Genomic DNA, 144,179 nt, shown 5'->3' with positions numbered 1-144,179 from the left:
AGAGCATAGGCTCCAGACGCACAGGCTCAGTAATTGTGGCTCACGGGGCTAGTTGCTCCGCGGCATGTGGGATCTTCCCAGACCAGGGCTCGAACCCGTGTCCCCTGCATTGGCAGGCAGATTCTCAACCACTGCGCCACCAGGGAAGCCCCACACTCTTTTTAATACTCTTTTCCATTATTGTTTATCACAGGATACTGAATACAGTTCCCTGTGCTGTACAGTAGGACCTTGTTGTTTGTCCATTCTGTATATAATAGCTTGCATCTGCTGACCCCAAACTCCCAGTCCATCCCTCCCCCACCCGCACTCCCCCTTGGCCACCACATGTCTGTTCTCTATTTCTGTGAGTCTTTTTCTGTTTCATAGGTAGCTTCATTTGTGTCATATTTTAGATTCCACATATATGTGATATCATATGGTATTTATGTTTCTTTCTGACTTACTTCACGTAGTATGATAATCTCTAGTCCCATCCATGTTGCTGCAAATGACATTCTTTCTTTCTTTTTTTTATGGCTGAGTAATATTCCATTCTATATATGTACCACATCTTCTTTATGCATTCCTCTGTTGATGGACATTTGGGTTATTTCCATGTCTTGGCTATTGTGAATAGCACTGCTGTGAACACAGGGGTGCATGTATCTTTTTGAATTAGAGTTCTGTCTGGATATATGCCCAGGAGTGGGATTGCTGAATCATATGGTAATTCTATTTTTAGGTTTTTTGTGGAACCCCCATACTGTTTTCCATAGTGGCTGCACCAACTTACATTCCCACACCAACAGTGTAGGAGGGTTAAGGGGAGATTTAAAACCTGCAATCCACTTAGCGTCACACTTACTTCTGACACATTTTCAGAACAAATTATTAGATAATCCTATTCAACAAATGTTATTTGAACACCTACTTTGCACTGTTCTAAGTTCTCAGGGATAAACACAACAGGCATGGTTTTTGCCCTCAAGGAATTTTTTTAGTCTCAAAAAGAGAGAAAGTGCTTTTGTAAGAAGTGATTGCCGGGGTATTGAATGTCCTGAAAGGGGAAGAGCAAAGGGCAAATGGGTTAAGTGAGGGGATCTAACTTGGTTTAGGGGGTCAGGGGAGGCCTCCCTGAGAAAATTGAAATTTAAAGTTTGAGGAATTAGCCAGGAAAAGGGGACAAAGTAAGAAAGCATTCTAAACATAAGGAGGAGCTTGTGCAAAAGCCCGGCTTTGGAAAGAGTCCTCAAGGCAGTGAAGGAAACCAAAAGGGGGACAAGTGGCCAGAGGACCGATGAGAGACAATGGGCAGGACCAGCCTGAGTGGTGCCCAAGAGCAAGTTCAGGGCTATGGATTGGGTCATTTCCCTGGTACACCAGTCTAGCAACACTGGCAAATGTAGAAATGAAGTGATTATGACAGAACTGTGCTTTTCATCAGCTCATAGTGGCTCCCAAAATCGTCACCCCCTTTCCAGATGCCCCTGAGCCAGCCTCTTAGCTGTTCTTCCCACTTCCGGTCTCAGTTCCCTCCAGTTCACTCCCCATTAGATACATCTCTAAAATTCAAATCTGATTATGTCACAGCCACGCTTAAAAACCTTCAGTGGATTAACTACCATGGTCCTTGGGACTTTAGTGTAGATGGATTTTAATGACATATAATTTACTCTTTTTTAATGTCTTTGGGTGATAAATTCAATTTGTAGCTGGATGTAGAGTCTTTAATGGAATTCATGTAAGCTCCCCCTGTAGTTATGACATCTAGAACTTGTGGCCTACAAGGTCTCTGTGTCAGGGGAACGTAAGAATAAAAGAGTCATACTGCCCCTTAAATGACTTGGCCCAGAAGTGACGTCACCTTCATTCACAGTCCATTGGCCACAGGAAGTCACATGGCCTCAACCCAATTACAAAAGAGTCTGGGAAAAGCAGGGGAGTACATGGCATATTTGGTGAGAACTGTCTTTGCCACAGTGTGTTTTTGAGTTTACATCTGTCATAAAACATGGATGGTTAGGTAATATGCCTGATAAGAGAATTAATATTCAAAAATATCTCAACTGGGTAGAAAGATAAATCTAAACTAACAAAAAGATATTTAGGAGGATTCAATATAAAATCTTATACCTAGGTGAAAGGTTGGACTTGATGACCACTAATATACCCTTCTATGTCCAGATTCTATGACTGTCTCATTTATATATGTCACTGTTCACAGGATGGGCAATAACTAGAAAGTTTTAAATGATTCTTTTCAATGGTAATGCTCATCTAAGAATGCCGCCATTCAATAAGCCACATGTATGTATCGACGTTTCTGCTCCTTGATTTTGTCCCTGAACTACCTTCGGCAGAGCATGGGCGGCTCTTGGAGCAGTGGAGATGAACTAATGCTTCTTCATTTACCTTCTTTTGTCTGGTGTCCCATATGACCAAAGGGAGCCTGTGAAGTATACAGCCAGATAGAGAGAGGAAGAGGGAAGCAGCATTCATCATGCAATGATGCAGTGCTGATGGCCCATGTGGCCAAACCGTGGCTTTGGCCTCTTTGGCCCTCTGAGTGAACCAAGATTCAATGCTGTTTGAGGGCTTGCAGGGAGGAGAATAGGGCCACATTTGTGTTGACCCCCAAATAATTCAATTCCAGTGGAAAACAGCAGAAGACTAGGACCCTGGCCCACAGATATTCCTCCATGGTGATCTTATTTTTTTAAAAAAACCCATATCTGACCACATCACTCCACCAATACTCTCCAACTGTCCTTATAATGATATCCAAACTCTAGGTCATGGCTTAAATGGTCTGATTCTTGCCCCTCACTCCAACTTCATCTTATATACTTGTTCTAATATTTAGTTCTTGAGGATAGAAACCTTTTCTTGTGCCCTGTTGCATCGACAATGTTGAGAACAGTACTTGGCATATACTTTAATAACTATCTGTTAAATAAATGAATCCAGATTTGACTTCCAAAGAACTTGACTGAATTCATGTAATGGAACCTCTCATCACTAAATTCTTAAGAATAATCCTTTTTTAGAAATTCCATCCCCATATCCGCATCATGCTTTGGAAATGAAAAGTATTAGTTTAATTAACGAGGGGATAGCTGAAGGAGTGAAGAATAATATTGAATATCACGTCCAGTTCAAACTCCTTGGGGGAATTTGGTTGGGAGGATGGAATTACCCAAGTTGAACTGTGCCCAGTGCACCAGGCTTAAGTTATTGGATAAGAGTACATTAGAAAAATGAATTTTGGCAGCCAACAAAATATTCTCTTTATGTGGAAGTAAGTGACCTTGGATTTAGTTTCTTTTAAAGACTGGTTTTCTCTGGCAGGGGCAAGAGATGATACCTTGAAGGAGCCAGGATTTTGTAATGACAGCAGCAGTACTAGGATACTTGGGGGTGGTTGTCCTGCATCCATTTCTCAGCATCCATTAGAGTAGGAATGTGATGGTCCAAATCTGCTTCTTGTTTTGCCAGTATTTGGTCTCTTCATCTGGAGAATCACCCATGATTGTAGCTGACTGTATTCCAAGATTCGTGAGCCTTGGCACCTGAATCAGATACCTATGGATAAAAAGAAACCATTTATTTACTCCTTTCTTCTTTCTCTCTTCTTACTCCCCTGTTTAACTGTCCCAAATTGTCAGCAAATGAATCAAGTGTTCAACTTTTTTTTTCACACAGACTGAGTTTGGAAAAGCTGATACAGTCCATCATACTGTTTCTCAGAGAGTTTACCGTGACATTCTGGGATTTTGAAAAGACATCTTTTCTGTGTCAAGCCATCCTAGGGTAGCTTATACCCCTTTGTTCATTTTTGGCAAGACAGATGGAGGACAGGGCAGTAAAACAGCAGGATGAAAGGGAGAGAGTGGTGGGATGAAGGGTGTAGACACGGATGTCGGCAGTGGAGGGTGCGGATGGGGCAGAGGGTAAAACAGCAGGGAGGGCTGAGCGACCTCCTTGTCTGAACTACTCCATATTCCGGCATGTCCCTAAAACTGGAAAAGAACTTAAACAGTGGAGGCCTTCTCTGAGGTATTTATAGTCTTTGCTAATAAGGTCATAAATAATCACCTTTATCGTGAAACTAAACAGAGTATGTAATGCCAGTCACGGTGGGGTTTGGAGGAAAACACCCCAAAACACCTCCCCTACCAGCCTGGTCTGGTGCCTACAAGCTCTGCTCCCATCCTTTCTTTGCGCAGAAGCCCTGTCCCTCAAAGCCCCTGTGAAAATGCTGGCATTTTTCCTGGGACGGGAGGGAGGTCAGCTGACTGGAATGGGGTCGGTTTATTTGGCTGTCAGCTAAGAATTCAAGAGATTGTAGCTAGAGCGTTTGGAATGGGGGCGGGGAGGTGGGGTGGCAGCTGCAATTGCTTTCACACTGGAGAGCTCTGGGGTGGCAAGAGCAACAATAAAAGACACCTGTTTGCGGCCAACAAGGTGAGTCAGAAGATTAGTGGCAACAGGTGTGAGCTACAAGTGGACCATTGCTTTGCTTCTCCCCTTCAGATCTCCCACAAGAATATCTCCTGTGGCCACTCTGATGGGACACGTGCAGGGAAGGGAACTCTGGGAAATGCAGTTCTGCCTCACCAAGCGGACACTTATCAAGCCAGCCTGCCAGGCCAGCTGCTTCCACATCCTGCAGACTTTCCATGACACCACATCGCCCCTCTCCAAATGGCCTTCTAAGTTATTTGTTCATTCTTCCTTGTTCAGCCTGGTTTAAATATTGATACCACAGGCCTCGAGCAGGGTTAGTGCTGGGGCCAGCATGGAGGCGAAAGACTCGGAGGTTAGTGTCTTCTCGGGGAGATCCAACCACAGATGAAACTCCAGCTGCAAAGGAAAAGGGTCTCATCCTTGGGGTGCATAGAGTAGGGGTCGGGCATTTTGTTTTTCATTACCCCTAGCCCTCCAATACCTCCTTCTCACATAGCCAGCCACCAGGTGCACTTATGCAGTTTCTGTCCTGCACAAAAATGTCCAACCAAGCAGGAATATAGCCCTACTTCTCTTATTGGGCTCACAAGTGCTTCAGCCTTGAGGAATAAAAAATGTTTCCGATCCAAGGCCCTGAAGGAGGCACATTTTTACAGTTTGCACAAAGGCACTGGATGTGTAGCTGCGTTCCTTAAGTCACCTGCCTGTAGCTGTCTCACATTTTTTTTTTTTTTTTTTTTCATTTGGGAAAGCCGAGCCAGTGTGATGCGCCTGGACTTCACAGATTGCCCTCAGATGAGCTCAGCTCCTGACCTTCCTGTCTGGAGCCTGAATGCACCTCCATGTGAGGAAGGTAAGAGCTGAGAGGAGGAAAGTCCTCCCAAAGCATCGGTACAATGATACCTTCATTATGATTTTGAAGAGTTTCTCCTGTTCTTTTTGAGGATCAGCAGAGCATTTCAATCAGAAACTGAGCTTGATAGAGGAGGATTTGGGATGTGTGTGTGTGTGTGTTGTAGGAAGTGAGGCGATAGAAGCACATTTTCAAAGAACCAACTTCCCGTCAAGATGAGAGGCAGACTGTTGACTGATTTTAGCTACATACAGTCTGTGAGCTCATAGAATAGGAATGTGCCTTATCAGGATAGCTTAGTACCTGATAGCTTAGTATCTACTGAGGATGCTTCTTTCTTTCCTGCTGCCTGTCATGGCTCAGACCCACCTGCTTTAGCACGTCCAGCCTTTTGCTCTGATGTCCCTCTGAGCTTTTGCTTTGGTCCTTATAGCCTGGCACACTCCTGGTGGTGCTATTATGGGATGGCTAACTGGAGCTGGTTTTGGACAAGTCTTCATATTTCCTTTTAAGCATCAAATGAAATACTGAAAGTATGTAATGCTTGTGATTAAAACTGTAGTGGAAAGTACAACTGGCCCACAGCAGATTCTGCTCTAAGAATCTAAAAGAGATGAAGTAGTTGGCTAAAGAGCAGACGTACATTGTTTTCGAGGCTTTCTGCTGTAGACACAATGAATCATCATTACGTGGTGGGCCCTTTGTGCTATTTAGGGGTCCAGGTCTGGAGCCATTCACATACCCACATCTGTAGACCCAACCCCAAGTAAAACTATGCCATTTAGGAAGTCTGTTCTTATGTTCCTGGATCCTTACAAATTCTTTTATCTGCATCCCTTTCTATCCTCTCTAGAACTTCATAATTCTTTACTCTTTTTTGCAACGTGGAAAAATACAAATAATCATAGTTAGTTAATGGGTATTACATACTTGGCATGTACAAGGCATTGTGCTGAGCACTTTACATAAATTGAATGCTATTATCCAATAAACATTTATATAGGACTTATTATATATTAGAAGATGTTCCAGGTGCTGGGGATATGGAATAAAGCAGACAAAAATCCCTTCTGGGGCTTCCCTGGTGGCTCAGTGGTTGAGAGTCCGCCTGCCGATGCAGGGGACACGGGTTCGTGCCCCGGTCCGGGAAGATCCCACATGCCACGGAGCGGCTGTGCCCGTGAGCCATGACCGCTGAGCCTGCGTCTGGAGTGTGTGCTCTGCAACGGGAGAGGCCACAGCAGTGAGAGGCCTGTGTACCGCAAAAAAAAAAAAAAAAAAAAAAAAAAAATCCCTTCTGTATGGAATTTACATTCCAAAGGGAGATAAAGAGAATTTAAAGAGGAAACTATATGATAAAGGTGACGATAAATGCATTGTAGAAAAATAAAATGAGGAAAGGTACTAGGAAGTGCCGGTGAGCATTGGGGAGCAGACAGTGTGGCTATTTTAAGTAGGGCGGATGGCAACACTGAAAGCTGATCTGCGTGACAGCTAAGACAGATAATACTGCTATCCTCATTTCACAGATGACACTGAGTCTTAGAATATAAAAACTTTTTCTCAAGAATAGATCTACCCGCTCTTCTTCTGCCAGAGTCTATCTCTCCCAGAAGCATTTGCTATAACTTCCTTCCTAGCTGTAGAATGCAAAGCAATTGTACACAGTTGAGGAATTATATCAGCAGCGGCTATGCCAGAAGTGTGAGAAAGAGGAGATGTTCCGTTTCTTGTGGCTCCTACAATCACGATGGTTTAGCTGACTTGCTTACCTTGTCTCCCTCTTGAGATAGAACAGACCTCTCTGCGTGATGCTCGGCAGGGTTCTATGGCCATAGAACTAAGACTTCAAAAACAAAAAAATCTCAGCCAATTTTAAAAAATAGACTTTATTATTTAGAGCAGTTTTAGGTTTGCAGCAAAATTGAGCAGAAAGTACGGAGAGTTCCCACACCCTGCCCCCATTCCCACCCTGCCAGCCTCCCCCACTATTGACATCTGCTTAGTCTTTTATTTACAAGGGTAACTTCTTCCCTGTCCTGTTCCTTTCTCATGTATTAAATCTGGGCTGCAGGTTCAAATACTATCACTCACTGGGTGCTGAGGCCCCGATTCACACCTGGGCTGCCCCATCCATCAGGGGCCAGCTGTTCTCTCTCTTCGCAAGGAGGACGCAGTGCAGGCAGAGGAGGTCAGAAGGACATGCAGGAAACACGGACGGACAGATGGCTGCGTTCCTGAGTGCTTGCAGGGCCACGAGCTGCTGCAGGTCTGAGGCCATCCCTGCCTCATAGCCCTGTCAATTCCACCAACCTTCTCCTCCCCGCCAAGGTTGTGCAATTTTCTAGGAATTTCTCAGCCCTGGGTTTCCCCCTTTTGCTTTTCAGTTTCTCATTGTGAGTCAGCTCATCTTGCCCTCCAGACTAGCCTAAAAACTCCATATTGGATGTTGAGCGGCGAATAAATTCCTGTCTGCTGCCACGTGCTGAGTCACCAGGGACTCCTCACTGACTCCTGGCTGCCTTTTGGGCTGGGGGCTTGCCCTAGGGCTGAGAGGAAGCAGCGGGCAGCCGGAGAACCACACCTTCAGGCAGAGGCACTTGTGAGAAGCCGTCCTCCATCCTCCGGGTGAAAGTGTGTCATCAGCCAGGCGGGTGGGAGAGGTGCGTGGGCTGGCGGCGGGGGTGACATCATGCCCGATCTTTCCTGCCAGATTGGAGGGGAGGTCATGCGTAAGCTTGACTTTTGAGGGAAAAGGAGGTGGAGTCATTGAGGAGTTTCTGTACTTGAGAGTCAAGGGATGAGGTCACATCTGGGTTTGTCTTCTTTGGAAGAGTGAGGTCATGCTGCTGTTTCCCATATGTTGGGTCCCGGAGTGAGGAGACAGGGTATACTGTGCTAAGATTTGCCTTCTTTAAGAGGCTGGGGAGGTTAGGAAGCTGCAGTGCTTTCCCAGGGAAGAGCTTGCTTCTCTCTGGGAAGGTGCCTGAGGAAGCAGCCCTCTGGGGCAGTACAGTGTTGGAGAGCTCTGCTGTTCTGCTCGGCAACACCCAAGGCCACACTATGATTTTCATAGGCCCCTTCCTCCGTGAAAAAAAAATTAAGAATTTTCTTTTATGACTGTGTTGGTGTAGAGATGAATAGAATCCGGACTGGAGTCATTATTACATATGCATTCTTATATTCATTTTCTTCTGATTTTAAAAGAAAATGAAAACATTCTCGTGGGTCTCTAAAAGGTTTCATGGGCCTTAGGCTCTCTCTGCCTAATGGATAAATTAGCCCTGAGGTCAGGGGTCTCCTCTTCTTCAGAAAGGAATCTGGGGCTGGAGCAAAACACACAGGGCACCGTCAGCTCCCCACCCTCACTTTGCCTGACCGAGATGCTCTGCCGGGAACTGGGCTATGAGACCGCACAGAACGCAGCCTGTCTTCTTGTGCAGACAGGGCACTGAGCAGAAGCAGCGTGGTCCACCAGGCAACAGGCTTGCTTAAGAGGACTGACGTCCGGTGAACTGCCCTTACGCTAAGTACCTAATTCATCCAAGAGCAGATACTAGTCATCTCCTCAGGAAAAGGCAGAGATCCACGGGGGCAGGATTTGGAAATTCATGTCAGGTGATCAGTGTTGAGGAAGCCAGGTAAGGTAAGAGTGATCACATACTGTATTCACATTCATTCATTCAACAAATATTTATTGAACATCAGCTATGTGCTAAGCACCAGGCCTTGGGGGTTATAAGTTCTGACATTCATGGAACTTGAATAAATATTATACCCTGTACATTCTCCAAGACATCTATTTATAGCCACAGATAAGTTGGGGAAAAGCGGAGGGAGAAAACCATTAAATTGTGAGAAGCCATGTCACCTACTACCTGCCAGCGACCTGATGTGCGTTGTCACTTGATCCTCCTCACCATCCCATGAAGCACAAATGTAAAGGTACGCGCATGCCTCTGGTTGAGATACGTGCAGCGTCACTATGCGTGCCACACCTGAAGTGTGATTGCCTGCCCCAGACACACTCAGCAACTGGGCACAGCAGCCAGTAGAACATGGAATGAGAGGTCTGCTGGGCAGGAAAGTTCTGCAAGTGGAAGTCAAGTTTCAAGGAGCAAACCTAGCTGGGGTCAAAATCCTGGGATGTACAGAACAGGAATCTCAGATCAGCCAGTGTCCTTCAGGCGGGCACCAACGATCTGGGCACACGCAGTTCCGGAAGGAGTCAGAAACCACGGCCCTGGAGGCCTGGACCCAAGCGAGGTGAACACCAGTCCTACAGAGGGAGCTGTCTGCTCCTGACTTGTTTTTGCCATGTGCTGGTGTGTGTGTGTGTGTGTGTGTGTGTGTGTGTGTGTGTGTGTGTGTGTGTGTGAACATCAACTGGGGCACAGGGAACTGGATTCCGGGTATTCACAGGAGCCAGGAATCTAGCAGTTTCTGGATGAACCCTGTTGCCTTCTGAGGCAGGGTTAGATTATTGTGTTGACCTCTCAAAAATGTGAAATTGCTCGTTCGTTTTACACTGCCATAGCATCTACTGATTGAAATGATCGAAAATGTACTTAAAAATAATACAAACAGGTATTTTCCTTCACAGGCTTCTTATACTGTCCTTGTTTTTCTCTTATATACTGAGACTCACGTATAACCCAGTCCTGCCCCACCTAGGCTTGGTCACATAATAGTAACTCAACAGAATAATATGCTGAGACCCATAGTTGCCATCATCTGTCCATTAACTAACCTCTATTTCTGCTTCTAAGCCCAAACCCCATTACCCACCCAAGTCACTTTAGAAATAGATTATTTTTTCTTCTTTCCCCTCTAAGTATCTGACCAAACCAAGAGCATGTGAGTCTTTGGATGAGATCCAGTCTTCCCAATCTGTATGGTCTTCCCTCTCTCCCTCCCTTCATTCCTCCTTCCTTCCTTCCTCCCTCCCTCCCTCCCTTCCCCCCTTCCTTCCTTCCTTCCTTCCCTCCTTTCCTCCCTTCCTTCTGAGTAGTAAGTAGAGTATATAGAACGTAATTTAATCTGTTTTAGTTGATAACAAAAATCCTTCTGGAAATTCAGATTCACCATTAGGAATTATTTTCATTGGATAGAATGATGAATATTCATGTATGAAGCCTATAGACTAGTCTGAATTGATAAATCCTTGAGAAATGCCCTGGAAGTTGGTGATGAGCAATCCTCAATTTAGAGTCACTTTTTTTGTGATTTCCCATTTTCTCCTAAAAATCAAAGGCAGAAGAATTTCTGATTAACTGAAGTTTCTGGTTATTTGGTCTCTGGTTAAAGCTTTCTTTGCCACTTTCTTCTTGTCTTTTCCTGATACATCTGGGTTAAAATATTAGGAAGACCCTAACAAAGGAAAAGCCCTGCTCTTTATAAACCATCCACATATTTGTCTGCAAGATCATCTTCATGTTCATAATTATCCCTAGTTGAAAACATTTTATCTTGATTAATTAAAGCACTTCTGCTGCTACCAACAGCAGGGAAGAGTCTCCGGAAAGGACTACAAAGTCACTTGGCCTCTCTAAAACCTCTACTGTCCACAAGTCTAGACAAGTGTGTGTCTGCCACCACTTTAATATTTTATCTAGCATAGCAGAATTGTGGCAATTACATACTTTCAATTGCTTCTGTCACACTTGAACTCTACCCACATAATTAACAACCTCAGCTTTTAAAAAATGCTTTTCTGTTTTAAATTCCATATATTTTCATTGTAGAAAATTATAAAATACAGAGAAACATAAAGAAAAGTACAAAGATCACCCTTAATCACACTACTAAGTGATAAACATTAACATTTTGGTGAAAATCCCTCAAGTATTTATTTTGTTGACACAATTATTTATATTCAACTTAAATCTTACATTTTAATAGGGATTTGTTATTTTTCCACTAAAAAATATATCACAGATATTTGTTCCATGCAGGTAAGTATTCATACACAACATGACGTTTAATGGCTATGTAGTGTCCAGTTGTGTAGATGTATCATGATTTAGTTAATAAATCTATTGGGAACCACAATTAGGTTGTTGTCATTCTTTTTTTTCACTGTTGTATGTAATAGAGACATAGACAGCCTTGTACATAGATCTTTGCAAGAAATCCCAATTACTTCCTTATGGCAAATTCCCAGAAATGGAAGAGTTGGCTGACAGGGCTTAAACATTTTCAAGTCTTTTGCTAAAATACTGCCAACCTTGTCTCCAGAAAGAATGTACCAATACTAGTGAGGCTGAACACTGTTTTACATGTTTAATTGGCCATTTGTATGCGAGCCTTAGGGAATGGTTCATTAATGCCATCTACTCAATTTCCTAATGTGATGGCTATCTTTTACTTATTGGTTTGTAGGTGAGCTAATTGTTATGTAGTTTCCACTGTCAGATCATTTCCAAAAATAAATTTTATGGCAATGTTTGTTTTATACACTTCTTTTTTGTCACCTTCTCTAAGAAGGTTATGGAAAGTGAATGCATGTTAAAAACCTGCCAGATTACTTTGCTTCCAAATTTGCAGGTAATATTTCTCCTAAGTCTACGCATATAATTATTCTGTTTTGAAATTTTGCAGTGACTCCTTTTCACCTTCAGGATGAAAATGAAACTCACCAGAAAAAAGCAACATACCTGATCTAGCAGCAGATTTCTTCTGGAGCTGTGCTGTTCAATACACACTAGATCTGATGTTAAACATTCTCGTCACACACAAAAAAGAATAACAGAGTGCAGGAGGAAACTGTTAGAGATGATTGATATGTCTGTGGCATAGACTGTGGTGATGAGTTCACAGCTATACACTTACCTCCAAACTTATCAAGCTGTATACATCAATTATGCACAGCTTTTTGTATGTCAATCATACCTTAATAAAGTGGTTTAAAAACACAGTAGCCACTAGCCACATGTGGCTAGTTAAATTTTAAAAATGAAACAAAATTAAAATTTCTGTTCCTCACCTGCTCGACAGCCACACATAGTGAGTGGCTAACTTTTTGAATAGCGCCGATATAAAACTTTTCCATCACCACAAATGGTTCTGGACACAACTGATCAACAGATTTAGCTTTTTCCAGTTCCTGTATCTGCTCTCTTCTATACCTCCTAGCCTCTACGTAGAATGCCCTTCTCCTTTTCTTTGGCTAATTCCCACATACCCTGCAGATCAACTTTCACCTACTCTGGAGAAGTGTCTCCTAACCACTCATGTCTCCAGCCTGGATTGCATGCCCTTCTGTGGCCCATTGGAGCCCTGGGCATAGAATGCCCACTACAGTCAACTGCAGATGTCGGTCCTTGTCCTCTACCAGCTCACTGAAGGAAGAGTATGTCTTCAACTTCTGATTCCCCAGGACCCAGCTTAGTTTCTGAAAAATGGACAAAGCTTAGTGTATGTTGAATAAATGGTCTGCCCATCATTTGCCCCCATCCTGTACAAATGCACCGGTTTATTCTTAAAAATTCTCAAGAACTAAAACGTATACCAAAAGAAGTATTTAAGGAACAATATATTTATTTTAGGAATACAGTTATTAACTGAAATAAAGTAATGAAATCCATGGGCATGCTTTATGAACCGCCTCATAAAAGATAGTTACAATAGCAATACTATAACCTTTCTCCCGATAGAGATATAGACATATTACCTTTATACTTCAACAAATATACATCATTGGAATAATTACAAACCATTTCCTCTTAATAATTCTCATAAAAAATTAAAGCTTTTCTGTTATCCTTAGTCTTCCCGAATCTCTCTGGGTTCTTCATCTCCTGTTCCTTCTAAAGTGACAGAATCTTGCTTGAGAATGTGCATTTGTGAGCACCAGGTCCAGTGTACTTTTTAATCTTTTAATTAAAAAAATCACAATTCATATATATTTCTTAGAGAAAAAAATAAAATACTGATACATGTAAAAACTAAAGGATAACTCACACATAATCCCATCACCAGATGACAACCTCTGCTTGCATCTGACATATAATTTCCTTCGATTTTTCTCTATGAACAGATATTTTTTTTGTTTCTTGCAAAAGTGAGATCATACTGACCTTAGGTTTTAATTTTTTCAATTAACACATCATAAATAAGTTTATTTATCAAGAAATATGTCTGTAACATTATTTTAAATGTCTATCTAGTATTTAAAATAACACTGTCCGCTTTTGGGAAGCTTAGATTGTTTCCAATCTTTTTTTTTTTTCTTCCTGTTAATAGTGCTGTGACGGCTCTCCTTCTGACTAAATGCTTTCCAGGGATCTATAGATCTGAATGTGTTCTCCTCCAAGGCAGAAACAAGGAATGACCTTCTTTTGGGGCTGTAGAGAGAAGAGGTGATCACAAACCTGCCCAGGCCAACCCAGAAACAAACCAACCAAATTAATGGGTCAGTGGACCACTGTTGGTGGATTCCCTAGAAAACCGTCTGAGGTAAAGCTTACCTGCTAATGCTTCTCTGGGAGGTGCAATGGCAAGGTCGTGAAAATGAGGGAAAAAGAAAAGCAAGGCAGGGAAGGAGGAAAGTGAGTACTTGCTAACGAGTTGGTCACAGCTTCATGATAAAGCACAGCTGGTTTCTTGGTGACATGGGACAGCTCTGGCAGGGCATAACAAACAACTGAGCCTTGGAATGATCCATAGCAGGGAGGATCCTTGGGTCTCCTTTATCTCTTTGGTTCAAGTAAATCCCGCCGGCATGAACTCCCCCTCACTTCCAGGTTGTGTCACCTGGTCAGCTCTGGACAGCAGTCACTATGGGGCGGTGTTTCCTCTAGGTCTGAAAGTGGTTGGAAGAGCAAGGGACTCCCTGGGTGTAGTCAGGGTGAGCATGGGTTACAAAGATGCTTCCACCATGGCAGGCTCACGGGGTCCTGGCAGAACCTGAGCCTCACCCTGAGAGAGGCAGGAAGTGCAAATAAACTAAGAAATGGTACCAGCAGAGGAGGCGGATAACCTCTGGCTTTTCAACCTGTAGCTTTCCCAGTAGGCCTATCAAAGTCCTTGGTTTTGAGAAAAAAAGGGATTCTGCAGAGAGCTAGCCACGTGAAACACCAAGTCCCATTCCCCCCAGGAGGTAGGACAGGAATGCAGCATTGTGAAGAATGGGAAAAGGAAGTTAAATTCTGTGGGCAGGAAAGCTCCACCTTTCCTCTGGGGACGGAAAAAGAGCAAGAGGTCAGACAGGGACACTTGGCTGAGTCCAACCACGTCCTCCTCTGCATCTTCTGGTCTGGACCATCCAGCCCACGTGACTCAAGCCAGCATCCGGGCTCAGCCAGGAGCCGGCCTCGGAGAGGGTGGTCAGATACAAACTGTACATCTTGTTGTGCCCTGAGACCCACAGCACCTCCAAATGAGCACCCCCCAAACCACAAGGGGCAGAGGCAGAGGGGGGAGGTTTTGACTCGAGAATGACACTAAGAACTCAGTTTAATTGAGTGGTTTCCTTTATGACTTTCCAGACTCTAAACAAGGCAAGTTTCCCGCAATCAGCTGGTCTATTAAAAAAATGGCAGCAAAGGAAGAAACTAGGGTGCGAAAGAAGAGGAAGAGGCAGGGACAAAGGAGAATGAGTCTGGGTGGTTTCCCTGAGGTCTCCCATGCCAAGGACAAGTTAAAGCAACACATTACTGTTTAGCCCACACTTGGCTTCTCCTTGCAGCCTTTGGTTTTCTTCAAGACCAACCAGATGGTAGTTTTTTTCTTTTTACAAGGATTTGAAAACAGAGAGGAAGGTCTCAGACAGCCTCTGTAAGATTATCCAGGCTTGGAAAGTAACTGAGGATAGGCTTAAATTCCTTCCTGTTTCCCATTGCCTGAAGGATAAACCAAAGAGCTCTCTGGTGTTGGCGGCATATCCAAGGGACCCTCAAGCTGATCTATCCATCCTTATTTCCCATGCATTTCAATGGCTCTTGATCCTTCCCTGTCCCTAAGACCTCCGATGACAACGTGGGCCTCTCAGGCCTCTGTGCCCACTCAAAAATCTCTTTCCCCACAGTGCTCTCGATTCTTCCTGGGCGTCACCTGCATCAGGACTCGGCTCAGGTTCACCTCCTGAAACCCTTCCTGTCATCAGGTGAATCTGACTGCATCCTCCCTGTGCCCATGTGTAGTGTGAATGGACATCTAGGTGAGCTCTTGGAACACACTGTAGCTATTGGAGACACGGCTGTCATTTCCTACTACATTATGAACTATTTCAACACAGGAATCATATTCATTTTTGAACTTTCAGCATCTAGAACAGTGTCTGGCACCTGGAATGTGCTCAGAAAATGCTGGTTGGTGGAGAAAGCGCCTGTGTTTCCAGAGAAGTACGGTTGGTCCTGTGGATACAGAGGGCTGACTGTTCTACACTATTTTATATGAGGGACTTGAGCATCCATGGATTTTGGTATCTGCTCAGGAGTCCTGGAGCTGTGAAAGGAAAATCAGAATGGCACCAGTGTTGCTAAGAGAGCTCTCTAAATGGAGCTGGAAGGCCACTGAGGAAGTGTGTCTTGTACACATCTCGCCCGCATAGAATCTGAACTTTTGACCACTTATTGTCTTAAATGCAGGCACCCGGAACAACTGCCAGAAACTCACGATGCTTACCCGACCCTTACCTTAAAACAACTGGTGACAGCCTATCCCTTAAGGACAAATATTTCTTTTCTTTTGTCAGAGTACAGCCTCATGGCTTTTGGCTTTATAAGCCCCTGCCTCTTTCTTTTCCCTGGAACACTCTTTTGGCTTTACCTGAATCTGTCTCCCAAAATGCAATTCTTCAGACCCCAAATAAACATTTTTCCTATTTGTAGCCTTCTGGGCTTTTTTGGTCCACAGAACCAGTCCCCTACAGATATCTAGGGACGACTTAACTGCATTTACACGTCTGCTACACCACTCATCATGCTGCCCAATGGTAACTGCTTACCTGTGGCTCTCCTGGGATGCTTCAGCTCCTTGAGGGCAAAAGACAATGCCTTTGAGACGATGCCTGGCACATTCTAGGTGCTAAATAAGTGTTGACTTTAGGAAACTGTGCAGTATTGTAGGCTACTTTTTACATTATCCAGAGCTCAGTACATAGTCATAATAACACAAGCAAATTTCTTGAGTGCAGGCATTGAGCTAAGCACGTCTTACACATTACACAACTAATCATCACAACAGCCTTAAAGATGGGTACCCCTCCCCCGCCACCCTCCACTGTATGATGAGGAGACTATGACTCAAGGAACTAAGGGATTTGCTCTAATATGCACATCAGGACAGTGGCAGAGATGAGATGTAAACTCTGGTTTGAATTCAGATGCTATGAGGCAGCCAGCATTTGGGCTCTAGCCCTTCCTCCCCATATCTCCAGTTACCTTTCAGCATCCGAACTTCCAAGAAAAGGGAACAAGCCTTCCTTCTCGAATTCTACCCACTTCTCACAGCCCCCACTAACTGCTCTCCATATAGCTAACCAGCCACTTGGTTGATTGCATTGTTACTACATTGTCATTCCATTTTACTTTCTGGATATCAAACTTCAGGTTGTATCATAGAGACCTTGAAAATAGCTATGACTTGTGGCTGAGGGTGCAAGAATGGAATACTATGCAGCCACAAAAAGGGATGAAATCATGCCATTTGCAGCAACATGGATGGACCTAGAGATTATCGTACTAAGTGAAGTGAGTCAGCCAGAGAAAGACAAATACCATATGATATCACTTATATGTGGAATCTAAAATATGACACAAATGAACATATTTACGAAACAGAAACAGACTCGCAGACATAGAGAACAGACTTGTGGTTGCCAAGGGGGAGGGGGAGTTGGGGAGGGATGAATTGGGAGTTTGGGATGAGCAGATGCAAATTACTATATACAGAATGGATAAACAACAAGGTCCTACTGTACAGCACAGGGAACTATATTCAATATCTTGTGATAAACCATCCTGTGATGAAAGAACATGAAAAAGAATGTATATATATTTGTATAACTGAATCACTTTGCTGTACAGCAGAAATTAACAAAACATTATAAATCAGCTATACTTCAATAAAATAAAGAAAAAGAAGAAATTTACAACTCAGTAAGGACAGACTTGGTACCAGCATTAGGATATATAACATCTTAGTACTTCCTGAGAAGGGCCAAAATATGGATATCTTTAACATAAACAGAGGCCAGAGAGTTTACATTAACTTTCCCAAAGTCATACATCAGGTAAATGGTGAGTGAGGATTTGAATTCACGTTGGATTCCAGGGCCTGTATTGGAAATGCAGGTCAGGCCTAGATTGTGGTAGATCTTGAAAGGAAGTCTAAGACTGTATTAAGAAGACAGCGAGAAGGTTTTTGAACAGAGGAGCAATAAGATCAGAGCTACACTTTGGAAAACTAGTCTAGTAATGGAGAAGAGAAAGTGAGGGTGGAGGCACCAGAGGTCTGTGGCGAGACCGTTTAGGAGGCTGTTGCCACGACTAGTTATGCTTAGATGAGCTTTGCTCTCAGACACATTAAGGTGTGTCTTGAGATGACAGGACAAGTGGAAATGCCCAGAAGCTAGCTGGAGGTGAGAGGCAGAAGAGAAGTGGTAATCAGAGGCAGAGATCTGGGAGTGGCTACAGAAAGGCTGCAGACAAAGCCCTGAAAGTGAATGAGGTCACCAGTGTCTGGGCTAAGAAGGAAGGGGGCCAGAGGAGTGAGGATTAAGCTTGGAGATTTGGCATTTTCAGAGCGAAGGAGAAAGGCAGGACATTTTGAAGACAGGAGGAATAGTCAAAGAGGTGCAGCTCAGAGCAACGACTTGTAACAAACTGGCTGATAAGACAACTTAACAACAGACATGAGAACTCCTCTTATGGGATGGAAGTGTGTTGAGAAAAACTGTGATAAGCTGCCAGGGTGACAGGGGTGAGAGCGAGGATGTAGATAGCGGGAGAACGTTAAACTACCCGGTGCTGGAAGTGAGGAACTTGAGATTAGGGCTGTGGTGGAGCAGAGAAAAGACCAGAGGGCTGGGGAGAGGGAAGGATGGGTGTGGGGAGGGGGGAGGGGGAGGGGTGATAAGGAAAGTAGAGGGGATGGCCAAGTCTCTTCGTAGACCGGCTGAAGGGCTGTTACAAAATTAGGGCCCTAAAGTGGCTTTCATGAATGCTCCCAACCTTCGTTAAAATCTGAAATGCACCGAAGCCTGGTGTGTGCACTGGGGAAAATAAAGGAACGTGCAGATGGTCTTTCAGGTGTAGAACAGGGATCAAACAGGGGGAACAGTGAGTATGAGTGGAAGATATTCTATAGAAACAGAGGTTCTGAGCCAGTGGCCTGAATCCATAACCATACCAGAAATTTGTGAACTTTGGGGAGGACACTGGACTTCCAAAGGGCATGGAATGGGGGAATAGCCAATTTCATCTAAATCTTGAGACATTCAGACTCCAGCTGACACCTGTGGTACAACCTTATGGTGGAAGACATGCCCTTCAATAGTTATTCCTTCTGAATGAACTAAATATGCTGGCGGATTTTAGAGAGTGAACATGAGCGAGGAGAGCCCTCAGTGAACTGGTTTGGAGATTCAGTAGGATGCAGGGAGAACACAGATCTTAAGGCAGCATTACATAGACAGCTCACATCAGCTGTAGCAGGGTAGGCTGCCCAGCTGTGAGTCATTAGTTTAAATTGTCTGCTGGAGAACATCTCTGGGACTTTTCTGGTCCATTTGCTCATGAGTGATTGTTTCCTAGAAAACTTTTCCAGCCCCCAAATGTTCTTCCTGAGCTAGAAGAATAGGACCTAACAGATAAGGCTGCTGCAAGCAAGGGGTCAGAGGTTTCAGAGATCTGTTCTTGCTGCCTGTCCCGCAGTCACTGTGAGGGTTTGTCAGGAAGGGAGCTAGGGAAGGAGACAGCTTCTGTGCCTGGAAAAGAACGGAAGCTGAGGAACTTGGCTAAGGGACCACGGCAGGGCTCTGCACTTTCCCCCACAGACACTGGTAAGACTTTTCCTCTTATTAATCTGTGTAAGTAACAGACCCAGGGAGTATGCATGTTTGTGTACACATGCATCCCTGAGCAACTGAGGAAATTTTGGCTGGGAGAAACATATGATAATCAAATAAAATTTCTGAAAGCACCTTACTTATACCCTGTCAAAAAGTTGACGATTTTTAAGATGTGATTCAATAAAATGATATGATGGCTTTCTTCCAGTTATTTCAAAAGAGTTATTCTACCAGGCTCTTCCAGCTTGCCCAAAGAAATTAGAAACAACAGGAGTGAAGAAAATACTAGCTTTCTCAATTCTCTGGTTTTTTACAGTAATCACCAGATATGCTGAAAGATTGTATGAAGTTTCTGAGTGTACTTGGCCTTTATGGATTTTGTGTTTCTTAGCTAAAATTGCTCGTGAACATCAGTTATGGAGAGGTGCTGCCCAATGGTTGAAGAGGATGGTGTATATAGTGTGACAGGTTATATTTTTCACAGGTGCCTCAACACTATCTCCGGCTCCACATATGCTTCTTAAATGTGACATGGACACTCCTCCCATTGAAAGGTGGGGGTCCGTGTCCCCTCTCCTCTGCCCTTGAACTGGACAAGATTTACAGCTATTTCAACCAATGGCAGAAGTGATATCATAAAGTGTGAGGCAGTGTACTTTCTGGCTGTTGGAATAGTCGCCTCGGAACCCTAAGCTATCATCTAAGATCTCTGACTACCCTGAAGCTGACATCCTGTGAGGAAGCCCAGGCCGTATGGAGAGGCCCATCTGAGGTTCCAGCCAACAGCGAGACTCAAATGCCAGACATGGGAGTGAAGATGTCTCCAGAAGATTCTAGCTTCCAGTCACCGAGTCTTCCCAACTGAGGTCCCAGACATCATGGAGCCGAGATAAGCTGCCTTTGCTGTGCCCTTTCCGAATTCCCTGTCCACAGAATCTGGGAGTGTAAAAAATAATTGTTTCACCCTATTAAGTTTTGGGGTGGTTTGTTACAAGGCAATAGTAACTGGTACAGATATGAAACCAGGAGCCCTATATGGTCCCCGAGTCCTCCTGAGATAGAGATCTGGGAGTGGCTACTTTGTGGAAGAGTTAGAGCTTCTTGGAATACTATTTGAAAACCTCTGGACTAACCAAGGGCTCCAAATTCTGTGTTTCTAAGAAACCTGGAATTTAATAGCTTTATCAAGAAAGAGAATTGTCTCATTCAGTGTTATGAACTGAATTGTGTCCCCCCAAAAGATGAAGTCCTAACCCCCGGTACCTGTGAATGTGAACTTACTTGGAAATAAGGTCTTTGCAGATTATCGACTTAAGATGGCAGCATCAGGGTGAGCTCTGATCCAATATTCTGTGTCCTCATAAAAAGGAGAAGTTTGGACACAGAGACAACACACACACAGATAATGCCATATGAAGATGAAGGTAGAGATTGGGTGATGCATCTATCAGCAAGGATTACCAAAGATTGCCAACAAACCATAGACTTATGGAACAGATTCTCCCTCACAGCCCTCAGAAGGAACCAACTCTGCTTTCACTTTGATCTAGAACTGTGAGACAATAATTTTGTTTGTTTAAGCCACTCAGTATGTGGTAGTTTGTCATGGCAGCTCTGGGAAAATAATACATTCGAGAAACAGTTTGAACAGGAATGATAGTCCTTTATAGCTCCAGGGTCCTCAGATAATGCAAGTTAGGCTTCTTGATTCATTCAGCAATATCTTTTCAAGGTCCATCTCATAGAAGTCACAATGGGAAGCACTTTAGAAAAGTACAAAGACAAATTAAGCCTTGGTTTCCACAATCATTGGAACACCAACTCTGGAAGGAGAGATATGATAAGTCCTAAAATAACCATAGTACAAGTGATAAGTGCCCTAGATAATGAGGCATGTAGAAAGTGTTAAGAGAAATTCTAAATAAGCCTTAAAATTCTTTTAAAAAGTCTCAGTGATCTTAGTATAAGTAGAGCCAAAATTAGATTTGGATGGACAGAGTTGAAGGTAGAAGGGGCATTTCTATGAATGTCTAACACTCAGTGGCTAATTGATTAAAGTACATAGGTAAAGTATAACTCCGTTATTGTCAGGTCTATTTAAAGCATTTATAGAGTCCTAGGTACATTTTTGTATAATGATTGTTTCCTCCCTGTACACATAAGAAAAAAATGTGTATGAGTCTAAACATTTTAAAACAACCTAGAATGCAACTTCTGTCTTACAAGCATTTACTACAAGGTTTTAGAGCCAACTTTCAGGCATTTTTGATGCAAGTTCTTTTTTTTGTTTTTTGTTTTTTAGTTTTTATTGGAGTGTAGTTGATTTACAATGTTGTGTTAGTTTCAAGTGTACAGCAAAGTGACTCAGTTATACATATACATATATCCACTCTTTTTTTTAGATTCTTTTCCCATATAGGTCATTACAGAGTACTGAGTTGAGTTCCCTGTGCTGTACAGTAGGTTCTTATTAGCTATCTATTTTATATATAACAGTGTGTATATGTCAATCCCAATCTCCCAATTTATCCCTTCCTCCATCTATCCCCTGATGCAAGTTCTTGATCAGATTTATAATTAAAGCTCTCAATAGTCACTAGTAGTTTCTTTTTAAAAAATTATTTTTATTTGTTTTATTATATAAGTTTCTGAGTTAGAAAAAGTTATTTGAAAATAATGGTCTAGTTAGTTTTCCATACTTGAGATTTGATTGTTTTCACATCGTTGGTAGAACTGAAGGGCAACAAATCAGCCTGAAGTTTAGAAAGTGTACTGAGCATCCTTTATCAGGAGGTTCCCCGTTGACTCACACCTCTACTCCCCATACTACCCCACAACAAACAAAAGCCTTATGTAATATACATCAGGTATTTAATCCCTCTGACATTTTTCATATTTCCCATTTGAAACCAATTCAGTTTCTTTAAGAGGTTATCTGGACTTAAAATATTTATGTAGCTAAATGTTTTGACTGAGTAGTTTTGACTGAAGCTGAATCTCTAGTTTTCAATTTCACAAGCAGAAACTCATTTTAAACATTTCCTCACTTCTCGTAATAACCTAGAATAGAAAATAATCTTAAAATTACATATATATATATATATATATATATATATACATATATATATATATGAAGTACTTTCCTGTACACATGAAGCTAACACTACAACGTAAATCAACTATACTTCAATTAAAAAAAAAGCAAAGGGGAAAAATACTAAAGTTAGGGCAGTCAACATCCTGTCTTTGTTTCTGGATGCATAAAACACCTAAACCTGTTAGCCTGCTGATACTGTTAAGGCTTAGAATGTGACTCCCAAGAAAATATGCAAGTTGCATCACCAGAGGCTAGAACCTGGGGAGAATTAAGAAGAAACCTTGAATAAATAATAAGTCCTGAATAAAGTCTTCCTTACCATTCTAACAAGTATCAGATTAATTTTTTCTTTAACACCACTTAGAGGTCATTAATGTACATGGCCTCAGGTTTTTGTTGAGATTGGCTACATCATAAAGTATTTTTCATAAAGCAATTTAACTCATTAAGAAATATAATTTATACATACAACTCAATGGGCATAAATGGAACACATCAACTATTTCATGAACTTGTGGACATTTATTTCTCAAACTTACAATGATTGTAGCTTCACATTTTGCATTGATTTTATTTATACTTGGACTGAATCAGCCTGAGATATTGAAAGCTGTTCAAATGTTACTTAGAGTTTTTTTTTTTTTTTTTTTGCGGTATGCGGGCCTCTCACTGTTGTGGCCTCTCCCGTTGCGGAGCACAGGCCCCGGACGCGCAGGCTCAGCAGCCATGGCTCACGGGCCCAGCCACTCCGCGGCATGTGGGATCTTCCCGGACCGGGACACGAACACATGTCCCCTGCATCAGCAGGCGGACTCTCAACCACTGTGCCACCAGGGAAGCCCCTAGAGTATGATTTTAACAAAATTATTCCACATAATCTATGTGAAATTAAAACGGAATCCCAAGAACCTTGTAATTCAGATTGAAGAAATGCAATTTTTTCCTATACCAAAATCTCTGCTGAATAGTTGATTTTTTTTTTTCTTAGAAGAACTATGGAGGAGATATAAAATGCAAAACTTGCATGTTGCCTCTTTGTGTCACTTTCCCCAAGATCTGTATTACATGAAACTAATAAGAATGGAACTAAATACTTTTTTAATGGTGCTGTCTAAATGTAACCTGAGTTGAAATAAAATTAATTCCACAACAAGGACCTACTGTATAGCACAGGGAATTATATTCAATATCTTGTAATAACCTATAACATAAAAGAATCTGAAAAAGAATATATCTGTATATATTTATATCTGTATATCTGAATCACTTTGCTATATACCTGAAACTATCACAACATTGTATATTAACTATTCTTCAATTAAAAAAATTAATTCCTTAAGTGTTTAAAAAAATAAAGTCCATCTTCTAATTGTTCCCAAACTTTACAAAAGAAGAATCCCTGAATCAAAATAATCAGAATGGTCATTTCCGTTCAGATGTTTGGTAATAAAATCTTTGCCTAATGTTGTGTTTTTTATGCAAAATCTCCAAACTCTGAAAATACTTCATCACTTATGGTATGCCTGATCACATAAATGTTTACTTGTACCTTGCTTTGTTCAAAAACGTTTAAAACGTTTTTGACGTTTTAACGTTTTTAACGTTTTAACGTTTAAACGTTAAAAACGTTTAAATATGAAATCTAAAGTATAGCCTGTATTCAAAGATTTACACACAAAAATAATGTAGCTTATTTTAGTGAAAAAGCTTTTCACTTTTTCCTACTTGGATATTTAGGATGACATTCAAATGTACATTCAGAAATACGCAGGCCTTATGCTATGGCTATTTAAGTATCCCACTGAGTCTAAAATTGGCTTTAGTGACTACTCTCCTCATATACCTCTCCATCCAAATCAAAGTGCTTATCTTATATCTTGCTAGGCAACAATAATGAATAACTGAATCAATCTAGTTAATTTCGGTGTTTATCTCAATATTCTGTACAAATGAAAGGACTGGAAGATGGGGCAGTGGAAGGTGGCAGTGGACAAGAGACTTTTTCTTATGTGCATATTACACTGAAATCACCAGATGTCTCTAATCTGCTGCCCATCTCAGTTCTTGTCTCCATAGTTTCTCCAGAGCTCTCACATACTCCTTCCTAAGTTTCTGATACACACATTCGCAAGGCCTCTCTCACCACACTCACAATCTTTCCTCATCTCAACAGTTCTTCTCCAAAGGATTATCAGTAAAATAACTGAGTCATAAATAACTATAGAAAAATATGTAAAGTGACAATTTAGCTTCGAAATTTACCCGTCACAATTTTCTTATGCATAAGTGGTACATAAAGTTTTCTTATAAAGGGCTTCCCTAAGCCTGGGGTGTATGTGTTTAACTAGGGGAGGCCTTCTGGTTGTACAGAACCATTCTGATTTCTTTAATGACAATCATTACCATAAAAGTATTTACTGAAAGCTGGGCTGGACAGCCATTGTACAATCTGATCTGGCAAACGCACAGAAACTGCACTCCAGATTACACAGTAAGGCACTAATTACCCAAATGAAACTCCAGGGGCACCTTGGGGAGATGCAGTACAGAGAATTAAGGAAGGAAATAATTGGTCACAATTGCAGAAACTAGCTAAATACAAAGTGAAAGAATGCATGCAGCCTATTTCCTGCAGAGTACAGGAAGCCTTAATAACAGAATATGCAAAAATACAAGAGAAATCCAAAAGAGAAACATGATTTCTACAAATGAATAAGAAAGGGACCAATCTCAATTTTAAATTACAAAAATGACTTTATTTTCTGTTCCTATGTACTACATAGCCGAATAACCTTAAGACATTGCATCATGAGTTTACACTATGACAAATCAACTTTCAAGCATTTTCTTGACAGTCTTAGAGGTTTTGCCAGCATTTGACACAATCTGAACACATAAAGCGAGAGAAAACAAGCAGCAGAAGGAAAACTAAGTGACCACGTAAGGCATTGAGTTTCAACCCTAGTAAAAATATTCATTAAATAGGCAGAATCGTATGGGAGAGGGAATGGTATTCAGCAGAAAGCAAATTTATTCCACATCTGAAACCACGCATAGGGACTGTTATTTAACATGGCCAAGAAATTAAGTTGTTCGAAGTTATATACCCCTTTTTAAGGTCTTCTAAATAAAAAAAATTCCTTGGGGTGGGAGGAGACCCTCTTCCCTCACCCCAAAAGGAATTCAAGGATGTTACCTTTATCAGTGAAAGGCTCTGGGAAGATGGAGTAAGAGTGGACAGCTAGTTTGGAAGGATGGTATGTAATTGTATTAGAAGCATGTCACTGAGGCCTAAATCTGAAAAATCAATGGCACGTCTGGTCGAGACTGTCCAGGCTTTCTGGACAACGTATCTGAATAGACAAGAAAAAAAGTGAGAAAATCTTACCGACCCTTGAGGCATTCCCCTCACTAATAACTGTGCTGTTTTGCTATGTACCCTGAGTTCTTGAGATCCTACCAAAAATGTGAATCGCTTGAATGGCATTATCACATTCAGGATTTATAGGAGAATGTAAATTGAATCTTAATTTAGTCTCTAAACACAAATGGAAATTGTTTTGAGGTTTATCTTATCTATTCACTACTACATATTGCTGACAGTTTTCATAAAGACGGATCATGAGTGTTCACTGTTTTAGTGACTATATCATTACTACTGATCAGGTGTTTGGTATGAAATTAGATTAGAGAGTAAAGTACTCCTTAAAAATTGGACTTTTCTTAGAATTAGGAACATAAACAACAGCAAAACCCTTGGGGGAAATGATAACAAGAGATGTAAAGATTTTTTCTTCTCTTTCTTATAACAGAAATCATAAGATAGCATATTGCAGAAATGTAGACTTTCCTCATCCCAAGTTACCCAAGGAAGATTCCAGGTTGCTTAAGCCCCTCTCTATAAAGATGGCTTCAGAGGCAGATAAAGAGGCACCTCTAAATGACCAAAGTATTCACAGCAGGCTTATGTCCCAAGCCTTTCTGAAAAAGCAGTGCCTGCACACAGGATGCCATGGAAATTGTTAGAACTCATTACAATAGCTACATTGGAAACCTAAGGCAGAGAAAGGTGGGTGAACGAACAATCAGAAAATTTACCAGTGTAAATAACAGGTTTCACCGTATCAAGAACATTTATATTAAAAGTGTTGTATTAAAAACAAAACAAAGTGAAAACCCAACATATAACTAGTTTTCTGAGATGTGGTCTTCTTAGGTGAGTTCCACTGGGATATACTTAGATGCTTTGTTTCAACCAGACCACCTCCAGACAACTGTCTGTTCTACACTTAACCATTAAAACTGACCAAAAAGCATACTCACTATGGGTGTCCAATAGCCATAGGATTTAAGGGTACATATGATGCTTTTATATTTACATAAGCTGTTTCTCATGAGTCTTATAGAAGTTGGAGAAATAGAGCTAGTTGTTCCTTTTTAGCAAGAGCACTTGTAAAAATACGAAAAGGATTGGGTTAATACCCCTTTTAACACTGAGTTGATTCATTAAAGAACTTTAGAAAAGTCAGCAGTTCATTTACCTGAGTTTCCCAGTTAAAGGCTAAAGAGTAATTTAATGCTTTTCACTTAAGAATGTGAACAAAAATATACAATATTAAAAAGGGTCAGGGTCAGAAAATTTAGACTCAAGATGAAGTCTGAACATTTTGAATTTTTATAAAATCTAACAGAAACATCTATGAATTTTCCTTCCTAGTTAAACCAGAAAGTCATAGAACTATACTGATTTACTGGATGTTATTTAGAACTTAGGTTAGGGGTCAGCCTGTGAAATAATTAAGAAAGTGAATCAAATTCTTTTGGCATTTTGAGCAAATTGTCACAAAGACTAATTATTAGTTACTTCATTTATGAACACATATGAGATTATGAGTTAACACCAGATAAAGATTTCAGCATAAATATGATTTTTAACCTGAATAGGTCCCTTTTAAGGGTGATACAGAAAACAACTATAAATTTTATCCAGAAAAATAGTGCACCTAGTGTTTTACCAGTAGTTATCAAAGCTCACCTTGCAACAGGGTCATGCTCAGCCATGGACAACCTTCCAGGTTTGTTTGTTTAAAACAGGTAGCGCTATGTTTCTAAATATAACACATTGTTCATAATCAGGATCCTAACAACATTCTAGAATTGAATATTTTATCCTACAAGAAATATAACCATGTTACTATTTTAAACATTTTGTTTCAATTCCAGGGCAAAATAAACCAGCTATACAAAATCACCATTGTAACACTTAAACACAGAGCAGAGACAGCAAAGCATTTTGGTCTACATGATTCAATTATTAAATAAATGAAAAGCATCTCTTCCCCAAATCCTTTACCCCACGAAGTATCATAACATTTAAAACACAGTTGAGGTACATATATCTGCTGAGTAGTTCCCATAGCTGTGTTCCATGTATGACTCAAAGTAGCATTAAACAAAGTCACCAGGATCAAGGGGTAGATTTTAAAAGCAGCATCTTGAAACCCCAAACCATCTTTCTATTTTTCTTCGTTAAGTCACAAAACTTCCTTAGGTCAGACTAGGGTTCCGAAAACAGTGTGAATTTGGAGCATAAAACAAAATTCCCTTGATAGGTAGCACTGGTCCTGGATTGAGGGCACAAACAGTGCTTTCATTTTCCTGTTCTATACAGCTTAATAGTCAGTGAAAACTTGTGCCCAAGACCCATACTATGTTGGATGTTTAAGTACAGAGATAAATAAAACTTGGCTAACCACCAGGCAAAAATTATTTCTATCTACTTAGAGATTTATTCACACTTAAAAAAGAAAAAAAAAAAAAGGAACAGAACCATTTTAGATGAGATACTTTTTTTTAAGCCAAAGAGAGCAGACTTTCTGTGCTTGCATCACTAACATTTGCAGCAAGGACAGGCTTGAGGGAGATAGATTTATATACGTACATATATGTGGATTATTTCGTGTAACAGGCAGAATTTGAATAGAGATCCCCACTTCCACACTACCCAGAGGAACCAGTGTGCCTGCCTGGAGTGCATCAGCTCTTTAGCAGAGTGCTTTAGTAGCACATTTTTTTTTCTTCCATCGGATGTATTCACGTATCAAGATATCAAAGATGATTAAGTTACTAAAAAACAGGCTTCTGATTTTTAAATTTAATTACCTATTTTAATTAAAATAAATTAGAATTTCTAAGGTTGTTCACCAGTACTACATACAATATTGATATTAAATGGGAGGAACCTCTGTATTTCCTTTTCAATGATATTTTTTAAATGTTGGTAAAAATGCAAATCAGTTAAATTATAAATGACCAATTCAAGCAAGCTGACCACAGGAGATTATTGTCTTTACTCACTTACAAAATCCTTGCCTAAGGATAAATAACTGTCAGGTATGTGAAACAATAGAATTTAGGGCTCTGTTGGAGGCAAGGGGAAATTTCGAAAATAATAGTCTATGACAATGCCCTTATGTGAGTTTACACCCCAGAGAAGTATTTTCTATAGAATGAAATACTTGGCCAATGAAGAAGGCAGCTGGAATGAAAATAACTAGCACAGATTCCTTGGTACACATACAATGAAAACAAAAGTAAGGACCCTGTACAGGTGTAAACAAGCTAAAAATGACCTTGGCAAAATATCTTCATGGATTTAAAAAACACCAAAAGCATGCAACTTAAAGTTCCCTTCCCTTCACAAGAATGAACTGAAAAACCAAAACAAACAAAACAACCAAAACAAAAAAACAGACGGAACCATCTGTTTCTGTCAGTAGAAAACAGTAATAGATACATTAGGTTCCAGGACAAATAAAACTTTAAAATATTAATATTGAAAAAATACAATTAACTTTTTATTAAAAATACATACTCCTTACTCAGTCTTTGTGTACATTTTGTTTTGTGTGAAAAAGAAAAAAATAATAAAATAGGAAAGGCATTAAGACTACCTAATTATTTATACTGTATTTGGTAGAAGCATGTTTCAGTCAAACTTTAAACAAAAATAAGTTATTCTGTTTTCATTTGCTCCCGGACATCAGAAGGCAGGGTTTCAAACAGAGCATCTTCTACAACTAAACCAGCTCGCTTCAGAGCCCGACAGTCGCCCAGTTCGGGAGGGAGAATTTCAAAGTGATTGCCTTTGACATCTAAATAGGAGAGAAATAGTAAATTTCCAATTTTTGGTGAAAGTACTGATAGGCTGTTTTTCCCAATCTTCAGAGTTTTGAGTTTCTTACAGAAATAGAGTTCATCTGGAAGGCTCTCCACTTTGTTACAAGTGATGGAAAAATACTGTAAACTTTGTAGAACTCCGATCTCAGGCGGGATAAATCTAATGTCATTGTAGGACAAGTCCAGGTATCGGATCTTGTTGCATAGGAAGAGATGGGAAGGCAGCACCTCTATTTTATTGTGACTAAAGAAGAGGCGCTCCAGGCTGGTGAGTTTCTTTATATGCTCTGGGATGTAGGTGATGCTGTTATACCACAGTTTTAGCACTGTCAACTTTCTCAAGTGCTGGAAGCTAACGATCTCTTCTATAGACTTCAGATTATTTTCCTTGAGGTCCAATTCCTGGAGGCTAAGCAGGCTGAACACGGCGTGAGGAATGCGCTCCAGGTCACAGTGGACCAGCTCCAGCTCTGTCAGATTGGTCATCTTCTTCAGATTGTTAAGCATCACCAGCTTGGTGCCATCGTTGTGTATGCACATCTTCTGGAGATGGCTGGAAACATCAACCACTGCCTGTGGGATTTTGGAAACATTGCTTTTGATAGAGAGAATTTTAAGGCTTTTGAGATCCCGCAGAGACTCAAGGGTGATATTTTTGTAAATATCGTGACTTAGAGAGCCAACCAGGTAGAGCTCCTCCAGGTTCCGGAGGCCATACATCCAGGGGGGCAGCTCCCTCATATCATCAAACTTGACGCTCAAGACCTTGAGGTTCTCCTTCAGGAAGGAGAGCGCCGCGCTGTGGATTTTGACCGAGCATTGGTGCAGAGAGAGCTCCTGGAGATTGTCTAGCTGTGCAATGGTGGCTGGTATCATGACATTCTTAATGATTTCAAGTTTTAGAGACTGCAACTCCGTGATTTCAAAAACAGTGTCTGGAAGGCCAGAGAGCATGATGAGAGGCAATTCCAGGCGGTTATGGGCATTCGTCTGCAGCTTCTGCCTCAGTTTATCCGGAGTCCACTCGTTGTTTAAGTTCAGCTGCTTTAATTTGTTTTCACTCACTTCAGATAGGAACACTGCAAATCTCTTGGAATACAGAGGGTCGTACTGATCTATCATATGAAGCATAAAAGCAAAGTCATTTTTCACGTCTGGAATATCATCAATTCCAGTTTCCTGCCGGACGTACTCAAAAGAGTACTCCCTCAGAGAACGGTAGAACAGCCAGTATAAGGTATAAAGGCACGTCAATCCGTAGATACTTACAAAGCACAAGTAGCAAAAGGAGAGTTTCGAGAACAAGTGTGCCATGGTGTGATTGCAGGAAAAGTTCTTATATCCAGTCATGTCCTGAATGTCAACATTGCAGTCCACTGTAAATTGGACTTTGGAAACCAGGGCGCTATTATATGCAATGATGATTAGGAATTTTATAACCTTAAGTACAGTCTGACGAACATACATAGCGTATAATATATCACCTTCTTCTACGTGCAGCCTGAACTTCTTCACCTTCTCAAATAAAGCCTTCGCTTGCTCACCCTCCTTCTTATCTAGAGCCCCTGCAGTGGATTTGTCAACCACAAACTTCTCAGGAATTGACTTTAAAGACTGAGAGTTGACCAGGCCGCCTTCCGGACCAGACGGGGTGGCGTTGGACCTGCTCACGTTCTTCCTGTTGTCCTTTTCTTCTGAGTCCTCCCCAGACACTTCAGATAAAGCCCGTGTGGTCCAGGGAGAGTCAAAACACTTCCCCAGGATTGAGATGAAATGTTCTATTTTGGAGCTGGAACCAGGGAATTTGAACCAAAAGTTGCTACAGAGCATGAAGACCAGGGTATGGATGAGGACAAGGTAAGGGAAATACTTGGCGTACCAGTGGAGGGCTCGCTCATAGCACATCTGGTTAATGAAGCTGTACTGCTGAAGGTCCAAATCTGTCTTCAGTCCTTTCATTTCCACAGTGACTGGGTTAGTGGGAGACGGTTTCGGTGGAGGCAGGGGGGTGGTACTGGCCACTGCTTGAGAGACATTCGAAACGGAAGACTGGTTCTGAGAAGCCTGCACTCTCTTTGGAAGGCAGATTATCTTGTCTTGCATGACCTGAAACAAAGAAATAATCTTTTCAAATTCTATTACTCAAAGAGCTTTCATAATGTCATTAGGGCGAAGAAAGCAGCAATACCAGCCAATAAATGTCCACTTCCTTTGCCTGGAGAATACAATGTTCAATTCCAGCACCGAGATTTTTATCCTTAGCCCACATGTTGGAAAAATGAATTGCATCAATATACCTTTGCTCACCATGTCTAACTCAGGACACAGAACACAGCGGTTTTTTTAGGACACAGAACGATTCACAACAAAATAAATAGTTAAAGAACATTCATGTATTTAAAAACATTTGCATTTCTTCTCGCACTGAAGCCTAGGAGAATCAGTCATTGGTCTGGGAAACACATCCTCTTATCAGACTCAGTCTTGAATTGGATGGCTCCCAAGACTGATATTAGTTTCTGTATGAGAAGCATTAAAAGGAGGAAATACGGGAGAAATTCCCATCTTTATTGTTTCCCCTTTTCTTTCTATCCATACCTTAGACATGCATAGATGAACGTGAATGGTTTTAATAAAATGGGAATTTACTAAGCTTTTGTAAAAACTATTTCTTCAGAGAGAGATGACAAAATACAGAAATGTTCGATAGTAAAATAGTTATGTCTAAACTTGCTGCTTTTCACACAAAATATTACATCAACTTCTATCCCTCTACGAATGCTTCAGCTTGTTGAAAAGAATATTAAGCCCTAAGAATGTCCAGCAGTCTCATAAGATTGCAGTTTGGGTAAGAGAGAACACATTCTTTCTGAAGATGAGGTAGGATGAGGCAAAATACTCCTTGAATCAACCTGGAGGAATCATCCCCAGGAAGAAGTACACGTAAGTGGAATCATCTGGACAATAAGCAAACATTTCAGAGAAAGAATAATAACCAAGAAATTGATGGTAATAACATGGAATTAATAATGCAGGGGAAGTCTACTTGTACCTTATTAGATCAAATGGCTGAAACTCCATAGTGTATAATGATTTTGCAACAGCAAAGCTCTTTATGTTGATTCTAGAAGTAGAAACTGACTCTATTACAAAGTAGACTGCTATGGCATGAGAATATGACCATAACCTGGTGACATGGGAGATATAGCCCCATAGAGAGAAGTATTTACAAGGTTTGACAATGCAGTGGAGCACCCAACACTTAGCTGAGTGTCTGATACATAGGAGACCATCAGTATTTGCTGAGAAAGTGAATGAATCTAGAACTGACACTAGTCCTTCCAATTCAGAGTTGCATAGGTCTGGGTGTAGACCACACGTCTCCTAGGGATGAAGATAAGGATGGTGATTATAGTGATGACAGCAACAAACTTTCTGTTGTATTTAATACGCAATCCTGTTCCAATAATGTCATGGGTATTAATTATTTTGTCACCTTCACCTGATAAGGCAGGCACTCCTTTTATCCCAATTTCACAGATGAGGAGACCAAGCCACAGAAAAGTTAAGTAACTTGCTTAATGTTATCAAGCCCAGGCCACCCGGACCCAGAGCCCACATTCTTATTTTATTTTATTGAATTTCTAGGATTAAACCAAAAAGATCTCAATTTGACTTTATCCTAAGTAACAAATTACCTTATATAAATTATACATATTTTAGGGAAAAGCTTATCTCTCCCCATATCCTATGCAGATAACAATGAAAGAATGAGGTTAGGGGAAGAGAGGAAGTTTCATTTATAAAGATTTATAAAGGCTCCAGCCTAAAAGATATAGCAGGGGGCTACTACTTACTATGTAAATCAAAAGAAGGCAGGGAAGAAAAACAAATGTAATTGCATTCAGAGGGTTCAGTGGCTAGAGAGGTGTGAGAATGTTTGAGAATGCCTTCAAACATTTTAATCACTTACCTGATGTTAAACATGCCCACGTTTGTGGGCATATATATGTCTACTTATAATTACACCAATAAAGTATTGCCAATCCATATGTCAAATATTAGAAAACTTAATTATTTTTCCTTTAAGTTTAAAATAAACATAAAGCTTTCATTTTAATCTCGTCTCAATGGGGCATCCTTATTTCTTGGAGGTCAAGCACTCTACCTTGGAAACCTCTGGAACAGAAAATAGTAAGAGAAAGTCTTGACAGATGCCAGATTATCCTGAAGAAATATCAAAGAGAAAAAGTAAGAAAGTCAGTGTTTGGGGCCATATTCTAGCTGTTTTCTCATTCGTGGTCTCATTTAATGCCCCCAATAATCTGTGAGGCAGGCATAAGGTAGGGGCTAGAGACCAGCATGGAAAGAAATGCTTCCCCAGCACCTTCTCCAAGAGTGACACCTTTGAGCTAGTATGTTAATATGACATTGTTAATGGTGTGATGAAAATAGAGACGAGCTAGAAGGTAAAAAGGCAGGCACCTTCTGGAGGTGCTAAGTCCCTGCCAAGCAACCAGGTGGCCCCATTACTGCCCCCTGCCCAGCCCTTCTCCAGGCTTGCTCCTCATGGGGGAAGACGATAAACCTCTGGAGCTTGGCTGCTACAGAGGGTTTCAGGTTATGTCCTGCACCAGGGTGCCCAGCTGACAGGCAAGTGTGGGCTGAAATCCTGCTTCTGCCCCCCTCGGTCAGCTGTTCACCCTCATGGGATGCCTTTTTATATTCTGCACAAAGGTACCTGACTGGCTCGCATCTGCCATGCTAGAGAGGTAGGTCATTTTCTCCCCATTCTACAGAAGAACCCAACTAAAGTTCAGAGAAGTTCAATCACTTGCCCACGTTCACGTAGCTAGGAAACAGCAGAGCAGACTAGTATATTTCCACCATTCCAGATAGTCTCCGCATTCCTCCGAGTTTCTGCTACGATGGCTTTAAGAGAACAGCCCAACGTAGGAGGGGAACACGTAGACAATCTCCAGAAGTTCCTCTCCGCCTTCTGATGTCATATTTCTTTCAATCTTCACAAAGATGTAATTTTTAAAATGTGCCTATTTAAATCCCAGGAAGGTAAAGACAGTGCTCTATTTTCCAGAAGCTGTTAACTACTCAGAAATGAGCACAGAGTAGAAAAAGATGCTGGAATTTAGTCACCACGAACAATTGCTGCTCATGCTGTCAAGAGAACACATCCTAAGAAGGCTCCAGCAGAGACACATATCATAGTTGAAGTCCCAAAGAATGTGATGGCAGGTTGTCTATCCAGGACTACGGAAAGGAAGAGGGCAGGTGACGGAGTCCAACAGTAAAGAGTGTGAGGACTTAAACAGTGAAATAGCCACAGGAGAGAGGAAGGAAGTTATCTTCCATGGTTAATGGAAACTTTGCAACACTGAGAAGAATTGGGAGAAGGATCAATATTTTCAAGGGTAGAGTAAAAAAGAGAAAGAAGACAGAAAAAAATAAGGCAGGTTTCTTTTAAAAAAAGAAAAGGGTAAAGGGTGTTTCTGGGGGATATCTGTAAATAGCAGCTTGTAAGAACTTGTAAGTTTCTGTTTCACCTTTTCTGCTCTTTTGAGAAGCTTGTCTAATTAAACCTATACCTCAATTCTTTTTGCCTTTACCCAGAAATTTAAAGATTAAAGTACAAAACAAGCCTTAAGGAAAGGCTGCAAAACAAATTGCAAAGGCATAATGGTAGGGTTCCAGGCTGCCGGTGCAGCGCTAAGGGAGAGTGCTTGGGGTAAGACCAGGGAGAAAGCCACCGCCCACATCCCATCCTACAAAGCATCGAGGCTCAGACCATCACCACCAGCTCATACACACACATGTCATTATGACGAGGAATCCCATCCTTTTCTTCTAGGGACAGCCCTCAGACTGCCTTTGGACGCAAAAGCATTGAGACTAGAGATACACAGAGTCTTTATATAGGGGGAGGGCGAGAAAGAGGAGAAAGAAATGAGGGTAGGGGGAAGAGAAAAAAATTTAAAAAGCAAGATGAACAAGAGAATCTGATCCACAATATAGCAAGGTGAGAACGTTACTCTCCTAAAAGCAGATACGAGAATAATTCTTTTAAAAAAAAATTTTTTTTTGATGTGGACCATTTTTAAAGTCTTTATTGAATTTGTTACAATATTGCTTCTGTTTTATGTTTTGGTTTTTTGGCCACTGAGGCATGTGGGATCTTAGCTCCCCAACCAGGTATCAAACCCACAGCCCCTGCATTGGAAGGTGAAGTCTTAACCACTGGACCACCAGGGAAGTCCTCCATGAGAATAATTCTTGAACGAAATCATCTACTTTAAAGAAAATATCTCAGTTTGGGAATGAGGAAGATAGGGATATAGAAGGAGGCGAGTCACTGAGGGCAAAGGTCAGGTGAAGCCAGGCAACAAAGATGCTAACTGCCCCCCGCCCCCACCCCACGCTGTATTGGGATGAACAGGCTTGGAGGTAGGAGGAGTGAGTCAGCAGAGCAGAGAGGGGCTAGAATCGAAGGAAATAGCTCAAGCAACATGGTAGGAGGCTGGGGTGTACACTCATTATTTCTATTTTGAGATGTAAATACCTTTCACTCTTCCTTAAACCTTTGGTAAAATCTGCTAAATGCACACAAACACCCCTATTATGAATGAATTTTGTGGAAATCACAGCAAAAAAAGGACTAAATTTCATGCTTGGATCAAAACTGAACAGACAAGGAGAATTTGCCTGGGATGCTAAAAATCTATAAACTGTTTCCATGAAAGCAGGAACTGGGACCATGAGAACCTAATTCTTCTATGAGTCCGTCAGAACTTAGGCCATGGACTGGAATTTGATCCAATATCCTCTAGGTCCTACGGAGCAGCTGACATCCAGTAACATGAGTATATAAAATGCTCCTCAAGACTTTACAGTGAAAGTTCCTAGAGGAATAAAAAATATACATGTAAAATTGTTCCATGTCTGTCATAATATCTGGGTAATATCTCTGGAAAAGAAACACAAGGGTTGCAGTGATTGGAGAAATGGGCTCACTAAAGTTGGATTCATGAATTCCCATTTGCAAATTATTTTGAGGTTAACACCACAACTGTTTTTGAAAAAAAATTCTAAGGTCAATGAAATCAACTGAATTTCTTGCTTTTACTTTCTACAGGGGGATGTCTTTCAAGAGAAACGAAGTAAAATTCAAACTTCTTTAAAAAAGGAAGCAACCCATCCAAACTATGCCCTGAAATGCTGTTCAGATCTAGGAAAAGAAATCAAATATTTAAAATTGTAATTATCACATTTATACTAGCAAAGAGATGCATTTTTAAGTAGAGTATGTACACTCTTGATCGCATGTTGAAATACCTCGCCTGGTCAATGTAAACTTAGGGCCTTTTAATAGTAATCTTCACAGTTTTAAATCATTAATGTTCGTCTACATCTTTGTTTATCTTTGATGATGGTTATTTGATTCTCAGTCCCTTTGTTAGAATCGTAACACCCATTATTATAATGTAAAACTAAGATCTACTTCATTTAGGCAGTTTCCAGAAGAGGACGTCAGTGAGAAGCAGCAGGGAACAGTGGTAACATGTTGAAACAGTTTCACATTTGCATGAATGAGACACCAAAGGGCTGAGGTTCAAACCAAACCAAACCAAACCAAACCACTTAGCTTCAGAGAAACGGCTTGATATAACAAAAATAGAGCAACATAAATAAGGGCCAGCTTATCTATTACATGAGGGAGACATAAATGACATCGATGGCGGTGGTGTAGGATGTGTAGAACACAAGTGCTGAGTAGTTCTGCGTGTGCCTCAGGAAAAGCCAACCATTGTGGAGGCTCTGCTGTAAGTCAGATATGTTAGAGATACCAAGAGCAATGTGCCCTTCCAGGTCAAGCACAGGAGAAAGACAACTGAATCAGTCATGAGTGTTGCAAGTGCTCAAATTCATGCTCGTCTTTCACAATGAACTTTATAATCAACTTTATAGTCTAGATCCAGAAAAAAACCCAAAAAACTTGGTGGTATTTTTATTGGGATTACATTACATTTATAAATTAATTTAAGAAGCACTGACATCTTTATGGTGTTGATCCTTCCTCTCCATGGTGTGTGTTTCCACTTGTTCAATCTAATTTTCTGTCTCCCAAGAGTGTTTCATAGCTTTCCCCAAATAGATCTTGGACATTTATTGTTAAGTTATGCTTCAACATTTTATTTTTTGCTATTATAAATCTTTTTTTAAAAACACATATTTAGCACAGAAGGGAGCATCCTCCCTTCACCTTTCCTACTCCCTTGCCATTCCTTAGGAAGCCCTGATAAGCCTGGTGCGTACTCTTCTGGATCTATATCTGTGCATTTACAGAAACATGACATATAAACACATGGGATCTTCCTACATGAGTTGTTCTTGCACCTTGAGTTTTCCACTCTCATAGTATGTCTTGGAGACCTTAACACATCGGCACATAGGGATCTACTTCATTCTTAAGGGCCACATTATTACGTGGTGTGGATGTGCTATAATTTATTAAAAACATTCCAACGACGATGTGCATTTAGGCAATTTATTAAAAACATTCCAACGACAGTGCCAGTCTCAAAAAGGTACATGCTGGCTGATTTTACATGGCATTCTGCAAATCAGGCCAGCGAACAGATCCGTGGTTGCCAGAGGTTCACTGCAAAGGTTCAGAACCAGGGAATTCCTTGGGGTGTTGAGATTCTTTTGTATCCTGCGTGGTGTTACAAGAATTTATGCATGTTTTAAAATTTAAATAGATACCTTGTTTTGATAAAGAGTGCATTTTAGAAATGCTGTCTAATATTAACAGAGCTCCACTGGCTTTTTTCTGTTTTTTAAATATCCTTCTTTAATCTCTATTTTGCACCTTTGTCTGTGATTTTGTTTTATTTTTTTAGGTGTCTGTTTTATGTATTTTTAAAAAAATCTAAACTAATCACCTCTTTCTCTTACAACTGAATTTAATCTATTACATTATTTTGCTAACCTCACTCATATTGGGATATTTACTGATATTTGGATTTATTTCCATAATTTTATTTTATTTTTTTAACATGTTCATTGGAGTATAATTGCTTTACCATGGTGCGCTGTATAACAAAGTGAATCAGCTATACATATACCCCCATATCCCCTCCCTCTTGTGCCTCCCTCTCCGTATTTTTATTTTTATATATACCATTTCTTCCTTCTTCCTGTTTTCTGTTGCACTGATAACATCTTCCACATCTCCTGTTTTCCATCCTGCTTCAGCTGGTTGGGAAGGTGAAGATTAAATTTCTGTAATAAAGGTTATCTATAATTTCTCAAAACGTATACACTTAAAGCTTTTCAGAATCCCTACCTCCCCTTCCAAGCATGTTTTAACTACCCGCTGAACTATCCCATTTTGTTGTTCTCAGAGTTTGTTTTCGCTTTCCTTTGAAACACACAATTTAAAAAAATAATCTATAGTTGCTTGTGATTATTTACATATTTATCATGTGCTCACCAATTTTCTTAGATCCTTTATCTTGCCCCTGGGTTCCTTTTCCTTTTGATTAAAGTATCTCCCTTAATAATTCTCTAGGGTAGCTTTGAAGATTTTACCTTTAACCCCAGATCTTCTATAGTTTCACTTTAATTTTAAGTGTATGTAGATGAACACTGCTTGGTATCTGTAGCTAAGGATTTGACTTTCTTCAATTTTGGAAAACTTTAGCAAAATCTCCTTAAATAATTGCTTCAAAACTTGCTTCATCATTTCTTCCGTTTTATTCTGCAATTCCTATTAGATGTACGTTAGAGTCTCTCAACTGATCTTCCACGGGTGTGTGTTTGTGCTTTTTAATACCTGTCTCTCTCTGTGCTGGCCTCTGGGTAACTCAGAAGTCTTATGTAATTCATTACATCTTTCTACAACTGAGTACAGTGGCATTATTCTACCTATTGATATTTTAAAGTTCAGTGGCTTTTTTATTTCCACGATTTCTAAATTTTTTATATCCATTTGATCTTATGTCATATCTACCTACTTTTTAATGTTATTTCTTTGCCCACTCTAAATCTATTTTTTCTGCTTTTTGAACTTTTTTTTTTTTTTTTTTTGGTACGCGGGCCTCTCACTGTTGTGGCCTCTCCCATTGCGGAGCGCAGGCTCAGCGGCCATGGCTCACGGGCCCAGCCGCTCCGCGGCACGTGGGATCTTCCCGGACTGGGGCACGAACCCGTGTCCCCTGCATCGGCAGGCAGACTCTCAACCACTGCGCCACCAGGGAAGCCCTTTTCTGAACTTTTTAAAGTAAATGTATTTATTTTAACTTCACTGCTTGTTTTAAAACTTAGTTTCATCTCAAGTGGAGTGAATCAATATTCCAACTGTCAGTTTTGCTGAGAGAGTTTCTTAGCATAATTTTCTTCATGTGTTCTGGGTGGTAGGCTTGTTCTGAGATTGTTTTCTCTTGCGCACTCTTTTGTGGTTTCCTGCACCCAGCTCCCCAGTCCACCATTAGGGCTCGTCATGGTGTTTTGATGTTCTACTGTGATGTCAGGATCTCACAGTTCCAGTCAGGGAGACATGGGCAGGCTGACTCAGTTCCTGGTTGGGAGGCACCCCAGATGCACGGTTTCCTCTGAAGTACCAGCTCCAGCAGCCAGTTAATTGCCATTCTTTTTAGCTTCCTTTTGGGAGTGAGGACCTTTGGCTCCAAACAGTGACCAGGCTCTGGTCTCTTATCTTGCTTGGTGCATTTTTAGTTCCTTTACTGGCAGGAGCTGAGCTCCTGGCCGCTACTGCCTGCGTTTGGATGACAGCCCAGCTGTTGCTTCAGCCCCACTCAGTATTCCATTTGTGCTCCACAGAAGTGTTTATCTTGTTTTTGAGTCCATGTATGCATTTTTGGTACCTCCTTTTATATTTTATCATAGCTATACCCGTTGAACACAGGGAGTGTTTTCAAGCATAACTCTTGGTTTACTATCTTTTCATAAGAGAGAGACAGTGCGCTGTAATATAAAATTAGTCTCAAGACTACCATTATGAAGAATCAACGTTGCTTGGGTAGCACCAAACAAGGTAAACCTGCAATGTCAAGTTCCTCTTCCCACAAGAAAAGGCTGGATTTCTTTATACATCTGCCCCTAACAGCATAGGAGGGTACTTATTTTCCTACAACCTCAACAATTAAGTACAATATTTTTTCTATGAACTATAACCCCCAACTTATTTCTCTGGTTTAGACCTTACATCTTAGTTATGACTCTATTATCACTGAAAGAAGTGAGAAAACTTGCTGCATATGGTGAAACAGCAGGCGTCATTCCAATACGTTAATGTGTGACCCAGGGGTATTCTTTAGATTGTGATCTGTTCATTTAAAAGATGGTGCTTTAACTTGGTTATGGCAAGTTGGATACAGACACGTAGACTGGAGCCACAAAGTGGCAGGTGGGCCAACAGGAAGGTGATTATCTTTTACCCTCCCTCCACTCCATAGATTCAAATACAACTGGTTCCAAAGGGTTGCACCCTGAAGCTGATTGTCCAGATTTGTCCCCAGTCTGATAGAACAAAACAAGCTATCTCTGCTGATCTGAGAGTGACCTAGCAAGAAACAGATCCCAAAGACCTATTCCCCAGGGCTTGTTCAGAGAGATACTAAGGACAGACTATCCATATAGTCTAAAACTATAAGGACAGTTTATAACTTGTTGAATATCTACTTTATGCTAACCATTATAGGAAAATCAAGGAGGCATAACTAACATTCTAAAACTTATTGAATATCTACTTTATTGAATATCTACTAAAACTTATTGAATATTTACTTTATGCTAACCATTATAGGAAAATCAAGGAGGCATAACTAAAAGCACTTACAGTCTCCTTGGAGAGACATAAATAGCCACATGAAAAGTCAAACAACAGTGCACACAAGGCTGTATATATACCATGTGAATGATGTGGTAAATGAAATAAAAGCTAAGGCTTGCAGTGAGCAGAGAAGGATTCATGCAGTAGGAGCAACTTCGTTTGGGCCTCGAAGCTGCTGGACTTGGATAGGTTTTGCGGGGAGGGTAAGGTCAGAACCTTGTGGGTCCCAGAGACCGGAGGCAAAGGGCTGCATTTGGGAAGAACAAGGAAGAAGATTAAAAAGATGGGACCTCCCTGGCGGTCCAGTGGTTAGGATTCCGAGCTTCCACTGCAGGGGGTGCAGGTTCGACCCTTGGAAGGGGAACTAGGATCCTGCATACCACACAGCGTGGCCAAAAGAAAATTTTTTTTAATAAATAAATAAAAAATAAAAAGATGGACTGTTGCTCTTCCTTTCTGAGGTAGACCCATTTCTCCTGGGAAAAGAGATGGTGATACAAGGGAAGGGAATTAACTTTCGCGTCACTAAGTTATCAGTTAATGTACGAACTAACTAATTATGTTCTCTCAGAAATAAGATGCTAGAAGACAAAGTATCTATCCTCAAGAGATGTGAGATTTACCTTCATCAGTGATAGGATTAACTCTCAGAATGCAGAATCTGTTTTAAGGCTAACTACCGAAAATATTTTAAGTACCAAAAAATCTTGTTGAGAAAGAAGGAACTGAAAAGGCAGGGAAGATGGTTTTAAAAGGGCGGAAGATTTAAGCGATTTCATTCTCAGCAAATGTCTTATTCAAAAGGCTTACTATTCTCCAAGTCCAATACATGTGTGTTTGGGGGCAATCACCACTGGAGCACAAAAACAGACATCCATGATCACCACACACACTGATCACTCTCACTAACACAAACGAGTCCTTGTCTCCAGGGGAAATGGAAAAGCGTAACTGCAAGGGTGTGGCATCATTTCCTGCCTGCTGTGCACATGGTATCTTCCTTCTTTAATGACAATGTTTAAAACTCATGTGTTGGTCAGGAAATAACACCCTGCCTGTGTATGGAGGAAGTTTAGACCCAGAGAGTAAAGAGAGAAAGAGAGCGAACAGTCTAAAGATAATTGACAAACTTTCAGATGTTTATTAATAAACACAAGGGCTGAGTAAAAAGTCTGTTTTTATTGGTTGCTCATTTCCTCAATAGCAACAGGAAAAGGAGAGGCACAAGATCATACCCTGGCACCTCTGGGGCATGAAGGCAATGTCCTGGGGAAAAAATCGAAGGGGTTGGAGGGGTGAGCTGATTAAAACTTAGATTTTTGAATTAACGAATTCTCTTGGTGATAAGGTATAACAACACTACACTCGCTATAGGATTCATCTGTACATGATTAAAAACCAGACATCAAGCAAATCTCTAGTGAAGCATCATCAGAAATTTCTCTGCTTGAGGAACATAAAACGCCACCAGTCTGGTGGAAGAATTAAACATTGAAAAAGTTAAAGCATAATCACCCGAGTCATTACTATACATTAATAGAACAAAAGTATACAGTTAACTGGAGCAGTTTTTAAGTACTGATTTTCCCTCTATCGTAGTACCTGTGGAAACACAGTGTAATTGGCTATTACCATTTTACCTCCTAGACCAATAAGCTCTCTAAAGGCAAGCTCCAACCTTGTTGACATTGCCTGGCACAGAGTAAGTATGTACTAAATAGGAGGTGAATAAACACACACTGTGCCCCCTCCCCAAAGGAAAACAAACCACAACAACGGCAAGTACACACATGTATAAAATCAGATGCCAGTGAACATCTGGAAAAATTTGCCTTAGCTACCTTCCTCTGAGATGAAACAGCTCACTTCACACAACCTCCAAATTGCCAAGTGATGTCAGCCTAGTGATTCCTAAAGCCGAAGCTAAGTGCTGACTCATTGAAGGTACACAAGGAGAGTGCCAGATTTGGGAGGCACTACCTATTCATTTCATTTCCAAGTAAAAGAAGAAACCATCACATTTACTTTAGGATCCTGTATGCATTTTGATACCTCTCTTAATAAAGGCAATTCTCCTACCACTATGAATATACATACACTGACTTTTCGAGGGTAAGTATGACTATACATACTATGAACGTTAATTTTTTTTAAACCCTTGGTTAGCCTGAGACTTTCCAGCCATCAAGGATGCTTTCGTTTCCTATAGCTTGTATTTTAGTTGTATCTATGTTATGTTTTCTTCCCCTTTCTTTTGAGGAAAGCTTCTCCAGTACACAAAAAAAGAAAAGAAAAATGAGGGAGTGGATGAGATTCAAAACTGTTTTCATTTTGCTTCATGGCATTTTTCCATAAGCCAAGCAGACTAATGAATTATTTAATCCATGGCAATTTTTTTTTTTTTTTTTTTGCGGTACGCGGGCCTCTCACTGTTGTGGCCTCTCCCGTTGCGGAGCACAGGCTCCGGACGCGCAGGCTCAGCGGCCATGGCTCACGGGCCCAGCCGCTCCGTGGCATGTGGGATCTTCCCGGACCAGGGCATGAACCCGTGTCCCCTGCATCAGCAGGCGGACTTTCAACCACTGTGCCACCAGGGAAGCCCGATCCATGGCAATATAAGATCTAAGTGGAAAGCAACCATTTCAAAGTCAAACCATGTGAGAAAATTCAGTGCATATACAAAAACAATGGATAAACATTAGGAACATATTGTTAGTGATTCATAACCAAGACAATTTGTTTCTGGTGCTTAAAATTTCGAAATATTTATAATTATGCTCTTGAAATAAGAAAAAGCTCTGAAGCAACCCCCAGGGACAGAAACCATAGTTCTGTACTCAACTGACTTATCTCTGGACACCCTGCAGTTCACTGATAAATCTGTGAGCAGTAGTAAGATAAAAGAAATTGGGAGAGTCCCGGAGAAACATAAATCCTCTGGACTATCCACACCAATGTACAAACAGCAAAAAGATACAGAATTCTAACACTGGAATCATACAAATAAACAAAAAAGTATTAAAAGAATCTTTAAAAAAAAAGATCATTTATTTTAGACATTTTCTATAGTAATCAAAGAATAATTTGCTCTAGTACTCGGCAAGTGAATGATGTCAACTGCCAGGCTGTGGTAGCTGTACCTTGTTATGACAAGAAGACTTGCAGGTAAGGTAAGAGTCATGACAATTTGTCATTTAGGTGTGGTGGATAGTAGGAGAATTTTTTTCCCAGCCATTATGCTTTTTGGAAGTTAAGCTATTCTGGACTGCAGAAATACCATTAATTTTGTTCCACACATTCCAAGCGAATAGATCTTTTACCATATAAGGTGAATTTCAGTTATGGATTTTTCCTTTTTTCTGACTCATCTAGATGGCTGATCTCTGGGCAGGACTCAAGACTCTTCTTTGTTCCTCCTTACTTCTTTCTAGAAGGAGGGCTAGTAGACATGGCAACATTAAAGGAGTAGTATTAAACCTTGGTGCTCATAAGGGGTTAAGGCTCTGAGCTCAAGCAGGGGATCTCTTGGAATTAGTTTGTTTGGAGTCTCTTTTTAGAGCTCCTCTTAGGAGCCATCACTTTGAAGTCTCTCTTCTTCCTTGAAGTTGATGTGATAGGGTGGGTCTGGAGCTGCCTCTCTCTTGGAAGTGGATTATACCCTCGGAGGGCCAGGGGAGGATAGCTCACATAAGCTCTCCTCTTGGCTTTAGGGAGAATCAATAGTCAATTTCCTCCTGCCCACCCCTTCCTCACCCTGTCTCTTCCTTGCCCAGGTTCCCCTTTTCTTCATCTGGGCAAACAGAGATTAAAGTACAGGGAAAGAGGGTAAGGAGGCTTCCTGTGCTTCCTCCAGCTTCTGGTCCGGGTCTTCAGCACTTAGGCAAAGGAAGTCCTTGTGACTTAACCGAGTTCTGGCCTAGCTCACCAGGAGAGTGATAGTGAGGTTTGGGGCCAGAGCTTAGTTTTCATTAAATGTTCTTTTGCCTGTCTTGTCCTCTGTCTATATAGCTCCTGCAGATCCTCTGGGAGAGGAAGGCAGATAGCTGTGGGAGGGAAGAATTGGGCATGTGGACCTTGATCTCAGACTTCTCTCAATCAGAGGCCCAACTCATCACACCTGTGACATATGGAAATGCCCCAGATGAAGAGAAGGCATTTGAAGTCTATAGTTTGAAAGACTAAAAATAATAAATTTCTATTTTACCATCATTTTTTTTCATATCTGTGAAGTGGAAATGATGCCAGTCCTGCTCATTTAATAAAACTGGCTCAGAAAGGCCATGTATTTTACCCAAAATCATAAGGCAGAGTCCATGTTTTCTGCTTGAAGCTTTGGGGAAAGATTTAACTCTTCTCTTTAATTTACTTGACCTAGCTGAAGTTATAAAAATTAACCAAGATTTTATATTTCCAGTGAGCATATGAGGTTTCTTACAAGGTAAAATGATGATGTAGCCGATGGCCTGTTTATTAGACAAAAGCTTTGTGGTGGATACTGCAGAATTTCTAAAAATATTAAGAACCTGACCAGTACAATGTTACACAAAAGTGATTCAGAAAGGGGTCTCTACAACATTGTCTCATCATGCATTAGGTATTTTCTGAGTCCAGTATCCAGCACCAACATTTTAAAACTTAACATCAACATCCCAAAACATAAGCTAATGTACTTGAATTTAAGATTACACAGCCTTAGCTTTAGGTATCAGTGCAAAGAATCTCACTAGCTCTTAAGATTAATATACCTTAGTCTTTAGTATATTAGTATATACCTTAGTATATACTATACCTTTAGTATATTAGTATATACCTTAGTATATTAGTCTACTAATATACCCTACTCAAATATAAATTTGAGTAGGGAGATGCCAACTCAAATTTAAAGTAGCTAACTCTAATATTGCCAGTTAGCATAGTTTATTTCTTAGGAGGGCTAAAGATTTAAACTTGCTATTACATGACGAACAGTCATGTGTACATTTAAAAGCCTTTATTCCTTTATTCTTAGAAATAAAGTGCTGTTACATCTAAAAAGCTGAAAGTCTTTATTTGCTAGACACTTCCATGTGGACATTTGCCCCACAAGTCTTATTCTTTGTAACACACCACAACACATTTTTTTTTTTCAGGAATATAATTTAAACCATCCTACCTAGAATATCAAGAAACTTGATTTCCCCAGGTAGACTTAACTATCCTTCCTCTTTTGCAGCTATTGCAATATATGGTCATTGCAATATGAACACACACACACACACACACACACACACACACACACACCCCGCAGCAATTATCTTCTGTTTTAGAAGGATGTATATGAATGTCCATCTTTGCAACAGTTTAAACAACTTCAGGTCCAAGACCAAGTTTTGTGCTGTCAGAACTTAGCACAGTGCCTATAACATCGCATACTGAATAAACTGGTACAATGAATGAATGTGTTATTTTGCTTCTCCAACTATTCCTTAAGCTCCTTTGGGGCAGAGATGGAGCCTTAAATTATTTTGTATTCCCAATAATACCTAACAGTGCTGGGAACCTAGTCAACATTCAATAAATATGCACTGATTTATTTGCAGTTTCATAGCAAAAATTTCATTAAACAGAACACTTCTTGCTATCACCAAATACACTCAAGTAGAAACTAGATATTAATCCATCAAGGAAGCTATAAAAGATTTCTATACTGGATGGGAACTTATACTAAATCACCTCTAAATTCTTTTCCAATTCTGAAATTCTATTTTTTTATTTTTAAAAGACATTTAACTAGTGTAGGACTATAACCTTCTTAGATTAGAATAAACCAATATCATGAAAATATCACCATTACTCAGAAATCACTAAATTTGAAACAAATTTTAAAAAATCTCCAAAAGACTAAAGTATACTAAATAGTTAATGAACATAAGCAAGCCCTCAAAAGTTCATTTGAAAACTCATTGTTTAGAAAGAAGAAACCATTTTCCCACAAAACAACATGGAGGTTTTTAGACTCTCAGGGCAGTTCATAAAATCTATTCCATGGGTACAAGATCAAGTACTAATACTGTTACAGAACTCAATCAACACTCATAATGTGGTTTATTTGGGGATGCCTGAAATATTCTTCTCCATATGACATCTGTATGAATGGGCAATCATCTGGGTAAGAAAAACCTGGTTTTCACCACGGCATTCAACTTTATTATAAAACAACCACATATGGCCAAAACATAAATTCTCAGTTCTGTAAAAATATACTTCATTGGTCTCACTGAAACGATTCTGTAACTTGCTCTACCGAGGTGCCTCAATGTCTATAGTTTCTTAAGTTTCTCTGTCACAACAGCATGATTTTTTTTACACACAAATTTTGGCTGTAGTTTTCTAACATGTGAGGGCATATAACATATACAAGTCAGGAATTGTTGATCTATTATTAGCACATTTTTGCGGTACATCCTCAAAGGACTTTTTCTTTCAAGTTTATTGCTCAAGCATAAGGGCCTGTCTCCCTTCTCTGGCACTAGGTTTATGCGAATTATTCTAGAGAGGATGCTCCTAGTATTCCTTTCCAGCTCTGCAGAGTGCTGTGGTTAATCTCTGATACTACTAAAGAGAGATCGTTTGCTACTGGATGCTTTTTCTGCTTTTTGCAGGGGAGATCTGATTTTTATCACCTTGTCGTTAATTATCCCACACAAAGCTTTCCTCCATCAGTTTATGATCCAGTTTTAAATGACAGTTTGTACAATTGTTTTTATTATTAAAAGAGTCAATGAATTCTTAGAGCTGCTGAAGCACATTGATTATTCACTCAACACGCATTTCTTGAGTGTTAGGTCTAAGACACAAAGGTGGGTACAAAGATGTATCACACACAGATCCTGCCTTTTAGCAACTTGAAGTCTTGAATGGGCCATGAGATATGTTCTTAACATTTTCTTCCACACACTGTGGTTAGTTAAGTGTCAACAAAGAGGTAATACTAATTGTTTTGGTAGTTCATAAGGTCCCAGGTTCCAGATACCGCAGGATTAAATTCTTTGTCTTAACTCTGGCAAGTCTGAAGCTTAAATCTCAGAAGGCTGACATTTGCAGTAATGCTCAATTTAGGTCAATACTGACTTCAAGTCTTACACAGTGGATCCTAGCAAGAAAACACTGCAAAGGGCTACACTCCCCCGTGCTGTCGCTATATCTGCCACACTGGCCTCTTGTGATTCCTTTGCCTGGAATGTTCTTCTCCCAGATACCCACATACCTCCCTCTCTCAGTTCCTTTAGTTCTGCTCCAATGTGACTTTTTCAGAGAGGACAACCCTACTTAAAGTAGGACCCCTGTCCCTCTCTCTCCTTACACTGCTTTTTCCTTACAAAGCACTTATATCTGACATTATATTCTAAATGTATCTTTATTTTTTTGGCAGGGCCTTGTCATTTTTATCACTGCCTAACCCCATTGCCTGGAACTATTTATTACATGTTAAAGACAAATGCGCAAGGTTCTGTCTGAGGACACGTGGATTCTCCTTGTAGCCTCCCCTCCACCAGGCTATTCACTCTCTACAACGGGCATCTGCAATAATAGGAATCTCACTACCTAACATGACCTTTTCAGAAAGTTGTTAACTTTTTGAAAGTTGAGTTTGTACTGAGCGAAAATCTTCTTTCCTAAAACTTCTGTTGTTGGTTCTATTTGGTGTTCTAGGACACGTGGAATCAGTTTAAAACATCTACACTTTCCACATGGCAGCTCTTTGAGCATCTCCTGTCTGTTCTCATAGTCCCATCAATCTTCTCAACTTTAGGCTATATATACCTTCAAGCAGGTCTCATATAAGGGTTTTTGGTCTCTCTTTTATGCTGGTCACAATCTCTTAAGTTATGATGTAAAATACCCAGAAATTAGCACAGTATCTCTGTAATTCAAAGGTCTCAGTCCCTTTCCACAGCCGTTAAATGCTCACTGTACATTAGCACATGCCAAAAATGTCTCATCCACTTTTCCTCACTCACTCATCCCTTCATTCCACAGAATGAACTCTGGTGAGCACTTACACATGACCCACAGGACTGCTATTGTCTTTCATTCTGGGGATGCGGGAATGAACCCTACAGACGAGGCCTGGCCTTATAAAGTTTCTATTCCTAACAATTAGAGGTAATTCTTCCAATTAGAGTTTTGTTTTTGAAACAGAGGGATGCTAAATCTTAGAGCTAACAATTTACCCACTTGTGAAATCTAGAGTTAGGAAATTTCCTGCTTGTGAAATAGAATATTTTCACAGAGATTTATAAATTTACAACTGGAAAAGGGATGAGAATTAGACGGAGCTTCTGAAGAAATTAGTTCATATAGTCAAAGTGTTTTGTTGTGTGTGAGGTGGGATTGGGGACCCTCGGGGCAGAGGGCTGAACTCTCCATATTTCTCAAGGTACAGTATGTTATCAGGTCCTGCAAAGCCCCTCCCTCCCCATCTCCTTCATCTCCTCTTCCTCCTCTCTGTTTCTTTTCTTTCCTTTTATCACCTTACACCACTCTATTCCTCTTCACCACCATAAGTGAGCACTCTTCAAATAAATTTTGGGATATGTTCACCAAGTTGCTTTTTCTTAAAAAAAAATCTAACTAGAATTTTCTTAATATTGCTTTGATTTTATAAACTAATTTGTGAGGACTGAACATCTTTGTAATATCAAGTTTGTGCCATCCAAAGACATACAATGTCTTTCCATTTATTCAAATTGTCTTATATGTCATTGACTAGGCATTTAAAAGTTTTTAAGTTCTTGTGTATTCTTTTTTTTTTTTTTTTTTTTTTTTTTTTACTTTATAAACTTATTTATTTATTTTTGGCCGCGTTGGGTCTTTGTTGCTGTGCGTGGGCTTTCGCTACTTGCGGTGTGCGGGCTTCTCACTGCGGTGGCTTCTCTTGTTGCGGAGCGTGGGCTCTAGGTGCACGGGCTTCAGTAGTTGGGGTGCGCAGGCTCAGTAGTTGTGGCCTGTGGGCTCTAGAGCGCAGGCTCAGTAGCTGTGGCACACAGGCTTAGTTGCTCCACGGCATGTGGGATCTTCTCAGACCAGGGCTCGAACCCGTGTCCCCTACATCGGCAGGTGGACTCTCAACCACTGCGCCACCAGGGAAGCCCTTTGTGTATTCTTGATTAGCTTAATTCCTAGATATCTGATAGTTTTTGTTGCCATTCTGAGTGGTATCTTATTTTTTGTTAAACCTTTTAATTGGTATGTATCTTTCTAGTTGGGAGTGTTTCATTTCATAGTTTAAAAATTAGACACAAAACAAGAACACTAGATTTAAAGAAAAACTATATGAAGGCCAGATGTCCCAAAACAATAGGAATTATAAAATAATAAAAATGCAGGATTTTACAAGAAAACAGTAGTATAGGGGACAAAGGGGCAGCGCTCATTATTTATATTAAATAGAAGACTCCAGATATAACCTAGAAACTTACTAGCCTTGTAATTAAAATGTAGTGCCAGTGTTGGCCTAATCCTTAGCACAGGGTCACTGTATGGCTGGGAGGATCCAGATGTGGTCAGTGTTCTCAGTGAAATGGGAAAGAAGGGCCTTGGAGAGGAACCAAGCGAGGACAGAAGAATTCAAGTGGATCTGTTCGCCTGATAGGATGAGAGGATCGGGGAGGGTCTCCAAATCAGGGGTCCTGATTAGAAATACAAGATTATCTCCCTCCATATCATGATAAACCCAATTAATAGAGATTTTTAAACATGGATTTTGGTTATTTACAGTACAGGATCCACAACAGAGACTAAATATACAGTAAATCTCATTTGCTTCACATAGGAAAAAAATCCAGTACTCTGTCAGTGCTTTATTATTTGAGGGAACAAATGTATTATTAAACAATCAATGGCAACATGGTCATAACAATCCATAATAGTGAAATAAAAGGAAATGTTCCCCATTCACTGACTGGCATTGGACGGCATCCGATGACCTAAGAAAAGCATTTAGATTCATGTCCTGTGTTAAACCCAAGCAAGTGAGGTGAAAGGCACTCATATATTATTCTTGTGGCCAGGAATTCACTGCACATTAAGTTGTCAAGGTGATAGATGACAAGAAATAAAGTTCTAGGGAAGAAAAAAGTCTCAGTTTGAATAAACCACCATAACAAGGAAGTCCTAACTGAGGCATATTTTTGTTACTAGATGTAACAGGGATTCTGAAGTAGTGTTTCTCTCACAGCATCTACCACCATCCCTACAGAGATGCGAAAGGTTTTCTTTAAAATTATGTTCACCATCAAATGATTTTTGTTTCATATTCCCCAAAGACTGAAGTAGAATATTGACATGTCGTGGGTACACAGAAACTTTATAAAACATATCGTAGATGAGGTCTTCATTTTAAGCCTACCCATTGGTGCTATCTGCTGTTTCATTAGCATTCTGAATTTCACCTTAAACAATAGGCTAATCTAAGTACGAATTTCTGAGTCTCCATCTGTAAATTCAGATCTGGCAAGAGAAAAAGATCTACTAGAGATCCCGGTTAGTATGGGACAGAGGACTGGGGGAGAGAGGTATTATAGAAGCAAGGATTCAGGGCACATTATCAAAATGAACTACTCTGAAATCCCTCTGCGGTCTATAATTTTTACCACCTGTGCTTTCCAGTGAACTGCCTGTGAGCATTATCGGCTGAAGGCCATGTGCCATGGCGTTGATGCTGATGGTTCTAAATCAGAGAAGCAGTTGAGTATGTACCAAAAATAAAAGTGGGGATTAACTCCAACCAAGCAGCTCAGATGCACCAAACTCTTGTCCAGTGTGATCCTGCTGGTGCCAGCCAGTTTGCTCCTGGCGACTGGCTTAGTCCACAAAGATTTTTTTTTTTTTGTAGGTGGTTTCAAGTCATTGAAATCATTCCCTTGGCTTCCCCCCCCACCCCAGTTCAGAAAGCAGGAAATGTCTTTCCTGTGTAGCAGTCACAGAGCAGTCCCCTAGGGTTTTCGGGGGCTTGTCTTCCAGTTCCTGCTTCTGGTTTCTAACTGTTAACTCTATATTTGGTAATGGCCTGACGATGGGCTGTTTTGGATTTGGTCATAATAAGATAACCTGGAGTCATGGAGCAGAGATCTAAAGCAATCTTATTTTTCCAGGAAGCAACGTGTTGACCTTTCAGGATTTCGTCTATTTTATTGAGTGTTTTGAGTAGTTGAATAATGTTGTTTATTTATAGCACAAGATTGGGTGTTTATGCTATGGGTCCTTGAGGGTCTGTGACTGTACAGAAATAGGATACATACACTCTCCTGGTTTACAGTGAGTTTATATTTGTTTCTTTGTTTCTTTCTGATGTAATCTAAGGAATGCTCTTTATGCATGCTCTTATCCCATGGCAGCCTTGAAAATAGCTACTTGCTCAGAAACGAATAAATATTTGTCAGATGAGTAAGACAAGTGTTGATTTTAATCCTTTTACATCAGGGCAAGAAAGAATCAACATCCCATTGATAGTCGATAACTTCCTCCTTCCCCCAGTATCTTTAAAGCTACATAGTGTTAAACCTATATGCACGCAATCTTTTAGGAATAAAGAGATAATGAAATAGTGTTTGCCATTGGAAGAAGCCATTTAGAAAATAGTCAAAAACGACTGGATTCCTATTTTACCACCAGAGTGCTCTTCTAACCCTACTTAGATTTTGCTTTGTCGTGTTTTCAAACCCCAAGCGTTAACTTGTTTTGTAAGGAAGATCAGAATGACTGCACTTTCATTTCACAAAAGGAAAATCAAGGCATAAAAACATATTTTGATTATTGTAAGATCACCTTGGAAGTGGGAAAGGATTTTGAGCTTCACAGAGAACCAATTTCAGAGGATTATCATAAGAGAGCTAAAATAAGGGATTAAATTCTCCCCCTTGGAAACATTACTTTCATTTGTAATATGAATACTGAGTGGTTTTACTTTCTTTAGTAATTTATATCTTATTTCTTGTCTCTTCAATGTTCACTATAGGTTGGAAGTTTTTTTTTTTTAATAGCAGGTGTATAGTGAATAATCTTTTAGAGAATCTAAGCTGTAATTCAGAAAATCAGTTCTTTTTATAACTTTCTATTTTCTCTTTTAGTCATTTTGCACTTGTTTTTATACTTAAAATCCTGTTTTACGAGCCAAAATTTGGCCACAGGATCTGTGCAACTGTAATGATTCCATAATATCCCACAGCAGGGTGCACAGGGGTGAAAGCCGCATGCTGGAGAACTGACCTGAGATCTGAACCCTCGCTGCATCCCTCTTGGCTTTGGGGGCATTACGTAATCTTTCAGATGAGAATTCTCACCTGAAAGATGGGACTAATCTACTCCCCAAGGGTCCTTCTGGGAGCTAAATAAAGTACATAGGGATTCTACACACAGGTAGCACAGGTTCCTTACCAGTATCACTCAATGCGAGTGCTATTAGCATCCTGGATTCTGTGGGAATGCCCCACCCAGTGCAGGATGCCCCCGAAAATGCCATGAGGACCCATAATGAGGGCTTTGTGAAATGATCACACTAAATCTATTGCTTATACTGATTTTTTCTTCCATTCCTCTTTTTAAAAAATGTATATTTTGGCTTTGTATACTCATTCTTTGAGAATTAGCTCAAATTCACCTCCTCAAGTCCCTAACTTCCAGTAGCTGAGATGACATCATATTTAATGCTCTTGAAATCTATCACCATAAAGGCGCTTACACACCAAACGGCACTGCTTCTGTACTTGTACAGTCTGTAGACTATTAGCAGTCTGACGTCAGGGGCTGTACCGTATTTCTCTTTCAGTGTTTCGAGCACCCCACATAATGCCTGACATATCTCGGGTGCTTAGGGATGTTTGTTGAACAAATGGTCCATCCCATATGAATTCTGAGCCTGGTAACCTTCATATTCTGATGGAATCTTCCTTTGGGGTATTTCACATTTTTTAGAATCTTGACATCTCAGACTACACTTCCTGTACCCAGTCAACTGGCGTCCATATTCTTCTTAAAGGCTGTAAGGATAAAACAGGCCTGTGTGTGAAGTGTCCAGATTTAAAGGCTGTAAGGATAAAACAGGCCTGTGTGTGAAGTGTCCAGATTAGGTCACCCATCTGAGGAGCAGGTACTAAGCGTGCTGGGCAGGGTGCTAAGTGGGATGCTTCTGTGCGGCAGAGAGACGTGACGGGGGCTGTGCTCCAGGAAGAGGGTTCTGACCAGGGCTCAGGAAGAGATGCTTAAGTTGTTCTTGAATCCCCTTCTGAACTCACTGTGGCCACATCCCTAAATGATGTTCATCATAGACATTTTCATAGGTCCCCACTACCATTTTCATTTATTTTGTTCCAAGTTAGCTACTAGTTCTTATAGATACTGTGTGGTTTCTCTTTTCTGCATTTCATCCTGCTATGAAATAAGTAAACAGGAGAAACGACTACATACTCCAATATAAAATTAAAGAAAAAGAAAAGGAGAAACGACTGTGCTTGTTCATAAGCAGGTCCTGTGGCAGTGCTGGTGCTGTGCGTGGTACAGTAATAAAGACAGACATAGAGTCCTCCTGCAGATCTATGTCAGCTCCCTCTGCTATTTCCCAAACTCGCCACTCCAAATTCGCCCTTCTCTACTACCTGCCTTGTTGCCACGTCCCGCTACCTCTTACCTCACAATCTCTCAGCAGATGTGTCCCTTACTATTTCACAGAAGCTACAAGGCACACACTCCCACCTTACTGTGCCTCTCCTCTCCTGCAATAAAATGCATCTGTAGCCATCATTACTATTCTTGTGGAAGGTACACCCTCCACCCAAATCAAGGGTAATCCCACCCGGATCCTGGATCCATCACATCCTTCCTCCTCAAGATGACCATTCTTCCCTTACCCTGAACTACCGGGTCTTATATCCAACTGCTTACTTCTCCACTTGGATATCTAACATATTTCAAACTCAACATGCTCAAAAACAAACTTTTTCCAAGTGGCTCAGGCCCCAAAATCTTAAGAGTCATTCTTGATTTCTCTTTTTCTCTCATACATATCACTCACGCTCAGTTCAATCTTCCAGCAAGTCTTAATGTTTTTTTCCTTCAAAATATATCCAGAACCACGGCTTCAGTCCTGGTCCAAGCCATCTGATTCATATCTTCCCTGGATTATTGCACTAGCCTTCTCAGTAATCTCCCTGCTTCAGCTCTTGCCCGCCCCCCCATACTGTATTCTCAACACCTAGAGTGGTCTTGTCAAAACCTAAGTCAGATAATGCCAACCCTCCAAACATGTCCCACCTTTGTCAGAGCAAGGACAAAACCTTTACAGTGGCCTCCAGGCCCTACATGATCCAGCAGCTGTTACCTCTCAGGCCTCATTCTTCTACCACTCTTCTCCTCACTCTGCTGTAGCCCACTGGCCACCTGGCTTTTCCCTCAACATGCGAGGAATACCCATGCTTCAGGCCTGCGACATCACCAGGGGTCTTCCTAGGATCATCTCAACGTTCAAACTTATAGTATTATCATAAACCTCATTTGGTACCAGAATCATTGGAAAGAAACAGGATTGGAGTCACAGCTTGTCAGCCAGGCAGCATCAGACTCTCTCCCTTTGGGGGAATCTTCACAACTGCCTGTGTGGTGGTCCACACCGCTGCCCAGGAGCTAGTCTCTCCCTAAGCTTCTCCACGATCATCTCAGATGCAAGAAAAAGAGATCCACTGTAGGCAGATTCCGAATTTACTCTGGCTTCGATGCCTTATGCTCCAAAGGAGCCAATAGCTCTTGTAACTCAATAGATACACCTTCCATGTATCAAGGGACATGCCCAGTTACAAGTGTCACCACAGTCACAGAAATCCCATCTATGGCTTCCTACCAGGCGCTTATCATTCTCCCAGCCCAGATGCAGTTGACCAATCAGCAGCCATTTATGCCATAAGCAATGTTGCCTAGTAACACAGTTAACATTCTACCTTTATCAGGCTCCCAGGGAAGCTGAGCTAGAAAGCTGAGAAAGCCAAATGTCAAATTCTCCTGCAGAAGGGGAGGGGTCCTGTGACTGCTTTGTTCATCGTGTCTCTTACTCTTTCTGTTCCCTCTGTCTGGATGGCTCCTCCCGGGACATCTGCAGTTCCCTCCTCAAAAGTCACCTCCCAGTGAGGCCACCCTATTTGAGAACCACAACTCCTAATCTCACCTGCTGTGATCTCCTACCATCCTCGTGTGCTTTATTTTCTTTTTCATTGTCCTTATTACCTTCTAACATATATAATTTACCAACTGATTTTGCTTATTTTGCTTGTTTTTTCCCCCCACAGAATTTAAGTTCTTTAAGGCTGGGATATTTGTCTTTTATTTCTTTCCTCCTGCACTGATAATGCTTGGCCCCTAGAACAGTGCCTGGCACACAGTAGATTCTTCAACAACTATTTGTTTTATTTATGAATGAATTAATGCCCTTTCTCTCTTTCAGACTCTAGTTTTTCATTGGCATCCTTTTTTTTGGTGGGGGGAGGAGGGCGAGATAGTCTCAGCCCACAAATAAAAAGCAGCATGGTATTAGGGATTAAGGATAGGGACTTTGGGGCCAAACTGCTTGGACTTCAACAAGGGTTTTGCTACTCACCTTGGAAGTTTCTCTAATCTCTCTGTGCCTTAGTTTTGCATCTATAAACGGGGATAATAATAGTATATCCTAGCGTTGGCAAGAGGATGAAATGATTCAAAACATGTGTAAAGTGTTCAGAAGAGTGCCTGACACGTAGGAAGCACTAGATGCTAACTATTATTAAAATCAACATTAAAAAGGTCTTTATTTCTCCTCTGCACCACTTCTAGCTATTTCCCTCTCTCCTGGCTCTCCTTCCTCTCAGATGATCTACTTGAAAGTTCCATAAGCCTTTAACTCCCATTCACTTTTCCGACCAGTGACACTAAGATTTCTAATGCCCTAGTTGCTGCTTTTCTCCCCTTAGCCCGTGAGTTAGTTGAACTACCTGCCATCACCGACCACACCTGAGCCCCTCCTCTCTCTTGGTTTCCCCCCGTCCTTATGGCTGCCCCTCCTCAGCCTTCTCCAGAGGAGTCTCCTTTTCATTCATTCACTCTTCACTGTTATTCCTGACATCATCTCACCAACCACATTCCCCTGGGGTGACTCCATTCCCAGGCATGGCTTCAACTCTCATGCTGATGACACCCAAAGGGTGTCAGTCCTAATGACTGTTTCCTAGAGACGTCGTGTCCTTTCTCACATCCATGACTTGGAGCTTTCCTTCCTCTTCCTGGCACTTTCTTCCTCCCCAGCTCCCTTTTCCTGACTGGTTCTCAAGTTTTAATACAACCATTTCTCTTGTTCCTCTCCTTTGGACTCGCATAGAGCTTTTCAGAAGCCTCTAGCACAGTATAGCCTTTTCTGTTGTCAGTTTATTTAGTTTCCTCCTAGAAATGAACTGCTTATAGGTATATATGTCCTCAAAGTATGGTGCCTGATACATAGGTTTGCAAAAAAATCTGGATTCAATATATGAATATACAGTATCTATATAGAACAAATTATGATTCAGTTACAATTTAATTCAGAACTAAGCATTGGGTTAAGATAATATCTCATCAAAATGTCAGTCCTTCCAGAAAATCTTATCGGGGTAAATATAAGAGATAAAAACATTCCATTTTAACAATATAAATGCACTCTGGCTATACATAATATATTTTGCTATATTCTATATTTTGCTGTGGATATAAAACCAACTTTGAAAGATAAAGGGCTCCCTTTGATGTTTGTGACATCAAATATCACTTGACTATAGTCAACTGCTCTTTGAGCTCAGTTAAATCTTACAAGTACCATATTTACCTAATTAGGAAAGTTTAGGAAATCAGGCTTCAGGCTCCCTGCCATGATTACAAACACCATGCATAAGTACAGAAGAGCAACTAATATATACATAGTTAAAAATCACACACTCTTTTTAAAGAGGTTTCAACGGCTTAGTGTCTTGCTCTGGCTCTGGTTTTTTTTTTTTTTTTTTTTCGGTACGCAGGCCTCTCACTGTTGTGGTCTCTCCCGTTGCGGAGCACAGGCTCCGGACACGCAGGCTCAGCGGCCATGGCTCACGGGCCCAGCCGCTCCGCGGCATGTGGGATCTTACCAGACCGGGGCACGAACCCGCATCCCCTGCATCAGCAGGCGGACTCTCAACCACTGCGCCACCAGGGAAGCCCCTGGCTCTGTTTTGACATGAGTCTAGGGACCTACCTGCAGAGTGCATCCGAACACACCGATCATCAGCATGGCCACGGACAAGTAGTCGGTAAATACATCCCACCATGGCTTGAGAACCCGGAAGGCAGGCTGCTGCTCAGAGAACTGCCGGAACTCTGTCACCGGAATCATGTTTCTGAGAAAAGAGAGATTACTGGTGAATTAATTTATCTTTATGCACAACATACTGCATTGTTAACAGCATTTGAAATTCTGCTTCAACTCGTCGGATTCAGTGGTCTGAATCAGTCCAGGAGCTGTCACAGCACCTCAGAGTTTTAACAAGCCATTGAGAAATCCACCAGTTGAGGAAATAAGGTGCCCCATGTCGAAAAAGCAAGTACCTTTGCTAACTCTTGGCTAACCAGTGGGTGCCCTTTAGCTCCACGTGGACCAGAAAGAGCATGACCAGAGCCACCCGTTATTTCCTGGTGTCTCCCTTCCCCTAAACAGAACACAAAGATGCCAGAAAGAGCAGAGCCCATCCTTTAAAATGTTTTTGCTATTTATCTTATCATCTTGGGTTTTTGCTTCAAACTATTTTTTTAAGTGTATCCTCAGCATTGGTTTGTATTAATTATTTACTAAGCCCTATTTGTAAAGCCTTTTGCTTGCTCCCTGGGGAAGGCAAACGACTTTGCCACTGGTCCTTTTCTTGTAAAAGGGACAATCTCATTTTGGGGAGGAGGTGTTGGGGAGAACTTCAATTGTTTTTTTTGCCCTCCCTCTTTTTTTGGTTCCTGTGCTTTTGACTTGATTTTTTTTTCTCTATTTCCTAAATTTCACTGTGAACCTCAAACTTATCCTCTGAGAAAACAGTTTTCTCTGGAAACACCTAACTCTAGCTAAATGACAGAGGATAAATGAATAAGGGTGCACTGAGGCTCTGGGAAAAGGGGAAAAGAGACACATCCTTTTCTTAGCCTGTGTTGTCCTTTCTTATGGCTCAGTCCCACTGCCTGTATTATGATCTGAGACTTGAAGGTAACCATCCAGCTACTGGGAGAAGGAATATTCTTTCCTTATCTCATGGCAAGGAATAAGGGCCAAAAAGACAGTTTCTCTCCCTTTTGCCATCTTTGGATCCAATAATCTTGCTCTTTACACCTGCCCTTGTTATTTAGTCTGATTAAAGGCAGGGAAAGGCTATATTTGGTGCTCATTCTTCCAAGCCTTTTTGTTTCCTGGATCTTCTCTTCCCTAATAGTGAATTAAAGGCTGTACAATAAACAGCCTAAAGAAAACCACAGCCTCTTCTTTGAGTTCACTGCTGTTTATCTTTGGAAACTATTATAATGTGTTCCATTCCATCTCACTGCTTTATCTGACTTTTCCTTAAGCAGTCTTCCTTAACACAACATTGAAAATTCAACCGCTTGGTGCTGCTTTCACCTATGACCTACCTACTTGACATCTTTGCAGCATTTGATATGATTGCCTCATTTTATTGAAACATAACTTTCCTTTTCTTTTTTTTTTAATGTTTATTTATTTTTGGCTGCGCCAGGTCTTAGTTGTGGCACTCGGGCTTTTCGTTGTTGTGGAATGAGGACTTCTTAGTTGTGGCACGCAAACTCTTAGTTACAGCATGCACGCGGGAGATCTAGTTCTCCAACCAGAGATGGAACCAGGGTCCCCTGCATTGGGAGTACGGAGTCCTACCCACTGGACCACCATGAAAAGTCCCAAAACACAACTTTCTTAACTCTACTTTGTTACCACCACTGGGCTGGAAGTTTCTTGAAGGGGGAAAACCTATATGTTATGCATATGTGTGTTCTCAAAACATATGTTGCAGGCAAGCCACCCAAGCTAAATAAAAAACTTCACTTATTCCTAGTGTTATTAGCATTTCAGACTAGTCCAAAGTTTGATTTTCCTGACCTTTCACGACCTTTTTCTTCTCAATGGATCATTATAATCTCATGGCCCCAAATGTTTTCTCGTCACAGCTATCCAGTGGCGGTCACAGACAGGCACGAACTCATCTTAACTTCCACATTCTGCCTAGAAGCTACTGTCTTGTTCTGTTTTGCACCCCTACCACTTACCACAGTGCCTGGAAAACAAGGGGCCCTGAACAACTGTCTGTTAAATTGATGGGTGAATTCAGATGCTTGCTCATGGAGCAATGCTCACTCAATCGATTGGGGGGGACCCTAGCCAGCTACAGTGACAGCACTAACAAGTATGGTACCTGTGCTGTAGTCTACATCCTTTGATAGATTTAGTTATTGTCTCCTTCATGATAAGTTCCTGTACACCTTGGAGGGAATTGGGCTTGTTCTTTGAAGCAAGGAACAATTTCAGGAATAAAATATACCAATGTGTATTTTATTGAGAGCTGTGTTCTCAAACTTTTTGACCTCAGGATCCTTTCATGTTCTAAAATGTAGTGAGGAGGACCTCAAAGAGCACTTTTTAGGTGGGTGATACCTATCAATACTGGCCACATGAGAAATTAAAACCAAGAAATTTCAAAAATATATATTAACTCACTTAAAAATAACAAAACCATTATAAGTTAACATAAATTGTTATTATAAAAAATAACTATATTCTCCAACACAAAAACAATTAATGAGAATAATGGCATTGTTTTACATTTTTGCAAATCTCTTTAAAAGCTGGCTTAATAGAATATAGCTGGATTCTCATATCTGCTTCTTCAATCTGCTGAGTTTTTTTTTTTTTTTTTTGCTGTACGTGGGCCTCTCACTGCTGTGGCCTCTCCCGTTGTGCAGTACAGGCTCCGGACGCGCAGGCTCAGCGGCCATGGCCCACGGGCCCAGCCGCTCCGCGGCATGTGGGATCCTCCCAGACCGGGGCACAAACCCGTGTCCTCTGTATCAGCAGGTGGACTCTCAACCACTGCATCACCAGGGAAGACCGAGATATGTTGTTTTGATTGAAATTTATGAATCAAATATATATGCAGTTAGCAAAGGGAGGACTTTCTTAACAGACTTTTTATATAATTGGGGATATTAACTTTTGATAACATATCAAACTAACTTGGTTAGTTGCAATATGGAATCTGAAAACTATATCAGTGAACTTTTCAAGCTCCTTGATGTTAAAACTCATTCGTCAGGGAGGACCTTCAAGATGGTGGAGAAGTAAGACATGGAGATCACCTTCCTCCCCACAACTACATCAAAAATACAACTACATGTGGAACCACTCCTATAGAACACCTACTGAACGCTGGCAGAAGACCTCAGACTTCCCAAAAGGCAAGAAACTCCACAAGTACCTGGGTACGGAAAAAGAAAAAAGGAAAAACAGAGACAAAAGAATAGGGACAGGACCTGCACCAGTGGGAAGGAGCTGTGAAGGAGGAAAGGTTTCCACACACTAGGAAGCCCCTTCGCGGGCGGAGACTGCGGGTGGCGGAGGGGGACAGCTTCGGAGCCACGGAGGAGAGCACAGCAACAGGGGTGCGGAAGGCAAAGCGAAGAGATTCCCGCACAGAGGATCGGTGCCAACCGGCACTCACCAGCCCGAGAGGCTGGTCTGCTCCCCCGCCAGGGCGGGCGGGGCTGGGAGCTGAGGCTCGGGCTTCGGTCGGAGCGCAGGGAGAGGACTGGGGTTGGCGGTGTGAACACAGCCTGCAGGGGGTTAGTGCGCTACGGCTAGCAGGGAGGAAGTCCGGGAGAAAGTCTGGACTTACGGAAGAGGCAGGAGACCATTGTTTCGGGGTTCGCGAGGAGAGGGAATTAAAAGCGCCACTTAAAGGCGCTCCAGACACGGGCGCGAGCCGCGGCAATCAGCTGGGACCCCACAGACGGGCATGAGATGCTAAGGCTGCTGCTGCTGCCACCAAGAAGCCTGTGTGCAAGCACAGGTCACTCTCCCCACCTCCCCTCCCGGGAGCCTGTGCAGCCTGCCACTGCAGGATTAGTGATCCAGGGACAACTTCCCCGGGAGAACGCATGGCGCGCCTCAGGCTGGTGCAACGTCACAGTGGTCTCTGCCGCCGCAGGCTCGCCCCGCACCCATACCCCTCCCTCTCCCCTGGCCTGAGTGAGCCAGAGCCCCCGAATCAGCGGCTCCTTTAACCCCATCCTGTCTGAGTGAAGAACAGACGCCCTCAGGCGACCTACACGCAGAGGTGGGGCCAAATCCAAAGCGGAGCCCCAGGAGCTGTGCGAACAAAGAAGAGAAAGGGAAATCTCTCCCAGCAGCCTCAGGAGTGGCAGATTAAATCTCCACAATCAGCTTCATGTACCCTGCCTCTGTGGAATACCTGAATAGATAACGAATCATCCCAAATTGAGGAGGTGGACTTTGGGAGCAACTGTAGACTCGGGGTTTGCTGTCTGCACTCTTTCTAATTTTTATGTTTATCTCAGTATAGATTTTAGCACTTGTTATCATTAGTGGATTTGTTTATTGGTTTGGTTGCTCTCTTCTTTTCTTTTTTATTATTTATTTAAATAATTTTTTTCATCTATTATTATTCTCTTTTTCATTCTTTTTTTCTCCCTTTTTTCTGAGCCGTGTGCCTGACAGGGTCTTGGTGCTCTCACCTGGTGTCAGGCCTGAGCCTCTGAGGTGGGAGAGCTGAGTTAATGACACTGGACCACCAGTGACCTCCCAGCGCCACGTAATATAAATCAGGGAGAGCTCTCCCAGAGATCTCCATCTCAATGCTAAGACCCAGCTCCACCCAACTGCCAGCAAGCGCCAGTGTTTGATGCCCCATGCCAATCAACTAGCAAGACAGGAACACAACCCTGCCCGTTAGCAGAGAGGCTGCCTAAGGTCATACTAAGTTCACAGACACCCCAAAACACACCACCGGATGCGGCCCTGCCCACAAGAAAGACAAGATCCAGCCCCACCCACCAGAGCAGAGGCACCAGTCCCCTCCACCAGGAAGCCTACACAAGCCACTGAATCAACGTCAGCCACTGGGGGCAGACACCAAAAACAACGGAAACTAGGAACCTGCACCTGCGAAAAGGAGACCCCAAAGACAAGAAATTAAACAAAATGAGAAAACAGAGAAATATGCAGCAGATGAAGGAGCAAGGTAAAAACCCACCAGAGCCAACAAATGAAGAGGAAATAGGCAGGCTACCTGAAAAAGAATTCAGAATAATGGTAGTAAAGATGATCCAAAATCTTGGAAATAGAATAGAGAAAATACAAGAAATGTTTAACAAGGACCTAGAAGAACTAAAGAGCAAACAAACAATGATGAACAACACAATAAATGAAATTAAAAATTCTTTAGAAAAATCAATAACAGAATAACTGAGGCAGAAAAACGGATACGTGACCTGGAAAATAAAACAGTGGAAATACCCACCCCAGAGCAGAATAAAGAAAAAAGAATGAAAAGAATTGAGAAGAGTCTCAGAACTCTGGGACAACATTAAATGCACCAACATTCAAATTTTAGGGGTCTCAGAAGAAGAAGAGAAAAAGAAAGGGTCTGAGAAAATATTTGAAGAGATTATGGTTGAAAACTTCCCTAACATGGGAAAGGAAATAGTCAATCAAGCCCAGGAAGGGCAGAGAGTCCCATACAGGATAAACACAAAGAGAAACATAAAAAGACACATATTAATCAAACTATCAAAAATTAAATAAAAGAAAAAATATTAAAAGCAGCAAGGGAAAAGCAGAAAATAACATACAGGGGAAACCCCATAAGGTTAACAGCTGATCTTTCAGCAGAAACTCTGCAAGCTAGAAGGGAGTGGCAGGACATATTTAAAGTGATGAAAGGGAAAAACCTACAACCAAGATTACTCTACCCAGCAAGGATCTCATTCAGATTCAATGGAGAAATTAAAACCTTTACAGACAAGCAAAAGCTAAGAGAATTCAGCACCACCAAACCAGTTTTACAACAAATGCTAAAGGAACTTCTCTAAGCGGGAAACACAAGAGAAGGAAGAGACATACAAAAACAAACGCAAAACAATTAAGAAAATGGTAATAGGAACATACAAATTGATAATTACTTAAATGTAAATGGATTAAATGCTGCAACCAAACGACACAGACTGGCTGAATGGATGCAAAAACAAGACCCGTATATATGCTGTCTACAAGAGACCCACTTCAGACCTAGGGACACATACAGACTGAAAGTGAGGGGATGGAAAAAGATATTCCATGCAAATGGAAATCAGAAGAAAGCTGGAGTAGCAATTCTTGTATCAGACAAAATAGACTTTAAGATAAAGACTATTACAAGAGACAAAGAAGGACACTACATAATGATCAAGGGATCAATCCACAAGAAGATATAACAATGGTAAATATTTATGCACCCAACATAGGAGCACCACAATACATAAGGCAAATGCTAACAGCCATAAAAGGGGAAATTGACAGTAACACAATCATAATAGGGGACTTTAACACTCCACTTTCACCAATGGACAGATCATCCAAAATGGAAATAAATATGGAAACATAAGCTTTAAATGACACATTAAACAAGATGGACTTAATTGATATTTATAGGACATTCCATCCAAAAACAACAGAATAAACTTTCTTCTCAAGTGCTCATGGAACATTCTCCAGGATAGATCATATCTTGAGTCACAAATCAAGCCTTGGTAAATTTAAGAAAATTGAAATTGTATCAAGTATCTTTTCTGACCACAATGCTGTGAGACTAGATATCAATTACAGGAAAAAACTGTAAAAAAAACAAACACATGGAGGCTAAACAATATGCTACTAATAACCAAGAGATCACTGAAGAAATTAAAGAGGAAATCAAAAAATACCTCGAAACAAATGACAATGAAAACATGATGACTCAAAAGCTATGCAATGCAGCAAAAGCAGTTCTAAGAGGTAAGTTTAGAGCAAAACAATCCTACCTCAAGAAACAAGAAACATCTCAAATCAACAACCTAACCTTACACCTAAAGCAATCAGAGAAAGAAGAAGAGAAGAAAACCAAAGTTAGCAGAAGGAAAGAAATCATAAAGATAAGATCAGAAATAAATGAAACAGAAATGAAGGAAGCAATAGCAAAGATCAGTAAAACTAAAAGCTGGTTCTTTGAGAAGATAAACAAAATTGATAAACCATTAGCCAGACTTACCAAGAAAAAAAAGCGAGAAAACTCAAATCAACAGAATTAGAAATGAAAAAGGAGAAGTAAAAACTGACACTGCAGAAATACAAAGGATCATGAGATATTACTATAAGCAACTATATGCCAATAAAATGGACAACCTGGAAGAAATGGACAAATTCTTAGAAAATCACAACCTTCCAAGACTGAACCAAGAAGATATAGAAAATATAAACAGACCAATCACAAGCACTGAAGTTGAAACTGTGATTAAAAATCTTCCAACAAACAAAAGCCCAGGACCAGATGGATTCACAGGCGAATTCTATCAAACGTTTAGAGAGGAGCTAACACCTATCCTTCTCAAACTCGTGCAAAATATAGCAGAAGGAGGAACATTCCCAGACTCATTCTATGAGGTCCCCATCACGCTGATCCCAAAACCAGACTAAGATGTCACAAAAGAAGAAAATTACAGGCCAATATCACTGATGAACATAGATGTAAAAATCCTCAACAAAATACTAGAAAACAGAATCCAACAGCACATTAAAAGGATCCTACACCATGATCAAGTGGGGTTTATCCCAGGAATGCAAGGTTTCTTCAAGATATGCAAATCAATCAATGTGATACACCGTATTAACAAATTGAAGGATAGAAACCATATGATAATCTGAATAGATGCAGAAAAAGCTTTCGACAAAGTTCAACACCCATTTATGATAAAAACCCTCCAAAAAGTAGGCATAGAGGGAACTTACCTCAACATCATAAAGACTGTATATGAGAAACCCACAGCCAACATTGTTCTCAATGGGGAAAAACTGAAACCATTTCCTCTAAGATCAAGGAAAAGACAAGGTTGCCCACTCTCACCGCTGTTATTCAACATATTTCTGGAAGTTTTAGCCACAGCAATCAAAGGAGAAAAAGAAATAAAAGGAATCCAAATCAGAAAAGAAGAAGTAAAACTGTCATTGTTTGCAGATGACATGATACTATACATAGAGAATGCTAAAGATGCTACCAGAAAACTACTAGAGCTTATCAATGTATTTGGTAAAGTAGCAGCATACTAAATTAATGCACAGAAATGTCTTGCATTCCTATACACTAATGACGAAAAATTTGAAAGAGAAATTAAGGAAACACTCCCATTTACCACTGCAACAAAAAGAATAAAAAACCTAGGAATAAACCTACCTAAGGAGACAAACTACCTGTATACAGAAAACTATAAGACATTGATGAAAGAAATTAGAAACGACACAAACAGATAGAGAGACATACCATGTTCTTAGATTGGAAGAATCAACATTGTGAAAATGATTATACTACGCAAAACAATCTACATATTCAATGCAATCTCTATCAAACTACCAATGGCATTTTTCACAGAACTAGAACAAAAAATTGCACAATTTGTATGGAAACACAAAAGACCCCGAATAGCCAAAGCAATCTTGAGAAAGAAAAACGGAGCTGGAGGAATCAGGCTCCCAGACTTCAGACTATACTACAAAGCTACAGTAATCAAGACAGTATGGTACTGGCACAAAAACAGAAATATAGATCAATGGAACAGGATAGAAAGCCCAGATAAACCCACACACATATGGTCACCGTATCTTTGATAAAGGATGCAAGAATATACAATGGAGAAAAGACAGCCTCTTCAATAAGTGGTGCTGGGAAAACTGGACAGCTACCTGTAAAAGAATGAACTTAGAACACTCCCTAACACAGTATAAAAAAATAAACTCAAAATGGATAAAGACCTAAATGTAAGGCCAGACACTATCAAACTCTTAGAGGAAAACATAGGCAGAATACTTTATTACATAAATCACAGCAAAATCCCTTTTACCCACCTCCTAGAGTAATGGAAATAACAACAAAAATAAACAAATGCTACCTAATGAAACTTAAAAGCCTTTGCACAGCAAAGGAAATCATAAACAAGATGGAAAGACAACCTTCAGAATGGGAGAAAATATTTGCAAATGAAGCAACCGCCAAAGGATTAATCTCCAAAATATACAAGCAGCTCATGCAGCTCAATATCAAAAGAACAAATAACCCAATCCAAAAATGGGCAGAAGACCTAAATAGACATTTCTCCAAAGAAGATATACAGATTGCCAACAAACATATGAAAGGATGCTCAACATCACTAATCAATAGAGAAATGCAAATCAAAACTACAATGAGGTATCACCTCACACCAATCAGTATGGCCATCATCAAAAAATCTACAAACGGGGCTTCCCTGGTGGCGCAGTGGTTGAGAGTCCACCTCCCGATGCAGGGTACATTGTAGAGAATGGACTTGAGGACACGGGGAAAGGGAAGGGTAAGCTGGGACGAAGTGAGAGAGTAGCATTGACATATATACACTACCAAATGTAAAACAAATAGCTAGTGGGAAGTAGCTGCATGGCACAGGGAGATCAGTTCGGTGCTTTGTGACCACCTAGAGGGGTGGGATAGGGAGGGTGGGAGGGAGATGCAAGAGGGAGGGGATATGGGGATATATGTATACATATGGCTGATTCACTGTTATACAGCAGAAACTAACAGAACATTGTAAAGCAATGATACTCCAATAAAGATGTTAAAAAAAAAAAACTCATTCGTCTATCTTGTACTTTGAATGGATCTTTTATCTGTGCATGATTTGGTAACAACATGTGTTGGTCATCTGGAAAATACTGGATCACTTAGTTATGGAGATCTTCCAAATGTTACAAATCATACCTAAAAATCACATTCATTAATATCACTACTGCTTTCATCAGAAAATTTTTTAAGTAATTGGAGGCTATCCAACTCATGGTGGTGGACACAAATTTTCCAAAATTCTATTCATCACTTGAAAGTTTGAATTTTATTTGTGGCAGCAAATATTATCAGTTGTTTGCCTTGAGATGTCAAGTTCGCTTCAATCATTTTGAGAAGGTATCTTCCACATACTCAAGTCTGAATAATCAGTTGTTTTATTCAATTAAAACTGGTACATTATGATAAAGCGGCTAATTCAACTTTCAACTCCAATAAGGATTTCCCTTGAGACACCCACTGTACTTTGAATTCAGCAGAAGTGCTTTATGTATTCTTCCCTTTCATCACACTGTATATTATTGCAATACGTAGTCAAAGGTCGAGAGCTATTAAAATAATAATTTTTACTGATTCAATGAGGACATTAGATGAAACTGGCTTTTTTCTTCCTTTAGGTTGTAAATGTGTGCCAATGAAGAATACTGTACAATAGAATTTGGTGCCTCTATTTTGATTCACGCTAAGGTGACTTACCCACCATTGCTTTTGTGCCATCAGTGAAAAAGGCAAAAAATATCTTAGCATTAAAAATTAGTTTTGATCTTGTGGACCCCCTAAAAATGTTCAGGTGACTGGTGTTCCATGAGTCACACTTTGAGAACCACTGAGGCAGAGGCTCACTGTTCCTTCCTTTATCTATGGCTCACCTTGAAAAAGCAAAGGCCTGGGCACTCAATCATGAGATTCTCTGAGTCCTTGGCTGAGCTGTTTCACTGGCATCATTCTCTTAATAGGGAAAATAAAGACAAACCGAGGAATCTAAGAAACTTAAGTATTATCTACTGCTTCCTAATACTGGTACAGCCTAGTTAAGACGGACTGTCAGAGAAACAAACAGTCAAGATGAAACAGACTTTTAGCATTATAACTCTACTCAATGTACTTAACCTCTTTTGGGTAAGTGTGTGTATGTGCTCGTGTATATACATGCCCTTATATGTACGTACATATATAATACATATAAATGTATGTAGACATATGGATAATACACACACAGATGTATAATACACATACACATAGACTTTATTGTTTTAACATATCACAAGGCTCAAAGCCAATATCCAGCACAGATTTAATCCTTGGAATTATTTTTGATGCAAAAAAAAAGGGAGGTAGTAAAGGAGAAGTTGACTTAAAAACGCCAAAATGAAACAGAGGGTAGATGAACCTTGTGCTTGCTTAACTGAAAAAAAATTTTGTATTCTTTCACAAATTTCAGCACCTTTTAGTTGTGTATACACCTAAAGTTGCCTATTACAGTGATGACACAATTTCTCTTTCACTATCATTGTAGTTTCCACACGATTTGTGACCATTTCAAGCTGAAGAAGCCACTTCTGAATAAACTGCTGAGTTTATAGTGTTTTCCCCTAAAGATCAATTAGGATAATTATACTTATATTTAAAATATTTTTCTATTTTAGAAATATAAATGGTTATCTTTATATTTCTTCCAGCTCTAATTTCCAACCATTATGTAAGATTTTAGCTTACCTAATAATGTCTTTGGAAACATGGCATTTCACATTCAATCAAGAGATTCTGTTATCCTATACCAAGGTGGGGGGGATAGGATGAATTGGTAGATTGGGATTGATATATATACACTATTGATACTCTGTATAAAATTGAAAACTAATGAGAACCTACTGTATACCACAGGGAACTCAATGCTCTGTGGTGACCTAAATGGGAAGGAAATCCAAAAAAGAGGGGATATATATATACATATAGCTGATTCACTTTGCTGTATAGTAGAAACTAACACAACATTGTAAAGCAACTATATTCCAATAAAAATTGTTTAAAAATTTTTTAAAAAGAGATTCTGGTATCCTAATTAAAAAATATAAACTTTTATATTATGTTATATATTTGCCTCTGTATCCTTTGCAGAAATACTTTATTAAAAATACTTATTACCAAAAGTCATTTTAATGGCTTCATTGTCTATAAAATTTTACCTCTCAAAAATATCACATAATATAATACTTTGGTAAAGAATATTGGTAAAGTTAGTTGCAAACTCAGAGATTTTTATTTCTTTCATTTATCTGGTTCTTCCTGAAACAATCTGTCTTCCTCCCTCTCAGGAGAAGTTTAATATCTTCTCCAGAATTAATTACAGAACAAATTCTACTCTGTTTGTTAACCCATGACTTTAAGAATACCAAACATATTCTACTTTGATTCAAATCTGATTGCTAACACTGTTTTCCAATGGCTATCAGGTGGGTATATATGGCTAACAGTGCTTTGTTCCACATTTTTCTGGCAGTTGGAGAATGGCACCACCTTTAGACAGTACAATCATACACCACTCAAGGAAACAAGGGCCAATTCCAAGTGATAATAGTAATCATATCACTAACATAGTGAGTGTCCCCTTACAAAAATGAATTTTAAAAATTCAGTAATTCCTGAGCATCAAGTGTGAATTCTACAGGAAACAAACCCACATATATTATTCATCTATGTGGTTAAATCTAATGGTCAATTCTCAGCCCTCACCTTACCTGCTCTATCTTCAGCATTTGGCATAAAGTGACCATTCTCTACTTGGCTTTCAGGATGTCACAGCCTTTAGGTTTTCCTCCTGTTTTCCATGCTGTTCCTTCTTTAACTACTTGTCTGTTACCTCATCTTCCCCCTGACCTCTGACTTTGGTGTGCTCAATGCTTAGTCTTCGATGCAGTTCTCTCCCCTAACTCACTCCCCTGTGAGCATAGTGCTTTAAATGGCAGACCCAACTGCCTACTCGGTATCTCCATCTGGACATCCAGTAGACACGTGAAACTCACTACGTGCCACACTAACTCCAGTTCCATTCCCTTATCTCCACCTCTCCCATCCCTGGCAAAGCCCTGTTGCTCTTGCAACTTTTCCCCCTTGATGGCAACTCCATCTTTCCAGGTGCTCAGACCAACGTTTCTGGAGTTATCTGTGAGTCTTCTTTGTCTCTTACATCCCACATCCCATCTGTCAAAAAATACTTATATTCCTTATTGTCTGTCTCCCCTAAAAGAATGAAAGTTTCTTGAGGACAGGAACTTTCTTTTCAATTCTATTTTGTATTTTGACGTGTCCCTATAGAAATCCACTATAGAATACCATAATTATATGGTTCTATAGACATATACTTAATTTAAAGAAACTCATAAATGGGTTATAACAGTTCAGAACCCGAAAGGCACTTTCAGAAGTCATCCACTCCATAACTCTCATTTTATGAGTGAACAACCTGAACCAAGAGAGATTATGTGACTTACCCAAGGAACACAGCTAGCGGTGAGCCTTGACTTCTAATCAAATCTTACCTCTTACTCTACAGCTCTTAGTTAATACTACATCGTGCTGATCTGAATGTACAGGATCTAAAATATACTAGGAAACAAATGGTTTAAATAGAATTTCTCTTTTCATGTCCCTCTTTGAAAATAAAATGAAAAATAAACTATTATTAATACATTTAAATGATTCTTAAGCTGTAGTGCTCTTATAGTCCCATAAATGAGAACTTTAGACTCAGAAGGAATCACGAGGCAAGTTGAACTTGCAACCCAGTGGATACTTCTGTACTATCATCTCCTTGAATATTTCCGCTATGCCATGTGTTAAATTAATGGTCCAATCACATTATTTGAAAAGTTTTCAAAATGAGCTTAACCTGTTTTTCTAAGAGAGGTGGGGAACAAAAATTATGCCTTCCTGGCAATTTTAGTTCTCTTTTAATCAGTAAAGATAGAATACCTCTTTCTCATTATACCCTTCCCATATTTAAAGAAAACCCTTTTAGTCACCGTGCTTCAGGTCACACATCTCAAGGCTGTTGCTTTACATACTAGTTTCCACAGTTATCTTTAACAGAGTCATAAGCTTTTTTTAAAAATTTAATTTAATTTTTTATACGGCAGGTTCTTATTAGTTATCTATTTTATACATATTAGTGTATATGTCAATCCCAATCTCCCAATTCATCCCATCACCACCAAAAATTTGTTATCTACTATTATCAGTAGCTGATTTTTCTCTCTCACAAGCATAATTCATTTACTCATGTACTTGCTATAAATAATTATAGCATTATAATAAATATGTATTAAAATGTATATTAAAAATGTACATTAAAAATATAAATTTTAAGATATGTCACGCACCGTGCTAGGTGCCGGTGGAATGGAAGTGAACAAAATAGACAAAGTGCCTGCCTCACCCCTGTGTACTCTACTAGGAGAATGTGCCTGAAAGAAATTCCTATAAAAGCATGAATTGTGGGCTTCCCTGGTGGCGCAGTGGTTGAGAGTCCGCCTGCCAATGCAGGGGACACGGGTTTGTGCCCCGGTCTGGGAAGATCCCACATGCCGCGGAGCGGCTGGGCCCGTGAGCCATGGCCGCTTGGCCTGAGCGACCGGAGCCTGTGCTCTGCAACGTCTCTGGAGAAGCACTGTTTCCAGCACAGTTTTATATCTTGTCAGAACAAAGAGCAATAAACGAGTCAGGGTTACATTTCTTCGCGGTTATAAAAAAAAAAAAAAAAAAAAAAAAAAAAAAAAAAAAAAAAAAGCATGAATTGTAACTGCTCTTCTTTGTACATGTGATTGATTATTGTTTCTGGTGCCAATGGTGCATTTAAAGAGGTTGTTGTTTTCATTTCATTGAGGACAAGGTTTATATCTTGTTTAACTTTGTATCTTCTAGAAAATAGCACAATGCCTTAGAATAGACCCTCAATACATATTTGTTAAATTCAAAGAGGCCTAAACATATACACACCCAATTGAGCATTTTGTAGTAAAGACCAAATTCTTCTATTATGTTATTATCCTCTGTTATAGTTTGATACTACAATAAATAAGAGAGTACTATTACCACACAGCTTCACACTGTAAATAGTGATTATTCAAAGAACACCCACTACTGAAGAGACTGTTTGAGAAGAGGACAAGAGTCAGGAATAATTTATACTTTCAAAGTTAAGGGTCACTGAAATTTCTTTTTTTTTTTTTGCGGTACACGGGCCTCTCACTGTTGTGGCCTCTCCTGTTGCGGAGCGCAGGCTCCGGATGCGCAGGCTCAGCGGCCATGGCTCACGGGCCCAGCCGCTCCACGGCATGTGGGATCTTCCCAGACCCGGGCACGAACCTGTGTCCCCTGCATCAGCAGGCGGACTCTCAACCACTGCACCACCAGGGAAGCCCAGGTCGCTGAAATTTTAATGTACAATGTCTGTCACCAGTTATAAAAAGGGTATGTCATTCGATGATGACTTCTTAGGCACCAACCTGTACCCAATGGCCACATTTTGTGACTCCCTTATCAAAACATTACCCTATTAAGAAACAAGTGGCAGAAAACAGATCTAAACAAAGAAGTTTTATTTATAATATAATGGTCTGGAATACTGCATTTATAAATCTTAGTGAGATCTTGATTTCTTTGGAATTTTTGTCAAAGAGCTTCAGCTACATGTATATGACACTAATAATTATGTAATGCTTATTCTATACATTTTAAGTAAATTTCAACTCAGAAATCTTTTTGAAAATGAGGCTAAATTGTGATCTAATCGTTTTTTAAACCCTGATCATAAAAGATTATCATAAAATGTTACTCATTCCCTCAGCTCTCTGCACCTCACTGGTCTTCTTGGTCACCTCTTCATTCCAGTTTCTACCTCCTTTAAACCAGGAACAATCTTCCAGGAATTAGTGTATACTCAACCACCCCCTCCCCACCCAACCCCGTAAGATTCTAAACCCTTCAAAAGACTGTGTTTCCCCTTATGTGATTTAGATGAGGTTTTGGTTCTTACCAGTCTTCACATCCAAAAACTAAGTCTAGATTTCAATTTAGTAAATCTGTAATGATTGTTTTGAAGATGATTTATTTCTTCCTTTAATGGACAAAAAAAGACTGAGGCTTATCTTCAGTCCAGTTTTCCCCCTTGAACAAAGAGAGCACAATAGTTCTAAGCAGCTGACACACCATGAATATACAGTGCAGGCCGGAAGATTTAAACAAGTGCAGGAAGCCATCTACCTGGAAGGCAACTTTCTTTCTGAGGAAGGGACAGGGAGGAGAGGTAGGTGGAGAAGATGGGAATATTCCTGCTCTCTAGAACATTAAACCTAAAAAGGTTTTGTTTTTTATTTTTGCGGTACGCGGGCCTCTCACTGTTTGCGGCCTCTCCTGTTGCGAAGCACAGGCTCCGGACGCGCAGGCTCAGCGGCCATGGCTCATGGGCCCAGCCGCTCTGCGGCATGTGGGATCTTCCCGGACCGGGGCACGAACCCGTGTCCCCTGCATGGGCAGGAGGACTCCCAACCACTGCGCCACCAGGGAAGCCCTAAAAAGTTTTTTGTTTATTTTTCACAAAATAGAGCAGTCTGAAAAGGCAGGGATCACCTTTTCTTTCATATTGCTTGCAATGGGGCCTAAAATGCTCAATAGTTTGTTGAATCAAATTCCTAATGATTCTGTGGGGGGAATGTTGCCTTTTCTGTTCCAACAGAAAGTTTGGTGTGTTTTACAAACACCTTTTCACACACATAAGTAGCCTGGTATGTATGAAAACAGAGCACCAACCAAAGGAGTGACAGGGAAGTTAAAGCAACTTGTTATCAAAACTTTGCTACTAAGCTTTCTTTTTTAATGGGGTAAAATTTCAAATTTCCAGCCATGTTAAATACAGTAGGAAACAAAAGTAACCCTCCTCAGGAAACAAGAGATTGGTGGTTAAAGTGAGAGATTGAAAGACTAATGGATTTATAGTATGACCATTTTTATCGTCCTTTAACTCAGCTTTATAAGAATCTGCCATTCACAATTTCTCTTTTAAGATCAGGGACCATGGTAGGGTTGTTAATAGCAGAAAAATATTAAATGCTGAATAAATTTCTTTGGGGCTTTTCAAGAAGGTTGTTCTCAAGAAGTTAGCTCTTGGTCTGTCTTTTCTGTTGGCTGTGCTCGGTAAAATCCATGATGGAAGGAAGAAGTTCAGATCCTCTAGTCTCCAAAAAAAAAAAAAAAACTACAGGAGAAAATCAACAATGACCAGAATTTTACTGTCAGAATATTAAAACTGACATGAATGTACCTGAAAATTGGAATATTAGGTTTTTGTCCATCCAACCAATAAATATTTAACGCAAGGCTTTGTGCCTAAAAGAAAAATATTTGTTGGGTTTGGCTATAAAGTTAACACATTGATTTAATGGCCCATCTTTTCCAAGTTGGACATTATATGAGTTCCCTCTTCCAACTCTTACTTTCTCACAGCAAAGCTAAATAAAATCTAACATGATGATATTCAGTTCTCCTAGAGTCTCACATCCTAAAGGCTGACAAAGGGCATAAGAAGCTTCTGTATATGAAGGCTCCAGGAGAATATGGTCAAAGGCTACTTGCCTCTCACACGTAGACTGTGCCAAGAATCTAAATGAAAAAATCCTTGGAAAATATAAATCAATTCATTAAAATACATCTGTTTCTGAAGATAATTATTCTTTCCCCAAAACAACAAAACACATAATAAGACCCTATTTCCCGCCCTTCAGAAAAAGGAAAGAAACTAGGTGATGTACATGATTGCAAAGGTTGAGTGATCTCTGGGGCTCTCAAAAAGTCACTACAAAGGAGATACAAGCAATAGTAGCAGGTCCTTGTGGTGTTAACCCGACGACAGGAATGTTCTTTCAATCTCTCCTCACTTTTCAGACTCCTATGTATCCTGCAGAGCTTGGCTCTAGTACCACTTACTCAGAGAAGCTGTCCTTGATCTCACTGACTAGGGCGAATCCAACACTGCAGGCTCTCACGGCACTGTGGACCTCTCTTGGTAGTCCCTGTCATAGACACCATTTTCCATTCATTTGTGTGGTTCTGGGTGAATGTTGGTCTCCATTGTCTTCCCAACACCTAACAGTCTTGGCACATAACAGGTGCTCAATATATATTAATCGAACAAATTAATAATTCATTAAAAACAAAGTTCCAAGAACAGTTCCAAAAACAGTTCCAAGTGTGAGATCTCAGACTTAATTTGAATACTTTGTCAGCAAAAAGAAAATAGAGGGAAAAATTTAGGGCCCATCAGCTAACTTGGAATAAGACCCCAAACAGTGCCATCTTTATAGACAAACTGTATAGCAATATTTTGAAATTGTTTACTTGCAGTTGCTATTATTAGTAAGAAAGATGGCTTGGGGCCAGATGAGGTCTTCCTGAGAAAACTATTTCAAAGATACTGAGCTCTGCCGAATGTATTTTTAAATGGTTCAAAGACCTAGAAAACAAGATACTAAAGCACAGTAATATATCAACTTGCATGGTGACATCTAGTTATCTAAAGCAGTTTTATTCAACAACTTCATCAGTAGGATGAAAAGGCAGATTGAGGATGCTTGAAAGGAATAAAACTGATTCCAGAGCTGTTAAATTGGGAGGTTTTCATTATTAATCACAAATATTGAAAAACTATGCAGAAAAGTCACAGACATTTAAAAACAGATTTAGAAGGAAAAAGTGAGGAAGAAACAAGTAAAATTTCTTTTTAAAAGTCGAACATTTCAAAGCTGAGAGATCCTTGGAAGTTCTGAAGTAAAATGGGATTTAGGAATGAGTGAATAATCTCTTGGGTGGCTTAGGGCCAAGGGAAAAGACAAGGTTTATGGAACAACTGTGGGGATTTATTTGTTTTTACTTATCCTGTAATGTTTAATCCTATTTCAGATGACCCATGTTAAAAACGTAACAGACCAATGTTGTAGGGCCCTAAAAAATGGTTATACAGACATAAGTTAAAATAGTTTCTGGAAAAACAAAGTAAATGTCTACTCAACAAAGGAATAGAAATTGGTGAGAGATAAGTTGGTTCATTTCTACTCAATGTTCTTAGATATGAAAAGTGTTGGTATTCTTGTGGGAAAGAAGTGTGACCTAGGGAAATGAGGTGTAGAAGGCCAGGATTTTGATTCATCCTCGGTCTTTCCTTTCTGGAGGCTGAGGGATATATTATCATTAGAGATAGGTACTCTAGAGGCACAAAGTTTTTCAAGGATAGATTCGGTGCCTTTGAAAAGCTCTATATTCCTAGCACCTACTACGGTGCCTGGCAGCTTTATTCATTCTTTCTACAAGTACTAGAGTAGCTTTTATCTGCAAGGTATTGAGCTCACTAATGTGGATATACCAGTGATTAAGACAGATATAACTCCTGTCCTTATGAACCTTATATCATGATGAAAAGACAGTAAATAACGACACACAACCATTTAATCACAACTGTGACAGGTGTGATGAAGTGGAAGTTTTGGGTACTCTGGTAGTATACTGTAAGTCCCCTACATACGAACCTTCAGGTTGCAAACCTTCAAAGATACAAACGTGTTCGCATGTCCAATCACGTAAGTTAGTTCACGTGTCTGGCGTACACTGTCACGTGCATGCATCCTCTACAAGTGGTTGTGTTTTTGTGTACTTACATTGTGTAGCTTACTGATGAAGACCTGATGGAATTGGAAGCCCAGAAAAAGGACGAAGAGAGACAAGAGGAAGAAGTAGTAACTGAAGAACTGAAGAGATTCACGATGCAGGAGATGGCAAGGGGATTTTCTTTATTTGAGAAGGTACTGTTAGTTTTTGAGGCACAGGACCCGAACGTAGAACGGTACACGAAGGTTGCGGCAGCCGTTCAGAATGCAATCCAGTGCTACCGTGTTATCCATGATGAGATAAAAATAGCTACTACCCAGATATCACTGGTTCGTTTTTTCAGTAGCGTAGATAGAATTGAATCCAGCAAGGAACCAGAACTTGTGTCATCAACGTCAGGCGTGACTGAAATTGCAGCTTGCCCTCAGTCCCCTACTGCTGACGATCCTTCAGCTCTACCATCTCCCACCTCCTCTCCCTCCTCCAGTCAGTAACTCTTCTTTCCTGTTCACTCGATGCCAGATGCTATACTGGACTACTGTACTCTTCAAGGTACTGTACTGTAAGATTAAAAATGTTTTATTTTTTGTGTTTGTTTTTTATGTATTATTTGTGTGAAAAGTATTATAAACCTATTACAGCACAGTACCATATAGCCGATTGTGTTAGTTGGGGACCTTGGCTAACTTTGTTGGACTTACCAACAAACTGGACTTATGAGTGTGCTCTCAGAACAGAACTCGTTCGTATGTAGGGGACTTACTATACTGAGGTACCTGAGCTACAGGGGGTTTAGGAAGTGATGCCTACATGAAAATAGGAAGTATAGGTAGGAATAGTTACTTTGATAAAGTTGGAGCCCGGGACCAGGAGAACATTCTGGGCAGAATGAAAGGTCTGAAATGTGACGGCTTTTGGTTCCCCCTTTGAGACATATCATTTTGCCCTCCATCACTCATTAGAAAGGTTTTGGTTCTGTTTATTCAAATAAGGTTGGACTTGATATCTTCTGTCTCTGGAGACATGAGGGAAGGAGTAGCCTAAGCTCGTTCAGATTCCATGAGACAGAGGGTGCCCCAAGTTACATGTTCTTAGACTGAAAGGACAAAAAGTCGCCAGGACTCACCAGCAGTCTTTTTCTAAGGTGGCAGCTATGAGGGCCAAAGGCTGCTCTTCTCTCCTGCATCTGTCCAAATGTGTACCAGCCTGCGGAGTAGTCATCTCACTCAGAATCTGTCTAGAATTCCTCCTTCGGAACTGACTTCTGAGTTACACACAGGAAATTCAGTCTTTGGTCAGAGGAGAGTCTCCTTTAGTCTGTTTTATTTATTTATTTTTCTTTTCCTCCCTCGGGTAGAACCTTCTTCCTTCCATTTCTTTCTTCCTCTTTCCCTTCCTTTTTTCCTCCATCCCTCCCATTCTTCCTCTTTCAACATTTGTTATCCAACCACTCTGTGTCAAATACTGGGGATAAAAGATAAATAAAAAGCGATAGTTGACTATGTGGGCAACAGATCCATAAGCAAGGAGACTCAAAATGTGTTATCCCTTCTTTTTGCTCCTCATCTATTTGTATGGATTCAAACCCAAAGGGTTTATGTGAGCCAGACCAGCACTAGGAAAGGAGCACACCAACTAGCCCTTTAACCTCTGCAAGCAGTTTGCCAAGAGCCCTGTCAGAGAAGGACAGAGATATAAAAGCAAGCATGAAATTGTCCTGGGATGAAGTAAAAATAAAAATGGAAATAGGGGCTTCCTTGGTGGCGCAGTGGTTAAGAATCTGCCTGCCAATGCAGCAGACACGGGTTCGAGCCCTCGTCCGGGAAGATCCCACATGCTGCAGAGCAACTAAGCCCGTGCGCCACGACTACTGAGCTTGCGCTCTAGAGCTTGTGCTCCACAACAAGAGAAGCCACCGCAATGAGAAGCCTGTGCACCGCAACAAAGAGTAGCCCCTGCTCGCCGCAACTAGAGAAAGCCTGTGCGCAGCAACAAAGACCCAAATGCAGCCAAAAATAAAATAAATAAAATAAAATAAAAAATGGAAATAAATAGGTACCTTAACTTTCACAATCTGAACTGGAATAGACTGGGATAGATTTATTGTTACACAAACTCTTGCAACTTGCCATTCAAAACCCAAGAACCAAATAAATTTGGAGAAGAGAGACTATTTATTCAGTATTTCCATCCATTATTTCTTTTTGTAATTGAGATATAACTGACATATAACATTGTATTATTTTTAACTGTACAACATAATGATTTGACATACTATATATTGTGAAATGATTACCAGAACAAGTTTAGTTAATATCCATCACCACACAGTTACAAATTTTTTTTCTTATGATGAGAACTTTTAAGATCTACTCTCAGCAACTTTCTAATATACAATACAGCATTGTTAACTATAGTCATCATGTTGTCCATTACATCCCCAGAATTCATTTATCTTATAACTGGAAGTTTGTACCTTTCAACTGCCTTCACCCATTTCAGCCACGACCCCCATGCCCACCCCCCGCCCAGCCTCTGGTAACCACCAGTCTCTTCTCTGTATCTATGAGTTTTTTTGTTTGTTTGTTTTAAGATTCCACATACAAGTGAGATCACATAGTATTTGTCTTTCTCTGTCTCACTTATTTTACCTAGCATAATGCCCTCAAAGTCCATCCATGTTGTTGAAAATGGCAGGATTTCCTCCTTTTTCATGACTCAGTAATATTCCATTGTATATAGATACCATGTTTACTTTATTCATTCATCCATCAGAGGATACTTCAGTTGTTTCTATGTTTTGGCTGTTGTAAATAATGCTGCAATGAACATGGGGGTGCACACAACTTTTCCAGTTAGTGTTTTTGTTTCCTTTGGATAAATGCACAGAAGTGGAATTGCTAGATCATATGGTTGTTCTATTTTTAATTTTTTGAGGAAACACCACACTGTTTTCTATAGTGGCTACACCAATTTACATTCCTAACAACAGTGCACAAGGGTTCCCCTTTTCCCATATCCTCACCAACACTTGTTATTTCTTCTTTTTGATGATAGTCATTGATTTGCATTTCCCTGATGATTAGTGACGTTGAGCACATTTTCATGTGCTTGTTGGCAATTTGTATGTCTTCTTTGGAAAAATATCTATTCAAATCCTCTGCCTATTTTTAAAAATTGGATTGTTTGGGTTTTTTAAAAAATTTTCCTATTGAGTTGCATGAGTTCTTCATATTTTTTGGATATTAACCATTTATCAGATATATGACTTGCAAATAATTTCTCCTATACCATATGTTGCCTTTTCATTTTCTCGATGGTTTCCCTTCCTGTACAGAAGCTTTTTAGTTTGATGTAATCCCATTTGTTTATTTTTGATTTTGTTGCCTTTGTTTTGGGTGTCAAGAGCTCACTGCTAAGAACGCTGTCAGTGATCTTACCTGCTATGTTCTCTTCTAGGAGTTTTATGGTTTCAGGTCTTTAACTCATTTTGAATTGATTTTTGTGTATAGTATACGATAGTGTTCCAGTTTCATTCTTTTGCATGTGGTTGTCCAGTTTTCCCAGCACCATTTATTAGACAATCCCTTCCCCATTGTATATTCATCCTTTTTTCTTAAACTGGTGTTTCTTTCTGGTGAGTAAGTCCATAGCTCTTTTCTAATCCTCAATGGGATTTGTAATCCCCCAAATACTTAACCACTACACTGCAGTACATCAGCTGTTATGACTACAGAAAAGCAGAAAAACGTGTGTGGAAAGAAAGTAGCTGCAGGAATTAAACTAGAAAAAAGTGGTAAGAACATGAATGAGTCAGCATGAGGGTATAAGAGCTTTAAAAGGTATCAACTTCAAAGAGAAAATGAAATTATTTGGGTTGCCCTAGTAACACCAAGATAAAAAGGTGGAAGTGAAAATGCAGGATTTAACACTAGGAAAACCTTTGGCACCAAGATCTCTCATATCATGGAATGAGCTTTACCATGGCAACAGGCAAAAAACATGTAAACGGATTAAAGAAAAAATATCCAAGGGAGTGGAAGCACGGTAATAAAGACAAAGCTGATCTAATAAATAAACTGTACCTTTCTTTTCTTTTAATTCACAGAATTAAATAGGGGGAAGGCAAAGGGTCTGCAGGGATCAAATGAGACTTTCCTCAGTGACGTGATCTTAAATGATTTTAAAAGTTCAGCTTAACGTAATATTTTCACACACTTATTTTTCCCCAAATGGTATAGAATCTCTACTCAGTCTAGACCTCCGGTTTTATTATAGGAAAAGGCAAAAGAAATAAAAACAGAAGGAATAGGTTACATTTTCCATGCCCAATCTCTACTTTTTTGGAGGAGTTATGTCCCTGGCGATTAAAGCAAGAAGAGACATTCATATTAATGTACTACTACAGTATTAAAGGATTACTCTAGTATTATAGTATTCAGGGCACAGCACTGAAGTCAAAGCGTCCAGGTCTGAATCCTGGCTCTGCCACTTGTGAGCTGGGTGACCATGAACAGGTTACTCAATCCTTCTGTTTCCTCATTTTTAAAATGGGGAAAAGGATGGTATCTTCCTTCACTGGGTTTCTGGGAAGTGTATAAGAGGTAATTCTGGCAAACACTAATTGCTGTACTAGGCAGGAAATTAGCACTCATATATGACAACTACTAATATTATCAATAGAGCTAACAATCCAATTTGATAAGTGTGATAGGGAGTTTACTATTAAGAATAAGAATTTCTTGGTGTTTAGGGCCTTCAGCTCTAACTTGAGGTATCAAACTAAAAACAATTCTTTATAAAACAAAAGAAACAAGCTTTGAAAGATCGTTTTTGTTAAAAGGGAGAGGAAAGATCTAACAATGAATATTTAATATTATTATACCTACTAAATACTAGGCATTAAACAAGTTATCTGTTGAGCTTCCACATGAAACCCATGAGGCAGGTATGATCTTAGCTCTTCAGAAGAAGAAATGTACAAGAGAGATGAATGATTTCTCCAAGGTTACAAAGCCTGTGACTGGCACGCCAAAACTTCCCACTCCGCTCTTTCAGATTCCAATGCTCAAACTCATTCTACTTCATGAGAGAAATTATTTTAGTCTCTAACAACCTCCTTTATGGGAAATTCAGCCTTGTCATCCATTGGCCAAAAAGCCTATTTGGGGAGTTAGCTATCTGAGGACTGAATTCAGGGCAATCAAATCTCTAGCCTAAAATCTGGCACTGAGAGAGAAATCCAGTCTGCGGAAAGATCTTTTAAAAGTTTACAAAGGACTCAGCTTCTCTCCACGAGGGGGTAACTGGTATCACACTTACACTTCTGTTGTAAGTAGAGAGAAAAACACAATTTTACCAGAACCACAGACGATCTTTTATGTTATACTCTTGGTTACACCTATTTTTCGTTTGATGGTAAACCCTTGGGTGGAGAATGCAATCCCCCAATTTCACACTGTTCCAATCTCCTTTAGGGGGATCTGCACGTGACTTTCAGGAACTCAGTGCAGCAAAACAGCAAGAACCTTCTGTACTGAGAATTTGAATACTGGGAAACAAATACCAAATGAAAATAGAAGGACAGTGACTACTTATTTCCTTTTCATTGTTCTTATTCAAGTTAATTTGGTCAAGACACTTAACTATTAGCCATTTCTTGCCCCTAGAAAATTATCAGATCCTCCCTTTCTTGATGCTTCAGCAGTGTTTTGCTTAATTGCAGATATGCCTACAAAGAGAATTTGTTTTTCTAAAAAATGGTTCAAATGTTGTCTTTTTTAAATAATTAATTTTTAGGGGGGGCTGTGTTGGGTCTTCGTTTCTGTGGGAGGGCTTTCTCTAGTTGCGGCAAGCGGGGGCCACTCTTCATCGCGGTGCGCGGGCCTCTCACTATCGCGGCCTCTCTTGCTGCAGAGCACAAGCTCCAGATGCGCAGGCTCAGTAGTTGTGGCTCATGGGCCTAGCTGCTCCGTGGCATGTGGGATCTTCCCAGACCAGGGCTTGAACCCATGTGCCCTGCATTGGCAGGCAGACTCTCAACCACTGCGCCACCAGGGAAGCCCCACTGTCTTTTAAAAATTATGATTCTGAATTTCTTGCTTCCAGTTTCAGATCACACAATGTTTCCAGAAGCAGGGGAAAGAAAATGCTTCAGGTGCACTTTATGTAAAAAATTCCCATAGGTACCTGAAGTCTCTTCCCAATCCACGGGCTGACTGGGAAGAACTAAGGTTAGCAGCCTTAGTTCTGCCAACTAATTCTTTTTTTTTTTTAATCTTTATTGGAGTACAATTGCTTTACAATGGTGTGTTAGTTTCTGCTTTATAACAAAGTGAATCAGTTATACATATACATATGTCCCCATATCTCTTCCCTCTTGCATCTCCCTCCCTCCCACCCTCCCTATCCCACCCCTCTAGGTGGTCACAAAGCACCGAGCTGATCTCCCTGTGCTATGCGGCTGCTTCCCACTAGCTATCTATCTTACATTTGGTAGTGTACATATGTCCATGCCACTCTCTCACTTCATCCCAGTTTACCCTTTCCACTCCCCGTGTCCTCAAGTACATTCTCTACATTTGTGTCTTTATTCCTGTCCTGCCCCTAGGTTCTTAAGAACCATTTTTTTTTTATTATTCCATAGATATGTGTTAGCATACGGTATTTGTTTTTCTCTTTCTGACTTACTTCACTCTGTATGACAGACTCTAGGTCCACCGACCTCACTACAAATAACTCAATTTTATTTCTTTATGTATATCTTCTTTGGAGAAATGTCTATTTAGGTCTTCAGCTCATGCAGCTCAATACCAAAAAGACAAACAACTAATTCTTGATGTTAAGACATACCCAAACATGTGGACCATTCTGAAATTGTAGCTCTTTTAGGGGAATCTGACTTACGATATGATTTCATGTCAACCTGAGTTCTAGGGTACATGTTCCCTTAGCTTCAATGTTTCTTCATATCATCAAATACAACCTGCAGATACTTCTATTAGTGCTCTGCTTTCTATTTATATTTAACCTTAATGTTTTCATCCCAACTCCCCAAGTTTCCTCCTTTTCTTGTTTTCCCCAATATAAGTGACTCATGATGTATCTGATGGATCAGATGTATGGTTTGAGAGAGAAGAAGATGACACCAAGATTTTTGACTTGAGGAACAGAAAGGATGGAGGTGACATTTTCTGAAGGGAGAAGGAAACGACAGAAAGAGCAAATTTGGGGGGGGGGATGAGGAATTTGGTTAGAGACATGTTAAATATGAGACATCTATTAAGACGACCAAGTGGAGGGACTCCAGAAACAGTTGGATGTACTAGGCTAGAGTTAGGAAAGATCTGGGCTGGAGATATAAATTTGGGGGTCATCAGGGTATAGGAAGTGATTAAAGCCATGGTATGGCTTTAATGGTAAAGTATGAAAAAAAGCCATGGTATGGCTTTTATGGTAAAGTATCAAGTCACTTTGGAAGTATACAGAGAGAAGAAAACTACCTAAGGACTTCTACAGCAAGGAGCATTTTCCCACCAGATGTGGGATTGAATTACTCTCTCACTTGTTTAGGTTACTGTGAAAATGTCATATTATCATTAACATGATAATGGAACACTGTCTCTGGTAACCCTCTTTAAAATATTAATACTAACTTGTCACCACCAGTGGCACACTATCCAAGCATTCCATTTTTTCATTCTCCTAAGTGACTTTTATCAACAGCATTATCTTTATCAGATGTACTACATACGTGTTTACTAGTGTTTTTGTCTGTCTCCTGCATTATAAGGTACATTCCATAAGAAACAGGGACTTTGTTTTGTTCACTCGTACCTCCCAGTGTGCAGAACAGTGCCTGGCACATAAAAAGGACTCAGTAAATAGTTGCTGAATGAATGAACGATGAAGAATGAGTATACACGTATTCTGAAATTCTCTCAGTTGTTAAAAATGAATAACTATTATACCTGTTTTATTGCTCTTCACAAATTGAAGGTTTGTGGCCACCCTACACTGTCAGATAATGGTTAACATTTTTTAGCAATAAATTACTTTAAAATTAAGGTATGTACATTGTTTTTTAGATATAACGCTATTATTGCACACAATAGACTACAGTGTACTATAAACATAACTTCTATATGCACTGGGAAACCAAAATTTGGTGTGACTTGATTTATTGCAATATTTGCTTTATTGTGGTGGTCTGGAATCAAACACACAACACCTGTGAGGTATGCCTGTATAACAGAAATATTTCTGTAAATACCAGAATTTAGAGTTAGGTGCACTTAGTTTTGAAGAAGAGAATGACCAGACTTTTTTTTGCAACACTCTGCATTTTCTCATGATACCCACACTCTGCTTCAGGGCAGAGGAGAAGCAAAGAAGGCGTAAAAGGCCACCTGGGAGATTTATGCGGAGGTTGAAAAGGAAAATCTTTCTCTGCCTTGTTCAGGGAGTTGGGAGAGGGAAGATAGGAGAGGAGTGGGAAAAGAGAGGTTCTCGGCCTGATTTATTTTGAACTTGGGCTCCTAGATAATAATTGTAGCAGTATCATATGCTTTCCTCTACTTCCACTGCCTGTCTAAATCACCTTCCAGGGACCTAGCATAGAATAAGGTAAAGACTGCAAGAAGGGAAGGACAGATACTTACTAAACAATGGCAGGCAGGAGTGATCATTGATAGTTTGGGTCAGAATTCTCAATGGTAAATGACTGGCAAAGCACAAGTGCAGGAAAATGGGAGAGTCAGGACCGTGGGAAGCCATGGTGAATCTACCATCATTCTGCAAAAAACATGATACTGAATTGGTGGTAACGAGACCCTGTAAGTCAACCTTTTGCTATAACTAGCATTATTCAGTGCCTTACTGGAGTCTGAGTTCCATCTTTCAAGAGGAATGTGGAAAAATATTAGATAGACAGTTATTTAAGAGCAAGTTCCACCTTCAAAATTATATCCAGATTTCAATATTTCCAACTCAGCTCTATTGCTATTACCCTGGTCCAAGCCATCATCATCTCTCAGCTAGATTACTGCAATAGCCTCACAACTGGTCTCCCTGCTTCTACCACTGACCCATATAGATTTGTCTCAACTGAGCGGCAGAATGATCCTATTAAAATATTGGGTTTCTCCTGTGCTCAAAACCTTCTGACAACTCCATCTCACTCAGAAAAAGCCAAAATGTTTACAAAAATCCTACTAGGCCCTATGTAGTCTGCACTCTTCCCACGCTCAGCACCAGTGTCATAGCCTCCTTCACTCTGGCTAGCTCCAGCCACACTGGTCTTTCCTGCAGTTTCTTCAACATCCCAGGTTCACTCCTGCCCCAGGGCCTTTGCATTTGCAGTACCCTCTGCCTGGAATTCTCCTCTTCCTGATACCAGAACTTATCCGGATTCCAACCACTTTTCACCATTTCTGTCACTACCACTCTGGGCCAAGCCTTCGCCAGCTCTCGTGTGGATAATACAGCAAAGCTGATTTCATGTATTACAACCCCAGCCCCGGCACTCCCTTTCTTCCTGCCCTGCCTTATTTTTCTCAATAGCATTTGGCACCTTTGAACATGCTACACATTTTAGTTACTTACGTGTTTCTCTTGTCTCCTCCCCCTTGACCATAAGTCCCATGAAGGCAGGAACTTTTGTCAGATTTGGACACTATTTTGTCCCTAATGTCCAGGAGAGTGTCTGACCCATATTTGTCATTCAGTAGGTATTTTTTGATCGAAAGAATAAAGCAATAGAAACAGAATTTATAGAGACATGTTACCTAAATCGAGACAAGCAAAGGAACATATAAGTCTAACAGATGATTCAAGAACCTAGAAGTATATGGATAGACTAAGGTACCGACTACAAAGTGTTTCAATTTCAGATGTAAAAACAGGCCCTCAAACTGCGGCATGAGAGATTTAGGGTAGACAGGAAGAACCTGTTGTTAAATTATTCAATAGACGGTTCTAGAACAAAACCTGTGGGTTGGTCATGCCACTGAGATGTGAAAAATGGGTGCGACTTGCTCTCTGGGGGTGGAGTGCTAGCTGAGAAAGCCCACCGCTGCTCTGCTCGGAGCCTAAGGTGAGTATTTCCCCAGGAGCCAACATCGCTTACTGAAACAGCAGAGTGCCATGTGCTTCCAAAGGGAAAACACAGGTACTGGTATTCAATTAGGAATTACCCACTGGAACACCTGTTGACAGAATCTGGGCTGAGCCGGGCTCCTGAAATTTATTAGAAAATCTTGGGGGAAACAAAACGCAGGGTACATAGAGTGGTGGCTCTCAATGTGTGGAATCAGCTGGAAAGTTTTAAAAATACTAATACCCGGGTCCAGTTAAATCAGAACATACCCCAGGCATGAAGCTGCTTCTTTAAAGGTGCCCAGGTGATTCCAACATGCAGCTGAGGTTGAGATCTATGTCCCTAGACACCTCGTACTTCCTCTTTCTGTGATTAAAAAGTAAACCTATGAACCAGGTGAGGTCTTAAGGAAAAGCTGGAGCTTTATCTGTGCCTACCAAAGCAGAGTTCACTTACTTAAAATGCTTTCAGTACTCTATGAACTCATATTTTCGTATCATGTCTTTAGTTAATAGGTACCTCACCTCTCCCCGGATCACCACATCAGACTGACAGGCTTCCCCAGGCGGCCCACCCTCCTGTGGGAAGAGGGTAACGTTTGACGGGCTCATGACCGTAACTGCAGTGTCCTATTTTGGAAGGCTGTGGCTGAGTGTCTTCATAGGCAGTCCAAGATCAACACTCTCCCTACCTGCTCTGTTCACTCCTTCACTCCCCGGGGTTATTTATATATGAATCCATCTCCCCGCCCACACTATAAATTCTGTAAGGGCAGACGCTGCCTTGCACATTTTGGCACTCCCAGCCTCTGACCTCGTTGTCTGAGGAATAATGACAAGGAGCTCCACAGGCATGGCAATGATTTACCCCTCCAGAACATCTTCTAATGTGGATGATGCATCGAACACTAGAACTGTAGTTTTGATGGGGTCCATTTTTACTTTACAGGTGTTTTATTTTAGAATAACAGTGAGTGTGGATCTTACCAGCAAAGATCTCTTTATGAATAAAGAAAAATCCCATCTCCACCACAACATGAGCTAAGGTTTACTATGTGCCTAGACAGTGTCAGGCACATCACATGTATATTATTTAATCCCCGAACATCCCTAGGCTCTAGGTACCCTTACAGAAGAAACTGAGACCTTGGCAGGTTAAACGTCCTGCCCAGGGGTACACAGCAGTAAGTAGAAGAGCCTGGATGCAACCAAGGTGATCTGGTTTTAGAGCCAATTATTCTAAGCAAGTCACTAAACCTAACATTTCATGGATAACAGAATTGAAAATTGAATTTCTTCCTGATTTAATTTAGGAATTAGTTGGCAGGAAAGGGTGTTTTCCCTTACTCTAAAGAAGGGTTTCTTAAAAACTGGGAGTGCTACTACTTAACATGTCCTATTAACTTACATTATAATATCAGAGATGCTTTCTTTTAAATTCATATTATATTCAGAGTATAACATATTAAGAGATGTTATCTTTAAACTTTCTGTTTGCTTTTCCATGGTGTTGACTCCTAACTTTTTGGCTTTAAATCTCTTAGCTCTTCAGTCTCTTGGTCAAGCACTTAATAATTTTAAAGAACTTTAAGAGTAGAATCTACCGCATCCCATAGCTAAATGAGAGTACAGCTAGTCTATTTTCCTGTTGTACATCCATATTTTTAATAACAAATGTATAGTTTATTACTTGATAATGAAAGATAATACACAGTTTCAATTTTTATGTCAAATACTTAGTTTAGGAAAGATAATGAAGATTTCTTTAACCTTCTTCATAGGTGATTCTAATATAAAAATACTGACGATGCTTAGGTAGTGTTTCTGCTACTTTCCCCACTTTCACTAAATAAATTAGCTGGAGTATGAGATGTTGAGAGATTGGGAATGACTCTCTTAAAATATCATAGAGATGAAAATTTTTCTCTTTCTTAGATTATAGTCTAAAAACAAATATATTTTAAAACAGGCTTCATTCTAGGTTTCCAAGCAAACACACCCAAATAGATTAATTAATATATCAGAGCCTTAGACTGTTTTCAAATGCTATACCTACACTGCTTATGATGTCATACAAATAATTCTGATTCAGTTTGAATATGTCAACAGGAAGAGGTCTGGCAGAAACAAAATTCTAAGCAAACTAATTATGAGACTTAAGCAATTCCATTACCAGAAATGCTAGTTAAACCAAACAGTAGTGCGGCCAAAGAACATCAAGGAACACCACTGTTTTCAAGACTTGTGGTTTCCTCATATAAGGGACCTATTCTGCTCTTATTTGGATGTGGCACAAGGGGGCTTTTTGAAAGCATGGTATATTTCAATCTAATAAAAAAAAATCTCAATACAGCTGAGTGAACGTAAAGTTGCTCGCAGTCAGACACTCACATTTCTCAGTCTCTATAAACATGTCTGCTGCTTGACATCAATAACACACCTTGTTGCCTCACCTAAAACATTCTTGTGTTTGCATATCAAATATTCTAATGTGATCCGGCCCTTTGTGCATGGCTCCAGTTTGGGTCTAATATTCTCTTCCCTTCTATTAAAGAATAGGTCTTCTGAAAATTTTGTAGAAACAGACTGTCATCATACTAAGTAAGCATCTTTCTTCCAAACCACAGTGGCCACTGCTGACTGAGCTTACTAGGCAAAATCATTCATAAAGGTGGGGTATGTTCCTTCTTATGGCATCAGTGAGATATTAATAGCATTTTAATACAAAACCTCAGGGTAATTTGTGCAAATTCTTTTCTCTATGAAGTGATTCTAGTTTTGTACATTTAGGCTGATATGAAATCCTTAGTCCAAAGCAACATATGCCAACAGTAAAACTAATAAAAGTATTCCTGTTATTGCCTTATGGGTATATATTACGTCATTGAACATCTGTATTCTGAGAACTCTAAGTTTAGTCACAAGCAGCCACATTAAACTAAAAAGTAAAAATGGAAGTAAGTTATCTCTACTTACCATTTTGTTCAACGTAATGCAGTGGTTAAAATGCAAATTTTACAGCCAGAAAGACCTATGTTTGAAATCTAGGTCTGTGGCAATCTCTTTAAATTATGCACACGTAGAAAAATGCTTGGCAGTAAATATGACAATTATCAACCTCATTATTTAATTAAGAAAATATTAGCTAGGCTTCTCTCCTGGGAAGCGTCTGAATTCTGAAAATCCCACTGACTGTATGTTTCTCTATATCTACTGTTCATGGAATATGCCTAAACGTACCCCCAAACTGTGGTGTACTCTAAAACATCTGGTAATTTTTTCCACTTACCCCAAGATAGGCCAGTTTCTTCAAATCAACCACCTCTAATTTACCTGTTTTACCTGTCTTTGCTGCATCAATATACTGAAACAAAAACCCATGAAAATGCCAACCTACCCCAATTCTTGAACTAGATATCTGGAAATTTAGAGGTCCCAGATATGCAAATCTGTTAGATCCTCCCCACCCCATTCCTGACTATGTGGCTCCTGAAGTTCCTCGGCACCTAGCATCCCTGGAGCATGACCCAAAGCTTTAAGGAAACCTCAATAGCTAAGACTAGTAAAGATAAGGCCAATGGAGCAGTTCCTAAGAACAAGGGCCCATCCCTACCCCCCACCTTCAGGTGATTAGACCTGCCAGCACGAAAATCACACCACCGTGGAAAGGCTGTTCCTCTGACTGCTGCCATCCAAGAACACTGCTGCCTTTCTGGGGTCTACAGGATGGCCAGCAGCTGCAGCTGCAGGACTGATCCGTCCCCTTACGGTAGACTTCCTGGAAGCTGAGTCACTATTTCCAGGAGTAGTCACTGAAAGAGCCGTCATGTTGAATCTTCCTTGCAAGGTGCTACCATGGCCCTGTGCTCTTTGTGGCCTGAGCTATAAGATGGCAACACCACGGTAGGAGAGATCACTTATTGTCTCCTGGTATCCAGTGTCTCCTTTTTACAAGGTAATTGATATGTGCCTGTTCCAGCCCCCTTGCAGGCAGGTGTGACCATGTGACTTAGTCCTAGCCAGTGAAATAGAAAAGGTATCTTCAACTCTGAGTTGTGTCCTTAAAGGAAAGGAGCTTGCCCTCAACATACCCTCCTCCTCACTTCTGAAGAGGGTATGTCACTTCAATCAGACCAACAAGGGATACATGATCGCAACGGTGGAACATCAAGACATAAGGAGGCTGAACCCTTGCCATTATAGACCCCCATGATCATGTTCCTACTAGTATGGGAAGGAAAGAATGTCTTTTCTTGTTTAAGCCACTATTAGGAGGAGGGGGAGGGTATCTCTGACATCATTTGAACTCATAACTCTTAGCCACATGTGGCAGTGCTCACACTGGGGTAGGTGAATGCATCCACGTGAGGAGTGTGAGAAGCCATAAGATATACATATGTATTCTCTAGGTACACAGACTTTACTCAAAGATTCTGGATTAAAAGTGTTATACTGAAACCAACGGGGACATGGTTTCATATGTTTTTGAAAGTTAAAATACAAGATAATAAATGAAATTTGGTGCTGCAGACAGAATATTTCTAGCTCTATGCCAGGTTCCTGAAATAAGCAGAAAATCTCTTCTATCCTGAGGGAGGCTCTGATGGAAAGTAGGAGGTGTATTAGTTGTAGAAAGGATATTTAACTACAAGTCCAAGGTTCTAGACTCAACTCCACTTCTGACTATACTATATGAGACAAGTCCTGCTGCTCTGTGCTTTTAGGTTTATGAAACAGAGCCACATGTCTACGTGTCCAGTCAACACACTGCCATACACACACACACACACACACACTCTTGGGTTGCACGGGGGATAAAGATGACTTAGACATGATCTTGGAAGGCAATGAGATGCTAGGAGTTGTAATCCAGGAATAATGACATCCAAGTGGAAGCCTTCCCAAAAAAGGCCACTCACTGCCTGGCAACCTATTGTGAAGTTCTTTAGTGGAAAAATTCTACAATTTGCACAGAACTCCCAAACAACTTTCTATGGTTCACTATTAAATGAGAAGACAATTATAAATTACCTGCTACTTAGGGAATGCCTCCACATATAAATGCCTTTATAAGAGAGATATAAAGAAGACAAATACACAATGAAAGGAGCAAACGAACACAGACAAAAGCCTAAAGCAGGAGAAACATGCAAAGCAAAGAGCAAATCACTTAAAAAAACCTCTAAATTATAATTAATCTTTTCAGGGAGCTAGCAGAAGATATTGTGTCCATAAACATATCAGAAAAAGCTTGGAAATTAAAAATAAGATAATTAAAATGTCAACATCAGGGTTAGATTATAATGTTGAGAAAATTCATCTTGAAGTAGAACAAAAAGGCAAATGGGGAAGAAACAATAGATTATAATACAGATTACAGATCCAATATCTGAAAAACAAAAATTTCACAAAGATTATAAAGAGAAAGTGAGTAGAGAAATTACACAGAAAATACTGAAAGAAAATTTTCTCAAATTGCAGAATATGAGACTCAATATTTTTAAAAAGGATGACCAAAGTGTCCAGCATGAGGAATAACTAAAGCCCCATACCATCATGAGGTGTTGGAGCATCAAGGATAAAGAGAAGATCCTGAAAGCTTCTGGGAGATAAAGGGGGTTAGAGGGCATATATGAAGAAACAAAATTCAGAACCACTGATATTATTAGACTTCTCAATAACAATACTTACTGGATGCTAAAAAAAAATGGTTAAAAAAAAAGCCTTTTGGGCTTCCCTGGTGGCGCAGTGGTTGAGAGTCCGCCTGCCGATGCAGGGGACATGGGTTCGTGCCCCAGTCCGGGAAGATCCCACATGCCGTGGAGCGGCTAGGCCCGTGAGCCATGGCCGCTGAGCCTGCGCTCCGCAACGGGAGAGGCCACAACAGTGAGAGGCTCGCGTACCGCAAAAAAAAAAAAAAAAAAGCCTTTAAAATTCTTAGTGAAAGTAGTTGTCAATTTAGAGTTCAATACCCAACCAAAATAACTTTCAAATCTGAGAGTAGAATGAATAATATATTTCAGACACTGAAAGACTCAGAAAACTCACCTTTATGCATTCTTTCTTTTAAAACTACTGAGGGATGTAAAGGCAATAAAAAGTTCCTCCCTTGAATTCCAGACATACGTCCAGCTGCTGACTTGACATTTACAATTAGATGTTGAACAGGCATTTCAAAATTATTAAGTCCAAAACACAATTCTTTATTTCAACCCCAAATCTGCTATTCCCACAATGTTCTACATTACAGTTCCTCTGGTTTAAAACTTTGGAGTTAATTTTGACCTCTTTATCTTGTACCCAGGTCTATTCTGTCAGCAAAGCCTAGTGGCTCAACTTTTAAAATATATCCAGAATCTGACCATTCCTAATTAATTATACTGCTACATCCCAACCACCAGCATGTCGCATGTGGTTTACTGCAACAGGTTCATAACTAGTCTCCATGCTTCCATCCTTCTCTCCTACAGTCTAGTCTCTACCATTTTTTTCCTCAAAGCGTGCCTTTTTTAGAAAGTCAGTGAAAATAAGTATTCTTATTTTCATAAGAATACTACACATGATTTGCCTTTTTAACTCACATTCTCTGGTGAATGTACAGAGGAATTTTCTGGAGGCTACATGATGTTAGTGAACAGACTGAATGCCAGGCATTAAAGAAATATGTAAAAATTTAAAACAATGTCATTGTCTTTCTTTGGGGGAAAATATAGTTATTTTCATAAAAATATATTATTTGTGTTAACATGTTTTCTTATTATTTTAAAATAAGTTAATACTTAACAGTTTAAAATTTCTAATATGGTAAATATCTACAAATATAACCCACATAAAGCTCTTTGGGAGTCTTCAATAATTTTTTAAGATTACAAAGGCCCTGAGGCCAAAAAGTTTGGCTAATGGCTTCTCTATACTGCAGCCAGAGTGATCCTTTTAAAACTCAAGTCATACTATGACCCTCATTTGCTTAAAACCTTCTAATGGCTCCTCACTTCACTCACAGTAGAGGAGGACAAGACACTTCATGAGTCTACGGTACCTTCTCCTAATAACTACTATTCTCCCCTTGCTCAGTGCCTTCCACCCTCATTGGCCTTCTTGCTGTTGCCCCATCATGCCAGGGATATGCCTTTGTATTTGCTGTTCTCTCCTCGGATATGGATGGCTCCCTCCCTTCCTCCAGGTCTTTGCCTTATGAGCCATATTTTTTGTTGTTTCTCTTTCCAGATATTTAAATACTTGCAAATATTTCCCTATTCTTTTATGGTAGTGCTACCTCTTATCTTTGCCACACATATATTTGTTTACCCTACCCCACCTGTCACAGAGTATGTCCCGAGGACAGTGGCTGGTTTTTAATCTCCTCAAAGGAGAGCAGATCTGGTGGTGGTTTGCACCTAGTTATGGTCCTGAACTGAAAACACATGGCTGAACTCAAGGGATTATCCGGCTAAACCTTCAGGAAAGAATATACTCAACGCAGGGCAGAGAGCCCCAACTCTATTCAAATTCTGAAAACAAAGACCCAGTCTCTATGAATTTGTGGAAAGCCTGATGACTTGGTGTCAGAAAATTCTTTTTAAATTCATATACTGCAGGAGAGACCTTCAAGACAGCAGAGGAGTTAGATGTGGAGATCACCTTCCTCCCCACAAATACATCAGAAATACATCTACACGTGTAACAACTCCTACAGAACACCTACTGAACGCTGGCAAAAGACCTCAGACTTCCCAAAAGGCAAGAAACTCCCCACGTACCTGGGTGGGGCAAAAGAAAAAAGAAAAATCAGAGACAAAAGAATAGGGATGGGACCTGCACCAGTGGGAGGGAGCCGAGAAGAAGGAAAGGTTTCCACACACTAAGAAGCCCCTTCGCGGCGGAGATAGGGGATGGCGGAGGGGGAAAGCTTCGGAGCCACGGAAGAGAGTGCAGCAATAGCGGGGCAGAGGGCAAAGCGGAGAGATTCCCGCACAGAGGATCGGTGCCGACCGGCACTCACCAGCCCGAGAGGCTTGTCTGCTCTCCCGCCGGGGCAGGCGGGGGCTGGGAGCTGAGGCTCAGGCTTCGGTTGGATTGCAGGGATTGGACTGGGGTTGGCAGTGTGAACACAGCCTGAAGGAAGCTAGTGCACCACGGCTAGCTGGGAGGGAGTCCGGGAAAAACTCTGGAGCTGCCGAAGAGGCAAGAGACCACAGCTTTGGGGTGCACGAGGAGAGGGGATTCAGAGCACCGCTTAAACAAGCTCCAGAGACGGGAGAGAGCCACGGCTATCAGCGCAGACCCCAGAGACGGGCGTGGGACATTAAGGCTGCTGCTGCCGCCACCAAGAAGCCTGTGTGCAAGCACAGGTCACTCTCCACACCTCCCCTGCCGGCATCCTGTGCAGCCCGCCACTGCCAGAGTCCTGTGATCCAGGGAAAACTTCCCCGGGAGAACGCACGGCGCGCCTCAGGCTGGTGCAACGTCACGTGGGCCTCTACCGCCGCAGGCCCATCCCGCACTCCGTGCCCCTCCCTCCCCCCGGCCTGAGTGAGCCAGAGCCCCCGAATCAGCGGCTCCTTTAACCCCGTCCTGTCTGAGCAAAGAACAGATGCCCTCAGGTGACCTACACACAGGGGCGGGGCCAAATCCAAAGCTGAACCCTGGGAGCTGTGAGAACAAAGAAGAGAAAGGGAAATCTCTCCCAGCAGCCTCAGGAGCAGCGGATTAAATCTCCACAATCAACTTCATGTACCCTGCATCTGTGGAATACATGAATTGACAACCAATCATCCCAAAATTGAGGCGGTGAACTTTGGGAGCAACTGTAGACTTGGGGTTTGCTTGCTGCATCTAAGTTGTTCCTGGCTTTATGTTTATCTTAGTTTAGTATTTAGAGTTTATTATCATTGGTAGATTTGTTCATTGATTTGGTTGTTCTCATCCTCCTTTTTTTTTATACATATATATTTTTTTTTTTCCTTTTTCTCTTTTTATGAGTGTATATGTGTATGCTTCTTTCTATGATTTTGTCTGTAGACCTCTCCTTTTACCATTTGTCCTAGGGTTCTGTCTGTCCGTTCTTTTTACTATAGTTTTTAGCGCTTGTTAACATTGGTGGATTTGTTTTTTGGTGTGGTTACTGTCTTCTTTCTTTCTTTTTAAATTACTTTTTAATATTTTTATTTTTAATAATTATTTTTTAATAACTATTTTATTTTTTTCTTTCTTTCTTTTTCTCTCCCTTTTCTTCTGAGCCATGTGGCTGACAGGGTCTTGGTGCTCTGGCCGGGTGTCAGGCCTGTGCCGCTGAGGTGGGAAAGCTGAGTTCAGCACACTGGTCCACGGGAGACCTCACGGCTGCATGTAATATCAAACAGCGAAAGCTCTCCCAGAGATCTCCATCTCAACGCTAAGACACAGCTCCACTCAACAACCAGTAAGCTACAGTGTTGGACATCCTATGCCAAACAACTAGCAAGACAGGAACACTACCCCACCCATTAGCAGAGAGGCTGCCTAAAATTATAATAAGGTCACAGACACCCCAAAACACACCACTGGAGGCGGTCCTACCCACAAGAAAGACAAGATCCAGCCTCATCCACTAGACCACAGGCACTAGTCCCCTCCACCAGAAAGCCTACACAACCCACTAAACCAACCTTAACCACCAGGGGTAGATACCAAAAACAACGGGAACTACGAACCTGCAGCCTGCAAAAAGGAGACTCCAAACACAGTAAGTTAAGCAAAATGAGAAGACAGAGAAACACACAGCAGATGAAGAAGCAAGTTAAAAACCCACGAGGCCAAACAAATGAAGAGGAAATAGGCAGTCTACCTGAAAAAGCATTCAGAGTAATGATAGTAAAGATGTTCCTAAACCTTGCAAGTAGAATGGAGAAAATACAAGAAACGTTTAACAAGGACCCAGAAGAACTAAAGAGCAAACAAACAATCATGAACAGCACAATAAATGAAATTAAAAGTTCTCTAGAAGGAATCAATAGCAGAATAACTGAGGCAGAAGACCGCATAACTGACCTGGAAGATAAAATAGTGGAAATAACTACTCCAGAGCAGAATAAAGAAAAAAGAATGAAAAGAATTCAGGACAGTCTTAGAGACCTCTGGAACAACATTAAACGCATCAACCTTCAAATTATAGGGGTCCCAAAAGAAGAAGGTCTGACCACAATGCTGTGAGACTAGATATCAATTACAGGAAAAAATCTGTAAAAAATACAAGCACATGGAGGCTAATCAGTACACTACTAAATAACCAAGGGATCACTGAAGAAATTAAACAGGAAATCAAAAAATATCAAGAAACAAATGACAATGAAAACATGATGACCCGAAACCTATGGGTTGCAGCAAAAGCAGTTCTAAGAGGGAAGTTTATAGCAATACATTCCGACCTCAAGAAACAAGAAACAATTCAAATAAACAACCTAACCTTACACCGAAAGCAATTAGAGAAAGAAGAACAAAAAACCCCCCAAAGTTGGGCTTCCCTGGTGGCGCAGTGGTTGAGAGTCTGCCTGCTGATGCAGGGGACATGGGTTCGTGCCCCGGTCCGGGAAGGTCCCACATGCCGCGGAGCAGCTGGGCCCGTGAGCCATGGCCGCTGAGCCTGTGCGTCCAGAGCCTGTGCTCTGCAACAGGAGAGGCCACAACAGTGAGAGGCCTGCATAACGCAATAAATAAATAAATAAATAAATGAAACCCAAAGTTAGCAGAAGGAAAGAAATCATCAAATGAGATCAGCAATAAATGAAAAAGAAATAAAGGAAACAATAGCAAAGATCAATAAAACTAAAATCTGTTTTTTTGTGAAGATAAACAAAATTGATAAACCATTAGGCAGACTCATCAAGAAAAAAAGGGAGAAGACTCAAATCAATTGAAGTAGAAATGAAAAAGGAGAAGTAAAAACTGACACTGCAGAATTACAAAGGATCATGAGATATTACTACAAGCAACTATACGCCAATAAAATGGACAATCTGGCAGAAAATCACAAATTCTTAGGAAAGCACATCCTTGTGAGACTGAACCAGGAAGAAATAGAAAATATAAACAGACCAATCACAAGCACTGAATTAAAACTACAGTAATCAAGACAGTATGGTACTGGCACAAAAACAGAAATATAGATCAATGGAACAGGATAGAAAGCCCAGAGATTAACCCACGCATATATGGTCTCCTTATTTTTGATAAAGGAGACAATATACAATGGAGAAAAGACAGCCTCTTCAATAAGTGGTGCTTGGAAAACTGGACAGCCACATGTAAAAGAATGAAATTAGAACACTCCCTAACACCATACACAAAAATAAATTCAAAATGGATTAAAGACCTAAATGTAAGGCCAGACACTATCAAACTCTTGGAGGAAAACATAGTCAGAACACCCTATGACATAAATCACAGCAAGATCCTTTTTGACCCCCCTCTTAGAGAAATGGAAATAAAAACAAAAATAAAAAATGGGACCTAATGAAACTTAAAACTTTGCAGAGCAAAGGAAACCATAACCAAGATGAAAAGACAACCCTCAGAATGGGAGAAAATATTTGCAAATGAAGCAACTGACAAAGGATTAACCTCCAAAATTCACAAGCAGCTCATGTTACTCAATATCAAAAAAACAAACAACCCAATCCAAAAATGGGCAGAAGACCTTAATAGACATTTCTCCAAAGGTATACAGATTGCCAAGAAACACATGAAAGGATGCTCAACATCACTAATCATTAGAGAAACTCAAATCAAAACTACGAGGTATCACCTAAAACCAGTCAGAATTGCCATCATCAAAAAATCTACAAACAATAAATGCTGGAGAGGGTGTGGAGAAAAGGGAACCCTCTTGCACTGTTGGTGGGAATGTACATTGATACAGCCACTATGGAGAACAGTATGGAGGCTCCTTAAAAAATTAAAAATAGAACTACGATATGACCCAGCAATCCCACTACTGGGCATATACCCTGAGAAAACCATAATTCCAAAAGAGTCATGTACCAAAATGTTCATTGCAGCTCTATTTACAATAGCCAGGATATGGAAGCAACTTAAGTGTCCATTGACAGATGAATGGATAATGAAGATGTGGCACATATATACAATGGAATATTACTCAGCCATAAAAAGAAATGAAATTGAGTTATTTGTAGTGAGGTGGATGGACCTAGAGTCTGTCATACAGAGTGATGTAAGTCAGAAAGAGGAAAACAAATACCATATGCTAATACATATATATAGAATCTAAAAAAAAAAAAATTCATATGCTGTAAGTTAAACTTCTTTCTCCTTTCAGAAGATATATACAATCATTCTTTAGATTCCATTGGAGATCCCTTCACATCACTGGAAGTAATTAAATTTTTGCTTGTCTTCCTTGTCTTAGCTGAAATATCCCAGTTCCTTTCATTTACTCCACATAGATTCAGTTTTTCAATGCTGTAACCCTCTTAGTCATGGTGTTTTGACTCTTTTCCAAGTTTTTCATCTTCCTATTTATTTGTGTAGTCCTAAATTAAAGTGTAATAGTGTGACATCAAAAGAACCCAAATCTACTTTTCTTTTATTATAACGTACTGTATGCTTTTAATATGTACTAATATGTTGCCTTATAAAAAACAAATTTCCAAATCTGTTTGTGTAATATAACTTGCAACCTCCTCCCAGAAATTAATGTTCCTGATACAATGCTTAATTAATTGATTCTCATGAACTTTAATGACATTAAGAAATTCTGGGAAATTAGTTACCACCCAAGCAGTTAATAAACTGTCAACCAAGAGTTTAGTAGTCTTTATCCAAATATTATTTTATTTTGATGTTGAATCTAACACTTTTCTAACCATTTTCTTTTCCTATAAAATGTCCCTACCAAGTGCAAATCTTTGAATTAGCCTACTAGAGAGCTTTTTTTTTTTTAAACAGGAAATCTATTGTAACTCTTTGATACATGCTAAGTACAAAGTTTTTTGTTTTTTGCTTTTCAAATGCAGGGATCAATAAACTTATTCTATAGAAGGAGAGACAGTAAATATTTAGGCCTTATAGGTCACATCTGGTCTATGTTGCATATTCTTTAAATTTTTTAAACAACCCTTCAAAAATGTAAAAACCAATCTCAGCAAGTGGGCCATACAAAAACAGGTTGCAGACCCAAACTATGCAGGCCACAGTTTGCTAATTTCTGTTGTAATGGTTCTTGGAGGTCCCATGGAGATTTGCTCATCTCAAAAGAGCAGCCTCTGGATCAAGGAACTTCATGGCATGTACACTATTGAGATCCCTTGCTTCTCTTCCTGAGCCTGGGATGTTTTGCTGATCTACGGCAATTTGAGCCCTTGAATGTCAAAGTCTAGTGCCTATCTGAAAGCACTCCTGTTCTACTGGGCTTATGGTGATTTACTATCTAAGTTGAGAGCTTGGAGAGTAGGCTGGGCCATAAGAATTGGTTAAACTTGGGGTTGGAGTTAAAGCAGAACTCCTCCCCAGGATGAGATCAGAGAGGTATTTTGATATCTGAATGAAATAAAGAACTCCCAAGAAGGGAAGTCAAGTGTAGACCCCAAAGTTTCCAACCCATATTTTAAATTTGAGAACTTCCATGGCCAGTGTTTTGAATTTGACTCATTCAATGGCCAAATGTCTGTTATTATACTAAGAAAACCAAAGCCCTTATAAAGTAAGTTTAGGATGAGCAACTATGCATTTTTAGGGAAAAAGGTATCTAAAACTTGGAAGTGAGGCAAAGGGAGGGCAGAATATCCTTTTATTATTATCTTGAAGAACTGTTTAACTGGCTTGCGCAAGGATAATTTAGGGAAATACTCTTTTTTTTTTTTTTGACTTGCTAATTACTACTCATTACATTCCAGACTTGCAGATTTTTGTTCGGTAGAAAAGAAAACCCAAAACATATGTTTTTTATTGCCCTGAAGGATGTTACCTAGTTTTGTGTCTAACCTAGCAATGTTATTCTAACATTCCTTTTTAAAATAGTTCCTGGAATGCTCTTTAAACCAAACGCTTTGCCATCTTGCCAGCTCCTTCATTAAGGAGTTGAATAAATCTTTGACATGTTCGTTCTATATTCATTTGAGTCATGTTTAACTTTTCGAAAATTATCCCTTGACAACATTCACAGAAGTCCTATTGTGTTTTGCTTATAGTAGGTTTGTGTATATACTTGCACTTGTATTTGCATTTGTCTAACTTAATAATGTACGTAGGAATTGGTTCAGAGGTTTTCTGTATATTTGCCTGTTTCTGTAAGTGGTTATTTATAGTGCTCTGTTTTTTTGTGGTCAGTGATTTCTTCGGGCACCTACTAGACGTATAGCTTCTCCCTTGCTTCGAATACCTCTAAGAATGAAAGTTAAGTGGTCACAGAAGTTTGTCCTGTGTGTGATAGGAAAACACCTCCTTAAAAAATAGATTCACTTTGAAATGAAGGGAGAAGGGGAAATCTGCCTGGGTGATTTCATAAGAGTGTGTAGGAAAGAGTTAAGGGAAATTTCTCCTAGGTCTGATAGTGAATTAAAAGAGTAGTTCTAGTAGACCAAAACTGATAGAATCTACAGTTTAAAAAGATAGTCCCTCTATCACCATCCTGGGCAAAAGAGTAGTGCCTGAAAGAATGTTAGCCAGTGAAAGGTGTTTTACTTTTAAAAGTGCCTTTACCTCTTTCCAGAGGGAAATTAACAAGACTGTAAAGACTCAAAGGAATGAATTCACATATTCCAAGCAGGAGATAATAAACATGTATATCTAGAATAAGAGAATATGAAAAATATTCACCACTGTCCCACAAGAAAAATGCACAAAAGGGAAGTTTGGAGGTAGTGGTGGTATCCAGGTCACTAATGATAAGGAACTAAAAATATATGCAAATAGTTTTCTGGTCGGCCTTCAGTAGCTCTTTCTATATTTCTCAATCAGAACTTTTAATTCAAAGAGATTCAGTAGTACTTTAACAGTACTTCGCAAACTATGACTGAATTATATAAAATTCAAAGTTCAACTGATATTCCTGATAATGAGTACTTGGACAAGTTAAACTATTTTGTTAAATTTCATTAAAAAGACAGTTAAATGTCTTAGCCCTGATTTTATTCTAGTTTGGGAGATGATGAAAAAATTATACTTCATTTATATCAAAATGCTAATAAACACACAGACACCATATGACCCAGCAATTCCACTTCTGCACATATCTGTCCAAGAGAAATGAAAACAAATGTCCACACAAAACCTTGTATATGAATGTTCACAGGAGCGTTACTCCTCATAACTCCAAAGTAGAAACAACCTGAATGTCTATCAATTGATGAATGGAAAAAGAAGATACGGTATACCCATATAATGGAATATTATTTGGCAACTCAAAGTAATGGTGTAATGATACATGCTACAACTCGGATGAATCTTAAATATATGCTAAGTAAAAGAAGCCAGTCACAAGAGACTACATATTATGTGATACCATCTACATGAAATGTCCAGAATAGGTAAATCCACAGAGACAGAGGATAGATTAGGGGCTGCCTAGAACTTGGGAGAAGAAGTGGGGGTATGGTGGGGAGTAAGAGCTAATGCGTACAGGCTTTTTTGGGGGGTCATGAGAATGTTCTAAGATAGATTACGGTAATGGTTGTACAATTCTGTAATTATTCTAAAAACCACTGAATTGTATACTTTAAACAAATAAATTTTATAGAAGGTAGGTTATACCTCAGTAAAGCTGTTAAAATGTATTTTAGTTCATGCATGACTGATCTGTCCTCTGATAGGATGCCTATTTAATTGGAAGTTACTAACTTCTTGATATTTGTCTCATAGGTCAGATCATTTTGTTGTTGTTGTCGTTGAATTATGTTTTATTTGGCAGATAAAACTGAGGACACAGCATCTCAGATAGTTCTAAGAGACTGCTCCCTAGATCATTATTTACACTAAAGATTTAGGTCTTTGTAGATATGTTCAACAACACTGAATTATAACTAGTGCCAATTTATTTAATGTTTGTTGTACTCCTGCAGTAATATGAAACTATGGAATGTCATATTTCCCTGATACATTTTTAATATGAACTGTGATTATATCATTTTTAAGTGGCAATGTAAATTGTAATTAAACATAATTAATATTAAGACCTGGGACTAATATTATAATTAGATAATGAATAACCTTTGGCAAATACTATCATATGATGGTTTTAACCTATGTATCATATCTATACATAAATATAATTTGTTCTTCATAACATTTAAATAATAATATGATAATAATTGTCTTATATAACATGCTTTATAAAATTAATTTTATCTTAAAAACCAAAGCATAACACATTAAATACTGTCATCCACCATGTTTTTAGTTTATGTGATTTATATGATAAATAACACATATTGAGATAAAATTATTTTTAATTAGCTTAATAGAATAGGTAACTGGTAACTGAGGAAAAAAAATTTTCTCAATATGAAGCTGTAAAATTATTTACTTACCATATAGTCTACCTAGTTGCTAAAAGATATTTTTTCACTCACCCAAACCAAATGTGTTCTTTCAGAAGGGGCAATTAGCTTTCCTGCTTTTGTGCTGATTTTTGATAATTCAAAATTATAAATAACTGAAAACAAACAAGCAGAATAATAAAGAGATTCCTGGCCTCTAGAGAAATTAAAATTCTGAGATTTCTTAAACACTTTCTTAGTTGTAGTTAATAAGCCAGCCATCAATAATGGCCTTCTTTTATCATTGGGCATCTACATTCTTATCTGGTAACATTTTAAAATGTTGCTTTGAGATTGTTTCAAATTTGGAGCAATAGAAAAAGGAGCAGTTTTTTAATATTCAAAACATGTTTGAGACACACTAGACAGCCTCTAGGGAGCACCAAAGGTGTGCTCCCTCTCCTATAATCCAGGATGTGGCACTCATAAGTAAAAAAGATGCTGGAAATAATTTGTTGTAATTGATTTGCTCCTTAAATTCCTTAATTAGTCAACAGTAGGCTGTTCTGCTTATTGAAGTACATTAGGGGAAAGCTGTCAAGTAAAAAAAAGTTAGATAAAATGTTAGTGATGTGATTATGTTATCAGATACCCTTTCAGGATAAGTAAAATCATCTTCAAGTTCAGGTACAAGGGCTGACTGAAACAGTCACCGTCAACAGATTTACTTCAAAGATTTTGTTTGTAAATTTTAAATACCCACATGTCAGTTAGAGATTAGTGTGGCATCTATCTATATTTGTTGCTTTGTAGATTCCTTGGGATGTGGAATCCTGATTTCAAACACAAAGTCTGTAAGGAGAGATACTTTTACTTCTTCCTTTCCACTCTTTATGTCTTTAGTTTTTTTCATCCTTATTGCACCGGCTAGCCTCCTGCATGTTCTTGAATGGGGATAAGACTTGTCCTTGGAAACCAGCTAAAGAGGTAATCAGTTAACTGTCAACTGTTAGGCAAGAGTCTAATGACCTTGAACCCACATTTTTTTAATCTAACCTAACAATGATACCTAACCAGCCATATGCTTATAAAATGTCCCTAGTCAGGATGAATTTTAAAACTGACCTACCAGAAATCTTTTCTCTTATATGTAAGACTAAAGTAAAACTTTAACACATACTCATAAATGATTTGTCCAAAAAGTGTTTTCTAACAGTCTATTCAGTCGTACAGTTATCTATCACCATCTCTTTAGGATTAATTTTACTTTTGCCCTAATGGCATGTAGCTGGTCTTTCTCCATCTTGCATTTCATTCATGTAGTCATTCAACAAATATTTACTGGTCCTTTGCTAACATACACTGTTCTAAAGACTGGTGATACAAAAATGAACATAACAAAACAAACAAAAATCTAGTATATTTGTATGGTTGGTTTATTTCGTTTTCTTCAAGTTACAATTCTATACTTTCCTTAAATGAATTTCACTGCTCAGTTTTGACTGTTTCCTTTCATTTTTATTTCATTTTGCCAAGCTCATTTCCAGTCTTTCCTTCAACACTGTACTTCTCTGACCACTGTGGAGCCACTCACAGAAATATAACACGTTATGTTATCCAGATCCTTAGATAAAATGCTTAAACACTCAACACACATCCAAACCCTAGACACACCTCCAGCTGCTACCTCCTCAACTTTAACCATTTTCTGGTTACAGGGATCCACATAGCTGTGCATTAACTAGAAAGGTTTTTTGTATGCTGTACAGTATTTCCTAACTTTGCTGACTTTAAGAACATTATCCTGGACCTTGCTAATTTCTGTACAGTATTTCCTAACTTTGCTGACTTTAAGAACATTATCCTGGACCTTGCTAATTTCAAGGGCGATAATACAAATTAGCTTGCTGGTTTTTCCTAGCGAAGCTATCCTCATAGTTATTTTTAAAAATCAAGGTGTTATTAGCTAAAAAATCCCCTATTGTATTTTTCCAGGAGTTGGATTTATAGGTTATATCTTTCCCATTAAAAAAAAAAGATATTTGAACCTGTTTCTAATTTTCATAAATCTCTAAGGTATTTGAGGAAGAATAGTTAGTAATTTTTATTGATTTGACAAGTTCTTCATACATACAGGGAGAACACAGGACCCAAAAGCTTTCGTCTATTTAGCTTATTTAGTGACTTTTATCTAGGATTGGTTTTGATGTTCTGACTTCATATTTTATATAGTACTCCAAATTTCCAATTACATATAGAAATATTTCTGTATACATATTTCATGACCCTATTGAGAAGAATAACTTCTAATTACACTCTCAAATTTCATTTCTAGAATTTAAAATAATAGAAATGGAAATGGATACACTCTAAGATGTTAGAAACTTTACTGTAAAATGTACCGTTAAATATTTATTCCACAACTGTTTCTTGAGCAGCTCTGTCCCAGGCACTGTACAGGTGCTGTGGATACAGAAGTGAGCGAGACAGAAATGGCCTATATGGCCTCTGCCCCCGTGGGACTTTCAGTGCAGCTCCAAAAATCAAACAGAGAAAAGATGTTGAAAAACAAGGATGTTTCTGGAGGTTTGAGGGGAAAGGAGAGGGAAAAGAACAATATGGTTAAAATAAAAGCTGAAGAAGAGGATGAGCTGTTGTCGGGGAAGGCGCATGCAAAGGCTGAGAGCCTCCAAATGTTGAAAGAAGCCAAGCTCCTCTAACCCTAACAGTTCTGAGGTTCCACATCAAAAGCCCAAGCTCATGCTCCCCAGGGAACCAAAGCAAGGAACCGAACATGAAAAAGCTGAGTGACTTCAGAAGCCCCACCCCTACCCCCAAATATCTACTTGTTATGAGTTAAAATCTCTTAGACAGAGAACATAGTATTTCATAATAATAAATAACTACTGTAAAATGCAAATGCTCTAATAAATACAAACTAATTTATACTCATGTGTAATTGACCAGTCACAAGAATGAATGTTTAGTATCAGAGCCTTCCCAGCATAATAGAAGTAAGTAAATAAAAGATGCTGAGTATTTAAAGTTTGGGGAGGGCTTCCCACCCAGAAACAAAACAACACAGGTAGAGGTGGCTTTGGAAGATAACTTAATGAATTTAATAATTTTGCCAAGATGAAACTGGGACAATTGGAAGACATATTTTTACAAACATATTTCAGCTTGAGAGCCAATAAAGTATACTTCTTTTTAAAGGAAAAAAATGTATATGTATATACTGTTCTTCATGTCTTTTAGTTCCATATGGCTCTTTTATGGTTTTCAAACATAATCTAGAATCATGCTCTACCATGTGTTCTCAACAGGGGGGCAATCCTGTCCCTGTCAAAAATTGGGTCTGTGGGGCAGGGTAAAGGAATCTTCAGGTTTGTAGCCTGCCAACAGGCCCCAGTACATAAATGGGTATACCAGTGTATCTGTGGCATTACAATGTATCTAAAAAAGAACTCTGGAGGGAGGGTAGTAATGAACTAAAGATTGAGAAATGCTTCCCTAAGAGCTTCCTTATTCGCTCTTGTGCTTCCAGCTCTCGGGCAGTGTTTGGGTTTAGCCAAACTAATTTTCGTCCTTGCTCTTCCAACCAACCCCTCTCCAGTATGGGCAGAGCTTGGGTTCTTCTGAGTTCTTAGAAGGGTTCTTTAAAGAACATATAGTTCTCCTGGATGCCTTTGACCCCAAATACTTCAGTCATCTGGAACACTTTCAGTTGTTTCTCTAAGCTTTACAGCATTTTTCTTAAAATTGTTTTTTGAATTTCGCCGATTTCCTCTTTTCTTTTCTTAACTCTTAACTCTGTTCATTTTCTAAATATTACCATGTCTCTACCAACTGCCACTCACAGACTATAGAATATTTTAAAAGGACACCCATCCAACACTAGAAAGGGATCCTAAATTCACTCCCAGAACTTGTGACAGTGTGTTACAGTTCTAAGTAAAGAGCCCAAGTTATTTTTTGTTTCATGCCTGATATTGGAAATGAGTTCAGTTATTCTCTATCTTTTAATATGTTTGGGAAATTTTCAATATACCTGCCAAACTATCTACTTTAAGAAAAGCTCTGAGATTACCCTCTTGCCCTTCTGTGCCAGCGCTGGGAGCAAATGGGAGTATATTAATGTTCTAGATGTTCAAGGCCACACAGGAGAGGCAGAAAACAGGATAGTGCATTTGCCAAAAAATACAAATTCCATCCCATTGAAATATGGCTAGTAATGTTCTAAAAAATGTGCAGAGTGAGCAAAGGAAAAACTACATAAGGTGAGTAAATGTTTATAAGTCAAGATTACAAAAAAAGGATATGATACAAAAGTTAAAGATGCTAAAAACCAGATAAGGTCTTTATACCAAAGAGTGAATCACTGACAACATGGACTAATCGCTATAGGCACGTAAAATACACAAATGTAAAATAAAGCAGAAATTTCGATCCGTGCTAGAATACAGTAACCCCTACTATTTATTAAGCATCTACTTGGTGGACAGGAGCTGTCCTTCACATGCATTGTTACATTTAATCTACACAGTGACCCAGCTAGGTAGGCTTTATTAATAACCCCATCACACACAAAGAATCTGGGGCTCAGAGAAGCTCAATAATGTGAGTTCGTTGGCGCTTGTATTGGGCAATAGCGCCAGAATTTGTATCAGCTTTTCCTATCTTGAGGCCATGCCCTTTACCCTATGCCAGTCTAGAACGATTTACATTTTAAGAGAAATTAAGTGAATTCGAGGTGCATAGTGATGTCACCTCACATATTGGTTGCAATATGCTTTCATGAGTGTTCTGGGGCTAGAGATCTAGCCAGCACTCCAGGGACTGAGTATAAAGTCTTTGGGAGTGTGTTGCAGCCCACGAGGCCATCATTATCATGTGGATGAGAAGAGCTGATGAGCAGGAGTGAAATGTTCATTAGGTTAAGCTCTACATCAGTCATTTAATAGAAATCAGTGGCAAGAACAGGGATTTGGGAAACAGATGGCCCTGATTCCAAATTCGAATTCTGCTGTATACAAGTTACATGGAAAACCCTGGACAGGTGACTTAAACTTCCTTGATCTCCATTTCCTCATACAGTCATTACGGTAAGTTAACAAAAATTTATGTAGGAAAAAGAAAAAGAGGCAGCTTTGGATAAAAAAGTAAATCATTAAGACTAGAGGCTTTGGATATACGTATTCGTATAACAGATTTACTTTGCTGTATACCTGAAACTAACACAACATTGTAAATCAATTATACCCCAATAAAACTTTTAAAAAATATACTAGAGGCTTGGCTTCGTTCAAGCATTAACTTAGCTGTAGAGTCTTGGGTAAGTCACAAACTCTGAGCCTTTTTCTTCTGTGAAATGTGAATGGCCATCTACCTTAAGGGTTTGTTGTCAGATTCTGAGATAACGTGTCAGACACCTACAGCAACTAGACCGTATTATAGTGGTGCTCCATATTAAATTATTAACACAACACTTGGCAAAATAAGTGTGTGTTTCCACTCTATTTCTTTTTAAACTTGGGCTTTATTATAAAGTCATTGGTGACTACAACTTAAAAATACTACAGACTTTTAAGAATCATTAAAAATTTGGTAAAAATTAGATACCTTAGAAGTTAAAAATATTGCTAACTTTGTAGTTTTTTAAAAGATAAACTTCCTATAAGTGGAAAACTATTCATTCTTTTCTCTTACAGTTCCTCATACTTTTTACTTTTACTAAAAGCATTCCCTTCTAAACACACACTTCATTAGGTAAGTGCCTAATCAATCTGAGAAATAAGAGATTAGTACCATTAACAAAGGCTTTGATAATTTTATTAATAAGGAAGTTGTTAAACATGGTTGCTACCTCTGATATGGTTGTTGGGTTAGTGGGCCTTATCTGTGGTCAGTCTATTATGTGAACCATGAAAAACATCCATCCTTGCAAAGCTGCTTCCCACCTCTACCTCAAAAGCAAACAAACACACTGACCTAAAGAGTGTATAATCACTCGAAAGTAAAGCAAATCAGGGTCACATCCAGGGTCTTCCCTATTTAAGCAAGTCACAAGAAATGCAAATATCACAGATAAGAGTTGTATACATCTAATCTGTTATCTATGTCCACACACCCAACACATGGTTTATGAATCTGAGCAAATTTTGGGAAGTTCGGCTTACCTTTGGGGCTTACATAAATCATTAAAAAATAGAGAGAAAAACACATAAAGCTGATTGGCTCTGACGATTCTGCAGTATTGTGCCGAGAGAGTTAAGACCACTTGTCCTCATCTCTCATCTGGATGGCATTTTAATGACTTGTCCATGAAGAAACCTCAGGTATGCCTTAGGAAACCACTACATACCTGTCCGGAAATGTGACCGTTGGTTAAGGCTCCATTTCTTACACTATCGATGGCTTGTAAGAAGCGTGTGACTAAAATAGGGCTGCCATTTCCTTTACCTATTCCTCCCCCATAAGGCTGCATGAAATAGTCATTCAAGTCTCCCTCTGCCCAACACCGGCACTCCCACACAGGTTGATCGGGTCTTACTTTTTACTTTAAGGTGGATGGGGACTTGAAAGTGTTTCCTAACTGGTTTGCTGGGAGTTTAAAATGCTTAAAAAGAATTCGAAAGTGAAGTTTGGCCCTAACCCTCTGAAATATCCGTCCTGCGATGTGGGCTAGGTGTCCGTGGCATTCAAAGCTAGGTACAGAGCGAGGTTTTGAAGGGACTGGAATCTGATGTACCCCGGCAGGCGTGGGTGGGGGAGGGAAGAACTGGCGGAGGGAGAGAAGGAATTACGGTCTACAGAGCACATCCTAAGGTTGCTGAGTTGCTAACTCCATCCCTCACCATCTCGTCGTTGAGAACCAGCTGGAAAGGGCAAGACCGGCGAGCCTGGGTTTGGGTCGAAGGCAGCGGTCCTGGCCTCGACCGCCGGCCTAGACACCTGGCTTCTGGGGCCCGCGCGATCCGGCGAAACCCTCTCTCCCCTAGGGTCCTGCTGGGGAGCAGACATCACGCTCTCGTTCCCTTCGGAGACCTTCTAATTCCTCTCTCTCTCCGAAAGTGCTAACTTCAGGGTTCGGGGACGGCAAGGGAAGAGCAGACCAGAAGGGGCAGGCCCTGGGGTCTCAGGAGTTTTTAAGGTAGAACGACGATCGCTCCCAGCGTGGCCCCGTTTTCTCCTGGTCCCCCGGCCCCATCCCCCCAGGTCCGCAGAACCTGCCGCGCTGCGCTTGGCGCCAGGATGGGGTCTCTCGCCCGACGCTGGGGCTGGCGTGGGGAAGGGTGGGGAAGGGGTTGGCGGGTCCACGAGCCCCAGCAGCGTATGGCTCCAGGGACCACACGCTGGGCAGGAGACTACAGTCTGCCCTCCCGAGAGCCGGGGAAAGGCAGGGACGCAAGCGAGGCGGGGCGAGTCGTGGCCCCAGCGCACCTAGCGGACTGAGCCGCCGGTCCTCGGCGGGCCGTCCCTCTCCATCCCATCCCTCGGCGGTCCCCGCCCTTACCTCTAGGCGAGAGGGTGCCGTCTGCAAAGGGTGCTGGGGAGCGGCGAGCCGTCCCCCGGCCGGGCTCAGCGGCGGCCAGCGACAGCGGGGTCGCTCGCGGGGCCGCTGCTCATGGCTCGTCGCGCTCAGAGCACTGCGGCTGCGGCCACTGAGGCGCCTTCCTCCTAGTCCTCTTCGCGGGCTCCGAGCCGGGACGCAGCTAACGCCCCAGCCTCGCAGCCCTCCGCCCCTCCGCCTCCCCGGCCGCGGATGGAGCCGCCTCCAGCGCCGCCCTGCAAGCAGCCGGGCCAGCGGCAGCCAGCGCCCCCCAGCGCCCGGCCCCGGGTCGCCGCGCCGCCCACCGGTCGGCTCCGCCGTCCCAGCCTCCTGTGACGCAGGCCACCGCGCCCGGGAACTTCCTCCCCCGCGGAGACCACCCCAAGCCCGGGCCGGCCGCCAAGGGGACTTCCTTCAGAACACGGAAGAAAATCTCCCGCCGCTTCCCGGCGGGGCCACTGCGGTCTCTATGACGCCCACCTGGCGGCCAGTGCCGGGGGAATCGGCTGGGGCTAACACCTTCCTCCATCCCTAACAATCCGCGGAAAACCCGAGGCTTCCCTGCGCTCGGCGCTCGCTCCACAACCGCAGCTCCTCCCCTGGGTAAGTTAGAGGGGAGCAGCTACCCCTAAAAATAGCCCTTCTGGGAGCTCCTCGGAAGGACTTGGGTCAGGATAGAGATAATCCCTCTTCATTATCATCCTCCCCGCACAGAAGAACAGAACGGTGGGAAGGGGTGGTGGGACGCACCGAAGGAGACAGAGGACAAAGGCAAAAACCAGTTTTTCTGGACCATAAAGCCCATGAGCCGGTCGCTTGACACCTAAGCTTCCTGTCCAGCAGGAGCCCCCAAGTTCCCGGACCTTAACAACAGGGCGCCTGGATCTCTCAGCCGCAGGTTCCAGGGACGCTGAAATTGAACGCTCCGCCTACGGTTTCGTGCTGTGCATGAAGGAGTTGACCAGGCACGTCAAAACCACCTGTTGTCTAAAGAGTATGGGGGAGAGGTTTTCCCTTTTTTTTTCTTCTAAATTGATCTGAACAATTTTTTTCTCCATCTTTCCCTACCCAATTTCAGGATGAAAAGCGAACTCTGCCTTCTTGAAAGCTGACAGTTTATCTGTATGGAAAATCTGCCCAGTGGAAAAATGTCCAGAAAAGATTACTAAGTAATATAGGGTCTTCTGGGATGCCTTACCAATACGAGCTTTCCTAAGAGCACCAACAATTAAACTATTGCTTTGTCCTGGCATTCAGGAAAAGACAGGTGTATGCCAAAAGAGGAATTCATAGACAACTAGTCCTCTTTCACTAGTTGGTTGGTTTTTACACAGTTGGTTGGTTGGTTCTTAAGAAAGCAGGCACCTCCTTTTACCCCAAGCCAAAATTAAAATGTGTCCAAAAGTTGTTCTTTTAGGCTTTTTACTGATTTCTCCATGTTCCTCTGGCAAACGCCTACATTTTTTCCAATTCCAGTACTGTTGTTGGGTGTCTTTCCCAGAAGACAACCTGAAACCCTCTTAGGCCTTAGGAGATGACCCGAATACTAGCCTTAATTAACCTAGATCAACACAAAATTCTAGAGTGGAGCCGTCCTCCTAGGTAGCAGGCAGAAAAATTCCTGGAAGTTTCCTGGGGAAAAGACAGAGACTGACTAGCAGTTTGCTAAAAAGTACTGAGTACCTTGCAGGCCACCAGGTACTAGCTGAGGTAGTTCCAGCTCTTCAATGCCTTGCCGGGATTTAAATGCTCAGTGAGGTGAGTACTAAGGGCACAAATGTCCTGTGGAGGGCTTTATTCTCCAAGGGCTTTCTGAGTGCACCTCTATCTTCCTTGTGCCACTGGCACCCTAAACTTAAGCTTAGTCATCCCTGAAATGCTCCCACACTACCCAGTGTCAAGGAACCACAATTCTAGACTTTGGACACAGGTGAACCAGGAGGAAATCCCTACTCTTCTTGTGTAAATGTAAGGAAATTACTGCTACATTTTTTTTTCCATCAACAATATTAGTACTATAGGGTGCTGTGAGAATTAAATAACATGCTTAAATCACCAAGAACAGGGCCTAGCACTTTATAAGTACTCAATAAACGGTAGCTGTTGTATTTACTACAGTTCATTGCCCTGAGAACAAAAGGACCAGAAACAGAAAGGCGGTTTGGAGATGGATTTGGATCCCTGCAAGTTGAGTTCCCCCACCCCATCCCCGACAGTTGCTTAATTGTGATACTTTTGTCTACTCTGTGCCTGCTTTCTCGTGGGGTGAACTGGACAGTTCTGCATGTAGTCAGGTGATTCCTGTGCGCACTGAAGTCTGAGAGGCGCTAGTCTGAAAGCCGCTATGTTGTACTGCTTAGGTGTCCTTATTTTACAGAATGTACGCTGTAAGTCTAGTCACCTCACTTCAGTCAACCTACTGGGTATCAACACACACACTTATCAAGCCTTCTGTAAAACACTAGATGAATCAGCAATCAGCCAACTTTTGTGAAGGCTGAACCCTGAGGGTCTCAAAGAAGTGTAAGTCTTATTCCCTGACTTCAAGGTGTTCACAGAGCATGAGAGGGAATCTGGCATGCATATAAGTCAAAATAAACCATTTTTAACTAAATGTGGTTGGAGTTCAGAGAAAGGAGAGGGAACTGTGGGCCAGAGCCACCATCTTGATCTTTCACTGAATACCCAATTCTTTAGGCCAAAATTTGACATTCCAAATGGGCTTCCAGAGTGAGTTTCCATACTTCAGCTCCACACAGAAGTTAACTATGTACTGGTTGACAAATAGCAGAAGTAGACCTTTCTGAGCAATGCATGACCATGATAAGAAATTTGGAATGATGTAGATCTGGGCTCAAATCCTGTGTCCACCACTAACCAGCTATGTGACCCTGAGCTTCATAATCTTTGAACCCCAGATTCCCCATCTGTCTCTTAGAATAGCAATACCTTCTTTTTAAGGTTCTAGTGAGGCTTAGAATATCTGCAATCGCTCTGGTGGATTGTATGGAAATGGTGATTATATTACATTGTCTTGTTAGCTACAAGAAAAAGCAGGCTGGACTGTGTCATTCCTTAAAGGCACATTTCAAAAGCCGCCTTCTCTGTGGAGCTCTGCAGGCTCCAGCCAAGTGTAATTCTCTCTTCCTTGTGCTCCCACAGCACTTATTTTTGAACCTCTGTTTCAGAACTTAACTGGTGTCCTGCAATTTATTTCTTTATGTTTTGCTTCTCTACTGTATATTCATCTCTACATCAACACCTAGCAGAGAGCCTGGCGTTAAATTTTGAAAGAACAAGTTTTAAAATGTTTTAATTTCTTGTACTGGTTCTGACTTTCACTATAATTTGTATTAAACTGCAGGCTCTAAAACCTGAACCCTTTTGCTCATAGTTTATACTAAAATTATGTATTATGAACATGTATCTGCTTAAACCTTGATTTTTCAATGCTGGGCTTATTCTTTAAGACCAACCTGCTATGCTTGTTTTGTTTTGTGATGTCAGTCGATCCTGCCCAGTAATAGTGAAAGTAAAATCTAAATTCTAAACCAAAACCACCAGCAGGATTTTACTCAGCCTTCTCTACCCACTCTGTGCACATCTGCTCCCCAGACCTTTTCTGAGCTTTGTGGGAAAGATCCTGAGCTAACAGGAAACATGGTTGTTTTAAGTTTCAGCTGTTAACATTGTTGCAACCATTACCACTTTCTGAATTAATAGCTGCAAGATAAAACCCACCTTTAGCAACAGTTTTGAAATCCTTGACTCTATGCCAATAAAAATGCTGGGGAAACCTTCCCTAGAAAAAGTCATGTGAGCAGGAAGTTGCCCAAGAGGTAATGTGGTCAAATGTGGTCTTGACCCTAAAAAGGCAGAAGAATTTGTGCCAGAGGAGAGGGTGGTGTCATTGAGGACTTAAAAATAAGATTCTAGAAAACTTTGGGTCAAATTCTTCTAAAATCAGCCCTGTATAACACATGCACACGCGTTGGAAGTGGTTGGTACCACTAACTTGTGGGATATTCTTTGGAAATAATAATAATGAATAAGCACTTACTAGGTACCTGGTATGTGCTAAGTACTAGCTTTATATGTATTGTCTCATTTAGTCGCTGTCATCATCCACTAGTAGGCAGTGTTATTTTCTGCTATTGAGAGGGGAAAACTGAGGCACTTTGTAATCAAGTAACTAGCCAAAGGTCACATGACCAATGAGTGGAAGAGTTAGGATTTGGACCCAGGTGAGTCTAATTTCAGAGTTCTCAGGCTTAACCACGACTCAATCCATGGAAAAGGAATATTTATTTTTAAATTGAATCCATCAAGTATATTCAGTAAGGTTAACAATGTAGTTTTTCAGTAGTTTTTGAAATTGCATTCATTTGTACTTTTCTCAATCATGTATTCATATCCTAAATGTGCCTTCCTGGGGTGATTTCACAGCTTACTCTTTAATTGGAAAGCATTTTATGACTGAAAGCAAACTTAATGAAAGATCATGAAGTGTCTGTGGTTCTGAGTTTAGGCAACGTGAAAGATACCAGGCAGAGAGCCTCATTCTTCGAATTATTGTTTATGTGAGCCGATGATGAATAACTTTCACATGATAGATATGTAGTATAAATTTAAAGTAAAAAATGAGTTTGACATTCTCAGCAGTGACTTTTTTGAACCCAAATATCACCGCTCTAACTGCATTACTAAATAATATTTGCTTGCTTATATTTATTAATCATGTACAGCCACTGATCTAAGAACCTTATATGTATTAACTCATTAATTAAATCTACAAATGACTGGCTCTGTCCATGAAGTAAATTATTCTAAAGATAATGAAACACTCTTAAGGGGGTTAGAACTTCCTTAGTTATTAAACAAAATACATTAGGATTTACCTCTTATGGAAGGTAACTCATTTTTTTCCCAGGACTCAACATTTTCAGCCTTTTCTCAATACCGTATCATATTATGCATGTAGAATGTACCTTAGAACATCTCAGATCACATTTTAACATCAACTTGCTTCAAATTTCAGTGACATCAGCCCTGACAAAGCACCTAATTTCAGGCCTAAGGAATTGCTTCTTTCCTTTGACTAAAAAGCCTCTCTTTCTCTCTCTCTCTCTCTGAGGCATGAAGATCCATGGCTCAAGACACCTTATCAGGGTAGTGAAATTGAAGATGCTCTTGTTACTCACATAAACATGACTCTCTCTTTGGAAAAGTATCATGGACTGTGCTTTGTTTACTTAGAAGATGCTACAAGCGTGCCTGGATGCTCTCTTCTTAAAGCTTCCACCCATACTGACACAAGATACATTTTTCTTGAGCCTTTTTTCAGTTCATTTATTAATTTCCTGAATTTACTCATGTTGTTTACCTCTCTGGGAAAGAATCAACAAGAAAGCCTGGTTAGCTTTCTCAGTATCAATGATAATGATCATTTATGATCACGTTTATTGCTAGTAGTGAAAAGAGCATAAACCGAGATTAAGAGACCGGGAGTCCAGGTGTGGTTCTGTCATCGACTAACTTTGTGACTTAGGACAAGCCTCTTAATATCTTTGGATCTTTGCTCTCTTGATCTGAAGTGAAGGGGTTGGAATAGGTGATTTTTTAGGATTTATTCAGTGCTAGAACTTTTCACATTGATCTTAAAATGGTACATATTTATCCTCCCTAGATTTCAGTCAGTAATGGATATAATCACCAATATGTAACCAAAAATCCAAGAAGGCATCCGGTGCTGCTATCTATGGGAAGTATGTCTAGAGCAGGGCAGACCAATCAGGCAACATCTTCTCAAAGCACCTCTGTCTTCCACCATCCATTACCAGTGAGACAGAGCCATTCCTCTACTGAGACATTTCCAAGTAGCATTCTGTAGAACCTTTGAGTACCCTGAGAAATAGGCGTCCGTGGTCAAAGTCGTTTGGGCAACACTATATTCCTCTTGGAGATTCACAATGCATATTAACATGCTTAGGGCTCTGAGAAGTCCTGCATTAAAAATACTTGTTGACTTTGCTGAACCTAGCATGTCTCTAACTTCATTTACCATGGAACTATTTCCTTGGTCATATCTATCAACATTCCAAGAAGAATAAACTCTCTCAGAATAGAATATTTGAATTGTTATTCTAGAGTTAAAGACTTCAGAACGGTCGTAAGATTTTCCCCCTTTGGAAAGAGAAGGGAATTATAGGCCGTGTTAACTAATTTAATGAATGCCTACAAAGATGAGCCCTCTTGATAGATGCGATCTGCAGGCATTTTCCTTACAAACAGCCACAATAAAGTGCCTGTTGTCTTCAATAGGACAAAGAGCCCCCATTCTCACTGGTAATAGTGTAACCTTGTTCCTTTACACTGAGGAATATTCCCTTGCCTTTATACGTTTGTACTGGCCTCTAGGTTCTTTGACATTCTTTTAGAAATAGTTGAAAGTGGTATAAGACAAACACATTCATTCTGTGCACTCGAAGAGGTATCATAGAATAGTTTATCAATGACCACTGGGAGACAACTCTCCATGGGTCTCTAGTATTTCTGTACATCTTATGAGCAAGACACTCACTGCCCTTTCTTCCAGACTAGATTTTCAAAGATATTTGTATAGTGAACAGCCTTTAAAGATAGTGATAATGTCTGCCTCTAGAGCAAAGGGCATGCATACTTACTGTCCAGTATAATAAAGATAATGTCTCTCTCCAGAGCAAAGGACAGGCAGACACACTCGTTACAAAGGGTTCACATTCTCTGAGCTCATGGTCCCTCTCTTATAACACAACCTACTGTTAATGTGTTAGAGCTCAAGGAACGGACACATAAAAAATGCTGGTACTTCTGGCTACTGCTGTTGCAATAAGGGATGAACATTTTTCCATCTCTGATCCAGGAGCTTCATGTCTTCTACCAGAACCCAAGAAACTGGAGCAGGCTGATTTTTTAGCTTGCAAATAATAAAAGTCTCAGGCTTTTCACAGTCCTTAACAGTAACTGGCTTTTTCCTTATGAATTGGACAGTGGTGGAATAACTTCATGTCCTTAGGTGTTCTCCCTCCCTGGTGCTGTGAACATACTCTCCTATGAGTGCTTCTCTAGGCCTGTTGTAACATTAATAGCTGTCCAGCCCTCTTTCTGAGGAACATTCAGTAGAGTGCTGATAGAAGTGATGTGCTCTGATTATGGGATATCAAAGAAAGGCACAATGGATTTCTGTCCAGCATGATAATATTTCATTAAAATGATTAGAAACTATCTTACTTTCTATCTTATTTTAAAGGAATTTAAAAATTAATCCTCAGTGAATAGGAAGTACCATCTTACAGTAAAGAATGGATAAGTATGTGTCTGAGGGCGGGAGGGGTGGATACTTCTGAGTTAACTGCACTGACTTCTTCCAAAAGCAATGTAGATAAAGGAAAAGACTAGAGTTTGGGACTTCCCTGGTGGCGCAGTGGTTATGAATCCGCCTGCCAATGCAGGGGACACGGGTTCGAGCCCTGGTCTGGGAGGATCCCACATGCTGCGGAGTAACTAAGCTCGTGCACCACAACTACTGAGCCTGCGCTCTAGAGCCCGCGAGCCACAGCTACTGAGCCCACGTGCCACAACTACTGAAGCTCGCATGCCTACAGCCCGTGTCCCACAACAAGAGAAGCCACTGCAATGAGACACCATGCACCGCAGCGAAGAGTAGCCCCTGCTCGCCACAACTAGGGAAAGCGTGCGCAGCAACAAAGACCCAATGCAGCCATAAATAAATAAATAAATTTATAAAAAAAAAAAAGACTAGAGTTTGGATAAGATAAATTGCTTCATGTGGCCAAAGGCAACATGATTTTACCATAACATGAAAATAACAGTGACCAAGTTTAAGAAACTGAAAACATCCAGATTTCTTGAATGTCAACCTTCTTCAGTTTGTAAGATACTCCCTACAACAGTCTATTTACACCTTATCTGATGTCATTTCATATTAACTGTTGATTTCATTGGCTAAACCAGAACTCAAAATTATGAGTTGTGTAATTATGCTTTTGACCAGTTGCTTTGAAACAAATATTTTCTGATCAAAAGGGTTTCAGGAACTTTAGAACATAACAATAATAGGTTTGTGAGCAACCTGGTCTGGAATTTTTAAGAGGTAGTCTGATAACTTGCTACAGTGATTTGAATGCCACAGATAGGGTAGTAAATTAACATTTGTTAAGTGCTCTCTGCCAGGCAGGCTCTAAAGCATTTTACATGTATGATTTCATTTGCTCCATGTAACAACACTATGAAGTAGGTACTATCACTGTCCCCATTTCACAGATGGGGAACCTAGGGGCACAGGTAGGTAATGTGACTTGCCCAAGGTCGTGCTGCTAGTAGGTGGCAGAGCCAGGAATAGAATCAAGGTGCCTACAATGGAATCAAGCCTACACTCTTACTCTACTCTTGTACTTCCTTTCTGCCTTATAACATCAGAATTTTTTAAACTTCTAGAAAATGTGATTTTTTTTTCCTGTAATGCTTAAGGGAAATAAACATCAATTTCCTTGCTTCTTTGGAGTTTTATCTGTAGATTATCTTCCCAGATATAATGTTTTGTTCTTCATTTCTCCGTAATGAATATATGTCAGGACCACCATTAAGGATGAATTATGTCCAACATCAGCCCATGTTGACTGAGAAGAGAGATACTGTGTAGCTCATTTTGAGCAGGGACACACTCCAATTAAGCCACCTTGAAATGTTCCATTTTGATGCACCTTAAACTCCTATACAAGAAGCATTCGAAAAATCTTTTAATAATCTAAAACAAATACAAAGTGTTGAGTGTTTGTCTTTCAGTCTGTATCCAGAGAAGGAAGAAAAAGTAACAATACTTTTAAAGTTACCAGTTCTTTACTTGGGCAAACTTTAATTTTTCATGATCAGGAGTGGTGCTACTACTAGTCCCCAAATCACCCACAGTTGCCACAGTCCCCAGATGGACACATTGTGACCCTGTCTAGGCTAACAATCACATCACATCACAGTGCTTTTCTTCAAATCAGACTGTCAGCTTATCCCAGCTAATCTACCAAGGAGAATGGAGGTGCGCAATAATAGGGGACTTCTAAGTTCTTTAAGGGGAAGGGAATTCTAAAAATCTTGGCTGACTACTACTTAGATTGATGAGATCATTTAATATACAGAATTTGTAGATTGCGGGCCAGCCCCTGGAACTCCAAAATGATTTCTGAAAATTTGTGATGGGAAGGTTTCACGTGAAACTCTCTGCGAGGTTAGATCTGTTCAGTGTCTGGCTAATGAAGACAAATGGTATGGCACAAATTTCAGCCGCAGGAACAAGATCCACTTCTGCATCTCCTGCCACCATTTTCAGAAGAAAATGCAGGAGTCATCATGGTCTTTGTGGAACGACTTTTGTGGAGATTGGTCGGTATTTTTCTTTCTGTCAAGGACTGGAAGAAGTTTCAAATCTGGAGTGAATCTAGAAGTTTAAGAGGAGTGAGTTGATGGTTCACAGAGCTCCTTGGGAGCTTCCTGGTTGTGATCTGCTGCTGGCTTCCTTACTGGGAGGGCAGGGAGAGACAGAAGAAAGAGGCAGACCACTCCAGATTGGTAGGTGGCAGGCTTCATACAGAGATTTACTTACAAGGCTTGTCCTGTGCAGATGCAGGACAAGTAGATTTCTGCACCTGCCCGCTGGAATCTTAAGAGTTTATATAGAGGTCTTAACTGGGTTCAGTCGCGTACAGTCTAGATAGTCTCATCACCACGTTATTATTTCAAGGCTTCATCCTTGGGCCAGCTTCTGGGAATGGCGGAAGCAAGTGGAGCGCATATTCCAAGGACAGGGGAGGGGTGGGATTCCTCCAACTGCTCGAGTCCAGCTTGCAGGTCAAACCAGTGGTCACGTTTTCTCAGTGACCTCCCCCAACACAAGTATGGTTCCATCTCCTGACCTCTGTGAGACCTCAAGTAGCTGCACAGAAATAGTGTAATCCCTTAACTAAAAGGATTTGGATTTATCTGGATTTTAATCCGCATTGTGTGTTTTTGTAACTAATATGGTAACTGAATGCCTATGGACCCAACATTTTTTGGCCAAATCACCTTCGGAAGTGTTGCAGTTGTTTGCTCTGAGGGGACACTCTCATCCCATTGGCACATGCCTTTGTAACTCTTTACTACCACCTTGATTTTGTACAGGTCTTCACACTACCTTCTGCTTTCTCTCACTTCTCTTTTCTCATCTCTCCACTCTCCTCCAAATTTCATCAGCCTTTTAAAATGTCCTATTCAAATTCTCTCTCCATAAAGTTTTTTTAAAAAAACACTTTCTTTTCTGTAAACTCTTATGGTAATGAATCATCTTTTTATCTTCCATAGCTGTGAGAACTTGGATAAGCTGCTTAACCTCTCTGAGCTTCAGGCATAGTTTAACAGGGAGAGTTATAGTATTTAATTTATAGTGTGGCTGTGATGATTAGATTAACACAGTGCCTGACACATTGTAAACATTCAATAAATGTTAACTTTCATTAATATTCAACAGCTAATTACATCTTCTGTTTTGACACTTTACATGTTTTTTCTGTTTCCCACATAGTTGATGTTCAAAAATTACTTGTTCACTTAATTATTTTAATAAAATGTCAAAGGAGGAGTCTTTCTGTCAAGTTTTTTTTTTAAGTATATTGACAAACATGAAGAGTTGCCAGTTGCCAATTTTCTTAAAAGTCAACTTGTTAACTTTATATATAATAAAAAAATTTTAAAGTAAGCATAATGAGTGCTTACTGCCTGAGTAAACTATATATAATTTTTACTATTTCATTTCTATTTCAGTGTAACATATCACCCCTGATACATTAAAATAATCATATCTCTTCACCCCCAAATTTAAATCCATTAAATTTTTTTTTGAAAAATTCTTATCTAAAATATCTGTCATACTGCAGTACTTCCTCAGATATGAGCGATTCACTGTTTTAATAATTAGGGTGGAAAGAAAGTACACACTGAGAATTTTGAAATATTACTTTTATTGTTTACTTAAATCTGTATGCAGGAAGAAATAGCTGGTTTTTCACACAACAGTATTACAGGTTCTCTTTTATACATGATTTATACAGGGATACATCATGAATTTGTGATCTACAAGGAGAGGAAGGACCTTGAACTCAGAAGTGAACACATTTCAGAAAGTTGTTTGAAAGGTAAAAACTGACAGTATTCATTTTAGAACAGAAACAGTCTTCCATTTGAAGACAAGAGGAGTCCACATATTTTGTTCAGAAGAATGAATGGGAATATGGCATTAAAGATCAGGACAGGGCTTCCCTGGTGGCACAGTGGTTGAGAGTCCGCCTGCCGATGCAGATAAAAAAAAAAAAAAAAAAAAAAAAAAAAAAATCAGGACAGAGGTCCTGAAATTTGTTCAAGAAGTGAAGCATTAAGATCTTTAATGTTAGTTGAATTTTTTTTTAACTTTTTATTTTATATTGGAATATAGCCGATTAACAATGTTGTGATTGTTTCAGGTACACAGCAAAGCAACTCAGCCACGCATATACACGTATCTATTCTCTCCCAGACTCCCTTCCCATCCAGGCTGCCACATAACATTGAGAAGAGTTCCCTGTGCTATACAGTAAGTCCTTGTTGGTTATCCTTTTTAAATATAGCAGTGTGTACAGTTGAATTTTTAATGTTTAGAATACAAAGTTCTGTTAATCACAGGGGACCCACTTTGTCAATATTACTTGGATATCTTTAGAAGATAGTTTAACCCTTCAAGTAGTTCTAACTTCTCAGTCCATTGTGTAGCCTCTTATAATGGAGACAAAACTTTAAATGGTAAGTCGAAAGCTTCCTTCAAAATCTCTCTCAACTCCTCCCTTTCCTCCATTTCCATTTGCAGTTCTGCTCTGCCAGTTTAGCTCTCACCACTTCGTGGCTACACAGCGGCCACTGCCTCTTTCCCAGTTTTCCCGTCTTAGCTTCAGCCAGAACACTGTCCATGCAATCGCCCAATTTATTGCCCAGAGATACTGCTCTCAGCACATACTATGAATGGCTGGCGATGATAACTTCAACTTGCTTTAAGTAAGTCTCCACTGCACAAAGGAAGAAGTTTAAACTCAAAGCCCTGATGGTTTGTAAATAATAAATGACTGTGGTATAATAAAGAATATATTTGGTATTTGTCTATTCCTGGTACAGAGCTTCTGAAACCTTTGGAATTCCCTGAGTGATGAAGTGCCTTTGTTAAGTTAATGAGGTGACTCATCTGGGCCTCTAGATAGTTTCAGGATAGGGGCTGGACATCAGAAGGACCAACCATGTAATTCGAGTGTTGGAACTTTGGGCCAGGCTGACCTCTGGGATTGGGGGTGCCTGGAGATTGAGTTCAGTCATGAGTCTGATGATTTAATCAATTATGTCTATATAATGAAACCCCAATAAAAACCCTGGACACTGGAGCTCAGTGGAGCTTCCCAGTTAATGAACTCATAGATGTGCCTGGAGAGTGACATGCCCTGACTCCGTGGGGAGAGGACGCTGAAGCTGTGTGCTCTCTCCTAGACCTCATCCTATGCATCTCATTTGGCTGCTCTTGGTTGTATCCAATAAAGTTGTAGTCATTGAGCTCAGTGAGTCATTCTAGTGAATTTTCAAAATGAAGGGAGTCATGGAACCCCCAAATTTGTAGCCAGTTGGGTAGAAGAGTGGGTGGCCTAGCGAGCTCCCAAGACTCATGGCTGGCATCTGAAGTGAGGGCGGCCCTGCGGGGGACTTTGCCCTTAACCTGTGGAGTCTGTACCAACTCTGGGTGGTCAGTGTCAGAACTGGGTTGGGGTAGAAAGAGAGCCCACAGTACTGAGAAGCTATTACTGGAAATCTATGGAAAACAGATCAAGTTACCAGAGCATGATTTTGTACATCATAGGTGTAATGGAAAGACTGATTTACTAAAAGCCTCCCCAGGACCACAAAATGATAACTCTGCTTCCTCTAATCTGGCTTACATGGAACCTGTTAGGTTGGCCTCATGGTAAAGAATCATGCCTGTGAGTCACTTAAAGATAAGGGGAGTCCAAATGTTTTGACTAGCCTAGGGCAAGGCATTTGGAATGCATTGTGATCTATGGTCTTAATTCCACAAGGTCCTACCCATGGTTTATTTTGGCAGAAGACAACATAAGTGTCCTTTTCCACTTAGTGTCTCTGAGAAATAGTCCACCTAGGCAAGACAACCAAGCCTGGCTGATGAGTTACAAGTAAATAAGGGTGTTATGTACAAGGATTTGGAATTCTCTGTACTGTCTGCATCCCCGGTAGTAATTCTGAGAAGAGTCGAGCTGCTAGTCCTGGTAGTAATAGTTATGGGAGGAGGGAAGGCATTGCCTATTTATTGTTCAACAAGCTATCTGTTTCCAATTTTGCCAGTAAAATATAGCAACAAAGGGAAAGAAAAAGAGAAGCCACAGGCACTGAGCACCTATTGCCTACCAGGCTCGGGATGAGTGCTTTCACTTAAGTTAGCTTATTTCATCCTGGTAACCTCGCTGAGGAGGAGGTATCATCATCTCCACTCTACAGACTCTCAAACTATGGCTCTGAGCTCCCTGAGGTCTCCCAGCTAGTGAGTTAGTAAGCCGACTGGATGCAAATTTAAACTCTACACTCAACTCTACTGCCAAGTTTCCAGCTTTGGGCCTCACCCTGGCAGCCTGAGTTACACTATGGTTTAGGAAAGCAGAGAAAGGTTATCTTTTCACCCTCAACTTGCCTGGAGGTTGGAGGAGAGTGGAGGTGGTTTAATCAATCCTCAACTTAGGCTAGAGTAAGCACCTGAGCCAGTTTTCCCCAGATAAGTCAAAGAGTGCCACTGGTAAGCAACACTGAAATCTTTTAGCAACCTTTTCTCTCAGCATTCTCTCTTTTAGGCAAATTGGTGCTAATTCTGGGACAGGTGGCAACAAGCAACCATCACAGCCTCCTAGAGACATCCTTGGTGCAGCTGCACCCCTTCTTGTGTTTAGAACACACCCCCCTCTTCCCCAGATTAACTCTGCCTACTTGTGAGTAGCCAGCAGTGAGTCTGCAAGCAAGGATCCTTGAGGGTGCATCCCTCTGTCCACCAGAAGACCTGCTGGTGGGCTCAACACATGCTGAAACCACAGTGGGAGGATGAGGCTGAGGTTTCGGCACTGTTCAGTGTCTATTTGTCATTAGGAAGGGGCCCTACCTAGTATGGTTGGCTCAGGATCTAACACCGCAGGGCCTGGAGTAGAGTGCCCAGTCCACTGGTGGCAGAGGCTCAAAGGAGTCAGACAAGACACACTGATCTTCACGGTGGCACTTGGCCACAATCAGGGCAAGTAGCCTAGGACAGCATCTCACCTGTCCAAAATTGTGAACAGACTGGACTGGAGCCTAGGCAGAGTGTAGCCACTCCCAGACAGCACCTAGAGCTGAACAGTCTCCCTCCCGTTTCCTAAGGTTTCGCAGCAGTTGATTTCCCATGGAAACAAGCAGAAATCTGTTTTAATCATCGGGCATTTTTAGTTTCCTAATTTGTATGGGAACCTGGAGATACAGACATATGGTACATTCATCATCCCAGAAAGCTACAGTTGAAAGAAAAGCAGTTAAAGCCAGTCTTAAAACTGGAAAGCTTCAGCATATGCCTTCAAATGACTTTCCTTAATCTCAGAGACTGTCAACGGTGCTGCCAAAAGACTTGGTTCTGTTTCAGCTCAGTCCTTCCAGCAGGATTTGCGTTTGAACCTTGGTGTGTGCTTCCCCTGCAGCACAGCACAGCCGGCCAGCTCTTGCGGTTCGATGGGGAGCCCCCTTTCAGTTGCTGAACCAGATTGAGAGGGTGAAATGAGCGCTGGCTGAAGTCTAATTCTGACCCTGGCACAGACTAGTCCTGTGACCTTAGGTTAAAACTGAGCTTCTCTGTGCCTCTTTGTCCTGCTCTGAGAATTTCATTCAATCATTAGCAAATACTGAATGCTTATTGAACATCTGTGGCAGGTACTGTTCTAAGAACTGGGAAGACAGCAGTGAACAAAATAGGTTCCCCACCTTTGTGGAGTTTAGATTCTATTGTGGAGAGATAAAAAATAAAAGAGTAGGAGGCATAATATAAGGGTGATAAGGGTTATAATAAAGCAGGGGAAGGGAGTATCTGGGATGAGCAATTACCAGTTTAAAGTATGTGGGTCACGGAAGTGCTCACTGGAGAGGAAGCAGCTGAGGAAAGGCTTGAAGGAGGAGTGAGAATGAGCCACGTTGATATCGGAGCATTTGGGTGGAGGCCTTGAGAAGGAGATTACCTGATGTTGTTGAGGAGTAGCAAGAAGTCCAGGGTGGCCACCCAGCCTATGGTGTTTTGTTATAGCAGCCTGAGTGGACTGACACATAGGCTAGAGTTGGAAAGAGGGTATTTGTGACTAAGGGTGTCGAGAAGATCGTGGGGAAGAGAATATCTGTGCACCTATCGGTTTGGAGAAGCTTTCTGGGCCTCCATACAGAGAAGACTGTGAAGCTAGAGTTGAGTTGTGCAGTGGAAATTATATCTAGCTTGCAAGGATGCCCAGGACCTGGCTCAAGTAGGACCCAGTGAAACTTACTTCCTTTATCTTAAGGACAAGAACTCTGTATTGTTAATCTTTGTATTCTTAATATGGGTACAATAAATTGACTTGTTTCCAGATTTGAATTTAGTCACTTTATATAGTTCTAAGGTACTCAGGTACTGGAGACTTAAGGGTCAGGTCAGCGTAAAGTTCAGACTTCTGTCTAGAGCAGTTCTACCGAGTAGAAACGTAATGTGAGCCACACAGGTAATTTTAAGTTTTCTAGTATCCACGTTTTACAAAATAAAAAGAAAGCAATGAAGTTGATTTTAATTACATTATTTAACCCTAAACACTCTACTTATAGCCTTTCAACATGTAATCAATATAAAACTATTGGTATGTTTTATTGTTTGTCACTAATATTTTGAAATCCAGCATATATTTTATACCTAGAGAACATTTCAATTCAAAGTAGCCCCATTTCAAGAGCTTAGTGGCCACATGTGGCTGGCGGCTGTCATACTGGACAGGGTAGTTCTGGTGGCAAAATGGAGGGATTTTCCTCTCTTGCTTTATATTTTTATGAGCCTTGCATTTGACTGTAGAAATGTGGTGTATTTTGTCAGTCAGACTCAGATATTCCTTGTTCCTTTGCTTTATATAGCAGGCAGTTATGTGGTTGCCTCTCCTGTACATGTTGCAAACAGGATCTCAAAGTGTCTTTATGCCTTAACCACTTGGAACAGCAAATTGCCCTGCAAGTCTCCTGCTTCACTTGTTCTTACCTCCCACAGGTAGGAACACACCCCAATCAAAACCACGAAGGAAGATCCAATCACAAAGCTTCTGCTGGTGTGGGTGGTCATCCTAATGGCTACATTTAAAAATACTGCCTTTCTCTGATTTTATGTTAAAAACCTCTGTGATGAAAAACATAAAAATGCTGGAGGGGGGCACAAATAACTTAAAATTTATGGCAGGAGATCTTCTAGGCAATGGCATACATAGGAAATAAAAACAAAGGGAGAACTATCCTGAATAACATAGAGCTCACAGAATAAATGGGACTTTAACTTACATTTCAGCTTATAAAAACGACTTCATGTACTTTTGCTGACTCGTTCATGTTTCTAACTTACAGAATTCCTCCCTGACTCCAGAATGTTAATATTGGCGCTTAATGGGGAGGAATACTACAAGGAATCCTCTTCTAAGCACTTTGAATGTATTAATTAATTTAATCCTTATAATAGTCCAATGCCCCTTATTATAAAGCTACAACAGGTTTGACCTATACAAACAAACAAAAACCAAAATAAAATGGTGGTTAGAGGATCAGGGGTGGGGGGATAAGACTGATGGTGTTTCAGGGTACAGACTTGTAATGAGCGGTAGATTTGCCATAGAGATCTAATGTACAGTTCATGAATAGAGACAGTAATACTGTACTATAAGTACGTAATGTGATAAATAAATATCACCTTAAATTTACAAAATGTTATCTGTCAAATTTATCCAGTAAATAATAATAAAAAAAAGAAACATTAGAAAACCTCTAACAGGTTTGAATCTCAGCTCTGTCACTTGCTAGTTAGCAAACTCTCTGCGACTCAGCTTTCTACTTTGTCAAATATGAATAACAACGTCTCAATTCACAAGACTGTTGTGTAGATTCACACAGATTAACAAGATTGTTGTGAGGTAGTGTGTGAAATGTGCGCAGAACGGTGCTTGACAGTGTAAGGTCTCAATAAACATTCCTACTATTATTGGTGACAAATGATTACTTTACACATCTTGAGGAGAGAGGTTACAGATGTTCTAAGGCAAAGAGGCCGCAGGATTAGACTCTCTTCTTCTAGCCTTTAACAGGCTATTATTAGACAGTGGTTTTCAGCTTCAAGAACCACAATTTCCCCTGTCCATATATTAGAAAGTTTTGGAGTCTATGCTAACATTCAAGGCATTGGAGAACTCTTTCTAGAGTATCTAAGCCAAGAATGTATTTCAACATCACTGACATTTTAAAAGTAATTTAAAATAGGTATTACATGTACATGATGCAAAATTCAAAGAAAATATGAAAAGATATGCAGAGAAAAGGGTGTACAGTGTTATCACTTGTGTGTGTGTGTGTGTATCCACCAGAGATACTGTGGATATCCAAGCTTACACACTCTCTCTTTCAAACATTCAATCGGCAAATGTACTCAACTGAGTCTATTGTTTTTACTGATATACAGTATTGATTAGTGTTTCCCAAGGACACTTTCTTACAGGTGCACAATAGCTACTGACTCTTGGTGATCAGTCTCACCAAAGGCCCCAGAGAGGTGTCAGTAATCAGGTAAAAGAAGCAAGCAGGGGGTAAGACGAGAGGTCAAGGGAGGAGGGTGAAGCTGGTGAGTGACCCTGGCTGACAGACCTGGCTCTAAGAATTTTAAATGTACTGTCTTACTGAATTTTCCCAACCAGTTATTCTCTCCCATTTTGCAGATGAGAAAGTGGAGGTGTGGAAAGGTTAAGTGACTTGACCAAGGTAACACAGCTAGAAAGTTGGGAAGGCAAGATTCAGACTTAAGTCTGGCAGGTTTCAAAGCCCCAAGCCCAAGGACTTCCACCCTAGGGGGAGGACAAAGGGATCAGGTACCCATGAGGGTGGGGAGGGGCTGGATTGCCAGTTGTTTTAAATGCAGGGAAGGGGACTTCCCTGATGGTACAGTGGTTAAGAATCCACCTGCCAATGCAGGGGACATGGGTTCGAGCCCTGATCCGGGAAGATCCCACACACCGTGGAGCAACTAAGCCCGTGTGCCACAACTACTGAGCCTGCACTCTAGAGCCCACGAGCCACAACTACTGATCCCATGTGCCACAACTACTGAAGCCTGTGCTCTAGAGCCTGTGCTCTGCAGCAAGAGAAGTCACCGCAATGAGAAGCCCACGCACCGCAGCGAAGAGTAGCCCCTGCTCGCCGCCACTAGAGAAAGCCCGCGTGCAGCAACGAAGACCCAACACAGCCAAAAATAAATAAATAAATAAATATAAATAAAATAAAATAAAAATAAATGCAGGGAGGGGTTGGGAGGTGAGATTTGAGAAACCTAACAATTATAACATCAAAACAACATGCAATAGGAAGAGACCATAGTCAACAACCCTTCTCTGTCTCAGCACCTCTTCAGACCTGTGGACTTTAAATGTTCACAGAGGTCAGGTCTAAGACAAGCACCCAATAATGGTGACATTTTGTTGGGGAAGACAGATGGTCTATCCTCGGTGCTGCCTTACTCCATCCCCAGAATCTTCACTTCAGAGGCTAAGTGGAAATCAGTTATCATCGCTTGAGCACATAACCAAGATTTCTGTAAGTGAAAATTCCTGAAAAAAAATAAGATCTGTTCTTCAGTTCTGGTGGTGGTGCTGCTATAACAAAATGTCACGGACTGGGTGGCTTAAACAACAGACATTTATTTCTGACAGTACCAGAGGCCAGAAGTCCAAGGTCAACATGTCGCCAATTCAGTTCTCGTTAAGGGTCCTCTTCCTGGCTTGTAACAGCTGAATTAAGATGGGGAGAGGGAAAGGGAGCTCCACACTCTCTCATCTTATAAGGACACTAATCCCATTGTGGAGGCTCCACCCTCATGACCTCATCTAAACCTAATTACTGCCCAAGGCCCCACCTCCTGACATCATCCCATTGGGGGTTAGGGTTTCAACATCTGCATTCTGGAGGGGATGCTTACATTGAGTCCATAATATCAACAATGACACAATAATGCATGCATACAGAGTTTGGCAGTTGGCACAGAAATTTCACATATATTACACCTCAAATATGTTATTGGTAAGTTAGTTTTTATTTTCCTTGTTTTAGGGATGAGGAAGCTGAGTTGAGAAGGATTCAGTGATTTCCCCAAGGTCACCCAACTAGTAAGTGGCAGCAGTGGGGTGCAAACTCAGGTCTTCTAATTCCAAATCCCGTGTTCTTTCAGCTGCATGAGGAATCAGGCCACTCTGCCTCAAGTATTAACAACAGCAACAGTGAAGCAGGAACAACAACTGACGTTTATTTAGTGCCCTACTAAGTGTCATTCTCTTTGAAAACATTATCTCCTAGGACAGGTACAATTATTCTATTTTACATCCATGAGAAAACCTAAAATTATCACGATTAAGTCACTTTCCAAGATCACATAGCTACTGCATGACAGAACAAGTATTTGAACGAGGTCTGGTTGAACCTAAAGATTATGTTCTTACTAAATGCTCCGCACTAGTGGCCTTTGAAATGCTCTTTGAAAAACAGTATGTAAGATGAAAATATTCTGTTAGACATATTTATGGAGATTTTAGTCAAAAATGGATTTCTTGCCCTTTAAAAGCATTAGAGTCCTACAATGTACTCTATTGAAAGTCCTATTTTTTAGACACCACAGATGGAGGACAGATGTTTCTTTATGCTCTGAAAGGTCCACTCTATGTAGCTGACCATAATGAGATTGTATCTTGTTCTGAATGTTTCAGAAAAGTGGCATCGGACAGATCATTCCAAATGAAAGCCAAATCAAAGGAGCGACAGCATAGATTTGATGAAAACAACAACACAATGTTATTCAGTGGTTTGGGTGGGAACTTTTCATTTCAGAGTTCATTCTGAACCACACAGACATTTTCAGAGGCGCTCTACCCTAAAATTCAGCCTGAAGGCAGAGAAGTGCACGTATGTCTGATGGAGACTTATGTGATGGGGTGGGGTGCCGCAGGTCCGGGTAGTGTGATGCTGAACTTTCTTTCAGTATGATACAGAATTACAGGTAGAATAAAGGCCCTAAGCCGTGGAGAGTGAGTGAAAACTTTGCTGTGAGTTAAGTATGACTATTCATGTAAATGGATGCTTTCTGTGAATTCAAGAGTCATACTTCAGTGCCTGGGCATATTTTAAATGCCCACTCGGGAAGAATAATTAAACCTTTGAGATAATACTTAGGGTAACACGTCATAGCCTTTGTTGTGTTTTGGAGTCACGATTGCAAACTGTGAAAGTTTTTCAGGACCAATAAATGAGTGCACTTACGTTTTTTTTTTGTTTTTTTTTTTTTAATTAATTTATTTATTTTTGGCTGTGTTGGGTCTTCGTTTCTGTGCGAGGGCTTTCTCCAGTTGCGGCGAGCGGGGGGGCCACTCTTCATCGCGGTGCGCGGGCCTCTCACTGTCGCGGCCTCTCTTGTTGTGGAGCACAGGCTCCAGACGCGCAGGCTCAGTAGTTGTGGCCCACAGGCCTAGTTGCTCCGCGGCATGTGGGATTTTCCCTGACCAGAGCTCGAACCAGTGTCCCCTGCATTGGCAGGCAGAGTCTCAACCACTGCGCCACCAGGGAAGCCCAGCACTTACGTTTTGACCATGCTGATTTCCAGGTTAGGAAGTCCATTTATATTCCACAGAGAATCATAACATTTCAGAGACTAAAATTGGCCTTAACAGTCACCTAGCTCAATGCTCCTCATTTTACCGAAGAGGAAACCGAAGTGGGCCTAGTCAGGGTTAGTGACATTCTGGAGTCACTTAACGAGCCGGGAGAATGTTCCCTGAAGACCTCAAGGACACTAGGTCCAGGTTGTGGTTGTAGACTTGGTTGAGTTTTTGCATAGTATCTAAGAACACAAACTCTGAAATCAGATCTGGATTCTAAACCAGATTTTTTTGTTTACTAACTGTGTGTGTTTTTGTAAAACATTTAACAAAGCCTCAGTTCTCTCATCTGTAGAATGAACAAAAGATTTTTATGCTATAACCTCATCATACCCATTATACCCTCAAATCATGTACCCAAAGTTCTATTGAAACTTCCTCAGGCTTGCCCACAAGCCTCCGACAACTTATTGTTTTCACAGTCTGTCCACAGAAGTACCCACTAGCAGTTTCTGGCACATACACTTGTCCTTAAGCTTTCTGGCTGACCCACTGGCCCTGGGATGAGGTTTGCCAATGCCTGGCTTTCTGCTTTTCATTCATTCTGTATCTACAATGTGCTAGGCACCGTACTAGTTGAAGGGGATACAAAGAAGAACAAGATTTGGTCTCTGTTGTCAATTTACTGAGGAGGAAACCTATAAATAACTTCACTACGTTATTATAAAGTTCAGGAATAAAATCACTGAACTTCAACTTGGGGGAAGGAAGGTGGTCAGAGACAAAATATTTTGTCTTAGTCTTAAAGAATGAATGGAAGTTTGACAGGTAGATAGGTAGGTAGGTGGGTAGATAGATAGATGATAGACAGTCTTCCAAATTTATACTGAAGGAAGGGACCTCTGATTTAGAGAGCAGCATGGGCAAAGGCATGGAGGTTTGGAAAGGCCTGGCACAGAGGACTGCCACGCCGTTCCCTGCGCTGGGTCTGTAGGAATGCACATGGGAAGTCCAGCACTGCCCCGAGGATTTGGAATCTGGCCAAAAGCAAACCACTGGGGTCAGGTCACATGGCTGCTTTGTTAAATCCCACAGTGCACCAAAGGGCAAGAACATTAATATTTCCAGTGAGTCACATGTAAATGACTGCCTCTTTCTCAAGGTACTTAAGTGGGGGTGGGGGGCTTCTTCCATACTGGGCAACAGAGTAAAGAGTCAACACAGTTACGTCATTCTCGTCATGTGGCCTTGGATTTCATTTTCTCAACCTTCTTCTCTCTACAGTTACAAGAAGCAAGACTTTTTTTTTCCTGTGTCCCCTGCATCGGCAGGCGGACTCTCAACCACTGCGCCACCAGGGAATCCCCAAGGCTTCTTCTTTTAATCACGCTGCCTGGCTGTGAGAGAACAGACAAGAGTGTGACTTAACCAGGGAAGGGGGGATATGTGAGGAGCAGGGCCTTTCCCAGTCCCCCTGTGGTCCGTCCACAGGCCTTCCCTCTATCCCCCTAAGCTTCCCCACACCCTGGTCCTCTCCCCATCAGAAATGGCCCTACTGGGAGGGGAAGACAGAACCCCTAACGGGGCAGGGGTGCTGACTTGTTCAAGTGCCGGCCAGGCACCCTGGTTGCCCAGGGCAAAGTGAAAAAAAAAAAAAAAGGACAAGGTTTAACGAGCTATGCAATCTTTCTCCAAAACCCACAGCTGGGCTACACCCGACCCTGCCTGTTCCTTCTCCCCCTACCCTTCCCAATGTGAAGCTGTGTGAACAGTGGATCCAAGGGCTCTGTCTCTGTCTCTGTCCAGGTGCTGAGCACCACCGCATCTGCCGTCCCCAATGATGTGGAATCCTCACTGGTGTGTGCTGTCCACAGATTTGTGAACTCCTAGTACAGTAAAACACTTTCATGTCAAAAAAAAAAAAAAAAAAAAGAGTGTGACTTGACTTCTCAAAGAAGATTCTGACTGCCCTGTTCTCAGCAGTGCCCTCAGAGCTGGTGGATAAATGCTTCTTACCAATGGGAAACCCAACATGCCTTCCTTTGCACCGTAACTTGTTCACCTGTTTGTTCCCAGGGAGATTAGGATGCTTCCCAGGGCATGGTTTTCTCAGCCATCTCTTGGTTGCCCCTCCTCTTCATATTAGAAGAGAGAAGAAAGGGAGGAAAGAAAGGACCCATGTGCTCCGGATGGGTCAGATTCTTCTTGTCCTGGTCTGGTGTACTTTTCTCATTTGGAGGAGAACATGCCCTTCACACATGTCAGCCAGTAGGATGGTGAGACATTCATGGAGAATCTTAAAGCCCGGTGCTGAGGCTCAGGTAGCCATGGACGCTGTCTACACCAGGTTTACAGTCTAGTCAGGAACACAGATGTTAAATAAGTAGTAGTTACCAAGGTAATGGTATCTAGTATTACCAAGGTAATACTGTCTCAAAGTAGAGTGCCAGTTGCCATGAGAACGCACAATGGGGGAACGTAAATCTGGTCAGGCAGGTGCTACCGTGAGGAAGTGAGCATTTAACTGGAGAAGTGGGTGAACCCGAGTTAGTGTGACAAATGGAGCATGGAAGAGCCTTCCAGGCAGAAAGAAATACATGTGTAAAGAGCAAGGTGGAAAAGAGCATATTTTAAAAGATTTTTTACCACCTTTGGAGGAAAACTCATTAGAGCTAACACGTAGTGAGCACCCACTGGGGATCAGACAAAATGCTAAGCATTGTACATAATTTCCTGGGATACTCCTGAGACCGAGAGGTTTGTTTCCATGATGGTGGGACCCTGTTTGTCTTGTTCCCATTGATCCCACTGTATCCTCAATACCTAAGGCAGGCCCTGGTTAGGAGCAGACACTAAATATTTGTAGAATAGAGTCTACATTTTACAGATGAGGAAACTGAAGCTCAGAGAGATAAGGTTACCCAAATCTTACTGGTAGAGATGAGATACCAGCCCAGGGTGTAGCTGAGAGCCTTCTCTTCAGCTGGCTGACAGCCCAGCTCTAAGACAGTGGACTTGCTTTCTCCTCTTCTTCTAGACACAGCAGAGCCAGGTCAAGGCCTGGAGCAGTCCTGAGCTGGGCACCAGAGCACAGAACAGGTACACAGCACACAGCTCCAGGACAGCCCACCATGGGTCTGGTCAGCCTGATGGGCACACAGTCTGCCCTTGAGCTGGTACCCAATTGGGGCTTTACCCTAAATTCAGGGAGGAGCTGACATCTCTCAGTACACCCAAGCCTGGAGGTGTGTCTCTCCAACTGGGAACCTATTAGCTGACCAAACACTTAGGCCCAGAGTCCCATGAAACAGAAATCCAAAACTGAAAACTTGGAGGCATCTGTTGGTCCCAGATCAGACTCTGGGCTGGACATCAGTGGTGATGGATCAGCCTCAGATTTCACACTTTGGTGTTAAAGCCCAAGAGAACCTCCCAGGTCACCTTTGTACCTGTGCAACCTGAGGCCATTTCTCCTAGTAAGGGAAATGTAGCCAGAGCTGATGAAGGCCCTCCTGGGAATGCTCCTATCTGCCCTGCCCTACATGGCTCCTCTTCACCGCACACCTGGCTCTCCTGGTGGGGTGCTTGACAGAGCAACACTTGAAAACCATCCCATCCTCCTTCACTGGCTATTATGCTTTAAGTTCTTCAGCGAATAAAAGACTTGTTCATATGTCATAAAACGGAGTCATTTACAAAGCTAAAAAATAAATGTATGACATGCTCAAGCTCTTAAGAAAATTACTCATTATTAACCCTCATCAACACTTCCCACTCACTGAGCATCTTATACAGATCCGAATACTGGAGTTGGAAGGCACACCAGGGAACACCTAAGCTCATCCTCTCATTAGCCTCTGTTAGACGGGGACCCTGAGCACACTGGCGTCCTCAGATCACACTGGAAACGGCAGCAGCAAGGGCCAATGCCGAATCCTAGAAGTCACAAGGACCCTATATTCTCTCCCATTATGAGCTGGCCTCTGGCATCCTCAGCATCTCCAAACTCCCGAGCCACAGCTCACCCCGAGAAGCTGATTTCCTGCAGCCCCTCCGGTCAGGAGCTCAGCTGGGGCCTCTGCTGATTATCTGAGGCAGCATCCCAGCCATTTGGCTCATTTCCAGTCTTACAAAAATAATTTTCTGTGGGCGCTCTTTTCTAAGCTGGAGGAGTTAGACTCACCACCAGAAAGAAAAAGGGAGGCGGGCCAGTTTCTTTCATCTTCTAGAAGAATATAAAAAGCAGCTAATGTAATGGTGCGAAGTCACTTGGTAAGTCATCTTTTCTTCCTGAGCCAAGCTTGGTGAAGGGGTGGAGTGTCACGTGAGAGCTGCAGTCCCACTGTGTGAAGGGCCTTGGAGGCGGCTGATCTGGGCAGCTCACAGTGGGTCTGATATGCCCCTTGTCTTGAAGGGCAGGCATTTTGAAAAAAACAAGGGGGAATGCCAAGTGAACCAGTGCTTCAGGGAGTGGGTTCTTAGAGCTTGAGGTGAGGCTTTCTCCATGCTTAGCAGTGTGTGTTCAGCTAATAGGCAGAGCTAGGGAGGGACACACCATCGGCTTAGGGTGAGGAACACAGCTTCTTATCTGTAGCACAGGAGGAATTCAATAAGGACAGCATCACCCGTCCCTCCTCCTCACTCTCCAAACGTCTACATCAGCAGAACGAATTTAGAACCAATTTAGCCTGAACTGTGATTGGTAGTCATTTTGCAAGTCTAAGATGTCTGCCAGCCTCTCCCTATAATAAATCAAGACTCTCAGGGAGTTAAACTGGAACTGCAATTCTGCATAAAACCCAAACCGACTGGGAGCCCCATTTGTACCTTGAAGCAAAAACCAAAATGTTGACAACTCTTTTTAACAGGATGAGGCCTTCTTCATCCATCGTCTCCTACAGGGTCTGAAATTCAGAATGGCACTCTGTTCTTCTAATGAGAGCACATGTGCTCATAGTTTAGGTTAGGACATTGAAATAAAAACTCTGCTGCTTCAAAAATAACCATGAAGTTTAAAATTACATTAGTCCTTTGGATGAAATTGTTATATTTATACGAAAGGGTGTTTAAAACTGTGTGTTTGTGTATATGTATGTATCTGCATGCATATCAATCTTTTCCCAGAATGCCTTGCACAGTCTAAAGGGCAGAATACTGCATTAGATGTCGAAATCCTAGGCTGTTCTCACGCCACCATCATTTGCTTGTCATATGACCTTGGTAGCGTACACTATACAAAAAGCAGAAATTTGGTGGTACAGAGTCTCCAGTTCAAACCTGGGTCTGCCACATCCTAGCTATATAATCTAACATATAACCCAATATGTCATTTAACCATCCTGGACCAATTTCTTTTTTCTATAAAATGGAGATCGTACCTATCTTAACACATTTTAAACATTTGTGATGTTACTATGACAAATGCTTTCGTAGTTCTCAGTAATGGTAACTACTGATGGTTCCTTTCAGAGTCTAGTTTTCTTACAAGTGAAATGGGGAAAGAAGCCTCACATGCTTTGAGCCCAGTACTGCATTGGCACAGGAAGGGTTATTATCAGGATGCAGGACATAACTAAAATGAATGCACCTTGTTAGAGAAGGCACAGGACCTGCAGTTAGGGAGGAGGCCTGGGCTCTTCCACTAGGCTTTGCTTATAGACTATCTGTGCTCCTGAGAGCCAGACCAGAGAGTGGAAAGAGCACTAAATAGAGGGACATGCAGACTTAGGTACCACCTCCCTCAGACAATGGGTTTGTGATCTTGGACAAGCCATTTTAGGCTTTCCTTTTCAGAAAAAGTCTCCATGGTTTCTTCCAATTGGAAAGTCCCACAATTCTAGAATTACATTAGGAGATGAAGGGGGAAAATAAAAAGGATAAGAGGTGACTCTTTGGCTCAGGAGAAGGCAAACTAGGATAGATATGGAATAGGAGGAAGTGCTGGGAGTAAAGGTGATAGGTGACCAGTGAGCTCTGAAAACCAGAGCATGATCTGTGAGCCTTCAAACACCCAGGTGGGTGAGAGGGGGTAAAGTGCTAATCTTGGGTGCTGTTTACCTAAACCTCCGAAGAAACGGCTTTGCAGACCTGTAGGTTAAACAGGATTCCACTCTGAACAGTCATGAGATGTTGAAGAAAGTTAATTTTTTTTAATTTTTTAAATTTTATTTTTTTTGTGTTACGTAGGCCTTTCACTGTTGCGGCCTCTCCCGCTGCAGAGCACAGGCTCCGCCGGACCGGACGGGCAGGCTCAGCGGCCATGGCTCACAGGCCCAGCCACTCCGCCGCACGTGGGATCCTCCCAGACCGGGGCATGAACCCGTGTCCCCCGCATCGGCAGGCGCACTTTCAACCACTGCACCACCAGGGAAGCCCGAGAAAGTTATTTTTTCATTTGTTTTCTCATCTGTAAAATGGGAATAACACACCAAATAAAACCTTGTTGGATGGATTGAGACAGCACGCATGAATAACCTGGGGGAGCACCTGGCCCGTAGCAGGAGGTAAATAATGTTACTGTTGTAATGGATTTCCCCCGATATGATGTTTCTCCCGAGGTGACAGACTCCAAGCTGAAGCAGCAGGGATGAAATGATTAGATTTTTATCTTTCCTCAGTTTGAAGCCATTAATGAGGCTTATGATGTATTGTTCTTCCCAGGTATCACAGGTCCAGCAAATTTCCCTCAAGCCTCTTAATGCAGACTGAATCAATGCTCCTTCACTTGGCTACTTCTTCAGGATTTCCCTTTTCACGGAGCAGTTGCCTGAGACCGATTCAGACTGTTACAAAAAGAGTGACAGGATGGCTCTTTTCGCCCCATAATGATCTGAGTAGTTTCTTTATGAAATACTATAGAGGCAATAAGACAAGGATGTGAATCCTAACCCAGTTCAAGGAAAGACTAGAAGGAAACTCTCTTCACACAGGTGGCGTTTGGTCCCCCCAGTGTTTTAACATTTGCCTGGGTACTAATTTACAAGGAGCACCAAATATTATCGGAATAATTGGCAATAGGTCAGGACCAGTTAATGCGGGTTTTCACATGCCACTCATTAGGTTACCAGCCTAAGGAATGCAAATTGGTCCTACTTCCATTCAGCACAGTGAATAAGTCTGTTATTTGGAATTTGAAAATTGTGACAGGAAGGGAGAATCTTGATAACTGAAAGACATTTATTTTTTCAAATACATTCTGACTTTATTCAGCATGTTATATGCAATGGTCCAAATCGATTATTCCTCTTCTGATAAAGTTACCACAACCTGAGGTAACTGAGAAACCATCCTTTCCCTACTAGAATCCCATTTGCCTCAGGTTCCTAAGGTTGCAAGCACGCCTCGCCAGCTGACAATCACATTCCCCTGGACATTGTGATTTGAAAGACATTTATTTTTTATTTTTTTTAAAGATTTTTTTGGATGTGGACCACTTTTTAAAAGTCTTTCTAGAATCTGTTACAGTACTGCTTCTGTTTTATGTTTTGGTTTTTTGGCCGCGAGGCGTGTGGGATCTTAGCTCCCTGACCAGGGATCGAACCCGTACCCCCTGCACTGGAAGCACCCCCTGCACTGGAAGGCAAAGTCTTAACGACTGGACTGCCAGGGCAGTCCCCTTGAAAGACATCTATTTTGATGAGTACAAACTAAAACATCTCCCTTGATATGATGGGCATTTAATACTCTCAAAGTTGGGATTTAGTAAAGGGTGATTTGTGTAAGCTTGGAATATGTGGTTAGGACAATGCTAAACAGCCCAGTCAGAGAGAGAGACTGGAGGGTGTAGGGCCTGAGATCTGGAAAGGGCCAAAAGAGTAGGATGCTCTGAGGGGGAGAAAGAGCGGGGAGACCCAGCAGCTGAGAGGCCTGCTCATGAGGCCTGGGAAAAGAGACTGTCTACTGGGAGTGTTTGACAGAAATGCTATGAGGACCCCTACCTCCACCTGTCTCTCTGCTCAATCATCTTTAAGCTCTACCTTACTCTTGTGAGAGTTTTGCTTTTGGAGAAGGATATAGACAGCTGACATAAAGGTTCATGATTTTTACTAATAGAAAAGCAGCTTCCCGCATCTCTACCAAGTACACACTGAATGAATATTCAAAGCATGTTTAAAGGGGTGACAAATTGTTACCTGCCCAGGGCACCTGCATGTCTGGTCTGGTCCTGGTGCCGGCCACTGCATTGGGTTTTCTAAGTGCATCTCATTTGAGATGGAGTCACCGAGATTCAGTGAGGGCCACTGAATTCTCAAGATCTTACCTTGGGGGCGCTGGGGGCTGCATTTTATAAAGGCAGGGCAAGGAGAAACTGAATAAAAGGGGAGGAAATAGGAACCAGGCGAACTTCTATTTGATTTCTTCTCATCTCAGCGGCAGAGGGAGGCAGAGAGTAAAAAACGATGTGCCTGAGCCCTAAATGAATAAACAACAGGCCTGTGTAAAAAGGCAAACAAAATTTAAGGTATTTGTTATAAGAAATAATTTGAAAAGCTTCTCAGCAGCACACAGGCAGTTCTATAGAATCATTGGTATTTAGGAGGCAAGACTTAGAACTCTTGTCTAAATCATGATGAGACAACACAGGGTGAAGAGAGACTTGTATCTTCCAAGTCATTGAAAAATGACTGCATTTTTCGCATGTTGAAAAATGACTTTTTTCTGATCCTTCGTTGGCGTATTAGATACATATTCCTCTGTAAATATGGGGCTGAGTTCAAGGTCTGGCTTTGTGCTTTTGGATAAACTGCTCTCCTCTGACCTCGGAGATGAGAGGGACACAGAAAACAAGCTAGGAACCTGGATTTCAGAGAATCCACTCATGTCAGAAACTCAAACACGAGCTGCATCTCCAGAGCATCAAACGGTGGCCTCAACAGCACCGACACAGCCTCTGTCTGCACAGCCAGGCCCCCTTCACCGCATGTTTGAAGAGTGATTTTGGAAAGTGGAGGCGAGTGCTGAACAACGTGGAGCCACCCTTGTCCCCATGCTCATGGGCATGGGGGCAGGTGACTGCCCCGTGGCCTGTTAGACAGGACCCAGCGCCCAAAGCACCTTGCAGTGACGCCTTGGGTCAGGCACTGGCTTCGTTCCCTCAACATATTCCCATTCCTGAGGCATTTAGGGTGAGGGAAAGCCTTGCCTGAGGTATGCATTTCCTGGGAAAAATAGGACCATCTGGTTTCCTTCATCATCTGGTTCAGTCTATAACGAGTTCTGTCCTCCAGCAGAGAAAAGTTCTTACTATCTGCTTTCTAATGTGTTTCCGAAACTGTGTATGTGGTTGAGAGTCTTCTATCCAAAAGTTCAAACTATTATGTGCCTAATTTACTCGATAGTTCGAGTGTTTTCTCCCTTTACTAAACCTTCACAACATTTCTTGTCTTGTAGTTTTTTACTTTTTATTTACCTGGTCCACTATTCAATGTTAGTGCGAAACTAACAGTAGATGGAGAAACAGGAGCCAGGAAGAGAGGGAGAGAGATGGGTTGGTTTGTGAACATCAGTCCCCAAGGATGAACACTATTCGACAGATGGACTTATTAGGAGTGACAGATTCCACACCCTCAACACTCCCCCACAGTGCATTCTAGGATCAATTCAACAGTTTTCAGGGACTTGATAATTTGTGGCCATTGTAGCGTACACTGAAAACTCATACTACTGTTATGAGATTCGTATGTAAATCTAAACTCCATCATTTGGTGAACAATATAACAGTACAACTGCACAGGAAACCCTGGGAAGAGGAGGGAATCACTTCTGGAACTTGGGCACTGATACGTGTATACAGGTAAAATTAGTCCAGTCGACTTCTTCCAACACTGAACCTGTTTTTATTTGCCATTTATTATAAAAATTGAATCTTTATTTTACACAAAAGTTATTTTAAAAACAGTAAAGCTTACCAAAACCTACTGAATCTCAGGCAGAGGGATTTACCACCAAAATGCAGATTTACATGGTAAACCTGAGGGCCAAAATCATTCAACTCAAAACAATCTCGCATTTTCTAGTAATCCATTATCAGAAGCGAAAACCAATTATGTACATGTTTCAGAATATGTGACAAAGACAAAAAAAACAAATGCTAGCCTTCACTGTGAAGCTAACCAAAGAAAATGTCTCTACTCAGGACTGGCCCATTATTTTGCTGAGAGTGAAACATTTGAAGAGTTTTTAAAATATTTAAGCATAAATATTTAGGTTTATATACAACACACATATACACAAACACATCCATTCTAATTCCATGCCCCTTTGTATTTTTTAAATTGCACCATCTCTGTTAGAGATAACATATAACATGCAGGAGGCATTCCTAATTGTTCTTCTCAGCAGCAGTGTTCTATACAAGTCAAATGCAAAATTTAAATATGAATTAATTTCAACCAGAAGCCAGCTCAACTCAGTACTTTGGCTCATATGTTCTATGTTAATGCTTTAGGGTTGATGAAATTGTTCATATAAAAAAAAAAAGTTGAAGAGAATGTAGTCCATTACCAAAGGTACTTAGTAGATAGTTCCCAGTGGATGTAGAAGTGATGGACCAGAAACAGGAAGAAACCAATTAAATAGGACTGCAGTTTTTTCACTGCTTCAGCTTTCATATCCAGCTGAAGATAAGAAATAATTATATCCAGGGCATTTTGCAACAGTTACTAGTTTAGGCCATTTCATGTATATAATGTCTTCATAATTCAAACCAGGATGCAAAATAACTCCTCCCCTCTCCCACCAGCCTTCCTCTTGTTTCCAGAAAGAAATAAACACAGATTCTGATGCAATATACAGTTCCTGAAAACAAAGTGGATTTACAGTTCCATTCTCATCTCATGCTGCTGGTACAGATGAGGGATCATTGGATCAGCTCTAAACACTGCAGGGATGGGTCAAGTAGAACTATTCAATTAGGCATAATTACAGGCTCTGGCTTCCCCCCAAATAAATACATGCTCAAGTAGTATCGCAAGTTCTCTAGCACAAATATATTTT

General features: G+C 40.7%; 1 protein-coding gene across 1 annotated transcript; it reads right to left on the bottom strand.

The window, feature by feature from the left end:
• Positions 1-25,147: 25,147 nt before the first annotated feature.
• On the bottom strand, positions 25,148-112,416 carry LRRC8C (leucine rich repeat containing 8 VRAC subunit C). Its single transcript, XM_024743563.1, has 3 exons — positions 112,135-112,416; positions 58,719-58,860; positions 25,148-31,698 (listed from the first exon to the last, which is right to left on the bottom strand). Exons 2-3 carry the CDS (start codon positions 58,854-58,856, stop codon positions 29,428-29,430), a joined length of 2,409 nt encoding a protein of 802 aa, XP_024599331.1. The 5' UTR covers positions 58,857-58,860; positions 112,135-112,416; the 3' UTR covers positions 25,148-29,427.
• Positions 112,417-144,179: the final 31,763 nt, after the last annotated feature.

This window comes from Neophocaena asiaeorientalis, unplaced genomic scaffold, assembly GCF_003031525.2.
Source record: "Neophocaena asiaeorientalis asiaeorientalis breed wild unplaced genomic scaffold, Neophocaena_asiaeorientalis_V1.1 scaffold317, whole genome shotgun sequence".
Classification (NCBI taxonomy): Eukaryota; Metazoa; Chordata; class Mammalia; order Artiodactyla; family Phocoenidae; genus Neophocaena; species Neophocaena asiaeorientalis.
This window is presented reverse-complemented; position numbering and strand designations above follow the sequence as displayed.

What these genes read in the sequence shown, in the direction of transcription:
- LRRC8C (XM_024743563.1), bottom strand. Translation starts at nt 58,856, where the DNA reads ATGATTCCGGTGACAGAGTTCCGGCAGTTCTCTGAGCAGCAGCCTGCC. An exon ending in TGTTCGGATGCACTCTGCAG is followed by an intron (nt 31,699 to 58,718) that starts GTAGGTCCCTAG and finishes TCTTTGTTTCAG; the next exon opens with GTCATGCAAGACAAGATAAT.